Here is a 144,179-nt window from a genome sequence, read left to right on the forward strand (position 1 = left end):
TGTGTGGATATTCACGGATACATTCCTCAAACAAGGAAGCTGCCTAAATTTTATACACATAAATTTGGTAGGTTGCAATTATGGTTTTGCATTTTGTTTTCCTTCATTTGAACCGATTCGTTCTTGTTTCTCTACGTCTTGGTTGGGAAATTCTTCAATGCGCGATAGACGTTGTTTTCACAGATCTTTTCCTTTGTAAGCGTGTATATATTACCGTCAATTTGTAAAATGTGATTCTCTCAGGCAATTTATAAAATGTGTAAATATTTCAGTCATTTTGACTAAAAAATCTGTCCAGATTGATAAAGATGATCAAAAGGGCCTACAAACATCACAACAGATTATTATGTAGGATTAGAAGCCAAACAACATAGAAATGTACTTTTCAACGTAACATTTTCAGTCTCTTGGTGATGACATTAAACTTCAAAATGTTTGGAATTCGTTATCATAATAATACAGATGGAAATGTTTTTCAGTCACTTTGTAAAATAACTGAATATTTAGACGTTTAATAAAGTTGAAAATGTTAACACATTTTGACAGTAAAAAAATATACACACTATAAAAAAAGCAATGCTCAGGTGAAATATTTACTTTGTGTTGCAAGTCAAAATAGTGTAAACGAAAATCGCAAAATTACAAAGCAAGTGACTTGCTATCAAAACTTCATCACCATTACCGATGCTACCCACAAAGATACCTACATTACCTTATTATCTCGAAAACAGTATTTCATTTTGTTGATCAATGTGACCTTACGCCCATTACTACTCAAAAAAGTGACTGATGCGCTTACGAATTGCGCAGCAGAGGTCGCAAACTAGTCTAGATTTCTGCTATACTTCCAAGTACTCACTGGGGAAAAACAATAACAAAGGCAACAACCAGTCCCGGGGAATTGCGTTAGATCAGTGCCCCTTTAAGCTGAACCTGGACCTGATCATGGACTGATCCTGAAGTTGGTCTTCAGTCAAGTAGAACTTTCAAATTGTGGAAGCCATAAAATATATTATTGTTGGATGATATTAATTGGGCAAAAAGATGACAGGCCAAAGTGTCGTATGTATCTTGGAAAACACTCAAACTTGTAACCCTGTTTTCTTCAGAATACTGCTCAATTTCCCCCCTCCCCCACAAAAAAAACCACAGCTGCATAGAGAATGCTGCACATAATATATCATCACTTTAAAGCTCATCAGCACAATCTTTGACAAAATGTCACAAGTTTCTTCTTTCACCCTTTCAAATTATTAATCATACAATAAACACATTAATGACACAACTTAATTTGGGAAACAATTACTGAAATGTTGTGTATGGGGTACTGTAAACAATGAAGCTATTTCATACCATAAAATTGTAACTTCCACAGAAGACAAATGCATTTTCTCCTCAGCAGATAAAAGCCTGATATGACAGGTCCATATGGCATCAGACATGAAAAAAGAAAATAAACCAAAACACTATGCAGCTCACTAGGTTCATACAAACAATTACAGACACATTTGAACAGACTTTATTCATATTTACAAGGAATTACAGCCATTTGAAACTGTTTGCAACTTACTGATTACCAATGTCCAACTATATCCAGGTGTTACCTTGTTCATGCAAAATTGCATACTGACAAGCAAAAACAGGAAAATAAAACAACTAATAATCTGACAAAACCTGTTTAAATTTTACATGTTTTCTCAGAGAACTTGTGATCATAGTGATGGGGCTAAAAGTATATCAAATACAGATTTAGCTTCAAAACAAGAGAAGAATCATTTGAATTAACCTCAAAAAATAAATTTTGTTCCAAGAGTGACTGCAGTCTGTGACAGTCACCCAATTATTCAGGGTCTAAGGAAATGGTACCCCCAAAACCAACACTATCATAAAGACACTGTTTTACCAGAAATGAAAGGTATCAATTAACAATCACAATCTAATTTTCATAGCTTAATACGCTAGTTGAGAAATGTAATTTCAGAAATGAATGAACCCTGTGGGTGATGACTTGAGTGTCACAAGACTAGAATATTCCTTTTGACACAGACAGGGTGCTGCACGGTTGGCACTTGTTGCTTGCTGGAGAGTTCTGGGAGCATAAGGGAGCCACAGCAGAAATGAGTTGGTCAGCATGTACTCCAACAGATGCATGAGGTTCTGAATTGACACTTAAAAGAGCCTCTTCTTCTCTTTCTTTGTACTGTTAAAACAAAAGAACACAATCCTTACCGATACATTATATACTATATTTTAAATATACAATTCCCAGTCTTTTCTGTATGAAATGAGCAGATATAAAGTATATACCGGTACATTAATTAGGAAGCCATGCATATTGAGAATAAAATACAGATCTATCAATGAAAGTTGACAATCAGACAACTTGTTCAGCACAAGTGCTTCTACCTTTTACAAAGATGAAGAAATCGGAATGCGTGGAAAAGAAAAGACAACTGGAATGCTGAGAGAGTTATGGAAATACTATAGGAGATCCAGATAAAATATTCAACAATCACAACAAAGCTAATGATTGTGCTTAGTGGGCGAGTTATGTTGTATATGACTGTCAGCAGTAAAGTGGAGCGGCTTATTGACTAAACTGTGTACTTTAAGTTAAAAGCATGACATTTTGGTACACAGTACCCAGTACAAACATTTATGGCTATAGGGCCATCCAATATTTTCAAATATGGCCACCAAAAGTATCCTTATTTTTGGACATTTGTAAATATTAGGCCTTTAGTAGTTCTTATAATTTTACCATATTTGGTATTATGGTACTTCTCTTTCATATGATTATTTTTAGATACTTGGTTGCCATAATGTTTCCAACATGGCCACAAAATCCAAGATGGCTACCAAATTTATCCTTATTTTTGGACATTTTTAAATGTTAGGCCCTCAGTTGTTCATATAGCTTTCTCATATTTGGTATCATGGTACTTCTCTTTCATTTCATTTGTTCTCAGATGATTGTCCGTTTTTGGTGAGCAGTTCTTTTCTGGACTTATTGACATTGCTGCTGGTGTTGGTTTTGTGATACATCAGACACACAAAGCCCTGCACAATGGGGAAGATTTTCATGACATCTTTAGTAGGTCCACTTGCGAGTGTTTGAAGTGCATCAATGACTTCTGTGTCTGCTATTTATGTGTTCCATACTGTCTTTATGCCCTTGGTTGCAAAGAAAGACACTTAGTCACAACAAGTAAATGCGTGAAATGCACCATGAGCGTTGGCTACATCTTCTCCAATTCCTGAAGGGACAGTATGTATCGGAATATATCTGAAGTTTTCCCTGTTCTGATCACGATCCAAAAACGTGAATACCCAGTGAATGCAATAATGCATTGGCAACAACATCAGTGTCCACAGTTCTAAGCAAAAAACGTTTGTGTTCATGATGAGACAAATTCAAGGCATGCAAGAACCATTTGGTATGTGACTCTTATTGAGAACAAGGAGAAATAGGCCCCTTAGCTTCAGCCACCTTTTGTTTCAGAACCAGATTCCCACTTGTGGCAAAGATTTGTTTTACTGTGTCCTGGGATGTTATCAGTTCTTCTGTCAAAAAGGTGAATAGTTTGTTTTTCTTGGCCGATGATGTCAAGAAAGAGTCCCATTTTCCAGGAATTCTTGAACACGTCTTCTTGGACTGCTTCCTCTGTTTGTGATGTGTTTGCAGTAGTTGGGCTCCAACCAGCCGTCACTCTTCACTCTATTTGTATGTTGTTCATGAGCCTGGTCAATAGCCATGGACGTGAATGCTCAAGTTGTCTTTCTAACAACAAACCTTCCATTTTGTTGATTGCTGGATGAGTTTCCAGACGTGATGTCATGTCTCACCAAGGTACCGTCAACCAACATGCATGGCTGATGTGATTGAGTGCCCCCAAAACAAGGGAAGCAGTTGTTCTAGGGACCTTGTGTAAAGCTTGAAATTCTCAATTGTAACGGATCTCAGGAACATCAGAATTCTGATCTCAAAAGCACATTTTTCGCTGGATAGTTAACAATTCTGTTCGTAGGCTTTTGTCCTTGGGATACAGAGTGCACAATCTGTAACCAGATGCGCATGAAGACAGTGTGATAAACTGATGGCCAAAAGAATCTTTACCATAGTATTAAATCACTCCAGTTTAAAAACCACAAAAGATAGATTCATGAACTAAAAAAGTAGTGAAAAGATCAAATACTCAATGAAAGCAACACTGAAAATGACAGCATTCGATACTGGCATGACAATTGCCTGAATTGAGGTGGGGTAGAAAAAACAAGTTTCCAACATAATGCACAAAGGGCACACACATCTAAAATTGCTCATGTTCAATGACACACCACATTAATAGTGTGTATTACCCCCTGCTACAAGACGCACAGAAAAAGTTAGTCGTCTGATGAAGTCATGCGGAAAAGGCCGCCATTCTTCTTTGAGTGCCTGCATCAGTTCTTGCCGGTTGGCTGGACGATGTGGCCGACAGCGATACATAACATCCATGAGGGGTCCATAAGGGGGACATGTCTGGGGAGAGTACAGTCCAGGCCCATCTCAATCTCTGATGACGATGTTACTGCTGTCAATAACTTTCTTCAATTCCTTGAACACTGAGCCTGGCCACATACTAACCATTTTTCCAAGAAAAATAACCATTTAACTATTTGTTTTGCACTTTTCAACGTTTTTACTCATATCAGAGCAGTGATTGGGTTTCATTGTATTAATTGTGTCAGTTTGCTTGGCCATATAGCCAAAATTTATCACCATGGTTAAAGCTCATACTTTTAACTGGAATCTGGACAAGACAAACCTTTCTTCAAAAGTATGAGCAACAGTGGAGACATATGTTGCTTTTGTTGTTGATTTTTTTTCCCATTTTACCTTTGCACCCTTGCATGTGTATGAAGATTTAACAAACACATAATGGAAGTGCCAGGAACCATGTATCCTCCAAAAATACATCAAACAAGCAGAGTTGCATCCCTTGGGCATGCCAGAACCCTATGATTGTGGGTTTGAATCCCAGTTCGCCCCGATTATGTTTCTAGGTTTGTTAGCACCATACCAGTGCTCGTGGGTGTCACGTCTAAGACCTGCATCGCTTTGCGCTTGCCTCCCACATTAAGCTGACATCCCGTGATATAACTGGAATACTGTTAAAAGCAGCGTTAAACACAACTCACTCACTACATCAAACAGGGTTAGTAGCGTAGAGGGCGGGGATGGAAGTGTTCGCATATGTTGTCAAGATTGCAAGGAGGGTAGCAAGAGCCAGTTGGCAGTAGGTCAAAATCAAAAGCATATATGTATACACTAATACACATTCACTTCTCACTACAAGTGGTGGGATCTTGATTTTTTTGCCTCACAGAAGGTTTCAAATGATCGCCATTTATCGTCATATATCCCCCCAAAATGGGTGTGTGACAAGGCAATGGCTTTAGCTGCCTGCGCCAAAAAGTCCTCAGTGCTCAATGCTTTTTTAAGACGAATCAAGTATGCAGGTGAAATCTGCCTGGGTGTGGTAGTTTGCTGTGGGGGTGGATAAGTAGATTCGACCACTCCTAATTTGCCTTTATGGGGAGAGTCATTTGCAGGGGTAGTGGATTGTTTTCTGTCAGGCTTATGATATCTACAAACCACCCCCTCGCCGGCCACCTCGCATGACCAAAATCGGAGTGAGGCTCTTGTTTGCTTTTATTTTGTGTATCAACCTGGGAAGTAGTACAGGAGGTGGAAAAGTGTACGCTTTTAGCCCTTTTGACCAAACTGCTGATACACCAGCTGAAACGCCTCTGGGTGGAGTCTGGATAATGCATCCGCCAGAATGTTCCGACATTCAGGGATGTGCCAGACTAGAAATTGTAGCCCCCGACGAACCATTAGATGAAAGAACTGAAACTGTCGGTAGAGATTGTGAGTTGAGTGTTCCAGGTACGCTGTGTGTCGAACCACAGCCCTGAGGCTGTTTGGTCCTGTAGTTGGTTGGTTTGTTGTTTAACGCCGCACTCAGCAATATTTCAGCTATAAGACGGCGGTCTATATATAATCAAGTCTGGACCAGACAATCCAGTGATTGATATCATGAGCATCGATCCATGCAATTGGTATCAATAACATGCATCAACCAAGTCAGTGAGCCTGACATTCCGATCCCTTTAGTCGCCTCTTATGACAAACATAGTAGACTTTTATGGCAAGCATGGGTAGCTGATCTTCATGTGCACCCCAGCCCTGTAGGTGTGGAGTTAGGGTGAGCCCAGGTAAAGATGTTCGACTCTATAATTTTGTATTAGTTTCAAAGATACATGTACCCGTAATTTATGTATCAAAAAGTTTTTTATAATCATTTTCCTATCAAAACACTAAAATTAACTTAGGGTTTACCAATTTAACTGGCCTCTTCTTCAGTGACAAGATGTCACTTTTTGGGGGGTACAAAAGCACATGGGCGCAACATTCATCCAGTTGCCGTGGACCTAGTTATATGCTTTCTGAAGATTTGGGAGGGGGGTAAACATTCTAAATTGTCCTTCTTGCAATGACAGACCAATAACAATATTATGTTGTTATTATAATGGGATATCAATCTGTTGTGCATATCTCTCCCCGCTGTCGCTGTTTTCAGAAAATTATTTTAAAATCATCGAGTGTGGAATCCTCTCGGTTTTCAGATTTAGACTTACAAATTTGATGTTATGCACTGGCAGCAATCACGAAGAAATATGAAACAAATAGGAGTGAAGACTGCTACCCAGGTCTGCTAAACAGGTGACGATAATTAGTAAATTATTGTTATTATTATTAGTCATTTCCTTTGAATTTGAATCTATTTCAGAATTTTCTTGATGATAGCTTACCAACTTTTGCATATTTTACTTTCATGTGTGACATGCGGTGCGTGCTTCTGGTTTCAGAAAAGTCAAATAAAATTGCATTACTTTGCTATTGAATGGTTTACCTAGAATGTTCAGATTTTGTGTATCATCCAATATTTTTCATAATTCGCAGTGTTTGTTGATTTTGTTAAAAAATCGCAGGATAGGCTTCGCCCAAACACGTTACTTACATTTGTCAACAGCATGTCAGCGTCCAAAAGTTTATCAAACGATATCATTAGCAAACTCGATAAAAAGGAGTTACTTTTTTTTACAAAGATTTATACATCCGTGTCAATAATTCTAAAAAAAAATTTAGATATATAAAATGGATTGTAATAGTATTACGGGATCATGATGCATGTGAATTTATTTGTTTATTGCCGTTGCCATGATCGTACAACTTTCATCGAATCGATGATGTTACAATTCACATCACACGTTTATATGTTTGTAATTTATTATACCCAAAGTTGCTAATTTTAAGAAATTAGGGAACTTGGGTGTTTTCTTTTCATCAAAAAAACATAATCGAATCTGAAAAATGTCAAAATTATAAAGAAAATATAGGACTCATTGCTGCTAAATGTGAATAAAATATAAATAAACAATGCCTGTTTATTGTTGTTGTGTGCCAAGATGTTTGGCTGATACTGTCTTAACTTTTTTTTTAGGTAAATAAACTACTGAAAGTTTTGACATTTTGCAAGCTTAGCATTAATGCATACCACACGTAACTTAAATGATACGCGAAGCCTACTCATTAAATAGTTATTGCGAGTTTCATTTGGGTGTGTCCTTTGACAATGCGCATGTCAACTGTCTTCGACAGTAGCATTGACAGCATTAATGACTGTCAGAGTCTTATTGATGGTTCAAGAATGGTTGCACATTAATTTCTTTAAAACGTCAAAGTGTATGTGTGGCACTGTTTTCTGAATCAGTGGTAGTGCAAGGGAGCAAAGGTACGACATATGTGAAAGTGATTACTGTATCTGAGTTATAAAATAACGCACTACCAAATGTATTGTAGAATTTAACCAAAAAACAGTGTTATGGAAGTTATGTTAACTATTAAAAAAGTATCCTAAAAAACCTTAATCAGAAATAGGCACTAGGTTTACTTAATGTCATCTGAAAAAATGATTAAATGTGAAATTAATACACACAAAAGGACTGTTTCAGGGAAAAAAAATTATGACACCAATTCTCGAACTCAGACTTAGCTGATAAGCTATTTTTTTTGCAAAGTTGAATTCATGAAACTTCAGAACTTTCCGAGAAAGTGTGTCCCCATATCATGCAATATAAAAAGCATTGAGCTAACTCTGTAAGCAAAGGCCATAAGGCCTCATTTGAGATTGTGTCCAGTAACATCAGTGTGTAAAATTTTATTTCTCTCACTTAAATAGTGTTTGAAAAATATGTCTCCATTGAAAATCGGATGGACTGACAGACAAACCAAATAAAAAGTAATGCCCCACAGTCACTGTAACTCACATCGCTATTTTATCAACAGTTGTCTTCAGAAGGCTAAATCTAAAAAAAGTGGCTGTCAGCATTGATATTAAAATATTTTAATAAACGAAGACAAAAAGAAAAAGATTTGAACATAATATTGTCTCATTCCAAGGAGACACATACATGCCTTGCAAATTCAGGGGAGAAGAGGTCCACAGAGCCGAATATTTCTTTTGAGAGAATTCAAGAGCTTGGTAAAAACAGATTAAATTTAGATATTGCAAAAAAGGGGAATACATGAAGACCACCATTAGTGAGTGAGTGAGTTGGGTTTAATATTGCTTTTAACAGCATTCCAGTTACATTGCGGAGTGTCAGCTTAATGTGGGAGGAAAGCCCTAAGTGATGCAGGTCTCAGAGGTTTACCACTTCCGTGAAACCCACGAGCACGGGTATGGTGCTGACAAACCTAGAAACATAATCGGGTCGAACCGGGATTCGAACCCACAATCATAGGTTTCTGGCATAGCGAATTGCGGCATCTTAGACGACTGAGCCACCCGTGCGCCCTGAAGACCACCATTGCAAACTACACATGTACCAAATTTCATTCCAGTTTGAAAAGAAATAGTTGGGTTATGGCCATAAATAGTATTTTTTCAATATGGCTGCATATTGAAAATCTGATTCAAACCTCTTGAACTTTAGATGTCATCATTGGTGGAAATAAGCATGTTAAGTTCTAGCTTTACTGGTCCATTGGTTTCTGGGAAGGTAAGGTTTATGGTGTAAGGAAATGTTGGACTGGATCATGATTCTAAGTGCAGAGGTCCAACGAAGGTAACCAAAGCTGAAACATGTGTTCAGCCCATAACAGTTTGAACAGAAGTGGTTGAATAATGGCCTTCATATTAGATAACAACATAAACTTAAAAAACTAATGTGAACACACCAGTGTTAGACTGAACATAAAATTAGTGGCGTTAAGTGACTTTAGATGCCAATGAAAACTAGTGAAGTGTTATTGCTGCATCAACCATTACCTGCTGCAATCCGGCCTATACATTTGGCAGACAGATAGGCGTATGTTAGTCCAGATCATAATTGTGCTATCACTAAATCAACAACAGTACGATATTTATACTTTGTTGTCCTTCAGAAAGTGTAAAAAAGAGACATGAGGCTGTCACTCATTCATTTTGTTCTGGAATATTTGCAACATTAGATCACATATGTAATAAGATTTAGGAAACCAACAATACCCAACAGTAACAAAAGTTTCTATACAACAGACATCCTAATTGCATGTACATTAAAGATACTGGACATAAATATCAAAACATTAATAACAAAATTTAAAACAGTGCCACGGCACTGAAGCTCATTTGTTGACTTGGGATTTTTATTCTTATTCTTATTTTTTTATTTTTTCAGGATGATAAGTTGTAAAATGACAGTAGTTAGGGCTGGGACGAGTCCAAATATACTACCCGGGTACCCACACCCCTATTACCCGATCCTACCCGGGTAACCGCTGTTGGTGTCAAGAGATATGTACAAAATGTCCGATTGGGAATAGTTTGACAGTAGGCCTGGCAGAATGTATCTAGAGCTTCATATGACAGGGACATTAACCAGAACATTAGAATTCTATTGATGCCGTACCGCTTACGCTGATTTTTAAGGTTGTTCATGTTTTAATGTAACCAATTTGTTTAAATAATCTTTTTATCATAAAAATTACTATTTCAATAACTTTCTCATGACCAATTTACACACCAAAATAGTCTCATGTGTTTATGTGCCATGATTAGATGTAGTGAGGCAAACAAATCATACCTTACAACGTGTAGTTTGCACAAGCAGTATAATCATTTATTTTTTACTGTGACCAAATGAAACTCATAATTTGTTATTTTTACGAATAGCTATCAATCCAAGTACATTTAATACTGTTCTTTAAAGACTTCATGGAAACAATAGGAATTTGCCTTGTATGTATATACTGATTTTTTCAAGTTTTTCTATTTTAGTGTACCCAACTTGTTTAGATAATATTTTTATCATGAACTTAACCCCTTCAATCACTTTCTTGTGCTCAAAATAGTCTAAAAAATGGTCTCATATGTTTATGTGCCAAGTCTATGCTGACTATCGATTTTTGTTTCAGAAATTCAATATGGCCACCAATGGACACCATGGGCCAATATTTTGCTTTGGGAAGATCAAAATTCATTTACTAGACACTATGGGGATTACAAAAATGTAAGTTAGAAAAATACATCTTTTGGTGCATGGGCACCCCAGCTTCCTACTGGACTAATAGCTGTGATCGTTTACAAAAAAAAATTCCAGCTTCATAGGTCATGTGATGTCGGAAATGTACAAACTAAGAATGAATGAAAGGAATGGCATGATGGACAATTCACTCTGCCATAAGCTCACTTGACTTTCAGTCAGGTGAGCTAAAGAGCTGACTCATCTCTTGACTCACTCTTTAGCATTCTCTAGTGATCTCCTTCTTTCCCCATACTGTTCTTCCCATGTTTGCCTTTCCTTTTCAAACACTTTGTACTTGTCATCCAATTCTTTTTGCTGCTGCTCTAAACTCTTCTTCATCTGCTCTGCTCGCTTCTGAAGCTGTTGACATGAAAACAATACTCATCTTAAACTCTTGTCAGAAGAGCCACAATACAAAATGTTAGACACTTAAACAGTGCAATGGTATTATAGCCTAGATATGTACTTAACAGTTTTTCATAATACAGAAACTTTGTATTTTCTGCATAAACTCACCACTATTAGGTAATGAAACTACAACAGTTTCTCAATCTGCAACAATTAATGTAATATGTAACTATGCATAATAAAAAGCAACAGCTAAATCTCCTTAAACAAAGTTTCAACTCTGAGCCTTCTGAGATTATGGTGGCATTTGTATTTCAGTATCCACATCAAATATAAGAATATTTCTGTCAACTGTATCTGTGAAAAGGTTCAGAAACTAGAAACACATATGTATATATGCTAAAACAGAAGTCTCCCTGTCACACCATTTTCCTAAACTCCCCCAAATACTCACATATTCAACCTCTAAGTTACTCTTCCAGGCATATAAAAAATGGTCTTGGTTCTCAGGCACCACCCACATTATCATAAAGTCTGCTGCATGTTTCATTTTTATTTCCATTTAAAAAAAAATTCCTTAAGTACTCTGCGTCTCGAACACATGACCCCAGCAGCGAAATGCTCTAATGCAATCCAAAATAGGGTGCAGTTACTTTAACCTTAGGAGTCGGGTACAATACCCTTCTCCCTTGGTCACTTGTTCTGATCAACCACTCCTTGGTTCCGGGGATGATGTTAGCTCTCTCAAAGTACAAGTTAGCTTGGTTGCTCAAGTCCATTTATCTATGATGGAAGTTATCATAAATATACATTCAAGGTCCTCAGATAGTGTCTTGTTGCCTGTATTACTTAAATACAACACATACCTAAAGGAAGCATCGAGGAGCCTGATAATATTTCTGATCAACTCTTAACTCTGATACGTTTTCTGATCTGGACTTCCAATATACAGAGAGAACCTCTCTGTTCTGCCGTGAGTTTCCTAATCTCCACACCACTCCCGGACAACTAACGAAATATTATCGGCAGGATAAAAAAAACCTCACTGGTTTACTTATAGAACATCATAGAACATAATATAGGATGACGTCACAAAATAGAAATGTGGAACAAATGACATCGCATAACAATTGCAGCCTGTCGCGAGGGAAACGTGGGCTGCTATCACATTACAGTGGCCCGCAGATTTCTGATAACATGCAGGCATTTTTATGATAACTATCCATTTTAGCTATAATGAGTGTTTAAACGTTCACATTTAGTGCCTAACATGTTCCATTGTTAAGGTTTGTGTTTACATTTAACTGTTGTATCGGAATCATATGTACTGGATCTGTCATTTATACAGGTTGTAAGTGTCAAGTTTTCAATTTTTACATGACATGTGCAATAAAGATACTAGATAATGTAAACTTTACATCTTTCCCAACATTATTCTGCTAACGTAGACACACTTTATACAACAACTAAAGACACCTATAACTAATAGTATACTTACTGACAGCTGAATACTAGGGTAATAATACTGAAAGTAGAGTACTGACAGTTGAATAGTAGGGTTGTCATACTGAAGGTGGAGTACAGACAGCTAAATACGAGGATAATTATTACTGAAGGTAGAGTGCTGACAACTGATTAATAGGGTCATAACACTTAGCATAGAATATTGACTTGGGTCGTCATACTGAAGGCAGAATATTGACAGCTGATTACTATCATCACGATACTAAAGGTGGTATACTGACTGCTATCAAGAAGACTGTGTATAAGACCACCCTTATCTGCACAGATGGTAAACGGCATCTCTTACTACGCTTTATAATATGGTTATTATCATTTCAAATATACATAACAAAGCTGCAACTAAAATAAGACTAGTGATGTCTAGTCATGATTTATCTCAAATTTCAAATTTGTATTGACTAAGTTTGCTATCACCAATCCGTTTACTTGACTTTGCTTAAGGGGAACACTGTAAAAAATATTTGCTCATAATACTCGAATTCCCCCCCCCCCCCCCCCCATTTACAACTGAAAAAGCATTATTTATTGTTTATGAACCTGTTTACCCAAGAGTAGCAATGATGTGGTGCATATTAAAATGACATTTAAGATTAATCCATTAAATTCCATTCAGTACTCTTAGGTGTACTCTTTAGTCTTGCCAGTACTCCTATATTGATATAACAAGGAGTACATACTCAAGATGCTGAAAAAGTATCTGGAGCCCTGCTAGTATCTGTTGCACAACTATTTCTACATAGTTGACAGTCAAGAAGACTTCTGTTGAAAATCTGAAGATTTTATAATTTGATGACTGCCAAAATACAGGAATTATGTCAATGATGTAATAAAGGTTTTGTATTCATAGGAATAATAAATATCTGGATCACTCTTCCATGCGACTTTCACAGTGATAACAAAATCATACTAACAGGATTGCTTAGGAGCCTGTTTCAACGTACCTTTTTAAAAAACAGTCTGATGATCTCTGTGTATACTCACATCTGCCTCACTGTCCTTCAGCTTTTGTTTTTTCTCTTTGACTTTCATCTCAAAAACTTGTTCCATCTCAGCCTCCATTTTCTTCATCTTGAGGTCATGCTCACGTTTCTCTTCTGCCATCTGGGTCAGTGGGTCTCTGTACAAAATCATCATAAGTTGCAAACCATAAATAACAGATTCTGAACACAATGATTATCAGCTGGCTACTATAAACAATGATCCAGTAGATTCTGAACACAATGACTATCAGCTGGCTACCAAAACAATGATCCAGTAGATACTGAACACAATGGGTATCAGCTGGCTACTATAAACATTGATCCAGTAGATACTGAACACAATGACTATCAGCTGGCTACGAAAAACAATGATCCAGTAGATACTGAACACAATGGGTATCAGCCGGCTACGAAAAACAATGATCCAGTAGATACTGAACACAATGGTTTTCAGCTGGCTACTAAATACAATGATCCAGTAGATACTGAACACAATGGGTATCAGCTGGCTACCATAAACAATGATCCAGTAGATTCTGAACACAATGACTATCAGCTGGCTTCCAAAAACAATGATCCAGTAGATACTGAACACAATGGGTATCAGCTGGCTACGATAAACAATGATCCAGTAGATACTGAACACAATGGTTTTCAGCTGGCTACTAAAAACAATGATCCAGTAAATACTGAACACAATGGGTATCAGCTGGCTACGAAAAACAATGATCCAGTAGATACTGGACACAATGGGTATGAGCTGGCTACTAAAAACAATGATCCAGTAGATACTGAGCACAATGGGTATCAGCTGGCTACTAAAAACAATGATCCAGTAGATACTGAACACAATGACTATAGGCTGGCTACCATAAACAATGATCCAGTAGATACTGAACACAATGGGTATCAGCTGGCTACCAAAAACAATGATCAAGTAGATACTGAACACAATGGTTTTCAGCTGGCTACCATAAACAATGATCCAGTAGATTCTGAACACAATGACTATCAGCTGGCTACTAAAAACAATGATCCAGGAGATACTGAACACAATGGGTATCAGATGGCTACTAAAACCAATGATCCAGTAGACACTGAACACAATGACTATCAGCTGGCTACCATAAACAATGATCCAGTAGATACTGAACACAATGGGTATCAGCTGGCTACTAAAAACAATGATCCAGTAGATACTGAACAAATTGGGTATCAGCTGGCTACTAAAAACAATGATCCAGTAGACACTGAACACAATGACTATCAGCTGGCTACTATAAACAATGATCCAGTAGATACTGAACACAATGGGTATCAGCTTGCTACTAAAAACAATGATCCAGTAGATACTGAACACAATGGGTATAAGGTGGCTACTAAAAACAATGATCCAGTAGATACTGAACACAATGACGATCAGCTGGCTACCATAAACAATGATCCAGTAGACACTGAACACAATGACTATCAGCTGGCTACCATAAACAATGATCCAGTAGATACTGAACACAATGGGTATCAGCTGGCTACTAAAAACAATGATCCAGTAGACACTGAACACAATGACTATCAGCTGGCTACTATAAACAATGATCCAGTAGATACTGAACACAATGGGTATCAGCTGGCTACTAAAAACAATGATCCAGTAGATACTGAACACAATGGGTATCAGCTGGCTACCAAAAACAATGATCCAGTAGATACTGAACACAATGGGTATCAGCTGGCTACCAAAAACAATGATCCAGTAGATACTGAACACAATGGTTATAAGCTGGTTACCATGCACAATGATCCAGTAGATACTCAACACGATGTATATCAGCTGGCTGCCATAAAAAATGATCAACTAGATACTGAACACAATGGTTATCAATTGGCTGCCATAAACAATGATCCAGTGATCCAGTAAACGCTGAACACAATGGTTATCAGCTGGCTTCTATAACCAATGATCCAGTGACCCAGTTAACGCTGAACACTATGGTTATCAGCTGGCTTCTATAACCAATGATCCAGTGACCCAGTTAACGCTGAACACTATGGTTATCAGCTGGCTTCTATAACCAATGATTCAGTGATCCAGTAAATGCTCAACACAATTGTTATCAGCTGGCTTTTATAACCAATGATCCAGTGATCCAGTAAATGCTCAACACAATGGTTATCAGCTGACTTCTATAACCAATGATCCAGTGATCCAGTAAACGCTGAACACAATGGTTATCAGCTGGCTACCATAAACAATGATCCAGTAGATACTGAACACAATGGGTATCAGCTGGCTACTAAAAACAATGATCCAGTAGACACTGAACACAATGACTATCAGCTGGCTACTATAAACAATGATCCAGTAGATACTGAACACAATGGGTATCAGCTGGCTACTAAAAACAATGATCCAGTAGATACTGAACACAATGGGTATCAGCTGGCTACTAAAAACAATGATCCAGTAGACACTGAACACAATGACGATCAGCTGGCTACCATAAACAATGATCCAGTAGATACTGAACACAATGACTATCAGCTGGCTACCATAAACAATGATCCAGTAGATACTGAACACAATGGGTATCAGCTGGCTACTAAAAACAATGATCCAGTAGACACTGAACACAATGACTATCAGCTGGCTACGATAAACAATGATCCAGTAGATACTGAACACAATGGGTATCAGCTGGCTACTAAAAACAATGATCCAGTAGATACTGAACACAATGGGTATCAGCTGGCTACTAAAAACAATGATCCAGTAGATACTGAACACAATGGGTATCAGCTGGCTACCAAAAACAATGATCCAGTAGATACTGAACACAATGGTTATAAGCTGGTTACCATGCACAATGATCCAGTAGATACTCAACACGATGTATATCAGCTGGCTGCCATAAAAAATGATCAACTAGATACTGAACACAATGGTTATCAATTGGCTGCCATAAACAATGATCCATCAGAAACTGAACACAATGGTTATCAGCTGGCTTCTATAACCAATGATCCAGTGATCCAGTAAACACTGAACACAAAGGTTATCAGCTGGCTTCTATAACCAATGATCCAGTGACCCAGTTAACGCTGAACACTATGGTTATCAGCTGGCTTCTATAACCAATGATCCAGTGACCTAGTTAACGCTGAACACTATGGTTATCAGCTGGCTTCTATAACCAATGATTCAGTGATCCAGTAAATGCTCAACACAATTGTTATCAGCTGGCTTTTATAACTAATGATCCAGTGATCCAGTAAATGCTCAACACAATGGTAATCAGCTGACTTCTATAACCAATGATCCAGTGATCCAGTAAACGCTGAACACAATGGTTATCAGCTGGCTTCTATAACCAATGATCCAGTGATCCAGTAAATGCTCAACACAATGGTTATCAGCTGACTTCTATAACCAGTGATCCAGTAAATGCTGAACACAATGGTTATCAGCTGGCTATTAAACACAATGATCCATCAGATGCTAAACAAGATATTATCAGCTGGCAACTGTAAACCATGATCCATTCGATTCTGAGCATACTTATTTCCAGCTGCAGATAAATACTGTCTCGTGACTTTAACCATCCATAAATATCTTACTTTGTGAGTGAGCCTGGCTTAACCTTCCCATCTCCCCCAACAGGAGCCAGTTTGCTGTAGCGGTAGTTCTCATAGTGGACATTGTTGGTAACATCCTTCAAGTCCTGCATGTGAGTCCTAAAAAAAGTCCAAATACTCAATCTTTAGACCACTGAATACCTCCAGACAGCTCACCTGGATTGACTATGCACTCCAAACATTATTCTTAAACTAGAAAGACATTAATTTGCATTACATATGAAAAACAAGTAGACCCATCCCCACTTTTTCCAGATCAAATGCAAAAAACTCCAATAGAAAACATAAATCATGAACCAATTCAGCTTCACCACATCAGGTGATATTTGACATCACACTTACCCAATGCAGTACAACTTTGAAACAGAAAGTCCCATGCATCTAGCTACCTTAATAACAAAGTTATAAACACTTCCATTTTAATAATATCACTTACTGTTGGCGAAAAACCCAAGGATTTATCCAGCATTCCAAACTAAGTGCCCTTGTCAGGCAATTGTGGATAACACTTTTATTTTGCTCAAATTGGTCAATTTTGATAACAATGCCATGATCACTTCTGGTTCAATAACATCACTTCTGGTTTATAAAAACACATGTCCAATGAAGTACAACTTTGAAACAGCAAGTCTCCATAGCTCTAGCTACCTTAACAAAGATACAAGCACTTCCAGTTTAAAACTATCACTTATGTGTTTAGAAAACACATGCCCAATGCAGAACAACTTTGGAACAGAAGTCCCTATATATACCTTTGGCTTCCTTAATAACAAAGTAATAAGCAGTTCCAGTTTAATTACCATGACCTTCAACCTCAAACTTCAACTGCCAAGAGAAAATTACTTGTTGCGAACTTAGTTGTTTTACATATATGAAGTCTCCATTCCATGCCAACAATACTTCCTGAATGTAACTATTTACAAGTCATTTCATGAGTGAATGGCCTTCAAAGTGACCTTGACATTTGAAACAACCATTACATGTGACAGATGCATAGTCTATCTCAAATGCGATTTGGTACGAAATAATCCAAAATTTCATGAATTTGAACCATGAGTGACTTACCTTATGAGCATATTTCTCAGTGCTATGAAATCATTGTGTTCCAGGTTTTCAACTGAAAGATAGCATGTACATTATTAGAAATGATTTGAGGTGTTGTATAAACCAAAGCCCAGATGAATAAAAAAACGTTTGTACCAATTACGGTACAGATTTTGGTATAACAGATTTTATGGGGCCAAATTGGTTGGATGGAGGAGAAAAACACACAACCTTATAAATGATAAACATTTCGTGGGGTAACTACTCAGAAACCATCTTTTTTTACTCTAAGAAGCAAACCTTCTCGAAGCTGTAAATCAGGCCCAGCAGGTCATGTGTTCATGACATTCACTAACAAATCACCACTGTCAGTATTTTTCGTTTTAGCAATTTTCTTAATTAGAAAGCTGGACTGTGACCGTGCTAGAGCACTTTTTAGACAATAACAGTCATTTTCAGTCATGCAAAAATATATGCACAAAACAATAAGAAGCAAGAAGTGATTTGAGTGGAAGAGAGTGAGCAGCCCTCCAATAATTTTGTTTACCAGAAATTTGCTTCCCTTCTATTGAGAAATCAATCAATATTTTAGAGTTGAACAACAGCTAATAACCCAGCCTATTCTAACCCTATTCAAAAACATGTTTTCTCTTGCAGCCCCACTGTATAAAACACCATTCATGTTAAGGTTAGGCAAGTCAAAACTACAGTTGGAACACTGGAGCTACAATCAGTGATATGAAATTTCCAAAGAAATATATATACATAAGGTCACTGCACTCTTTGAAGATGGAATCTAAAAAGCACTACAACTCGACCAAAAAGAATTATTAGCAGTCAAGCGCAAGTATGATAAAGTAAAAAAATCCATTTCCTTTGTATCCACCTATAACCAACGTAATTAAAAAATGTTCCACAAAATCCAGGCAAATCTCAGCATTTTATAACAGAACAAATGAATGAAAACACTTTTGAACTCTGAAAACATTATATTGCAGCAAACCTCAAATTTTGAGTCTTAAGAAGATCTTAACCAAAGCCTGTTTTGCTATAAGAACTAAAAAAGAGTGGACTATTGATGACATAATTAATGTAACTGGCGCATGACATCATAATCAGTGTAACTTCATTCTCCCTGATGAGTGAGTGAGTATGGTTTTATGCCGCTTTTAGCAATATTCCAGCAATATCAAGTCGGGGAAATACCAGAAATGGGCTTCACACATTGTACCCATATCAGGAATCGAACCCAGGTCTTCGGCATGACGAGCGAATGCTTTAACCACTAGGCTACCTGACCCCGCCCTCTCCCCGATGATACAAATGAAATGTGTATACTTCCTTGGTGGGTACATAAATAGAAAAAAACAATGTAACTATGATGTCAAAATACTCTTCTTTATATGCGAAGTACTTTCTCTCCTTTTCAAAATCCTAAAATGTGTCAACTTGTACTTAGTCATCTAATCTGTGCACCCAATTAACAAAGCCTGCACTGCTTCTGATACTCGTGCGATAAAGATGTATGCTGAAATAGAATCATATCTGCCTGACCTCAAGCTCTTTACAGCAATATCCTCCTGTGCTCAACATATATTTCTTGGAAAGTTGATTGTACAATAAATAACTTTATCATATAATGGGCAGGTTTCTCGGCAGGATAAAGCCAACGGATAAAAACGATATCCGTTGGGGTCATATGCGGATAGAGATGCAAATATCAAAGGTCAAGTAGGACTACTTTCACTGTTTATAAACAAACATGGCGTCGTCCTCGTCATTCGGCGATCGAGTCAAAATTAACCATCGGGAATCTGGATAAACAACAGGGATAATTGCTATCATTATCAAAAGAACAGTCTAATATACTGAAAATCAGTGTCTAACTGTGACGTAGCTAAGGCATTTTATAAGTTTTGGCTACTTTGGAGGTATAAATTTCAAACAATTTTGCGAGGGCGCGAGGCCTAGCCAAGCGGGATCAGTAGCAATATCAGTGCTTGTAGACCTCTGCGACTTGAAACCTTCTCCACAAATTAAAAAAGTTGGATTTGGCCGAAATATATTTGAATTGTTACCTTGTTTGGTTTTGTCGCTGTGTGTACATCTGACTACACTTCTTAACGTTATGACAGGACAGACCGACTGTCAGCAACGTCTGACCGTGGCCGTGATGTCTCATAGACTAGGGTTAGAGTAGCTTCCCTTTGACAAAGGGCAGTTACTCTAGCGGACAGACCGATGGATTGCCGCGAAAGGCAATTAAAAACAACTGTTGTTTTGCGTGTATGTTGCTTCGCCACTGTATAAGAAACAGATTTCAGTTGGAACTATATTGGCTACTGTCACTGTCCGACTGACACATCACTTACCCTGTGACGTAATAAATATTAATGCGCGCATTCCAGGAAAACTTGCAATGTTTTGGTAATGTTTGTGAGAGAGGGAAAGCGATTTTAAAGCACAGAATTAAAGCATGACATTATATGATAAAGAGGTTATCATGCTTGTGTGTTTGGGGATGGTAAATATCCTGTATTAGGAATAAACACTATGTATTTAGGTCGCCAAGGCTCGCTAAAAACAATGTTTATTCCTAATGCAGGATGTTTACCATCCCCAAACACACTCGCGTGATAACCTCTATATATCTTTATGAACATAGATGACAACAGCTATCTGCAAGCAAATAGTGAACAGCAAGCTAATATACATATTACCTTAACTTCGCTTATTTAGTGCTATTCATGTACACTACTAAAGTATGTGGCTTTGTATAATAATTATGTGAATTCTGGCACATATTTATGTATTAGTAAACTGATCATATCATCAATCAGTGCACCACTTATGAGCACACAGTGCTGTTTTTTGTGATCAATTCAAAATGGTACGGTTCACATCTAAGATGTTTTGGTCCACAAAGTTTGAAGTCAGACATCCCAGAGGTTGTTTTCTTTATTTGTGTCTGAAATGTTCAGTTGGTGTGAAGTAATCATGCATCTTATCAATTCATAAACACTTTCGGAAACAGTGCCTTGTGGCAAAGGGGGACCAAAGTAAGACTAAATATCTTTCCAAATGGCTTACTTTCATCACATTAAATTTTCAACATTAAATCAAAGTGAAAAACTCAAGTCCTTAAGAGTATTACCATATGCATCCACCAAGAGATGAAAATCTATAGATCTGTATCTGTACATTGAAAATGGATATCGCTTGACCATTAATGTCTATTGTAGATTTATGTTAAGGCATTAACATATAAGGAATGTCTGTGTATTTCTTTCGGTTCATTGAGGTATGAATCGGAAAACCGATGTGCAAACTGTATTAATCCGCATAGCGGATTCTTTCAAAAGTTTGCACATCGGTTTTTCGATTCATACCTCAATGAACCGAAAAAAATACACAGTCAATGCTTAAAATTAAATTCGACAACGAAAACATGTTTTATCTACAATAGTTAAACCAATAACAGTTTAATATATCGAAGCAGAAAAAATGACAACATTTATAAACATTCCGGGTGTAGGAATACATACTGTGGCTTGACATGAATCAGGTGACTTTAATTTATGCACATCACATGACACGCCTACAAAGTCAGTAGCCAATCAACGGAGAGAATGATAAAAACAAGTTGGTTGGTTGGTTTGTTGTTTAACGCCTCACTCAGCAATATTCCAGCTATATGACGGCAGTCTGTAAATAATCGAGTCTGGACCAGACAATCCAGTGATTGACATCATGAGCATCGATCCACGCAATTGGGATCGATGACATGTATCAACCAAGTCAGCGAGCCTGACCACCTGATCCCGTTAGTCGCCTTTTACGACAAGCATAGTCACCTTTTACGGCAAGCATGGGTTGCTGAAGACCTATTCTACCCCGGAATCTTCACGGGTCTGATAAAAACAAAGTTCATAGGACCTGTCAATCAAGGCAAGAGGCGAGAAGAACTGCAACAGTCAGAGGGTAACGAACCGGAACAAATAAGTTCGGGAGAAGGCGGCGGTTTCAAATGACATGGTCAGTTACTGCCAGATTCAAACATAAGTTCCCTAAGAACGGGAAGACACAGTTGGAAATGAAACCATGAAGACATAAAAGTTGTGGAACCGAGGCCAGCGGGAAAAAGAACAGGCGAGCGAGCCTGCACGTTTGCTGTTTCATTTCCTTCTTGGCCTTCAGGCTCAAAGAGTTGTTTGGGCAATGAATATGCATGAATTTCGCTTAATGTCCTGTGCATGACGATACACGTGCGCAGAAAGGGAATTCCCTCTACTGTGATAGTGGAATTCCCGACATTCCATAGTAATAAAAGTAGTCCGCCTCCTTGGGCGTGGCTTAATTTTTTACATTCATTGGGAAATGAAAGCAATAACAAGTGACCAGTTCAGCTAATCAGAAGGCAAGAATTTCAATGAACACAACGAAAATTGAATTATAAACCAATATAATGCATAGCAACAAAAAAGTATGTGATGTGCCCGTTTGGCTTAAAGTGTTAATCTATATTTGACATTGCAGACTGTCAAAATATGAATAAGAAAGTGGACAGATTAAGTTCAATACGCTGGATAAAATGGATTATCCAATCTCTGCCAGAACTATTAATGTTTCTTCAAAAACTATTGGGATTCCATATCATGCTTGGCATGCTGAAGTAAACTCTTCCACAAACAATCAGTTCAAATTTAGTTCAAGGTTTGGAGAACCCTACACTGTCCCAACAGGGCCGTAATGCAAAGTTCCACATTGCAAAGTTCCAAACTCAGTATTCAACAAGCTGTATATTTTGTTCTTCTAATTAGTGATGTCTGTCCTCGCTGAGTTATTGGTGTGATGTTGTGAACTCTTCTACAAACCTATGGTGATCTGAGTTAAATACTTGCAATGAAGCTGTCTCATTGCTGTGTCAATCATTGCATATATCTGGCTTGTGCATAAATGTAAGCAAGAAATGATTTTTGTCAGCATCAACTCGACTTAAAACAGCTGTTTACCAACATGCAATATCAAGGACCTGCATCTGAAAGTAATTTGTCCTGCAGCACTTGCTTTAACCCCCCTGGATGCCACAGGGACATATATGTCCCTCCTCTACAACCCTCACTTTGAAGTCAAATAAAATAAAAAACACGTCACCCACACAAATACACTTTACAGTTTTGAATAAGGTGGGAAATTTCCTCTTCTGTGATATCATCCACTGGCATTTTAGGCCAAGCAAAAGTACTGAAAATGACCACTAAAAATTAGGTACATCGTAAATGCACCATTTTTTACACATTACTAAATCACCACTCATGGCGTTATTTACAGCATGTTTTGAAATCTAAATTTCGGATATTTACTCAGAGAAATGAATTTCAAAAATAGCATACTAGTGATCAAGGGTATCTGTCTTTTATGAAATCACCAATGATCATTCCAAAACGTCTCCGATAATTAAATATCGTTTAGAATGTTTTGGAAAATACACAAACACGAACGCCGAAGTGAACTTTCTGCCGATATTGGATAGTGTTTACAAAATCACGTTTCACGTACACCGGTTTTAAGACACCTGTAACATCACGTATATTTCAAACTTAGCTGCGATACATACATCATTAAATTCCTCATACATTTTAGAATCAAATGACTAATGGTCTTTGTCACCAATACAAATTGCCTAGATGAAATCAAACAAAATCAGTTAGGTGTGAAAACCAACGCTGTGCTGGAATAACTGCACTTGTTTGAAATGTAAACAAAGTAAAATACAGATTTTACACAGTGTAGCATTTTCTCCCATTTCGAGCTATCCATTCGTCTATTCGTTCAAGATATTGGCTCAACATTTTCAGAATATGCATGGGAAGAGAATCGTAGGAAGAATTAGGGAATTTAAAATAGATACATTGCAATGATTTAATATTTTCAACAGAAATTGTCAAAGTTACAGTCCTGTGTGACGCCATGACTGACGCAAAATCACGCACAACGACAACGGTATTTATCAGAATTTCTGACTATTTCCGTTTGTTTCAATGAAAACTATAACAACAACTAACAGCACATAGGTTGTCAGAATGTTTCTGATTACTTACATGTCACATTTATGTATATATACGATCCCTGAATCAACAAAAGTCCCCTCGTAAAATCCCACGTACTGTTGACAGTGAACACGCCATTTGGTAATAGTCGGACACAGGTAGTGATGTCATATGTCAACATTGTTGTACATATTTGGTAATTTCTTTGAGGTGAAGGTCCTTGAATGAGAGTGCACACGATCATTGTATCATACTGTTTACAGTTTCACTTATGATGTAGATTTTGCAATTCTTTTATACATTTTTTCACACAAATAATTTCACTTTGGATATTTATCAATGTTTAAAATGATATCATACGGAAATATAGGCCACAACATGTATGAGCGAACCTTTGATAATCTCCTGTTTGTTTGAACATTGTTTACATAACAATTGATAGGTTTATAGTGCCGAATACGATATTTCTTTCCTTTGGACAAGTGTTACAATATGAAGTGTAAATGTAACTGCAGCATGTACGTATTTCTTGGGATGTGTAATAGTCAATATTATAAGTTCATATAACCAATGTCCATGAATAGCCGTTTCATTTTATTTTATAACTAAAACTGAATATATTACTTTGACAAAATGGATAATATTTTTCGTTAAAATATATGCACACATTTCTGAAAGAATTGTCTTGGTCTTGGAATTGTTTTTTCATGTCGTTTGATACACAGAAAAGTGATATCTAACGATTCCTCTCGTTTTGAATTATTTAATCAATGGGTTCATTCTTTTTTCAATATTGTGATCACAGGATATTAAACTGTTTACTTTATTTCTCCAGGAATTGTAAAATGTATGAAAATAAAACCCTTGGCAGGTACCCCTTTGGTTCAACCGTATACGATTATCCTGAGAATTCTATACCCATAGACGTTTCTTCGCATCTTTTATTGTGTAATTCTGAGACGAGATGAAGAGAAATAATAAGATAATAATGAACAAATATATGTCCAATATTGAATACAATTTTGATTGTTTTGAAATATTCTTTGGGGTATTTCACTACGTAAATTGATGCCAAACAGGTGCGTGTCTTGTCCAATTAAGATACATGATAAACTATCTAATTGTTTACATATTCAAGACATTATTTACTTGGTGAAAGCAGTCATTTAATGTTGTGTCGAAGCGTCAAATTCTGTTTTACACATCGAGATTTTCCATACCATTAGGGGAGATATATATTAATCAAAATACCAGTGTCGTCTTTCTCCTACGTTATCAAAGACATAGAACCAGCCATGTCAAAAGGAATGGTGTTATTTTTGGGGTATTTCATTACATTTGATGATAAGGCTTGTGCTCCATTAATAATGGTGAAACATTAGTCAAATTACACCTACACAATCAGTTATAGTTATAAGTTATAGGTTGGATAGGGCCATCCATTTCCCTATTACCTCTTTTTAATGAAGTACGATTTCATAATTTCTTATGTATACGTATGCAGTTTCAATATCGATATTTGTGCTTGAATAGTTTGGTTCTTCAGGAACACAACACCACGAAAATATATTGTCCATACACACAGCTAATTCTCACCATGTGACCTGAGTTACAATAAACTAGTGCTAAGCATAGCGGAGTAGCAGAGTTTAAGCCCCCTTTTCTTTGTATGTGTGTAACCTCTCTGTCGCCTTTTAACGTCATAGAGAAAAATCAGTTTTCGTCATTTACGGCATGCTATTTTTTTGCAATGAATGTATGTCGTTACACATACGCATATAACTCCATTTGATATGACGTTATGTCGTTCAGATATTAGGCAGTATTTTGTTCACTCACAGTTTCTGTAAAGCTTCTAAATTAAAAAAATCATCACACTGTACTTTTATCTGTGTACGATAAAAAGCGCAGAAATATACTGTTTTTCAACGCAGAATAAATTCTCGGACAACACTTAGAAGTGTCTTTTCTTAAAACCGATTTAATATTTGCAGTTAAATTTACACCATCAAATATGAAATTTAATATTCCCCACCTCTGCATAATTTTATAGCCAGAGGTAGATCCAGTTGCCGCGTGAGCGCAATTCTCACACAACATTCACTTTTCTGATCTTAGGAAAATGTGCGTCAGAAAAAACTCAGCATCCAGGGGGTGTCTTCGGACATATTTCCTAATGCTATTTATTTACCTTGTCACTAAAAAGCAGTTACCAATTGTCTGTGTGTGTGTGTGTGTGTGTGTGTGTGTGTGTGTGTGTTATTTATATTCACTGTAGCGACAAATGGCAGGGCAAGAATAATATTTTCTTTAAAAATAACATTCATAGAAGTGTGCTGACAGAATGATTTGGTCTTTTTGTACACTCATTGATAACAGCCTGTTAACAACAGTGTTTTTTTTGCTATCTGTGCTGTCACAGTGGAAGTATTGAAGTAGTTATTGCTCAGGGCATATCCATTGGGTCCACTGTTACTATCTATTTAGATTAAACTCAACCCTGCAGTTGTTCAGTCTGTTGTGAGAAAAGAAGAGTAAAGAAGTATTCTATGCCACTGCTGACCTTCAAAGAACTTTGTTATTCACAATGTCCTCTCTGAAGGTTAGTCCGGTCATTTGGTATCGTAATCTTACAGGTATAGCTGTTTCAGTTCATAGCTCACCTTAGCTGTTTTGCCCTGCTTTGTTGTTGAGGGGTCTAAAGGTTGCTGTTTAATTTGTTGAAATTATCCTACCTTCAACTAAATTTTGAATTTTGAGAAAACTAGGCTTGACCTCAGTTTGCCTACACTCTAATTCACCTACACCTATATTCGCATACACAACAAGTAAACACTACATTATTGACCCCTATTTGAAAATGGGCACTTCCAGTTTTCAATGGAAGCCATTATTCAAACTTTAACTGAGATGCTTAAACAGAAGAAACAATTACAGGATTAATGTGCCTTGTACATGACTGTGATTACATGATTATCCAAACTGCGAGGTTTCTTGTGTTGTTTTAACATTTTCTCAACCTTCTTGGAGTAGTTGATCTGTTATTAATATAAAGTGATTATCGAAACTGCTTGGTTTCTTCTGATGTCTTCAGGATTCCTGTTGTAGTTGTTCCAGTACTCACAAACATCTTTGTTGTATCTACGTCTTTGTTGTTATTGTCAGTTCAGAACTAGTACTAGGAGGGCAGCAGGTTCTACATGAAGGATTTCTGTACATATTGAATGTGAAGCACCAGATCGCTATCCACTGGGAAAGTAAGGTAGAGGGCTGCAATACTTGATGTAGTACTATTGGTGATCACATCACCAGTACTCACGTCCAGAGAGTTGCAACCTTACCTCTTCTGCCAATCAACTAAGTGCAGGCTGCATGGCTTGATGTCATGGACCAGGGTCCAGATGGAAGGAAAATTGATCAATTTAACGACTATGTCACGGCAACCTTGGTTGACAATGACGCATGCAAGTGCAACTGTTTCTTTTTCTTTATGTTATCATTTATTTATGGGTTAGTCCATTTGCTGGAAGGTTGAAGGTAGTGTGACAAAGAAGACAGGTTCTTGCGATGATCCTGGGTGAAAAAAAAGAAATGCTGTTTCCGACTCAAGTCCACTTTTTACAGGACCACTGCCACTGTCATGTGACTATTATATTTATTGGGCACTTTTTTGTAGAAACATTCGTACCAAGTTATAGTATCACTAGCCCAGCAGAGAAGTTGAGCTAAAATGTGGTGTTTAAAACACAAGGGACCAGAGAAATCAGTTTGTTATATATGTTGTTTGTTATGTATCACATTTTCGCTCAAAAACGTCCACCATCTTGGACAAAAACAACAACACAATACACGCAATTGCAGCAGTGACTTGTATAAGCAGTGACCACTTCAAAGCCTTCAATTAATAACATTTCATAACATTCCTTCAATGACATTAAATTCATAACATTTTTAGAACATTGTTTATCAAATATCTGTTTCTATTAGCATTTCACGATTTACATATGGGAAGATGTATAGTCAGTGATTTTGCTCTCGCCTCATTTTGCTGACTGCATTCGTGAAACTGCATCACTGAGATACTAAAATATATAAACTCAGTATAAGCAGACCCAGTCTTGCACCTTCAACCACACTTAACTTATTTACACAATCATCTCACTATTTCTTTGCCAACCCTCGTACCCCCGCACGCACGCACGCACGCGAATACACACACATCTTTCCCCACCCCAAATCTATGCAACCATCTTACAATATCTACATCAGCCCTAATGGATCCATGCACAAATTTACATACATACTCCCTCCTCCCACCACACTGCCATACCCCTGCATCCGTCGCACTAAATCTACATCCGCTCTCATGTACATGTATTTGTACTTGTGCTTATACACATACTTACCACTCTCACCATACCACCACATCCATCTCACTATATCTTCATCAGCCCTCATGTATCCATGATCATGCTTACCCCTCCTCAGCATTCCCCTACATTCATAACACTATATAACTTTATCTGCCCTAATCTTTACATACACGCACACCCCTCACAATACCTCTGCATCCACCCCACAATAACTACGCCAGCCCTTGTGTATCCATGTTCTTGCTCAAATATCAGTTCACTATATACTTTAGTTCCCCTTTGAGCGTTTGTAAAGTATGTAAATTTTATATGTATACAGGAGATAATTGGGGATTTTGTAACAGTTCAATGTATCTGTTTGTTCGCTCCGTGTTTAACTGTCTATTCTAAGGCCATAAACAAATGTTTTGCAAGTCACATGATCTATGCTACAAACCTTTCACGCAATTCTTTCCTTGAGAATAAATAATTTGCTTAATACTTTTTGTTACATTACAAAGAGCTCTGAGAAGAGCCAAGAAACGTCACCTTCTACAAGTCCCCAAGGATATTGCCGACCTCGGACCCTCTTGCCACCAGCCTCAATAACACGGTTACTGCCAACCACAGCGAATGGTACTCGATCCTGGAAAAAAATAATTTCCTAACTGGTATAGCTTTTGTAGTGAAAAACACTTAACTTAATTTACGAATTGCCATAGGTGGGTTTAAACAAACAAATTGATGAAATAACATAGATATTTCAGTCTTGCTTGACAACAGTATAAGGATCTATACCAAAATGATTCTATAATAGTATATTAAAAATGTTAAGCATAAATTGTGTCAACTTTGTCATGTAAACTTATGTTCATATGTGCAACAAATATGTATTTGTCATTACCATGTGACCCACTTAGTTCTCACAGCTTTGTTGATTGATGGCTTGCGCCAGCAGATTGAAACTGCTTCTGTTAGTTCCCTTTTGGATTTGCACATTGTCCCAAATGTTGTGATTAGAGCAGTTGACGATGTGGTCTGAGATGTTCCTGCCATTGGTTTTCAATAGGGAACACTACAAACCAACAAGAACCTAAAGGTGTTGTCTACAAAATTAGTTGTGATGCGGCAACACCTATGTTGGTGAAACTTCCCTCCCCATAAGTGTCAGAATTAAAAAACATAGAACATCTGCCACCAAGTCAGATCGAAAATCAGCCATCTCATACCACATCATCAACTGCCCTAATCATAACATCATGTGGAACAATGTACAAATCCTATCTAACAATCTCCATGACTTCACCGAACGAAAACTGGCAGAAGCAGTTTAAATCCGCCAACACAAGCCATCAATCAACAGAGATCAAGGATACCTAATCCCATCTGCCCACAATGCCTATCGTCTAATCCTATTAATCCTATCAGCACTGTATATTTATGCCCCATTGTGTACAGTTGGCCTCTCTCTCTTATCAATCAACCAATAGCTTCTTTCTGTTTTAACTGTATCATCAACCATTTGTTTTGGTTGTTAATCCCTTTCATGTATACCCCAATACTGCTTTAGTTAATCCTTATAAGATGTCACTCTTGCTTGACAACAGCATAAGGATCTATACCGAAACGTCATATCATAATAGAATAAAGAAGTATTCCATAAGATATCTTATCTTTACTTAACATTACTTATGCCCCAGTCATTCGGAATCAGCAAGAATCAAGCAGAACCATCAGAAAATTTGTGCCACCATCGGGAGGGAATTTCAAATTGACCAGGCTTTGTAAGAATGCCGTTCAAATACTTAGAATACGCTCGAACCCGCCTCAAATGATTCTTGCACATTCTGCATGTATTAGCTCTCGAATGCAGCTCGAATGTAGTTGGAACATAGTAGGAATATTTAGAATGCTGTTAGAATGCAGTCAGAATATTTACAATGCACTTCGAATGCCATACGAGTGCAGTACGATTGGTGCCTGAATACCACCCGAAGTCTGGTTGGAAGGTGTCTCAAATGCTGTACAAATTCACCTCGAATAGTCAGTATGCACCCGGAATGGGCGCCGAAAATGGTCCAAACGTCCAAGAATTCAAATAGAATGCTGCTCGAATACTTAGAATGTACTGCAAATGTACTTAGAATGTAACATAAATCATTCAAAGTGCAATCCAGCTGAATTCTTTTAATACTGAAATATCGGCAGCAATCGAGATGCATTCTGGCTCATTCGAGGCGCATTTGGGACATTTTGGCAGAATTTGAAGTGGCATGGCGTTTCGATTCTCCCTCGAATACAATCAGAATGTTTCAAATTCTGTTGGAATGCCGTAAGAATATTTAGAATGCAGTGAGAGAATACACTTCGAATGCCGTTTGATATTTCTCCACTTCAAATGCACCTCGAAAGTTTTGAGGATGAGCACAAGAATGAATTTGGAATGCACTCAGAAGTTTTAGAATGCACTTCGAATATCAAGGAATAAACAAAGAATTTTCATTCTGATGTCATTCTGGGTCATTCTGTCTCTAGTGTGACAAGGGTTTTACCAACTTCTAAAAGTGCCAATCAAACAGTTCATGTTTTGTGCTTTCTTCCAACATCTTACCCTGAGTTTTTTCTGGAGTTTGTTCTCTTCATCATCATCACACTCTGGGAACTCATATATTTTGATCTTGTGTTGGGCAATTTCATTTAATATCTGCAAATAGGTTAAAAGAGAGTACAATCATAACATGAAACATGCAAACTCAAATTATTTGCTGAAACAAAAGCAACCGCTTGACAGCATTTCCTCAAGGCCCCTGAAATCATTACATACCCCCATTGGTTTAAACATATTTATTTCACAATAATGAGAAACTGGATTGGTAAACAAGCGAAGCGCTTATGTTAATACCGCTCCATTACACATAAGACTTGATACAATAAATACATCAGTGAAGATTAGATGTAACAATTGAATTGTACATGACAAGCTAGATGTGTATATATAATAAATATATTTGCAGTTTATATTAAACAATTCATTTACTTAATTGAAAATCTGTAAGTTTTTAATATGAAGTTTTGAATAGAATCTAATGTTTGGATTTTCTCTTCCTTATTCAAATAAGCACTGTTTGTAAAGAGTAACTGTGTTGGTAAAAACACATTTCATTCTGAAGAACATAGTAATTTGTACACACAAAAAGAAGTGTAAAGCATCTTCAGTATGATATCCCCAGGAACAAGTTTTAGTTCTAAAAAATTAGCTTGTTCATAAGTACAGTTATTCCAAATATGATAAAATTGGTAAAACAAATGATTTGCACATAGTTTCTAAGGTAGTTCGGGATAGACGATATCTTTAACTTTTTAAACAATTAACCAGAGGACAACATTTGCTTGCAATATCATCACCGTGCATTTTCCATGTACAATTACTTTGTAAAGTAATACCTAGGTGCTTATGACTTTGTACATCTTTGATTTCTGTACCATTCATATATAAGTTAGGTTTGCGACTAGGATTTAATTTACGGGCAAATTGAATAGATTCAGTTTTATCGGGACTAAATTTAACTTGCCATCTAGCAGCCAATTCTGAAATTCATTATTGAGATTATGAGCAGCTATATCAGGATCTTCTATGATCACATACAAATGATCATCAGCAAAAAGTCTTAAATTACTATTTATTCCTTCAACAATATGATTGAAATTGATAATAAACAATAATGGTCCCGAGACCAAGCCCTGTGGCACACCTTTTGGATCTGAGCTATAGCCATTTATAACTACCTTTTGATATCGATTTTCTAAGTACCTATCAAACTATCTCAATAAATTTCCACAGATACCATAATGTTTTAGCTTATAAATTATTCCTTTTTACCAAACTTTATCAAAAGCTATACTTATGTCGCAAAATACAGCTCTAACTTCCTTATCTTCATCTAAAGCCTTTGCAATAAAGTCATAAATATGTCAAATGATTTGAGGTGGAGTCACTCTGCGTGAATCCAGATTGTAGGTTAGTGAGCACATTATTATTCCTTAAATACATGTTTAAATATACATTTTTCAAATATCTTTGCGAAACAACTTGTGAGCACAACCGGTCTGTAATTTGTACATTGATTTACGCTATTTTACTTATGACCAGGAATTATTGGAGCTTCTTTCTATAGTGATAGGAACATTGCTCGTTGAAGAGAGAAATTGTATAGTTTAGTAAGGATTGGGGCTAAACTGTAAGCTGTGTTTTTAATAGTCAGGCAGCTTAGCAAGATGATGGGTACATGCCAAATAAAAGCACCAATTTTGTTCCACATGCTCTCCATTACCATAGGTTTCAATTTTTTATGGGAGCCACTTAATGAAGGTGGCAGATGGTGGCCATCTTGGATTTCCAAAATGGCCACCATGTAAAATCTATAAGTGCCAATATCTCGGCTTCCATGACACTTAAAAGGTCAATATTAGGGTCAAAATATATACTGAACAACAAAAGTTCCTGTCACATTGAATAAGATTTAATGCAAAGTTATGTTTTTTACCAAATCTGAAACAATTTCGGTTTGCAACAGATAAAAGACTCCTGTAAGTGTTCAAATGGTTTAATTTGCCATACTGACTTCAGAAAATGCGTGATTTCATAAAAAAACCATGAACATGCCAAAATGTCAATAAACAAATCAATAGCGTGCAAGCAACACATCTTTGTCTCATGGAATGGACCAGGGAACCGTTACCGACAAAGGCTATAGGACTAGTACTAATTTCTAACGCTGAAACAGGCATGCCAGTAATGTGGACTAAAAGGGCTGATTAATGTGTAAAATGGAAATTACTAACAAGACCAGCTAATGGCAGTCATGTTTAGAATATAATCAGAACTCCATGTGCACAGCGTCAATGACACCACTGATGTGATCTTCCCAGTCAGAGACTTCACCCACATGTCTAAATCCCAAGTCTAGTAAAACTCTTTCCGGTTTAGTAAGCTCAGCAAATATAGTCTGAATAATAATGCTAAATTCTACTGAAAATAATGGAAAGAGCCAAGTTTGAGCTCATTGTCTCAAAAGTGTTTATCACAGACTGTTACCCACACAAAGTTTCACCTTTACAGGCCTTACAATTTCAAAAGAAGTGAAAATGTACGACAGAGAGACAGATATTTAGACAGACATATGACTAAGAAAACAATTTTTAAAGAGTTCTTACAATTTAAAATATTTTGTCTATTTAATAAAACAAGAATCTACAATGATATTCAATGCTATGAAAAAAATTATAATGGGTAAACAAATCCTCCAAAAGTTTCAGGTTCATCTCTGGTCAATTTGGAGAAGTAAAACTCTCAAAGGGCACGTAAAGTCAACATAGCAACTTTGCAGATTTAATAGTTTTGTAGAATTTTCCTATTCGGAATATTCTATAAGTAATACGTTACCACTGTCATACCGAGGCTGTTGTCTCCCACAACTGCTGCTATAGCGAAATCTACCACAGAGATCTCAATTACCTCATGCAGCACGTGCGTAGCCACCTAGCTGCCATGTGACACCCTTCACTCTTGTCTCTAGCGAGAGCAAGTGCTCGGGGGACGGACGGACAAGCATCAACCCAGTGGTAACGTATTACTTATAGAATATTCCGAATAGGAAAATTCTACAAATTACATTAAGTAATATGTTACCACTGTTATACCGTGGCTGATTACCACAGTAGGCGGTGGGGAGCACCTACAACCCGAACCTGACTGCTTGTGTTCCCTCCGACCAGCGGAAGTAAACAACAAGGCAGAAGCACTCGATGCGCATGCTCCTAGCTCGGCGTTACACTATAGGAATACCAAAGCAATGTCAAGCGCATACCGTAAGGCTCAATCGTCTTTGCCAAACGATTGGTGACTCTAAACGGCCCCACTGGATAGGTATTTCATCGCCGCAGCGGACATTGGAGAAAACCCAGATTGACCACCGTGCAAGGTCTGAAGCCTGAGGAGTTCGGAATTGCGCTGGGCACACTCCTTAGATGACCATTTGTGCCGCGATCAGTGGCCCAAGACGGTGCAGTGCACACCCTCCACGTCTTCATCAGAAACCTTTCTGAGGTAATGATTGGCAAATACCGAGTCAGAACGCCAGTAACAACCTCTTAATATTCTGTGAACAGAGATATTAGAGTGTAGGGCAAATGTTTGACCCCGCAACCGGTAACCCCAGAGACCAGTACGCCAGATTGATGACAGAACGAAGCTGTAACGCAATCGAGTCCGATTAGGGTTACACGATATGAACAGACGGTCACGCCCTTGTCTGCGTTCATTCAAAGCCTTAAGATAATACTTAAGGGCCCTAACCGGACAGTGATCTGTCCTCAGTATCAGCAGGATGTAAGATTTCCTTGAATGATCTTACAGTGAGTTCTCTCTCCGTTTAGCCAAATTTCTGATTCTTAGTGACGAAGCCCATGAGCAGGCCCAGGCGGACCGTCATTCGTCGCCCCTATCGAATCGTACTTTAGTGACATCGAGTGCATGAATCTCAGACACACGTGCCGCCGAGAAATGCTGTTTTCCAAGTCACATGCCGAAACGAAGCACTACTCAAGGGTTCATACGGAGCTTCTGTAAGTGATTTCAACACTAAGGAAAGATCCCAGGCCGGTGCCCGAAGGCGGCCTTTCTTAAGATCTTCCTGTTTGAAACCCTTGATAATACCCCAAATCTTTTGAGAGACTGGTACCCATAGCAATGTCCTGTACCGTAGCAACGGAAGAGACATAGTTGGCAATGGAACCCCCGGAGAGTTTCCGGGTCTCTCGTAAGTGAGACATGAAACGAGCAATATCCTGCACAGATACCTTATCTGGCGAATGAATGTGATGTTTACAACACCACTTCGTGAAAATAGCCCAACGTGCATTATACACCTTCCGGGTAGAATCATGATGCATACTAACGTATGCCCGAGACGCCCAACGAGAAAAACCTTTACTCCTCAGTCGCTCAGTGACAACATCTGCCCTGCCCTGCGTTTGGATGAAGCTTACAGGTGTGAGGGTGGATCAGGAGATCCAGTCTCACAGGCAGTGGAAGTGGTGACTGCGTGACCTGGGCCAGCAAGTCCGGGTACCACGATCTGTTCGGCCACATGGGCGCGATCAGCAACATTCGACAGCGAACTCCTCGGAGCCGGCTTGGAACGAGTGGTATTAACGCGATCGGCGGGTAAGCATAAGCGTCCATGGCGACGGTCGCAGTTGGAGGAGACCCCGATCAGTGCAGTCCTGGGATGACACAAGTAGCCCTAACAGCTGTTCCCAAAAGTAAAGTCTGTTGCACCGCTAAGACTTTGGCAATCATCACCTGAATCTTGTGCCACCGGTCTGGGGGGACAAAGAGGCGATGGGTCACCGTGTCGAACCGACCTCCGATGAACTTCAAGTTCTGTGAGGAGGTTAACTCGCTCTTTGGGAGATTGACAATCCACCCCAATTGCTCCAAGAGCCGAAGTGCGAAATTCGAGCTGACGAGACAGCACGTCTGTCATCCGATTTGCTACTAGCAAGTCGTCCAGGTACGCAAAGTACCTGACACCCCTCCTGTGGAGGAACACCACTATGGGGGTGGTTAACGGGGTGAACAGCCAAGGAGCGGAGTGCAACCCACTCGTAATGCCTGCCTTGAAAGACAAACCTGAGATACTTGTGAATCGGAGTGAATCGGAACACGCAGATAAGCATCCTTCAGGTCGATCGAAGCGAGCCAGTCGGCGGGCATGATCAGAGCTTTCAGGTCCGCCAAGGTCAACATTCCGAACTTGGGCGGCTTGTGCAGGTAAAACTCGTTGAACGATTTCAGATTGTGAATCATTCTGAGTTTGGCACTGTCCTTCTTGGGAACGAGAAATATCCTGGAAAAACCCTGGTGTTATTTCTGGTAGGGCTAACTCCCGTTCCGCCCTCTTCTCCACCAACCTTCCGAATAGAAACCTGCCAACGGGGCAACGGTGAGTGGCGGATCCGCCTTGAGATCTAGCCGGTAGCCGTACTGGATCGTGTTGACCACCCACGGGTCGTTGAACACTTGTTCCCAATTCTCCCAGTAAGTCTGGCTCCCACCGGGGAAGGAGAGGGGTCCTGACAGGCTGCGGCAGGCGCAACTGTCCAGGGCTGAGTGACTCAGGTTCGCCTACGGGCCAACCGAAGTTGGCGCTGTCGGCATACGAACCCCTCCAGTGAGAGTCACCTGGAGGGGCCCTTGCCATCCTTAGACGGCTTGGGCTTCCCCCAGTTCTCCTTCCTCCCTCGAAAGGGCTGCTGAGAGCCCTTACCGGAGCCCTCAGGGCGGGGCTTCTTCCCGGAGGAAGAAGGGCCCGACCCCTTACACCTGCCGGTCGTAGCATCCTGGGGGGCAGACCGCTTAGGGGCAGCACCCAGGCTGCGAAAGGAGCACTTCCTGGTTGGCAGTGTCCAACCCCAAGGCGGCAAGATACGACTGGCGCCTCATAAACTGGCATGTGCCGGAAATAAAGGCCGATGCCGGCAACGTACTCCAGTAAAGCATTTAAACCGAGCAAGCAGTTATAAATGCGCTGGTCTCGGGCAGTGGGAGAACCTTCGACCAGACTGGCCGCTGCAGCCAAGTAAGTGTCCTCATGAGACATGGCAAGCATGGAGTGCCGAGCGAGGGTGTCCAGCTGCTGTAAGGTAGCCTGCGTTACTGTAGCAGCAGGTGGAGCACGGACACCAAACCGCTCAACATGGGCCTCGGGAAAGGCAAGGTCATGTACCGGGAATGAACCCTTTCTCCATGACGGAGGAGGCAACAGGAGACCCCGACCGGAGGTCGCCGCGAAGGCTTTCTCCAAAGAAGGCTTGATCCCGCGCAGCAAGGTTGATGCGGGGAAAGCCTTGTCGGAAGACTCATCGAATACCTCGGCAGAACCCACAGAGCTGTGGATTCCCCGCGATACAGGGGCTTGGGCATGTCCTCAAAGAGGTCATAAACCATGGCCACGCGGTCCTTAACCGATAGCGGGAGCAACGGTTCGGGGGAAGGGCCGGTGACTATGGGAGCCGCCGCCGTACCAGTGGACCCCGCGTCTGAACCCGCGGCCACCGAAGAGGCCAGGGACGGAACAGACAGCGGCCTATCCTGAGATAAGGCCACCAGCTTGGAGTCCACAAGTTTTGCAAGTAATGCAGCGACGGAATCCCCAAGGGATATGCCGCAGCCATGGAGGTGGTACCCGCAGGGGGACCCCGACCGGACGAGCTGGCCACCACAGGGGTGGAAACGGACTGCACATACAGCCTGTAGCGCTCGAACGCCGCAGGCCCCAGAACCTCCCATTGGGCGCACCGGGTGTCCCCGCAAGGAACCCTGCACCGCAGGCAACGATCGTGGGGATCCTGGAACAACAGAAATTTGCGGCACACCCCGCAACTCCTGGTAGTGGAGGTAGAGGGGGTGGAGCAAGGCGAAACATCCATGTCAGACATTTTGTGTGTACTATGAACAAAGAGCAAAACATGGTTACAACACACGCACACAAATATTCACAAAAAACATTTTCACAAGAAAATAAACAAGCAATGCGAATAAAGAACATACACATATAACATATAGAGGAATAAGTGATGTAAAAAACCCAAAACATACTAGAACAGGGGAACGTAAGACGCAACTTGCAAACGAGACACCCCGCAAGTATATAGAAAAAAAAAGGGCGGGAAAAATATTTCCAAGAGTAGTTACAGCAAACGCCCCGTAAAAGCACAGTTTATTAGAGACAATAAACAATAATAAATATCACCGAATGGTCGGAGAAACAGGAATGCTTCAGCAGTCTTTTTGTACGTCTTGCTAGTGTGATTGAGTGTGTGAGTATGGTTTTACGCCGCTTTTAGCAATATTCCAGCAATATCCCGGCGGGGGACACCAGAAATGGGCTTCACACATTGTACCCATGTCGGGAATCGAACCCGGGTCTTCGGCGTGACGAGTGAACGCTTTAACCACTAGGCTACCCGACCGCCCCACGTCTTGCTAGAGCAAGCGAAGAGACAAGAGTGAAGGGTGTCACATGGCAGCTAGGTGGCTACGCACGTGCTGCATGAGGTAATTGAGATCTCTGTGGTAGATTTCGCTATAGCAGTAGTTGTGGGAGACAACAGCCTTGGTATAACAGTGGTAACGTATTACTTAATGTAATTACAGGATACCTAATCACAAATGGTTGACCAAAATGAATTTGAAATGGGCAATAAAAAAGACAAAATTGTCCCTCAAACAAAAAATTCCACACTGAAGTTAAAACAGGTTACCGGTGTTTGAAGCAAATTACAACGATCGGGCCCAGCACCCAGTCTGTCAGGTGGTTTATTAGGGGTCTTCCCACTTGTCCAGCACCTATTGATATGGGTACACGTTCACCCGAGTGTGTTGATGGGTAAGACAATAGAGGATTAAGGGGTGCATCTCAATCCAGACAATCAAGTGACTGACATCATTAGCATAGATCTTCACAATTGGGAAATGAAGACATGCATCAACCAAGTCAGCTACACTGACCTACCGATCCTGTTAGTCACCTCTTACAACAAGCATGAGTTGCTGAAGAGCTATTCTAACCCAAAGGTCAAGGTAAGAATTGGTCTTCAGTAACCCATGCTTGTCTGAGCTGGCGACTATGATTGTCGTAAAAGGCGACTAACGGAATTTGTTGTTCAGGCTTGCTTACTTGGTTGATGCATGTCTTCATTTCCCAACTGCCAATTGCTACGGTGCCTTACTTTTGACGGCGCTGGTACAAGCAAACTTTTTGAGGATTCGAACATGGTTGAGGTCGGAAATATGTTAAGAAATCGGATGGACACCCCTGCACACAACAAATTTCGTAGTGGTGATGTCTTAAAAGCGGTGCCTTACTTTTGAAGGCATTGGTACAAACAATCAACTTGAGGATTTGAATATGGACGTGATCGGAAAGGGTTTACAACATCTTGGACATCCCAGCACACAAAATTTTGCAGCAGCGATGTTACTTTTGAAGGCATTGGTACAAGCAAACCCTTTGTTCATTTGAATATGGACGAGGTCGAAGATGGGTTTAGAACACCCTGGGACCCTCAGATACATGCCAATTTCATAGTGGCAAGATTTGACTTTACTTTTGATGGCTTTGGTACAAGCAATCCATTTAAGTATTCAAATATGGACGAGGTCAGAAATAGGTTAAGAACACTCTGGGACATTCAGGCACCGCCACTTTCATAGCAGCGATGTCCCACAAGTTGTGCCTAACGTTTGACAGCTTTGGTGCAAGTTAAGGATTCAAACATGGTGGAGGTCTGAAATGGGTTTAGAACACCCTGAGACATTCTGCAACCACCAGTGATATGCCACTAGCGGTGCCTTACTTTTAATGGCGTTAGTTCAAGCACACCATTTGATCGAATATGGACGAATATTTTTGCATATTTTTATGCGTGCATGCCACTTGTAGCAAGCCATTGCTACTTGAAGCGATATTTGTTATTTTAATTATTTACAATGTCAAGGTCTCACACATTGAGCAAAATATCCAATGTTATTTTTGTAGGATTAACAGAAATAGCAGCAAATTTTGATGAAATCCTTCCTGACGTATCCATATAGATGCCGACCCGTGAAGACTCCGGTGTAGTATAGGTCTTCAGCAACCCATGCTTTCCGTCAAAGGTGACTATGCTTGTCGTAAAAGGCGACTAACAGGATCGGGTGGTCAGGCTCGCTGACTTAGTTTGATGCAGGTCATCGGTCCTAATTGCGTGGATCGATGCTCATGATATCAATCACTGGATTGTCTGGTCCAGACTCAATTATTTACAGACTGCCGTCATATAGCCGGAATATTGCTGAGAGCGGCGTTAAACAACAAACCAACTAACCAACCATATAGCTGCCAAGCCAGGCAACATATCAACCAATGAAAACATTTGTCACGCATAGTTGCGCCAGTAGCTTTAGGCCATGCCCCGAAATAATATTGTTTTGGAATCCAATTAATGAGCGTGTGATTTCAGCACTTTCACTTGGCCATTTCAATACTTTCTATGAATATTATGATATTTTTTCTCTTGGGAATTGGCAAAACATATCTGAGACAACTGATATTCAAAACAGAATCGCAATAATTTCACATGACTGCTGTAACTGCTGAAAATCCGATACACATATTATCATTTTAAGCATTATACAACAAAAGAGTACTTTGATCCAAAAGTTTTTTTCACTCACATTAAAGTTTTTACAGGTTGTAACACAGACACTATACATCTGTTACAACCGATTTATTTATTGTACCTCATCTCACCATATTAAAGACATCAGAGCAATAGTTACAAGAAAATGCATAATATACTGAACCGCAAAAGAAACGTCACCCCAAGTAACATTGCAGGAAAAGTTGCCATCTAAATATCTGGGTAATTTTTGTCAAAGTTTCCAAAATTTAATATTACCTTGTGCGGAAAAATGAAATTTGATGATAAAAAACCCAAAGCAGATGACAATAGAGCCGATCGCCCAAATGCATCACGGCAACGGCCATGGTAACCCGATGCACGTAAGGTCCGTGCAAATTGAAATGCACATGCATTTCTTGCCCTATAAAAAAATCCACCCAGATTGGATAATTGGATAACATTCATTCGTTATTGATTTGCTATCACATGCCAAGTTTGACAAGAAATCAGCGACACCAAGCCCTTGGACAATTGCAAGCTGGACACACTACCTGGTAAGTAGCCAATGCATTTCAAGTCGACATAAGGACCACATACAGGCTCCAGCAACGGTACGAGACCACCAACACTACAGATGACCAACGACGTAGTGGAAGACCAAGGGTCACCACCCGACGTCAGAATCATCAGATTGTGCGACAGCATCTTCAAGATTGCTTTGTTACTGCTGCGGAAACTGCTCAACAGACCATGGTGCCACCAGCAGTGGAGAAGAGTCTCTTCTCAAGACGAGGGACGTTACTGCATCTCAACAGCAGATGGCAGAGAGAGAGTCTGGAGATGCCGTGGGGAACGTTATTCGGAAGCTTGTGTTGTTGAGAGAGAGTCGTGGGGTGGTCCAGGGGGAGGCAATGGTGTCACAGCAGCTCAGTACATTGATCAAGTCTTGAGACCACATGCCATACAGTGATCGCTCGCTATTGCGCTCTTCGATAAAGCGCTACTTCGGTTATTACGCGCGGTAACGCATGGCTCCCAAAATTTATGTACACTTTTAATACTGAGAGTTTTACACAGACATGATTGTATTGTTGTTCGTTGTTTATTTGCACATAACGCTTCTCATTGCATAATCAACGGTTTATCGCTGAATGGAGTTCTAATAATCTGTTTGAAAACATCCGCGGCAGGTCCCGGAAATACGATTGTTCTACTAGTTAACTTTTCACACTATACATCCTTTGATCTTAGAAGCGCATGCATGCAATAAAAGAGAACCACAAGTGAAGTTTATATTCTTAATTAGTGGGCAATCCAATTTAAGGCTAAACTGTCACACACATGTAGTTGCTGTCACAACACGGTGGTCATTCATTTCGTAATCGCGCTTTCGTAACATCGGCTGTTTTTTCCCCGTAGTTATAACAAGCGATTTCATTGGATTAAAATTTGTTTCTAATGACGCTTTCTTGCCGAAATCTGCTACAAGTTTCGTGATTGGTCAATTTTGAGCACGTGACCTCAGGCAGCCAATCAAGCTGTGATACAAAGCTCGTGTTTGATAAATTTCAGAAGTTAGCGAAAGATTGTTTGTTAAATCGTGTTATTCTGAACGTTTTAAGCAGGAAATCACGATATATATTAAAAATATGGAACTTCGCGAATGTATCGTGCTAGGTTACGAGCTGTGACAAAGATTTTTCATGCATATATTTTTGCATTAAACGTTGTGTCCGAGCCGAGAATTCAAGGCGACGAAAGCCGAGATGTCATTTGACTTACATTACACGCGATCGCACGAAACGATGGAAATAATAACTTAGATGTAAGTTTGACTACTTTTAGATATATTTTTGTTGATTTTATTTATCACTTTGTATAATATATTTAAAGATTTGCTTAAAATAGTCTTTATTTTGCTCTTTGACATGTTCGATGCGGACCCGTTGTCGAAATGTGTGTCCGAGAATTTTATTTTCAATAACATCGCGGGAAATAGTGAATAATTTTTTAATTTATTGATAAAAAATGATAAATTAGAATGGAATACGTATTTCAGACATTGTGAAATATGACAGATTTAATAAATGAATGATATTACAGGTAGATCTAGGTCCATAAAAATATATACTATTTTGACGTGACGTGAGATAAACACATAGGCCTATTGATGATTTGAGATTTGCCGAGCGCGCTCCCCCGCCTCGGCCTCGGGTAAACGGCTCATCGTCTATAACGCCCACCAATTATTTGGACCCCATTGGTAGCGCAATAGCGAGCGATCACTGTATCTCATTTGGCACGTTGCCGCAGCCACGAGTTTCAGCATGATAATGCCCGTGCCCCCACTGCGAGAGCAACAAGAGACTTCCTCCAGCAGAATAGCATCAGAACCATGCAGTGGCCTGCCCTTAGTCCCAATTTAAATCCCATTGACCACCTGTGGGACGAGATTCAAAGACGGCTGAATGACATCCGACCAAGGCCGACAACTGCAGCTGAACTGCGTCAGGCGTTCCTCAGAGTGTGGGTTCAAGTGCCTATGACCTTATTCAACGACCTCATCCATTCCATGTATCAACGTTGTGCGGCAGTCATCAATGCACATGGCGGACACACAAGATACTGACTTGTGATGCCATTTTCTCAGAGACTAGTGTTGTGTTTCACTTTAAGAACATTTGACACTTTCATTTCAACCTTGATGGTCAGTTTTGCCAATGTTAATCTTTTAAATATGTCTTAAAGTATGTTTACAGTGTTTGGACAAATAAGTTTTCTCATATGTCTGTCCATGTGATGTTAATTTTTTAGGTTCAGTATATAAGCTATTACCCAAGTTTAAGTGAGCAAACATAACCATGTTAGAAAAATTAATAGAAACAGACAAACTGTTTGCCTTAACATTATTATGTCTATACTTACGGTTTTCTTAAATTCTCTACATTCATCTGGTGTCAGTGTGTCTGCCTTTGCTATGAGGGGGATGATGTTTACTTTATCATGGAGCCGCTTCATGAACTCCACATCAAGAGGCTTCAACCTGACAACACAATATCAACCTTCAGTTTAATTTACACAACTCCACAAACAGTTAATTGGTTGATTAGGATGCAACTTATTCAAAATGTTTGCTGAGCAATAAATATGTCATATTACAATTATTTCTGACAGCTAAATGTTACTTATTTCAATGATAAAAATATTTTCAATGAAATCATTTCCTTATGAATACAACAGTAACTTCCTGAAAGATATTTACAGTGGATCCATGTGATAGAGACATGTTGGCACACATATTTTAAAAAAAGAACATGAAATATATCATCATCTACATAAATGCATTACCGAAAATATACAGCATCTATTTCAGTTATGACAGAAGAATCATAAACTTGTGGCCAGATCTGAACCTCTTGATTTAGGTGTCATCATTGGTGGCAACAAGAACGTGAAGTTTCCGTTTCATTGGATCAGAGAAAATGTTTCCAACACGACATAATCCAGACACCAGACAAACATGCCATGACATATGCTCGTTTGACTTTCAGTCAGAAGAGCTAAAAGTTATTACTCCTTTGCATGTCTGACAATATGGTTTTGATGAAAATACAAGTAAATTCTAGATATGTTTTTATATTTGTATACTTATCCTGCATTATTCCTTACTTCTGACAGAAAATGAAGCTGTGATGGGTCCAGCTGATGAGAAAAACTTGTTCTACTTGTAGAAGCAGGGCTCCAATCACCAGCTGCCACATCATACAGGAACATATACGGAACTTCATATTACTGTTTTGGTTACACATAATGTTACTGAAGATATCGCAGGGAGACAGGTCTGCGACAGGTGGACCCTTAGATGTTAGTAATGCAGGACAAGTTTACAAATATAAAAAAATCTAGATTTTACTAGATTTTTTAACTTATCCTGCATCACTCCTTAATGCACTCTTCTGTACAGGTCGGTAACTGATCAGCCAGTCCTGTCTGCGGAAAGGTTACAAGAGTATGAGTAACAGTAAGAACAGTAAGAGACAATAGCATGCAGAGACTTGGATTACAAAGCTATAACTGCGGAACAGCGAGAAAACCCTGCTATCAAGCGAGTGTATTGCTACACAGGTCTGGTAAGGCTGGCTCTGGACATGATTATTTGTATTTATGGCTTTGCAGATTAGTCACCTACTGGGATACAACCAGAGGACCCAAACTGCGAATGCTCTCAACGTCTTCTAAGGCCACAACCCTCAGGTTGTGGCTGTCGAAGACCAAGTACTCAAAAAACACCCTTCCATGATGGCTCTAATAGACCAATTACTGTGAAGAGCAACCGCCCGAATCTCATGGGGGTTATTAGCTCTCATTGGTTCAAGATTAGATTGCTATCAAAGCATACCCGACTGATGTTGGGAGCTTGCCAACACTCGCCGCTGTGGCTAGTGCAAAGAGAAATATTGTCTTCTTGGTGAGGTTAAAGAATGATGTTGTGTGAAGAGGCTCAAACGGAGGAGCATGCAAACATCAAAGTAACACATTCAAATCCAAAATTTGGCTTTCTGATCCTCAAGCTGAAAGGAGTGTAATAAAGTTTGCAGTTCTGGTATCTAGGTCATATTGAGGTCTTCCGTAACTGCAAACACTAAATTTAAGTAGTGGGGCTACCCATCAAGTGTTGTTTGGTACCAATGTGTAGGGAATACTTTGCCAGGAAATGAGGCGAGGCTGCTGTGGGGTCCTGAGCCCTATCCTCACAAGAGGTTCCCACTTATGATCATAAAGGACTCAAGTTGAGGGTCTATGTGCCATAGCAATGGCCTTAGCTGCTCATGCTGAATAACCTTTATTGCCAAGGGCTCTTCGTAGATAAACTAGGCGTGCAGATGAAACCTGCCTGGTGTGGAGTGTGGTCGCCTGCTGTGTGGGTGCACAAGTAAGTTGGGCCATCCTGGCTGAGGTAGTGGATCGTTGTCTGGTCCCAGGAGCACTTGCCATTGGTGAAGTGTTATGGGCTGCTGAAGGGCATTAAACAGATGGCATAGGACCTTGACCCATCTGTCCCTTGGCACTGTTAGAGGTCCAGATCTGTTTGGAAAAGGCCTCCTATGAACTGGAGCTGGTAGGATGGAATTAGGTGCCTGGTGACGGGTTAGGATATCGCATCTGGATGATTCAGTATGCAGTTGTTTTTTTTATGACACCGGATGTTTTTCAGGTGCAGAGAGGTGGCCATTCTCTTGGTAAGGCAAGTAAAAAGCCACGGGGTCACTGAAATGCCAAACGGTAGGACCGCCCACTGAAGTGGAACCTGAGGAACTGCAGGTCGCTGGGGTGAATAGGATCATACAGATAAGCATCCTGCAAGTGGAGGCTGATCAGGGCGTTATAAATAAGCATTGATGCTGCCCCTGGATCTGCCAACAGGTTGAGGCAGTACCCGGTCAATCTGCTTCTCTTGAAAATCCACGACCGTCTGGAAGTGATCAATCCTCTTGGTATTGGTCTCAGTAAGATCTTGATCCATGGCTCAATATGATGAGGCTAACGCCGACAAAGGTTTAACACAGGCACAGTCGAAGTGCCTGGGGGTGCAAGCAGCGTAGACTTGCCCTGAGGTGCAAACATCGACGATGTACCCGGTGACAGCGGCAGGTAGAGATGCCTGTAGAGGCGCCCTAAGGTTCATAAATAGGTGCTGCTGAAGACATAACTGCAACGTGGACTCTTGGGAGTCTGACATACTCTTGGAGCACTGCAGAGATTGCTGAGCCAGGCACTTGGACGATACCTGCTGATACCTGTTAAAGCTTGCAGAGGAAAGCAGTGAACACAGTTACACTTGAGTCCCAAAGTACAGAGTTGAGTACCATTTAAACACTGTGGGAGAGGCTCTTTGGTAGATTTTTTACCCCAGCAATTAGGACAACGAGCAAGCATAAATTGCAAACCAATCAAAGTTGAAGTTGTAAATAGACTGATCACCCAATTTTAGAGAACAAACAAAGTTTAATTCAAAATAATGGATTGACGTTATAATATAGACAAGGTATCACACTATAGTGACTGAACAAACGGCTCAGAGTGCAAGCAACTAATATAAATTGAAACAATTTGTGCAGAAGTTGCTTAGAGTAAGATACCCAATTATAGAGAACAGACATGGTTCAAATGGACGATAATGGATACATAACGTATCATAAGATGTGTATTACACTATAAACACCAAAAGACGGCTAAGGGTACTTACACACTAAGTTAATACTTAGCTGACACTGAAATACAGAACATGTGTCATGAAACCGTGACATGTTAGCAAATACAAGATGACGGAAAGGAACAACAACAAAATCTGGGACAAACTGTCACCTTCACATGCCAATATAAATATTATTTCATGTAAACAACGTCAAACCAAGAGACCACCCGTCACAGGTAGGAATAAACTTGGTTAAATGCAAACATAAAGACCACAGGCACAGAGAAAAACAGCAATAAACTGGGGACCAACTTAGAAGTACAACTTGTCTGTCCGGTGACAGTGATAGTGTTCCATGACGTCACCACTTCTGGTATGACGTGGCAGCTGGTGATTGGGGCCCTGCCTCTGTAAGTGGAACAACTTTTTCTCATCAGGTGGAACCATCACAGCTTTGTTTTCTGTCAAAAGTAAGCAGTAAATACATTTAGGAGTAAAGCAGGATAAGTTTAAAAAAAATCATATTTTGCATCATATTGCACTAGTTCTTAAAGGAAGTGCACCAAAAGATTTGATTGCAGAGGAACAGTTTGTCTGTCAGGACAGGGAGTTGCAATCACGTTGTGCCCTGATTGAACCTGAGTGTTGAGGGAGTTGATCACACAGAAGATATCAATTGAATTCAACAGGAGTGTCATTAACCTTGTGGAAGCCAGCTTGTTTATGTACAAGTGGACTGAGATTGACCGACTGGATCATGAGGCATGAAGAAGGAAGGAGCTCTGATCAATGGGATACTGCTAGGATGACCTTCTTGAACTCGTGGTTGTTGATGTGAAGGTACTTCTCTCAACACCTTGCTACCTAAAGATCGTGGAAGTGCACTCTCCAGCCCATGTACAACGCTTCGACAAGGAGGTTCATTCAATGTTACCAGCCATAACTAAAGATGCAGACGCAGAGGAAGCAGAAGGGAGATCAGGGTTTGGCAGTTGTTAGTCTTCCAAGTGTTACAACTGTAGACGCAGGAGATCGACTGACAGCTTAAGATGGGTAAGCTGGGACTCTATGGTGTGTATTCCATTGAGTTGAGTTGACCTTGGAAGATGGTACAAATGAGCCTCAAAACCAAAACACGTATCAAGGACTCTTCTGTAGACTTGGCATGGAATAAGGAAATTGTATTTGTGTTCACCGCCATGAAAATAGTGGACATCAGGTGGAGAAAACATGGTCAGAATAATACCATCAAAATTCGGTATCACCAAGCGTTTACACATTCCATGAGTGCTGGAGACTTCGACTAGAAGTCTGTAGTCTATCGCAAGGTTCTAAATGTCCCCGAAGTCTAATCAAGGTTAGTGGCAATCTCAAACAAAATCGGCCTAGGAGGGAGCAAAATAATTGGGGGAAACAGTTGAGGGAACAGTGAAGGCTGACAGACGATCCTCAGCAGATTTAGTGCGCTTTAGCTGAAGTTTATCATCGATCCAATGTAGTTGTCTGTTGTTTTGTTGTTTAACGCCACATTCGGCAATATTCCAGCCATATATCTGTAAATAATCATGTCTGGACCACACAAAACAGTGATTGATATCATGAGCATCGATTCATGCAATTGGGATCGATGACATGCATGAACCAAGTCAGCGAGTCTGACCACCCGATCCTGTTAGTCGCCTCTTACTACAAGCATAGTTGCCTTGATCCAATGTAGAAACATAACAGGATAGGTGATTTCAAAACTCCCAGACGACGAGGTGTAGGTGTGATGATCCACTTTGAACCTCCATCATGTAATCACACTCAGAACACAACTTGGAAAGACTGCATCGTCCCTGGCAGTCACAGCAAGTCTCATGGGGTCAGAGGCAGAAAGATTCATACTGCACTCCTGACAAACTGGGCGAGGAGTAAGATCTTTGCTCATCTTATCCTCAAATTGTAGTGTATTCAGGGCAATTTCAAGGAAAACCTAGTGACATTACTTTCAGACTTAGAAAAGAAACTTGCCCAATGAAGTACAACTTGACTGAAACAGGCTGTCCTATACCTCAAACTACCTTAACAAAGAAACAACCAGATCCAGTTAAATGACATCATGTCCCAGTTTGGAAACAAACTCAATGTGGTTTAACGTTCAAAGAGTTAACTGCCCTAAAACTGAAGATAAAAGCAATTCTGATCTAACGACCATGCCCTTCAATCTCGGTCATTAAATGCCAAAATATAAAAATTTGAAAGCATACCTGGTGCTACAAATTTATCATAACTGTAGCATTCTGTAAATACATTTATTGACAATGTTTGGGTGACCTTGACAATTGGAGGTCAAGAATCTTCTCAAAGTACCATCCCAGATAATCATATGCCGTCTATAAGCCTTCAAAATCGATGCTAATTTATATACCCTGTCTATAAAGCAAATTGGAATGAACCACACAAGCCCTACATTTGCAATAAAAACGTGTTCATCTTCCGCAGAAAAAAATAACATCTTAGCAGGGAAATTCAGGGAAACAAACAGATCAAAACAATAAAACTAGGTCAACACAAATTTGATATTTGAGATTAAACATCACTAGACACGATGATTTACAGATTAAATTCAGCGTTAGAAATTAGCACTAGTCCTGTAGTCCTTGCCAAACTGCCCAATAGTTAAGGTACATGTATCATAAAGACTAGTAGAAATTTACCATTTTTAAGGGTTTTGCTATATGTTATCATTATAAGGACTAGTGAACTAAATATGGTAGTTTCTACCCCTGAAATTGTATTTCCTGTTCTTCTAAGCATTGTTTTATGTAGAGATTAAGATTACCGTGTGTATGGTCTCGTAAACTAAGCCGGAAGTAACCATCAGCTGGTTGAAAATTACCCAATAAAATAACTACAAAAATTTGATAGTATTATCAGAAGATTTGTATCTAAAACTATTATTTTATCAGGAATAATTTATTCAAAGATCATGCTATTTTAGTTGCAGATTCTATATATATTTGAAATATATTAATAACCATGAGCGTAGCACTTAGGTACAGCTGATCGCTATTATTGGATATTTTTTCGTATGGAACAATTTGACCAATCACTGTCGATGCTCCCCTGCTCATGATAGTGAAAACTTTCTATTGACATTTAACAGTCAAACTACAACAAATATTAATCAATGTCATGTAATCATGAAAGAAAAATCCCCATGGGTATTTAAGAATTATGCCAGATAGGAAGTCATAATCACGCGGTTAAGAAAAACAATTGGGCAAATATGTCTTATCTCCCTGATTGTATCTATGTGCCACATGCTATGACACGGCATGCATGCTTACCCATGACCTGTAGGTGCAATGTAGTAGAGACAACAATGGACTCGAGTGTCAGAACTTAACGTCCGGTTCACACGTGATTCAGCGTTGAGGTACTCTTCATACTTGGTATCTATGTAGTCAATGACTGGCTGCCAGCTATGAAAACAACATACACACAAACATTTGAGCATCAGATTAGCAATTTGCAGAGGGTAGCATATGATATCATATTGAAATTGTCTGACAGAACAAGCATGAAAGCAATAGAAGTACACCTCAACTGAATCATTTAACACAACATTAATATAATATTTATAAAATTCAAGGCTCTGTAGCACAAAGAATGTTTTGTAATATAGGAACAACATTGGACATTTTGTAATAAATTGTATATTTATATACTTATTCAGATTTTACACAGTGTAGCATTTTCTCCTATTTCAAACTATCCATTCATTTTCAGAATATGCATGGGAAGAGAATCGTAGGAAGAATTAGGTAAATTAAAATAGATACATTGCAATGATTTCATATTTTCAACAGAAATTGTCAAAGTTACTGTCCTATGTGACGCCATGACTGACGCAAAATAACGCACAACGACAAAGATATTTATCCTTTTCTGATTACGTACATGTCACATTTATATATATACGATCCCTGAATCAACAAAAGTCCCCTCGTAAAATCCTGCTTACTGTTGACAGTGAACACGCCATTTTGTAAAAGTCGGGTCACCGGTAGTGATGTCATACGTAAACATTGTTGTACATATTTGGTAATTTCTTTGAGGTGAAGGTCCTTGAATGAGAGTGCACACGATCATTGTATCATGGTGTTTACAGTTTCACTTATGATGTAGATTTTGCATATCTTTTATATCTTTTTTCACACAGTTAATTTCACTTTGGATATTTGTCAATGTTCAAAATGATATCATACGGAAATATAGGCCACAACATGTATAAGCCAACCTTTGATAATCTCCTGTTTGTTTGAACATTGTTTACATAACAATTGATAGGTTTATAGTGTCAAATACGATAGATCTATGTCTTTCCTTTGGACAAGTGTTACAAGATGAAGTGTAAATGTAACTGCAGCATCTTGGGATGTGTAATAGTCAATATTATAAGTTCATAGTCAATATTATAAGTTCATATAATCAATGTCCATGAATAGCCGTTTCATTTTATTTTATAACTAAAACTGAATATATTACTTGAACAAAATGGATAATTTTTTTCATTAAAATATATGCACACATTTCTGAAAGAATTGTCTTGGTCTTGGAATTGTTTTTTATGTCGTTTGATACACAGAACAGTGATAGCTAACGATTCGCCAGGTGCGTGTTAGTCACAAACAATTTACGAATTATTCCTCTCATTTTGCATTATATAATCAATGGGTTCATTCTTTTTTCAATATTGTGATCACAGTATATTAAACCGTTTACTTTATTTCTCCAGGAATTGTAAAAATTATAATAATAATACCGGGCCATGCCATGTACGCTGTTGGTTCAATCTTATACGATTATCCTGATAATTCTATATCAATAGAGCTTTCTTCGCGACTTTTACTGTGTAATTCTGAGACGAGATGAAGGGAAATAATAACATAATAATGAACAAATATATGTCCAATATTGAATATAATTTTGGTTGTTTTGAAATATTCTTTTGGGTATTTCATTACATAAATTGATGCCAAACAGGTGCGTGTCTTGTCCAATTGAAACACGATAAACTATCTAATTGTTTACATATTCAAGACATTATTGATGATAAGACTAGTGCTCCATTAATAATGGTGCAACATTAGTCAAATTACACTTAGACATACAGGAGAAAGTTTGAATCTAAGGACTAAGTTATAGGTTAGATAGGGCCATCCATTTCTCTAGTACCTCTTTTTTTATGAAGTACGATTTCATCATTTCTCCTGGGGTTTTTTATAACAAAAAGTATACAGTTTCAATATCAATATTTATGTTGGAATAGTTTGGTTCTTCGTGAACAAAACACCACAAAAATATATTGTCCTTACACACAGCTAATTCTCACCAAGTGATCTGAGTTATAATAAACTAGTGCTAAGCATAGCGGAGTTATGCCCCCTTTTCTTTGTACGTGTGTAACCTCTCTGTCGCCTTTTAACGTCATAGAGAAAAATCAATTTTTGGCATTTACAGCATGCTATTTTTGGCATTGAATGTATGTCGTTATACATACGCATATAACTCCATTTGATATATAGTTATGTCGTTCAGATATTAGGCAGTATTTTGTTCGCTCACAGATTCTGTAAAGCTTCTAAATAAAAAAACATCGTTGCACAGTACTTTTATCGGTGTACGATAAAAAGCGGAGAAATATAATGTTTTCTCGGAAGTGTCTTTTTTTTAAACCGGTTTAATATTTGCAGTTAAAGTTACACCATCAAATAGGAAATTTAATATTCTCCACCTCTGCGTAATTTTATAGCCAGAGGTATATCCTGTGCCGCGTGAGCGCAATTCTTGCACAACCTTCACTTTTCCGATCTTAGGAAAATGTGCGGCAGAAAAAAAACTCGGCATCCAGAGGGTTAAGGCTTTCTTTCTCACTCTTTCTTTCGCTAGTTTTGTGGTCTAGTAGTATAGGTAATAGGGGTTCTGCCGCAACCCCACTGGAGACAGATTTATATACCTTTACTGCTACTACAGGTGGCATTTTTTATGCGTAAATGATGATATGATTCAACGATAGTCATGAGTCATATTAAAAGAAACATCAATATTAATTAATAATGAATAAAATTTACTATAGTCCACGAGGATATTGGAAAGGTGTAGGAGCAATAAAAAAATTAGCCACCGCGGCAAATGTATCTAAAGATGTGGCCAAGGATTGGTTAAAGAAACAAGCGATGTGGCAAATATATTTACCGGCACCGCGTTATATGCCGAGGAAGAAGTTTGATATTTTTACAACGAATGAAGTTCATCAGGCTGACCTCTTGTTTCTTCCCCACGATAAGGTAAGACGCAAAACGTATAAATACGCTTTAACAGTAGTGGATGTGGCTAGTAGATACAAAGAGGCTGAGCCATTAACCTCGAAAGATTCAACAGAAGTAGCTAATGCACTGAGCCGCATATATAAACGCATATATAAGTTTATGGGATCAATAACTAAACTGTTGACAAAGCACGATGTCGAAATCAGGCGTGGTGAAAGAGAGGCCCACCGCAGTCAAGCTATCGTTGAAAGATTTAACCGGACATTAGCAGAATGTTTGTTTGGCTATCAGTATGGGATCGAAATGAAATCCGAGCGATTGAGATCAACCGAATGGGTGACACGATTATCAGCTGTTGTATCAGCGCTGAATAAAGAAGTAACGAGATTAATAGGGAAGAAACCATCCGATGTGATTAAAATGAAATCCGTGACTTCCGAATCTTCAGCACCGAGGAGAGGCAAAGAACAAAAACTTCCGGATAGAGTAAGCGTAAGATATTTATACCAGGCAGGTGAACTTGAAGAAGGCCTACGTCGCGCAACCGATCCCATATGGTCTCTTAAGACATATAACATTAGTCGATTGGTTATGAAAGAAGGAGAGCCTATTCTTTATTATCTTCAAGATGGACCAGGTAGGGCATTTGTACGAGAAGAGTTGTTCATAGTTCCCAACGGTACGGTATTACCGCCCTAAATAACCATAAGCATAGGTAGTTACACCATCATTATCAATCCATCTCTTTGTATCTAAGGGGGATAATGATGTCTTGTTCATTCGTAATCCATATATCCTATGATTGTAACTTCTTAAAGAGTTCATCTCGTGTTTGAACGTTCTACCATTGAATAATGCTTCTTTATACTGTTCGTGTTTGATATGCTTTTTTACCACATACTTCTTAACACCCTTAGCTTTTCTTATCTCTCCATTATCGGACTTCTTTATAGAATACATCTTAGGTCTTAATCCTACATACTCCGCTATAGGGGTCCCAGCACATTCATCCTTCATCTTACCTAACACCTTTTTATTTACTACGCTGTGCAGTTATCTTTTGGGTAATCGCTGGTGTCGTACATATCTATTTTTTCTGCCATATCTTTATACACATCCTCGGTTTGTATTTCCATCAACAGAGAATCTGTGGCGGTATATAACACCTCGCATCTATCGCCGTATTGTTTCTTAGTTCGTTGTTATAAAAGTCATACATTAAGTGTTTTGACAAGTCGAGAATACTCATACCGACATACACCGGTCTGTTGAATTTTATATTACTCTTCTGCATATGCAACACGGCTAAGTCGTTATCGAATATCTTGCTTCTGTTAAAAGCCGGACTGGCTATAAGTTTCCTGAGTCTTTCTTCCTCATTAGATCTGACTAATTTAACATCAACACGCTTCCTTAGATTCTCCATAGTTTTACCAAATACTGAGTTATTCATGAGCTTATATAGATTCTTTTCAAAATTGCTGGTAGCTATCTTTCTTAAATCTGTGTTCAACCATATATAGGGCTCCATCCAAGGGCTTTGATCAAACTTTAGAACTCTGTGTATTTTCTTAAGTTTCATACCTCACGATAGATATAACTGGAGATTTCTGTAGTGAACTATATATTTTGTCTTATCCATCAAATTTGGTACGAGTTTTTCTACGTTAGCTAACCTACTATTGCCCATCAAGGAGTGTTGATATTCCGACTTCCAATCTTTATTAACCATTAATCTTTCAGGAGCTAGCGGATAACTGTTATGGGCTTTATGTAAGGAATTTGGATATTCCAGGTCAACTTCTAGTATGTACCCTTTATTCGCATCAATATCATCCACATTGATATCATCGACCCACTCAAAACCACCCGTGGGTAAAGGTTGACTCATAGCCCATCCGTACAAATTGTTAGCGTCGAGATATAATATATGCGTGTCAGGTTTACTCGGATCATATCCTTCCACTAATTTATTATTAGCCTTAGAATACCTTTTTCGCTACCATCGATATACCCCCCTCTTAATCCTTTCTCAATAAACAAGTGCATATCGTAATCTGTGTGTAGTTTTAGTTGTACGCCGGTCTTCTTCAACAATGCATCCCACGATAGTCCGGGACTGGAATAGTACCATGCCGGGTCCAAGCCATATTGTTTTAAACATGTCTTTCTAAATATCTCGTATATATTGGCGAGTAACAGTACATCGGTTTTTAAGTACTGATCGTGATAATCACCTAAATTCTTACAACCTAGTTTATCCCACACCGTCAGAGCGTGTTCATAATCGGCATTGTTTATTTCAGATTCTGTTAAGTTACTATAGAATGATTCAAGGGGTGTTAATTTAGTTTCATCGAATCTAGACCAATCATCCATATATTCGTAAGGATATACACCTTTTCTCAACAACAAATGACGAGTTATCTTATCGGTATATTGATTTGTTATCGCAAAGTCATCGGCATTGTTCGCATTAGCTAAATTGTCCAGGGAAGATAACAGAAACTGTACGGAGTCTATGAATCTAAGCCCATTACTTTGCTTTATTCTGGCTTTCCCATCCTTGTCCCTATAATTTATAGTTTTAGTCAACGAGAACGATATGTATTTTTCCATATTATTAGGAATGCACGTTAAACCGCCGTCGGTCTTTGAGATAGCTTGCATAATGAGATGTGAATCGTATCCCCTAAGGTTATGAAACACAATGGGGATGGGTATTGTTTGAGATTTCATTTTTAGTTTCAAGTTACACTCGTTATGTGCAGCCCCCCAATAATTACCCATGACGTGGCAATGATCTCTTACGGAATCCCCATTCAGGGGTTTATTACAAACATGACAACTCATTGACTTCTTATAGGCCCTCCAATCATCCCTCGTCATACACATGGGTTTCTTACGCGATAAATTTTCCCTTATTCTTCTCTCTTCGTTTTGTAGATATTCTAGGAACTTTCCCGCTGCATCGGGACCTCTGTAAATCATGGGCTGGTTTGTTTTCCCATCATACCTTACAACTATATATCCAAACCCACAACGGCACAAGGAATATGTTCTTGAGTTTTGTACGTATTATTGCGTTCGGTATTTTCTATGGGTTTGATAAGCGCTTCGAAGTCGGCGTAAATCATGTAAGGTACTGGCATTTGATTACAATAATGTTCAAATTTTAATATATTTTTTCCCTCTTTAGGCATATCGATCCTGATAGCGGTCTGTCCAACACCTCTACAGTCTTCTTTATGCGCTTCTAAATTCTAATAGATCTTGTCTGCTGTACCCATGTAGGCATCTTTCGCAGAAATATTTCTTTTCCTTATGTTTTGTTTGATCGTATAATAGCCTGTTTAAACTCTTCATCCATGTATAATGATATTTTCCATCTTTTTCGATCAGAAATGAATTGATTCTGGGAATATGTTCCGGAGCGGAACTTATCCTGTGTACAACAATTCCTTTAGAATGTCCGAAAACATTTATAGCTAAATTATTTTGCTTTTCCACCTTATCAATTTGTAATATTGGTGTAGGTTCGTCTATACCATCGAAGTTGAGTCCATCGTTTTGAGGAAAGCTAGGTCTATTTGCAATTTTAGAATCTACGGGGAACAATGCAGATCTTATCATCATTCTTAAACAGTCATCGGATTTATTTTTTATGTTAATTATGGCTTTTTTCTTCTTATAATACAGGGGTAAATCTATATAAGATCCACCTTTGAAGGGCATATAATTTGCTATATCTAAATATAAACTATCGATTTTATCCACACCCCAACCAGAACCTCTATTAGTCCAGCATTCTAAAGTTTCCTCTATCCTCTGAATTGATGTATCTAATGTTTATAGTATCGGATTCGGTTATAACTTCTTGATTGCTTCGGAAATATGTTTCGGTATATTCTGTGCTATCGTCTGCGCTACTTTTACTCAATGACATTTTAATTGTCAGCTGGTATTTTATACTATGTAAATCATCTAACTCCTCGTTAATTTTACTCGATATTATGGGCTTAACATCATTAACATCCATGTTGGAATTAATATCCATCTTCCAACCTCTTAGATATTTACCAACGACGGCGGATGTGGGTACAAATATTAATTCTTGTTGTTGTTGTTTTTCAACATCATCATGTTGAACATCATTATTATCTAGTAAAGCGATCAATTCAGCTCTTCTCATTCGAGAATAACCTCTCAGCCCACTGTTTTTTGCTTGAGCTTTGAGTTCTCTAACAGTCTGGGGTTTGTTGTATTCCAAACCGAGTAAATCGATCAATTCAGCTTTTCTCATTCGAGAATATCCACGTAGACCATAGCCTTCAACTCTCTGACAAAAACCATTGTGGTTAAATGGTATATGCAAAATGATTCATTTGTCTAATTGGTTGTTTTTCATATATCTAAATACATATTCTCCCCAACCTATTCCTCTCATTGATGTAATCTCTCTTCCTAGCATAAATAATTTGGTTCCTGACCCTATTAGCACCGTGTTTCTTACATAAACAATAACGACCTTTGACCCCTATCCCACATACAGAACAGGTATAGTTTATATTTCCGCGCCTGATGTAATAAGAGTGTATTCCACAGTAAATATCAACACAGCGTCGGTTACATTGAATTTTTTTACCCATGAGTGTAAATCTGCACAGATTCATGGTTTATACATCTATCATATCATTTGTCTAAATGCAAATCAAATCACGTCTCCACTTGGCTATTTATAGTTGGTTATTTATTGATTAGCTGTCACTCTGGTTTATGCATAGTTATTGTGTAGCTGAAAATTGTAACAGCTGATAACCCAATTATCACGAATATGACCTCACGGTTCTTTTGAGCCTCTGACGGTGTATAAAACTGACTCATTGCTGGTCTCGGTATTGGGTCAATTTTTTTCCCATAAACGAGGAAGTATTCGTGCATGGCAGATTCGACATCCTTAAACGTTTGAATTGAATGTCCTTCCTTACGCAGTTCTTCATAAATAAAGTCTAATCTCTTCATTCTCCGTCTGGTCCATTGTGACTGAGCTTTATCGAGTTGTTCTAATGCTTTATTATGTCGTTTACGCTCCTCTTCAACTTCTTTAACGTTTGATTTCCTCAAAGTAGAAAATAAATAATTACTCCCTGAAAAAGCTAGAGCATTAACAATAGCTCCACCGATCATCATCGCAATTGCTGCCATCTTCAATAATACAAAAATATTCAAATGTTTAATTACTTCATTATGTCTTCCGGGATAAGCCCTGGTTTGATGAGCATATCTTTCGTTGCCATTGCTAATCCAATATCTAGAATCATCATACCGATATCATAACCATTAAAATCTAGCTTGGGAGGTGTGGCTTTAGTAATCATTTTAGCTATACTGGCATAGCAAATGGCCAAGCCGGTGACCACCGCTGAATGATACGTTGCGTTTACCAACATTTTACCGTCTGTAACTGGAGTAGTCATGCTTCTTATAGCATTATATGGGGGCGAACCTCTAATTAGGGCTCCAAGCCTGAAAGGCTGTAATTATTATTCCGCCGTTTTTTTAACCAGACCTACAAAAACAACCAGTAGCCAGAATGGCTTCAAAATCGACAGCAACATCGGCATCAACGTGACACAGATACCAGCAAAAACCCAAGGCCATAGGCCCAATGGCTAAGGGCAGATAACTCATCAAAGTTTCAACTTCAGCAGCAATAATCTTCGAAACTAATTGTCCAATGACTTCCAGATTTGCCATGCGGCAGCGCAATCAGATGCCCATCATTTTGTACTGCAGGACCATGGTAGCTACAATGCACCGTTTGGCAGCCATATTGGATTTAAAGGTTTTGGCACTTTCTTTTCACCATTTTTCTCAGTACTTGTCTCTCAAAATCTGCTCAGCTCAAACTACCACCTCAAAAGCTTCCAAACTTTCCATACTTTGTGTCCAAATACATCCTTTGGTCAAAAGTCATGCGTTTTCCTGATACCTCATGTCCTGGCGATTCCAGAACACCAAACCGTTTGACTGTAGCTAAACGGACAACGAAACTACAGCGTTTTAAACATGGTACTCTTTGCCACACGTCCATAAACTTGCCATGTAGCAGAACTCTAAACACTAATATTTCGGCCAATACTGGGCCGATTTCGCCCAAATTTCGTGTGTATGTAAACTGGGCCTGTTCATAGTCATGCCTAATTGTAGCCACGTCGCATTGAAGCATAGGGAGAGAAAAATGTGAACAGAATTCATCTATAACAACAAATTTTAACCTATTGTACCTCACCATATCATCCAAAAAATGTCAGACTAGGCACTTTTTAGTATTTACTCATCCGAATTATACATATACCAAACTGTGATCTGAGAGACAAAGCGATTTTATGACGTTTCCAACTGGTTCATTGAAGACACTGAGAGAAGCAGCAGTATAAATTTACAAACAAACCCTGGTTGTTGTTTGAAAATGCTATCATCTCCAAAAGGCATATTTATTTCTTTGAATAATACGGGACAACGTGACGTCTGTTCTGTGATTCTGTGTCCTATTCCCTGGTTAACTGCAACTGTGTTATTCCTATGGTTTACCGATTTCACTAGCGGCAGAGAGACATACTTACTTATCTATAGAAAGCATGTGCATACATGTCAACATGCTGATTTGGCTATATCCGAAGGTGGTATTCTCGGCAGTGAATCAGGGTCGTGCATCGATGGTATAGCCCCATGGACAAATGAACTTCAAACATATTGTGTATAAGCACCTAAACCCTTCTTAAGCCGGCACTGACAAGGTGTATTTCATGGTAAGGGTCAGCCAGCCACTGTAACATTATAGCCAGACAGCAGTAGCGCTATATCGCGGTGATTGACCTACTTGTACCAGTCAATGCACTCAGTAAACTGCATTGTTCATCAGGTCTTTTGGTTGCGTTTGGCCCCATCACTTTTCTCGGTTAATACAAACTGTAAACACATGATCCATAATCACCTAAATACTAATTGCTTCAATGGGCACTCAGGATAGATGATATGTATAAGACTGAACAGTAGTGCATATATGCTTCCCGATACCGGAAGTGACTTATGAGTCAACTGGGATAATTGTCTTAAAAGTAATCACATTGAGACATTAAAAACTCATTTTCATTGGTTTAGTTCTCTGTATAACCAAAGTGAGATATTGTGAAATGCACTACCATGAATGTACACAAGCATCAGCACTTCTATTTGATATCGCTTGGAGCCGGCATCGTTGCTTGCAACTATATTTGAACTTCTTGTTGTGACATCGGGGTGACGTTTTCTCTTCTCCGGTCTTATTAAACAACCATACAGCCGCTATAGCAACAACTCCTACTAGTGCCCATGTTTTAATCGGATCAATATTGGAATTATTGTTTAGTTTCGCTTTGCGAGCGAGTCCTCCCATCCTGCCTGCAGAGATGTTTTTTGTTTTTTTTCTCGTAACTCTGGGTTTCTCATTCACAATCTGTGTTTGTGGTGGTTCCTCATTCACTCGTTGTGCAGTTGGGGTTATTATTTCCTCGTTCACAATCTGTGGTGTCTGTTGAGTCTCCATTATTATTAAGTGGGCACGTATGTTTAAATTGACAATACCTAGCCGTTATTAAAGCTGTGGTGAGTGGAGCTAAGAACATTCCTTATCTATGATAAAACTCACAGCTCACTGCACTTAGAGCGTGTTCGATGAATGGGTCTTTCTCGAGAGATTCGCATAAATACATGCGATGTTCTGCTGGGATAGCGAGAAATGTACTAGCTACGACTGTGTATAGTTGTAATATAGTCGAACCTATCGTTTTAGTCATGGTAGCTCCCAGTCTAGACTCGTAACGCGCGTACAGTTTTTTAATTTCTTCGTCGGTCATGTTATCAATTTTTTCGATGGTATAATTTTCCCCCAAATATTGGGAACATTTTCCACCGGCTACCAAAGCGGTGAGTCTTTCTCTATGTTTATCTAAAGATTTATCTGTAACTTGTTGATCAGGCTCATCTTTGAGCATTTGTTTGATGAGTTCGTCGCATTCCATAATGTAATACCTAAGGAGATATTTAAGTCTAATATAATATAATATGGCATATCCAATACATCCCGTAATAATGAACTGTTGCGAAAGAATGAGGATTTCAAACCACATTATGTCACATTAACCGCTAATGTTCAATTTACCGTATTTTTACTATAATTTTGCGATAATTTTGCTATATTTGCCACATTTTGCTATCTTTTTGCTATATTTGCTATAATTTTGCCACATTTTGCTACAATTTTGCCACATTTTGCTAAGCAATTGCATAAGCAGCTGGTGGATCGGTTTTTAATACGAGTTTCCAGTGCTTCGTTGTCGCTAACAGTTTTCTGACTTTATCTCGTTCGAGCTTGGTATAAATAACGTCATTTTCGCGTAAACATTCCTCGAATGAATCTCGACCTTTGCAATGAAACAGTGCTACCCATTTGGTTTGCTCTCTGAGATCATTCAGGACAGAGTTGTATTTTTGAGTAAGTACCCAAACGCTATGTTGAGTATGCCGTCCGGAGAATGCTAAATACGAAAGCATATCTTTCTTTTACTCGCGCTACAGTCGTCTATTACGAAAAGGGTTGATTCTCCTTTGTATTTTTCATGACATACTCGTAAACAGTCTTGTAAACGATCGCCCAGATCAACTCTGTGTACCCCGTCGTCATTCATTCATGTTTTATTAACGCTTATAGTCGGGCACAGAATAATAATATGATCGAAAACGTCCCGATAATGACTTTGTAAAATATCTAGAATAAATCTGTTTTTCCACAACCCGTTTGCCCGCATATGATAGCGCAGTGCGGATCTTTAGGTAAAAGATTATTAATAGATTGCTTTTGCACGAATCGTCCATTCTGTATATTAAGGTGCGCATCCATAATCACGTACAAATATATGTTTAATTTACCAGCCATTTCCTGGAGCTTCTTTATCTGTATAGTGACACCCTCGCTAGCATTTTCTATTCTCCTCCCACTACCGTGTAGTTGGTCATCGTCCGCTGTTCGCATGTCGAGCCATAGCGCGTACTTCGTGGTGAGGTATTCACCCATCGATATACTCCCGAGAGACAGATCTTTCGAGTTCGCGATAACTTCTGGGCTTCGTTTTATAGAAGGAAGTTTTTTAATCTCATCCCACTGGTGATACACTAGCATTCCTTGGCTATATAGTTGATTAGGAACGCCCTCGATAGTCAATTCTACTTTTGTAATCTTGGGATTGTAGAACTTCTCGGTATTTCTTTTAAATACATTGCCGGGGTCCTCGAACAACATCAAAATACCCTTCAACGATCACGTGGGAACGTTTAGATTGATATTCCACATCGTATCTTTTTTGTCCCTCGTGATCTTTCGGTGTCGAAGCATGCGATCGTACAAAATGGCTAAACTTCCGGTATACTGGTTACGAATTTGTCTGGCTAATTCAGGATCTGTTATCATATCGTACTCCAGCGAGATATTGTCAATGGAATAGCTAGCCGTTTCTTCACCACCGGTTTTGATTACTCTACCGTAGTCATTAAAAGTGAGTTCGTATTCTAACCTATCGCCTAGGGATGCTTGATAAAAGGGCATGTGTGAATCTAGTAATTCAAAGTCTAGGGGAATATAGAATCTGTTACCTAATGCGTCGGCAACGTCCTGATCTTTTACGACGGTACCATCACCATTTTCAGCACCCACACGCAGTCTCAATGTGTTACAATTACAAATATGTAACAATAGTATACATCGCTATCGTCGATACTCAAAACCTCATTACCGCTAATTTTAATGGCGATTTTCTTAACGATAGCACGACCTATGTTCTGAACGGGCTCCCTGTTAACATCAGTAGAAGTCAAAATAATCGTAAATGCTAGTCAGACAGTTCCCAGAACTAACACATCGTGTGCACCGAGATTAGGAAAGCGAACCAGAAGCGTTTGATTCTGATCGATGGTACTAGGGTTATTAGTTATAGTTACAGACTGACGAATTGCTTTGACCCCTAATGGATCTCGAAGTCTACGTTGTGGGTTTAACTTGTGTCCGTATTGCGAAGACATTGTTATATTGAAAATATGTACCCTATGTTAAATATAAAAAGGGATGATATTGATCTAGATGATTTTGATAACCCGAGTACAATCGAAGAGGGTACTGATGAAACCAGCTTTGGTGGCATGGAACTTAACAATGAACTTTTACAATCAACCGTCAATGATTATTACGATACCTTTAAAGATGATAGTCCTATTGTTCGTGACTATTCAAAGTTTGAGATAGATAGAAAAGGAATATTGCGACTGCGTGGCTCTCCGGATATTGATCTTATGAATTCTCGTACTCGTAAGCCCCTAGCCTTGTCTATGATAGTCGGTAAACACGGTATCAGCACTGTTCGTGATAAATTAGGTTTTGTAGACTACTCACGACTTTCCGCGAAGACTACTAAGGTTCTTCGGACTGTGCGTGATGAACTCGGTAACATGGATAATTTGGAAGCTTCCTCGAAGGTGGCCTCGGACGGACTCGGAGAAATCTTGGATACCTATTACGATAATTCCACGTTACAGGTACCATCCTTGGAGTTTAGTATTAGGGAATTACGAGGTCTTGACAAGGCAATGCGAACAATGCAGAGAGAACTCATCAATAATATAGCCAAGCTATCCGAAATGGACAAGCATATAGCTTATGAGAAGACAAAACTTGAACAGGCGGCGATGAGTTCAGTAGACACCGCGTTGCAGAAAGATTGCGCTACTTAGAAGACGAAAGATCGGCCCGCCTCAAGCTGCTTCCAGTAATAGAAAGGCACTTCATTCACAAATCAGTCGAATTCGAGAAACTATCGATCAAGTCCTCAACGATGACACTACACTGGCCGATAAAATTAAAACATTGTTCAGAGAACAGGGAATAACAATTGTCAGTAAGAATTTATTATATCGACTTTGACTCTCGCGTTAACAGTACAGGTGGCGGTACAGGTGGTACAGGTGGTAGTACACCGCCTATGTCGGATGGTATAACAGAGTGGATAAAAAAGCATTTAAAAGCATTAGGTTCAGCACTGGGAAAGCTCGCTGAAAAAGCCGCGGCTGCACTTCCCAGTATAATAGGGAGTGTTGTTTCCTGGCTCTTGAATTTATTAGCTAAGACCACCACTTGGCTTAGTCAAAACTTGTGGGCACTGGTCGTAGCAATTGCAGGGCTGTTGTACGTATCCGCTAAGAACTATTTAACCAAATCATCAGTAAACCAGCCGCGACTCCACCTAATACAAGCGCTGGTTTTTCATCGATATGTTGTTGATTTTTAGCTACAATATGCGGTGGTACTTGTAGTTGTGCATCAGTAGATGTTTTAGCGATAGTAGATAACTGTGGTTTGACTATTCCCGTTTCGCCTGTGTTTGTTTGCGTTATTAATTCGGCATTTATATCTGAATTTATACCTAGTTTTTGTTGATCGGTAGCAATAACAACTTTATTATTATAACCTATCACTTGACCGATCTTAATTTCCATATTACTCAGAGACATGTATAGTCCCGGCGCATAAACGTAGTCCACTTTGGATTGAGCGTACTGTAATACATCTTGATAACGTTTTATAGAAGATGGTATTTCAACTGGTGAATTAGTGGCGTCCTCCACGCTTTGGAGAAACTGTTTTTGCGCATCGAACGCCGTCCCAGAACCGATGATTCCCGTTCGTGTTTGCGATTGTGCACCGAGAATTGCCCATACATAAGTTTTTATTGATTCATTAACTCTTTCAAATCCTGAGTTAGTAAATTTATTTTCCGTTTTATCATTAAGAAATTCATTCCAAGCATCTCCAGGTGGTTGCTCAACCTTTTGGACGGTGAAAGCAACACCACCCTTAAAGTTCATACGATCATCTCTCCACTCATTACTCGAGAGAGCAAAGCTCGGAAGAAGCCGACATCTTTTCAGTAAATCATCGCTGACTTCTTTTACAGGTTGTCAACCAGAGTACGGAATACCTAGACCATGGTTAACTATATGCAGATGCCAATCTCTATTCGTAAAAACATTAAATTCCTGACAAATACGTTCGAATGCCCACCTATTGTACGGATTATTTGATGCATTCCATGCACAATCCTGCGGTAATGGAGCATTAATTTCTTTAAGTATACGTCTAATCTGATAGTACACGTGAAATGATAAAACAGACTTATTCAGTTCAAATCCTGGAGCATAAAGAGATACACCACATCCCGTTGTGGCACACCATATGGCAAAGTTTAACTGATTCTGCCAAAATTGCATCGGATTGTGAAACCAAACGTTCACCATTTTATAGTTAGTTGACGTGAACCTGTACTTTTCAAAGATATCAGGGAATTTAACGAAAATATCAAAACCAGAGGCAGTTACTAAAATCGATTGATTAGTAATGTAAGATGATTTCATATTTAAATTATGATATAGTATCATTGTATATTAAATATGTATGTCACACTCCCGGGAATAACAAATAACTCGGCTGGACAACTCGAAGTCGCTCTATGTGATGTAACGTATTACCCGCTGTGGACCAATATAAGTGCTGCAAGATATAATAATGAGACAGTAATAAATAGTAAAAAACAAATTATACCTGATGGGTATTACAGCGTATGCTCACTCAATGATGAATGTTTTAAGCCTAATGGAATTAGTCTCACACAAAATGAGTCGAATGGGATGCTGATTTTAAACGCTGGAGAAAAGGATGTAAGGCTTTACAGGAACTTAGCAATTACACTTGGATGGAGTGGAGATATAACAGTACTCAAGTCAACATTTGATGGAGATACATAACCCGATTTAGTTCCCTATAAATACTTGTGCATCCATCTTGATCAAATAAGCATGACGGATAATATTCAACTAGAAAGTCCTTCAACTCTGCTCAGATCTATTCCAGTGAAAGATGAAAAATATAATAGCGGTAGAACGGAATCTTTCTCATCATTACAATATAAAAAATTGAAGCGTGGTATTATTTCAGACCTCTAAATTTCTGTATTAGATGTAAAACACCAACCTGTACATATAGGATACTTAGGTGTAACACTCCATATTATAAATAATGGTTGATTCATCAGGCCCTGGAACACTCAGACAATGTAATACAATTGCGCTTTCCGATCTCGGACACACAGAAGGATTCGGTAAACCCGGTACCGATGGTAAGTTATACGCTTTACACTTACAAGATAATGTATACAAGCAGAAAGAAGTTACATTCACGGGTAATCTAGAAGATTTAAGCGATGTCGACGTTAGTAGACTCCTTAAAAACACTTCGTACAATCTTACTCGCAACAATGATAATAAATGGACTATGGTCGAAGCAAACATCTAGTGGCTACTGAATATCGTCATTACCCCACCGTATGTGATGATGGGTAAGACACATAATTTAACTAAGATAATACATAGTGGCATCGTACTCGTGGCTTATACCCCATCAAAATGAAAAAGTGTGTTAGTCTCTCCCCTGACAGAAGACCCAGGTCATATGTTATTTAGTCGTCCGGCCGTAAAAAATGTTAGTTTAAATTTGGTTACTGAATTCAATGATATTAAAGTTAACTTGAGCGCAATACCTAATATTTCTACGCTTATTATTGAAGTCTTGTTCGGAGATGCACCGGTAGATGCCTTCGAAATATTACCAGGTCTATCGATTAAATGGCTCAAGAAACACGAGCGTCAACGTTGCAGTATTATTTATATTGGAGCATCACCCGTTGCAACCCTCGAGGGGGTTCAAATTATTAAAAGTGACAGCATTTCTCTTTCTAAGATATTCTTGCCGTATAATATTCATTTGATAAGGTTGATGTATACTCTCAAAACAATTAAGCAAGATCAATTAAAGACTATTATATGACCGTAATATACACTATGGGTTTATATCCGGCGCTGGATGAAGCATTTGAAAAGATGGATACTGTTGATGGATTTCGATTACATCAAATAAGAAACATAAAACATCGAATAGAGAAGGAGAGGGAGTTGAGACTTGGATTGTATAAAAAGTATCGCAGAGCCTTGAATGCTCTGGACGGAGTTGACACCCCGCTTGTAGCAGCTAGCATGGGACTCGGTGTAGCAGGTGTTAGTTTATTATCAACTACAATCGCCGCGCCTATCGTGCTCGGCATGGAAATAGCCGCTGGAGTCTCGGTAAGAGGTGGAAGTCAGATGGTGCAAGGTCAGGAGAGTAAGGAGGATGCGGAAGGATTTCATAGCAACAGGACCGCGCATCTGTCTGGGCAACATGAGAGTTGTGTACTGGAGCATTGTCTTGCAGGAGACGGACACCCTTGGTCAGCATGCCACGCCTCTTAAGCTTGATAGCGTCCCGCAATTTCCGCAGCAGTGAAGCATAATAAGCTCCTGTAATTGTGGTACGCTTTGCCAAGAAATCCATTATCACTACTCCCTGCTGGTCCCAAAACACCGTGAGCATGACCTTGCCTGCAGAGGGTTGGACACGTGCCTTCTTTAGGGGTGGTGACTCCACATGCTTCCATTGCATCGACTGAACTTTAGTCTCAGGATCATAGTGATGGACCCATGTCTCATCCTGTGTGATAAGTCTGTCAAAAAAGTTTTTGCCTGTTTTTTTTGGCACATGTCCAAAAGATCCTTTGAGCAATTGACTCGTTCCTGCTTTTGGAAAGGTGTGAGCAACCTGGGAATCCATCGTGCAGACACCTTATGCATGTTCAAATTGTCATGGATGATTTTTTCCACAGACCCTACACTGATCTTCACATCTTGTGCTAACTGGCGAACAGTTATACGTCGGTCTGCCAAAATGGCGGTCTCCACTTGATGGATAGTGTCCTCATCAATGGCTGAATGGGGGCAACCAGGAATGGCAGCTGTTTCCACAGATGTCCGACCACACTTGAACTGGCGATGCCAGTGTTTAACAACGTCATATGATGGGGCATCTTCCCCATAAGTTGCTTTCATTTCATTGAAAGTTTCTTTTGGTGTGCGACCTTTCAAATATAAAAACCTAATCACTGCTCGGTATTCTACTGGCTCCATTGTCACACCCTACTCGATCATAACACCTGTAAAAGTGGTAAGATTAATAGTTCAGTGCTGCAAATTCAGACATAACCGATAGTACAACAGATAGATTTCATTTGGCGAAGGTATGAGGTGTGCGAACATCTTCTAGTAGAAAGGATCTCATTAGTCTGTTTAGAATGGGATGATTTCTGATTCATGAGTCAGTCATGTTGTAGTACAGAGTGAAGAACCGATCTGTAACCTTCTATCGTCCTATATCAGAAGTTATTTTCCTGACGTAGATGTAGTAGAAAAAAATTGCTATCATAGGGATGGATATTGTATTAGTTATATTCCCTTGTCATCTTCTCTACTGGATGAACTTATCCCATCTGTTGTCATATATAAGGGAGGATGGAAGTCTCCATGATCTTGCCACAGCTTCCGAAGCAAGCTCAGAGTACCCTGATGTCTGCATTTAACTTCCAGGTGTTAAGATGTAGGCTGGGTAATATGTCGTGGTAAAAGTTGGACTTGGGCTGTCATAACAGAGCTCAACAGAAAGGTAACTGGCGAGGTTCTTCCATTCGTAGACTTGGTCTAGATTGGTGCTATCAGGATTATCATGCAATACGTCTCCTCCACCTTGTGGATAACCTTGTTTAGGAGAGACCATGGTGGGAATGCGTGTGCAAATAGATCCGTCCAATCCATTGATAGCGCATCAATATGTTGAGCGTCTGTGGCGGGAACTTGGCTGACATAAACCGGAGTTGATGGTTTTTGTAGGTGACAAATAGATTTAGGTGCGATGTGTCCCATAACCTGGTTATCCAAGCAAAAATCGGGGGATTTAAGATTCATTCTGTTGCCACTATTTTCCCTTCTGTGTGGTAATCCTACGGTGTCTTAGGTGGGGGGCATGGCTTTGCGGTACCATGCTAAATATCTTCTCGATTCAGCGGACCGGTCGACTGAATGGTTGGTTTGACAATCCCATGGGATCCGTGCGGCTGGCTTCGGAACCGCCAGTTGATGGAGATCATACGGTAAGCCTTATGGCTGGACAGTTGGCATAGAGTCTGTGGTGTAGCAGCATGGTGTCCTAACAGACCGGTTGGTCGGTGGGCTGGGTTGCCAAAGCCAAAATACAGGATTTATGGCAGAGATGTAATAGAGGTAGGGATTTCATAAGAATTATCCAACAATAGTTATCATTGTGTATAATTCTTGTGAATACTTCCTCTATTACATCATAGCCATTAATTCCTGTTTATGCTGAGAACCACACCACAAGTTTTTAATGAATTTTAAACAGACGTCCTCTTCACTGCTAACATATCTAATAGTTGGGAGGGAAACCCTATCCCTTGCAAAAGACGCAACTGCACATGCGCAAGGCGGGAAACACCTAATTTCTTTCAACCCATAATCATCAGCAGCTAGATGCAGATATTTGGGGAGGCGGGAGAGATTAATTCCTGTTGTAATAGAGGTAGTATTCTTATACACAATGATAACTATTGTTAGCTTACTCTTGTGAAATCCCTACCTCTATTACATCTTGGCTAGTAACTTGCGTATGGCCACATTTGCTGCTATTAACTTCCGTACTGACAGGTGGAATCGGGGTCCAGTTGGATGGGCGTTTTAAGAAATGAAGTTTCTAGCCTTTTCTTACTACTTTGAGCAGCCATGAGTCGTCTGTGACCGCTTCCCAATTGTCTGCGTACTGCACAAGATGACCCCTGACTGGACCCCGAGTTGGGGGAGTGCTGAACTTGGGCTGTCTTGGATCGATGTCCATAAGGCAGGCTAAGTCACTTCCAGCGGTATCCACCTCGAAAACCTCTTCCTTTTTGTGAAGTGGGATAGTCTTCTTTGGAGTTCTTGTTCTTGGGGTGGAATGATCTGTCCTTCCATGTAGAGGCTCGAAAAGAAATCCAAACCAGAGTTCACATTACGAGATTTAGGATTTTGCTGATGATGCTGGAAATCTGCATGCTGTTTCTGGATCTTGGATGCCAATGAGATTGTGGATTCTTAAACTTCTGATTAGTCGATGATGCAATAGCTTCTTTCACTGACTTCAGTCTGCCATTGAATATCTGTGGAGCTGTGATAGGTTGTGATAGCATTGATCTTCATAGCAGGGCTGGAATCATATGATATACTTTCTGCAGCAGATGATTTTTTTGCATGAGCAGGAACTGTGCTGACATCCAAACTTGTGCTGACTGAAGATCTTCCTGCATCTTCCTGCATCTTCCTGTTTCAACAAGCTGTGAAAAAAACCCGGCCTGCTGTTGTGTCATCTAACAAGGGTTTGGTAGCCTGTTTATCTTTGCTATCTGGTTTTAAAGCTGGCATCTGATTATAAAGTTCTGCAATGATATCCTTAATGGATAATTATTTGGTTTGTAATTATCACCCTAGTAGAGTCCCAGTTGCATGAAGAATTAGTGTTAGCGATAGAACCACACCCCTTGCTCAAGCTGCACTGGGGATCGGAAATATGGCTGGGGGTAGAGTAATCCCGGTCATCTGATCTATGGCTCGAGGAACGGAAATCACGTGTTTTGTAACTGTGCGATTGTGACGTAACATCCACTTCACTATTGACGCCAGTGTAACTGGACATGTAACGGTATGGGATGGGGCACGCTTGAGAGATCTATCATGATGTGCACGAGATTTGTTGTCAACTCGTCTATCATAATGACTAGATGGGGACTGGTATATATTTCTGTGCTCACTGCAATACGATGTCCATGATTCACGATCTAGCTTATGATGTGCATGGTAGGGAAGGGATGTATGAGATTCTCAAAGTCTTTTTATCACTCTCCTACTGTCCTCATAATATGCTGATTCAGCTTGACTGCATGAGTTTCTACTGTGTGAGGATGCTATGTCATATTCAGCCCTAGATATCTTTTGAATCTCGTGTTGTGCGACAGATTCTTTTAGATGTGAGATTTCATGACACATTGATGCATACGTTTGTCATTACATACATGGAAGTGGTTATCTTTTCCGTGAACTCATTCAAGTTAAAGGGGAAACATGGGATTGGGGGGAGATCGGTTGCTTCTTCAAAGCCTAGATTATCTGCCTTACCAGGCGTTTCCGGATGTGCGTGACTGGTTACATTAAAACCTAAAGTTCCTCAACTATTTTGGGAGAGTGGGTTGAGCGAAGAGATCTCTCCTCAGGAGAGACGGCGTCCCCACGCAACACTCACCCGAGTGATTCTCTTTGATAGATGTAACAACGGAATGAATCACTTTCCCTTTTTTACAGGAAGCAGATGGCGATTTGGCTGACGCTCTAGTGTTCTTTTTATAGTCAGGATCATTGAGCCATGCCTCAGAAAATTTTTCAAACCTTTCCTTGGACGACAAAGGTTCGCAATAACTGCATCTTGATTTTTGTGTGCAAGTGCTTTTCTTGCACAATTGGCACCTAGGATGAGAGTCACCAGTGATTTGATGTTGCCCACAACACGTTCTCTAAACTAATTACTTACTAGACACTGCTGCCTTCTTATACCCATTCTCTGCTGTAGACCTGCTCACTGTCTTTAGTGAAGCTTGTGATGATCTAGTGTGGAACAGCAAACACGTGTACAGATGTATCAAACAAAAACATTTCCTTGTTGTCATTTGGACACACAGGAAAGAAGTGAGGTGTCTCCCACCTTGCGCCTGCGCAGTTGCATCTCTTGCGAGGGATAGGGTTTCCCTCCGAACTATTAGATATGTTGGCAGTGAAGAGGACATCTGTTGAAAATTTATTAAAAAGTTGTGGTGTGGTTCTCAGCATAAACAGGTATTTATGGCTATGATGTAATAGAGGTAGGGTTTTCACAAGAATTATAGAAGTGTGGGACGACCTCTCAGGATTTCAGGTGTGATTGTGCCCATCTAATTCTGGTGAAGCAGCACAGGACAAGATGCAATGTCTCCCACACTCTGACAAACTAAACTTCAACAATTTTGCGCACTCCACCATTGTCAGCTGATGGCAGAGAAGTCGGAATATATTATGCACAGTGAGAGATCGCATGCAGTGTTACGAGCTGGGGTCCGGAAACAGTCATATGCGCCGGACATGTCCGATCGGGAATCTCAAATGTCCCATTTAAAATACTTCTTACCGGACATTAAAAATTTTCTGTCCAGACATTTTAAAAAACAAACAATGCTACCTTCAGGGTCCAAATAATTGATGAGCGTTATCGTATCCCTTCAACAACTTCAGGTGAATAAACAGGCATAACAATCTTGGTCAATAAAAGTATGAAATTTGATATAAAACATCACTAGACATGATGATTTTACCATTTAAGATGTATTTCCTGCCCTCAAAGGCATTGTTTTATATGCAGAGATTAAGATTACTGTGTGTATTTTCTCGTAAACTAAGCCGGAAATAGCAATCAGCTGTGCACGCGTTTCCTCCCAATCTACCGGTGATTCAGTTTAAATGTACCTAGTGATACCACTTTAAAGAATTTTGATGCAATGGTGGGAAGAAATTGTATCTGAAATTATTATTTTATCAGGAAGAATATATTCCAATATTGTGTTATTTTAGTTGCAGCTTCCACCATATACACATAAAATTATAAGAACCACAAGTGTAGCACTTTGGTACAGATGGTATGCAGGATATTTTTTGACGTATTGAACGATTTTGACCAGTCACCGTGGGGACTTGTCGCGCTACATGTATTTCGATTGCGAAAACGTTATGTTGACATTTAATAGTCAAACTGCCTAAAATATTACTTTTAGCGAGTCATGGTACTGCATTTATGATATGTGTATCCATTCTCTTGCAACTAAAGTTCATTTCAAGGCGTCAATAGCGATAATCTGACCGTGGTTGCTGTAAATAACGGTGAGTTGTGTGATCTACCGATCACCTTGCATACGATTTCGCCGAAAATATTGTAAACTTTATTTTAATTATTGAATGAAATATTGAATAATATTAATCAAATATATTGTTAACTCTAGTCCAGATAAACAGTGAAATTTCTTTTTTTATTACCAGATATTATATTATGATAGGACTAAATTGCGTTCTTCAGTTCGGATTTGTTGACTTGTATTTCCGGTGTTACGTGATCGCGGTGATCAGCTGATAATGTTTTCTGAGATGGGGGAAAACATCGTGTCATTGGAAAACTTGAGTTTACTAAAAATGTCAGTAAATTTTGGGAGCCATGCTTTAACCGCACTATAACCAAGCGCTCAATAACGAGGGAACACTGTACGTAACAACTTGAAATGTGTGTGAAAAGTCGTACAAAAATACGCTATTTGAAGGGGGCGTGGCCTAAATGTAAATGTCCAGTTGGGATTTAAAATTTTCCGGACCCCTTGTTACGAGAATGCAACTTGCTGTTTTGATTGATTGCTTTTGACGAATGAATATTGATTCTTTAGGTCAGTATATAATTTTATTCAAGCAAGACAACATTTTTTTATTTTTGTACCAAAATGAGAGAGTCAAAGCAGTTGAAACTTTGGAATGTGGAACAGATAGGTTACAAGATTTTCAATCATGCTAAATGAATGTTGATGTGATATCTATGACAACTACCGTATATCGCTGTGTGTAAGGCAAGTTTTTCATACCTAGAATTGCCTCATATACAGGGTTGAAGAAAAGAGTTCATTATATATCTGGACTTAGTTTCTAATCTATTTCGTTAATTTTATTCAAAATTTCATTCAACATTATTTATATTCATTTCGGCAAAATCATATGTGAAGTGATTGGAAGATCACACAACTATTTACAGCAACCACAATCATATTACCTCTAATGACGCATTGAAACAAACTTTACTGGATAGAGAATGGATATATATATATATCATAAATGCCATACATTTACTCGCTAAAAGTCATATTTGTTGTAGTTTGACTATTATATGTCAACATTAAGTTTTCGCTATCGTGAGCGCGGAAGCATCAACGGTGATTCGTCAAATTGTTCCATACGAAAAAAATATCTGGCAATAGCAATCAGCTATCAGCTATCAGCAATCAGCTGTACCAAAGTGCTACACTTATGGTTATAAGCATCGACTTTGAAGGCTTGTACAGGGGAGGGGGTCACCTTATACGTGGGAGGGGGGGTAGCTTTTTTTACGGTGATATACGGTATGTCAGAATATCGCAGCCTAAGTCAATCCCTGCCGGTAGTGTTGCCAATGAAAATGTCTGATTGCATTCCAAATGTTAAAAACAGGTTTCCACACAACTGTATTCATACGTAATAAAAACAAGTGAAATGATGGGTCGGTCGGGTTAACAGAAACACAACTATTTTTACAAATACATTTTCTCCCAGATGTATCAGTGATTCAGTTAAGAAATACTCAATAATAAAACTTCAAGAATTTTGATGTAATGATCAGAAGATATTGAATCTGAACTATTATTTTACCAGGAATAATATATTCCAATATCTCAGTTGCACCTTTCACTACATACAAGGGGATATCAAAAAGTTTTGAGCCTCACACAGAAAAAGTAAAAGAATTGGATTGTTACTACTTTATTTTTCAACATAGTCCCCTCCCAACTCCACACACTTGTTCCACCTGGTTTGACAGTCAGTGATGCCCGATCAGTAGAAGTCAACATTCTGGTCCCTTAACCAACCCTCCACAGCAGCAGTTAGCTGATCGTCATCTTCAAATCTCCGGCACCGGAGGTGTTTTTTCAGCCTGAGAAAGAGGTGGAAGTCACTGGGGGCTAGGTCTGGAGAATATGGTGGGTGAGTGAGGAGTTCGTAGCCACATTCTTGCACAGCTGTCACTGCAACACGGCTCGTGTGGACTGGTGCGTTGTCCTGGTGAAGCAGAATCCCACAACGGATTGATGGATTTGTGCACCTGCTTCAATAACTTGGCGTAATACTCCCCATTCATTGTGATGCCATGGGGCAAGTAGTCGATGTGAATCACTCCTTTGCTGTCCCAGAAGATGGTCATCATAACCTTCTTGGTGAATCTGGTGGCTTTGAACTTCTTTGTCTTTGGAGAAGTGGCGTGTTTCCATTCCATTGACTCCGGTTTGCTCTCCGGATCATAATGATAAACCCAGGTTTCATCACTGGTTACAATCCTAAAATGAAAATCATCTGGGTTGGCGTTGTGCCGAGTTAGCAAGGCTCCACTGATGGTGACCCTTGATAGCTTCATGTCATCTGTAAGAATTCTCGGGACCCATCTGGCACACACTTTGGACATGTGGAGTTTGCCATGAATTATATTATGTATGGACCAATATGATAGGCCTGTTGTTTCTTCTAGCTCATGGAGTGTAATACGGCGGTTTTCCATCACTAGTTTGTGTACAGTGTCAATGTTTTCAGGGCTGGTACTGGTTGATGGCCGTCCGGACCAGGCATCATCTTCTAAGCTCTCTCTGCCACGCTGAAATTCCTTCACCCACCGTTTGATAGTTGCAGACAATGGGGAAGACTCTCCATAAACTGCAGTCAATGTTTGGCAGATTGACCCTCTAGGACAAGGAACTTTATCACCGCTCTGTACTCAGATTTGTCCATTTTGCCAATTCACTAGGGCTAGGTCTCTTCCACGAATAGTTGTGACAAAATAATTGCAGCCAGCAATATGTTTCTACATAGCATCTGTAGCTAAGACATTCATGTACATCAGGTGTAGCGCATTGTACCATTCGACCAGGAATACTGTGTGAGGCTCAAAACTTTTTGATATCCCCTCGTACATTAAAAATATCAATAACCATAAGCTTAGCACTTTGGTACAGCTGATTACTATTGCCGGATATATTTTACGCATGGAACAGTTTGACCAAACACTATTGAGACTTCCAGCAATCTTGCTATTTCAATCATAAAAAAACATTAGGTAGACATTTTATAGTCCAACTATAACAATGAGTCAAAGTATGGCATTTATGATATGTGTATCCAGTCTCTGCCAAATAAGGTTTGTTTCAAAGCATCAACAGCAGTAATATGATTATGATTGCTGTGAATATATAAGGTTAGTTGGTGTGACCTGTTTACACAAGACTTTGCAGAAATTAATCTAATCAATATCGAATGAAATTTTGAAGAAAATTAATTAAATAGATAAGAAACACAAGTCCAGATATACAAAGAACACTTTGCATAACTAGATAGTGTAATAACAGGATTCAATTGCATACTTCAGCATGGATTTGTTGACATGGTATTTCCAGTGTTACATGTTTACAGTGATGTCTTTGCCTTAGGAAGAGAACATCAGAACTCACTGTAGGTGTGTATAATGCGCACCCCCTTCAACACACCTGTATTTTCTGGAAAAAAAGTGGGCAGTATACTCAAGAAAATATGGTAGCTGACCAAACCTGTATATTTATGCCCATCATTTGCACTCATGAGGCACTTAAATGTTGCCATTTTCCTGCCTAAACAACAGAGATAAAGACTTTGCTGTTGATTATTTTAGTGTTTCACAATAAATCCTTTTTTCAAGACAAACTAATTTGAGCAATGTTTCATGTTAACTTAGTCTTTTCATTTCAACTTATTTATTTATTTTTTAAATCATTAGAGTTAGTGATATGAAAAATTATTTTATCAGAAAAGTCAGTTTTATTTTAATCGGATTTTGCTCTTTTTCATGTCGGCGGATCTGTAAACCAAAAAAGAAATTAATTGCTCTGCATACGGTGTTGGACCCGTGAAGATCAGGGCTAGAATAGGTCTTCAGCAACACATGCTTGCTGTAAAAGGCGACTATGCTTGTCGTAAGAGAGAGGATCGGGTGGTCAGGCTCTCTGATTTGGTTGGTGCATGTCATCGATCCTAAATGCGTCGATCGATGTTCATGATATTAATCACTGGATTGTCTGGACCAGACTTGATTATTTACAGACTGACGTCATATAGCTGAGTGAGGCATTAAACAACAAACCAACCAACCAACTTATGATTTAGGAAAAACGAAGAGCAGTTTCAAACATTAAGTGTTCTGCCTCTTGCAACCTTAATAAGGAAGTCATATGAACTTCCGGTTTAATGACCCAAAGCACATGTTATATTATTTCAAGTTGAAAATGTGGGAACTAAGCCGCATAAAGATGTCATACCAACACATGGGGATGGTTCATAACAAAAAGAAGCAGAACACCAAAAAGAACCTTTCCAGTGGCCTTGAAATTGAATGCAGGTAACTCAAAACCTTTCCACTATGATGGCTCACACAAAGGGTGATATTTATAAAACTTCAGCCAATACAGAAAATACTTTACAGTAAATTTAAAAAAGTGCAGTGGAGGCTTAGAAATTAAGAGAAAAACCTTAAGTGTTGGGATGCTTAATTATCTTATTTTCATGACAACATAACATTACTTCCAGCTGTTGAGATGAACAAATGAAAAACTATCAGCATTTGAAAGTAAATCTCACCAATTGCTGTTGTCCACAGCATCCCCGAACCCTGGTGTATCAACTGTGGTCAGTTTCAGCTGAACCCCATTTTCCTTGAGAAGCACGGTTGTTGTGTCAACCTGCAATATGTAAAATAACATATAAATAACTCGAAGTTACAAGCAAAACACAAAATTATTTGTTAGCCTTTCAAAAACAGAAGCAGCCCTCTCACCACCATTTCTAGAAGACCTCAGATATCATTACATACCACAATGTGTTTTCAGTGTGATAACATTACCTTTTTACTAGTTCTGGCTAATGCTAGTATGCTCCAAGCTCTGTATCTTGTATTAAAATGCTAGCCCACTGAGATACCATGCCGCAGTTTAACATGAATACCCCACAAAGAAAGTATACTAACTCTGAGCCGACAAGTCCTTGTTTATAGGCAGGGTAACAAACAAGTACCATCCTTTAACAGCTTTTGCTCTCAGGGCGGACGCTCTACCACTAGACCATGGAGGCGGTCTGTAGATAATGAAGAGGCCAATTGATGTTTGTTGGTTTTGATGTTATTTTGTATGCATACTGATGTATTGTGTTGAGTTTACAATTGCTTTCTTGAAAATGACTGCTGAAACAATGAAAGAACTGAAGAAAGTGTAATACTTATTGTCTGACTGGAAGAATGAACTGTCTTTGAAAAGTGAATAAACATGTGAAAAGAGAAAAGTGAAAATGTCACAGTATGTGACTATATTAAGTGACACAGAGAAGTAAAATTTCTGATGGACAGCAAAAAAACTTTTTTGTCTTTATTTCAAAACTATTTGTGCGTCCCCTGGTTTCATTGAATGTCCCAAATTCTCAGAAAGGAAGAAATCATTAGGACCCACTTTTCCAGTTTCTGAAATGAATACTGCTTGAGACAGGCGATTATCCAGTTCATAAAAGTCACATCTCCGCTTAAGGTGAGGGTTCAACGAACACTCCCACCGATCTTTCCTGTCTGATTGGTGTCGGTTTAATGTTGACTGAAAGATACCCCCGTGAGGACAATAGTTCTCTCTTTGAAATATCATGTAGACTAAGTGTGATGTACTAAAGCAAGGCATGTACACTAAGAGCAGTAGATATGATCTATACCAAAGCTTGAATATCAGACTGAGAGAACGTCGCTGATAAAAGCCGGGATGATGTAAACAGTTAAGTAATGAACAAGGGTGATGATGACAACTCATGCTGATGTTGATCCGCTGGAAAGCGTATCAATGCTGATGTTAATGTCGAACCCAAGGAGTGGCGCATTAATGTTGATCCCCTACTTGATGTCTTGATATCGACCTTTGGGATCATCAGTTTGATATCAATCTGCTTGTCAAAGTTGATCCTCCTGTCGATATCAATTTGAATCTTCAGATCAATAACACTCCTCATCACGATGCCTATCTGGCTGTTGATGTCGATCTGGAGAGGAAGTGCGCTTGCATTCCCGACTCCCGTCATCCTTCTGGAGAAAGTGACATCTACTAACTTCTTAATCGCTGGTGAGAGTCCTGGAGAGAAACTCAATCCTGTGAGGGTCAGTATTTAGATTTTTACATTGTTCATCCCTATTGGATACGGGGAATAGAAGTCACCTCCCTGCTCAAGGTAATGGTGGCCTCTCTTCGGTAAGTGCTGTAAGTCGATCCGTGGCTGGCGGGGAGGTATTAACTTGGGTGTTGTCAGTATTCATGGACCGGACCTTGAGATCCCGGTAGAGAATAGATCTTGAGTAACCCAAACTTGGCATGAGAGGTGACTGGGTGCGATTTAAATTTTGGCAGGGGAAAATGAAAATAGTCCATCGTACTGCCGTTGAATTAACTTGTTAGGTTTCTTTGTAGCTGATGGTCCAAGCTCTGTATCTTTAGATAATGACTTTGATCACAGGTGTGTGTCGTGCTCCTGACATACCGTATTTGACGTATTAAAATCTCTCAAATTTAGAAATAGGGGGCTCTTATTAGAATATAATTTTGGTGAAAGAGCTGAAAGATCGTAAATTTCGTGGTTTATGCTGACAGCCTGAAATGATACAAAAGAAAAGTCTGTGCGCATTATACACGACAGATATATTTTTCCAGAATTTAATAGCCCGTAATTACGAGTGCATAGAACACATGAGTGCATATTATACACAAATAAATAAGTCTTGTGTACATTGATCAATCAGAAGGGTGCTAATTGGGATGGTTCACTAGCCAATATATTTGCAATTATAGCCGTGGGCGCTTATTACGTCGAATACGGTATGTGAATATAGTTGTGAAATTCTTCCTCTTAGAGATGCATACTATAATATATCGATCCCAATGTTGATTAGGTACTACACTTTCATGTTGATCCGAAAGTAGATCATAAGATGTCGATCCTGATGTTGATCCGTAGGCAACAGGTATGGTTGTCGATACTCAGGAAACAGGTATCGATGTCTATCTTGATGTCGATACATAGGAAATTGGTATCAATGTCGATCCCTCGGAGGTGTACAGCGATAGTGATCCATCAGCGGCTGTCAATCCGGAAGAGGAGGAAATCAATTTAGACCCACATGTTGATCTAAGTAACGTCCAGTAGAAGCATATGGGTAGAAGTCAAAATGTCAATATCGATCCGTAGGCGAGGGGTAATGATGTCGATCCAAGCAGGGATGGCAATCCTGGTGTCAATGTAGATCCTCTAGCTGATGTCGATCCATATGTCGCAGTAGATCTGAATCTGGAGCCGAAGATCCGAATCTGTCGATCAAGACCTGGCTTCATGTCGATGATGATCTGAGGTTCGATTGATCAGGATCCTCAGGTCGATGTCGATCCGGCTGTCAATGTCGATCTGAATAGGGAGGGCGCTGGGGATGAAAAACTCCTCTCGGCTGAGGGTCAGGACATACTGGGTGGCTTGTCTATGATGTCATAGGATATTTATCTTTTGGAATATTGTGATGATCCATGGTAGCTGGTGAAGAAATCACTTAGGCGTTGTTAGCGTACAGGAACCAGGTGTGGTCGTAGATTTGGAAGGAATGTCATCTTTCAGAAAACTGACACGGTATCGTCCTCCAACCATAGCGGCGTGACGGTAGATGCCTTGAGCTGATTGACGACAGAAATCTTAGAACGGACTGCTGTAATGGGGGAGTCTTTTGGTTTCTTCATATTTGAAGGCCCATGTTCTGTATCTTTAGAGACAGAATTTGATCGTTGGTTAACGGTTCTGACACTTGCGGACATAATTAAAATTTTACTTCGATAATTGAGAGCACAGTGAACATCGATGTAATGATTTGCATTGGCCGGTACAGTCACAATATAAAGTATGTGGATCACTAGTTGAGAAAGTGCGCTTCCACTTGTTGCCATCCTGGTGTTTCTCCCTCGTAATCTGCACTATAAGATGTTGTGTTCATCGGAGGAATAATAATAATTAAAAAAAATAAAATAATTCTCTACAAACTCAAACACATCCCCACACTGTGGCGATGAGAAACAGCATGATGTAGCAGGTTGTGAGGGTGTGGTAAGGGTACAAAGCACAAGGAGCAGCCATGGGAGGACACGACCGAGGTCCCAAATGCCGTAAGTTAATGCACATTGTTATTACAATGTAGCGTTGAATGTGGTATCTAAGTATAAGGTGGAAATTGAATTGCCAGCTAGGGTACACTTCACCTTTGACAACAAGAACCATAGCATGTCCACATGCATCCTAGTTGTAAATACTGCTGTCAAGTATTTTCAAAATCTCAAGTCATATTAAAAGGCACTAGTTCACCGCTAGACTGATCTAGATCTAACTAGAATGTGTTTTTACTCAAAAACATATATCTGTGCATTCCATTTTGTTGATACAATAGTTCCAAGTTGTTACTGTAAAAGTATTTGCAAATCTGAAAAACAATAATAGCAAATTATAGCCTGGAAAGATAATGGTTTCATGCAGAAACATTCATTATAACTGTCGAATTTTGGCATGAAACAAATGCTACTTGCTTGAGACTTAGTCAAAATTGTTTCCATGGAAACACAACAATTACCAAAAATTAAAAATTGAAAAATATGAAAAGGCTATAGTAGAGCATATGGTTATTGCACATGTATTGTTTCATGCAAAAAATATTCATTAGTTTGAGAGTTATAGCCTAGAGTTTTTTTAGTCTAAGTTGAAACATAAAACAAGGGGCATCAGTAGATGTCAAATCCTCCAGTCCCTACAAATTGGAAAGAACAAATCATCTGACTGTTACTTTAAGTCCAACTTGATGAGAGAATTTCTATCCAATCTGTTTGTCCGTATACAGGAGTAGTTATTGAGCGATCAAAACTATACTTCTATGTCAGGTACACAACAGTATGAACAGAGTCAAAATCAAACTTGCTGCCATGGAAAAGGAATTTTATTTTTCTTCTAAAAATGCCTTAATGGCAAAAGGCACCAATTGACAACCTGGTCTTTGTGTGTGCAAAGTGCCATGAAAGAATACCTGTTAGTTTTAGAGATATGGTCCGATCAAAACTATACTTCCATGTCAGGTACACAACAGTATGAACAGAGTCAAAGTCAAATTTGTTGCCATGGAAACAGGAATATTTTTTAGTTTTTAGAAATTCCTAAATAGCAAAAGGCACCACTTTTACCCCTAATTAATACATGTATCAAGTTTGGATGAAAAATGATGAACAGTTGTTTAGTTCTGCTTCGGAAAAGACAACTGCCTCTGTTTCAGCTAAGCTAACTTGTGTCCATGAAAACAGGGAAACATCAAATTTTGAAAAATTCCTAAATAGCAAAAGGCACTACTTCAGCCCTTGGTTAATACATGAACCAGGTTTGGATGAAAAGTCTTTCATGGTTTTCAAGTTGTGCTCCGGAAATGAAATACACCATCCCCTTTCGAGACAAAGTTCAAAAATAAAAATAAAAATAAACATTTCAAAACTCTGTAAATAGCAAAGGGCACCACTTCAATATCTATTGGATATTTGAGCCAATTTTTGCTATGACATAGACATGGGATAGAAAGTAAAATAAACATTTTATATGTTATTCCAGATAACACATACATGCTGCCAGAAGAAATGATGCAACCATTTTTCCTTGTTGCCTCTATGACACTTGCCTTTAAAGGTAATATCACCAGTTTATCTCCAGACAAAAACACAGAAATAGAGGTGCAATAAGGGTTAAACCCAAGAGATCATGCCTGTTAAATTATGTAAACAAATCTCTGTAAAACTCTGTACTTACACTGACGGTCTTCTTGATGCGATGTGAAGGACCAGGGTAGTCCCCACTGTACAAGTCAGTGAGGAAGAGAGAATTGATAAGTGTTGATTTTCCCAAACCAGATTCACCTGCAACATACAACAGATGCTAATAAAAGTAAATTGCATCATGGTTATTTGATTAAATATACAAAGGAAAGTCATTTTACATTCATTATTCACTATACGAGTGAACCAAATCTTCCACCTTCATCGTTAAGAGATTTGGACACTTGGACAGAAACCTCTCTAGGATGAATTACAAATACATCTGGTGACACATCTGTGGCAGCCTGCTAGAAAGGTGCGAGCCTGCCTGCCTGCATTCAGTCATCAATTCAATGACCCACTTAGAATTTAATATTAGGTTTCTTCATCTCCATGCTGACATAAAGTCCCAGAAATATAATTCTCTTATTCAAAAATATTTCTACAAAGACAAAATAAAACAAGCATGAAATACTCATATCCCCCATCAACATGATCAATATGACATGTCTGGTTGTGTGCAAGCCATTAGCCCCTGGTGTTTCTTGCCATCTGCATGTTTACGATAGAATATGTAACTGTATTTGTGATGAGTTATGTTATTACCTACAATGATCAGGGAAGGAAGGGAGTTCTTACTTTACTTAGAAATCATTGAGAGCAGGGGTTATCAAGAGGTGTACTGAGAAGTACAGCACCAGTCATTTGATGATCTGAGTAGTAGACTGGCATCCTGGAAAGCCACAGCACTGGCATGATCAGTAAAAATCAAGTCCAATGTAGCTCCAAGACAGTGAGTTGGAGAGTTAATGAGTTGAGTCATTTTTTGCACATTAAAGAAATCTTCAAATTTCAGTTTTTCACTCCGATCACGAAATTCCCAGTAACTAGGACATGTTCACATTCATACTGCTTGGAGAGATCCTGAAGTTTCTGCATGAACAGCAAGTGAATGTGACAACTGTATCCATGGCACCTTTAGAGGAACACACACATAAGCAATGCAGAACTTGCCCACAAGAAAGGAAATGTATTCAATACTGTGAGATGACATTATATCACATAGCTGGACAGTGTTCTTGAAACACAAACACAGCAAATACAATGTGTAGTGCCTCCTGTATAGACTTGATATCCTTGGAGGTTTTAACTGTAATCATTGTTGTGAGTTTCTGTAAAAAACACAAAACATGAACCCCACCGACAAACTTATCATTCTTCACATCTTCAAAATAAGCACTGAGTGATCAAACATCTAAGTGATCAAACATTCAAGCGAGAGCGACATTGAGTCCATCACCATGACTGTTCTCTACAAGGTGTGTCCAGGTGACCATCCTTTCATTCCACATTCTAGTAATATCATCCAGTGCTTTTTTGTTTACTACAATTAAGTGTTCATCAAAACCTACAAGTTTTGGGCCTTTCCTTGATCTGACCCCACTGAGCATTGTATACACTAGACCAGACTGGGCTTTAAATTTCAAGTCAAGTGGTATTCATCTTAATTAGGTATTTATTAGGGCTGCACAATGAGGCTAATACGATCTGTATCACGAATACGAATATTAATTCACGAATACAATAACAAGTCAGCAGTTGAGGTATTTTTGTAATATTCAGTGAAACATAAACAACATAAATTATTTGACATGGTTTGTTAATTATTAATATATTCTACATTTATATACTGCACTAATCAAGGTACTAGTATCTGCTCAAATTAAATATTATAAGAGTGTTGTCTCTGAAGAAATCTATGCATATAATGTTCTTATGGATATTTTTAGGTACAGGGTATGTAAATGCACATGCTTGCATATTCATAAATATTCGATTCAAGTGGCCACAAATAAAGAATTTAATTCACGAATGGATATGGTTCCATTCACAGAATATGTGAGTGAATCGTAACAGTCCTAGTAATTATGGTAAAGGTTCTCAGACAACTCTGCATGGATCTTTTTATAGAATGTGTAAATGATTTCTGAGATGCCATAGAGACCTATCTATGTGCCAAGTTTAATTTAAATATATCTCATGTTTTTTTAGTTCTGCTCCGGAAACGAAACGTGACGGACTGACAGAAAGATGGACGGACAGCACCCATTCCAATGTCCCCCTTCCACTTCATGACTGTCTGATTAACAGGTCTATATAGCACTGATTTAATCGGTTCCCATCATTAGTATCGGATAAAGCCAATGGATTAACGCGTGTCGGATTAACGAGACTTGAACTTAGTTGAAGTACTTTGTAAACATCACTTTTTGACCAGAAATCCCTTAAACATCAAAATAAGAATTTATTATTATCACTATTATGTCATGTTTTAGTTTCACATTTGTCAGGGAGGATACAAAATTGTCAGACACAAGTTTGAATTTGCACACTTTTGAATTTATCGGACAGATTGCTAGTCGCCTTGCAAACTTTTTCGTGAAGACCAAGTTGAATCAAACTTGCCCTAGAATATACGTCATATGAGTATTATCATGAAGGCAAAAAAGAGCAACTCACCAACTACCATCAGTGTGAATTCAAAGCCTCTCTTCACAGACTTTCTGTACACCTGATTTGGGAGATTTGCAAAACCTACATATCCTTCCAGTTCTTTGTGTGTGTCACCATACTTTTTCTCCCGTTCCTTCTCCTTATCAAGCTCGGTATCTCTCATATATTCCTTTTCCTTCACTCTTTCTCTGTCATATCCAAGACGAGCAGAAGGGTCAAACTTTGTGGTGGGTCCATCCCCGCTACCTCCACGAAAAAAGGCTTCTCTCTTTGCTGCATTCATCTGAAACAATCAGGCAACTGTATACCACCAACCCTTGTGTATAAGAAGAGAAGATATGATGCTTATATACAAAATTCCTGAATAAAATGTAAAGTAACATGATGCATGCCAAATTCAGCTGCAGGTTACAACGTAAGATCAAGTTCTGGAACCTTCAGAGGCATTAAAGAATTATTTATTTATTACCTGAAACTAAAAATGTTCATATTAAGGTGCCACTTGCATGTATCTGATCCGTGTTGCTGTCTAGCTACCCGTTATAAGTTAGTCATCAAAACATAAAGTTCCATGCCTCCAGCTACCTTTATAACAAAACTTAAACGTTTTGGGTCAAATGACAATCAACCTATCTTGGCTATGAGCTGCCAGAATTTTTTTAATTAAAAGCATATAGGGTGTTAAGTAAGGATAAGATTTATGGATGAACAACTTCTTTATTACAACTGGGAGCAACATTTCAGTGTAGGTTCTCATACCGTTGTCAAGCAAGTGATGGTTGACAAGTATATATATATATACAGGTAGGAGGCAGTGTTTATACAGTAGAGAAGATATCAGACGTAATTACACCGGAGTGGAGAAGCCTGCTATGTACACAAAAAGAGTAGTAAACAAACTGACCGACCAAGTCAGTAATATAAAACAAAAGGGTGAAGCGAGTAAAATAAACAAAAAGAGTATTCATGACTGATTGGGGTCTTTGATGAGTTATGGTATGCCTGGGGTCTTTTGATGTTGATGGCTTCCTCTAGTTTTCTGATTTTGAAGTCTTTGAGGTTGGTGGTGAGGGCTTTGACTTTATCCTACTGGATGCTGTGGCTTGGATTGTCACGGATATGGTCTGATAGTGCTGATTTAGAGTCATCTTTGGAGACTGAACTTTGATGTTCTTTAATTCAGGTTTTGAGGGGCCTAGATGTTTCTCCAATAATATATACTGCTCTTGATGGTTAAAGTTTGTGGCTGGATGGTGGTTTTCCTGCAGCTTTAATTGTGTTATGAATGGTGTTACTTCTCCTGAAAACTACATCAATGTTGGCCTGATTTTTTAAGAGTCTCTGGATTATTTTCCTAACTGTTCCAAAGTAGCAGAGGGTGATCACAAAGGTCGCAGTTTTTTTACGGGGAAATTTCTGAGATTTCTTCATGATGTTCTGTATTGTCTGTTGTACTAGCTGCTACATTGATGTAGTTTTCAAGAGAAGACACAACATTCAGAACACAATTAAAGCCACAAGAAAACCACCAACCTCAAAAACTTGTGCCTTATTTGACTAATCAACGTTGAAGGTATAATTCTTCTACTATGTTAATACCTCTTGCCTTACAGACAGCATAAACAAGCCAATTATACACAGTAGATGCTATCTTTAACATTTATGCCATGCATCCTCAGATCTATCCAGACATATCACAGAAAGTACTCATTAATATCAGAAATAACAAGAGTCATCAGTAGACAACATATTCTCCTGGTCCAGCCTCATGTTCATTTAAGTCCAAATCTTCATCATGAAAACATAAATATATACTGAACCGCAAAAGAAACGTCCCCATGAATAGATATATGAGAAACCTTATTTGTCAAAACACTGTAAACATACTTTGAGACATATTAAAAATATGAAACGTGGCAAAACTGATCATCAAGGTTGAAATTAAAGTGTCAAATGTTCTTAAAGTGAAACACAACACTAGTCTCTGGGAAAATGGCATTACAAGTCAGTATCTCTTGAGTCCGCTATGTGCATTGATGACTGCTGTGCAACGTCGATACATGGAATGGATGAGGCGGTTGATGAAGGCCATAGGCACTTGAACCCACACTCTGAGGAACACATGACGCAGTTCAGCTGCAGTTGTCCGCCTTGGTCGGACGTCATTCAGCCATCTTTGAATCTCGTCCCACAGGTGCTAAATGGGATTAAAATCGGGACTGAGGGCAGGCAACTGCATGGTTCTGATGCCACTCTGCTGGAGGAAGCCTCTTGTTGCTCTTGCTGTGTGTGCACAGGCGTTACCATGCTGAAACTCGTGGTTGTGGCGATGTGCCAAATGAGATATGGCGTGTGGACTCAAGACTTGATCAATGTACCGAGCTGCTGTGACACCATTGCCTCTCCCAGGACCGATGTTCTGGAAGACCACAGGGCCGACCCTCTGTGCAAGACCAATTCCACCCCACACCATGATGATTGGACCAACCCACGAGTCTCCCTCAACAACACAAGCATCTGAATAACGTTTCCAACGGCGTCGCCAGACTCTCTCTCTGCCATCTGCTGTTGAGATACAGCAACGGCTCTCGTCTGAGAAGAGGACTCTTCTCCACTGCTGGTGGCACCAATGCTGGTGCTGTGTTGCCCACCGGCGATGATGTGGTTTCAGAATGGGTCCTTGGTATGGCCTGTGACAGTGGAGGTGTCTGCTCGTCAATCGTTGACGCACAGTGTCCGCACTAATGTGTCGCTGGTTTGTCCCCATGGTCTGTCGAGCAGTTTCCACAGCAATAAAAAAGCGATTTTGAAGATGCTGCCGCACAATCTCACGATCCTGACGTGGATTAGTATTAAAGAAGTTGTTATCGATAAAATTGTGTCTACCTTGTCATCCGTCAACTTCTAAGTAATGCCTATCAAACAGGGGTAGAAACTAACATTTTTGTTCCACTAGTCCTTATAATGATAACATATAGCGGCACCCTTATAAATGGCAAACTGCTACTAGTCCTTATGATACCTTAACTATTGGCCAGTTTGGCAAGGACTACAGGACTAGTGCCAATTTCTCAAAGATGGTAATACACTATTAACCACTAAATCTGAAATTGCCACCAAGCTTGGTGAAACTTTGGCAAATCGTTCCTCAACATCCAATTATAACCCTCCGTTTCAGAGGTTTCAAAAAAAGCAGGAAAAGAAAAAAGTAAATTTTAACTGATAATGGTGAGGACTAAAAGGAAACATTTTCACTCAATGAATTACATACTGCCCTAGGGCAAGCCTATGACACTGCAGCAGGAGCCGACAACATCCACTATCAGCTCCTGAAACACTTCCCTGATTCATGTCTAGAAACTTTACATAGTAATATATAGAGGTGTAACGATACGGGAGGGTCGCGATACAGGGGTTGCGATACGATACGTATCATGATACAGTGTTTACTGGTACAAGCTAAGCCAAGTTGATGTCTTTCTGCTATCTAAAAGATGTGACAAGTACAGTTGAAGAAGATATAAGGTGTTTATTTACTGTTATAGCAAATTGTCAGCAATACATTATGTTTTACTGAAACAACAAACTGGCTTTGAAACTGTTAACGTATTTCATGGGCGCACCCCCCATCCCCCTTTTTATTTCCAAAAAAAAATCTTTATTTCTGTATAAATTACCACCAAAGACAATAAATAGATCTTAATTGTGCACCCCCCCCCCCCCCCCCCCCCCTTTCAAAAAAGCTGTATCCGCCCATGTATTTCATGTATTTTCTTGAGTATAGTGCGCACGCCCCTCTAGCAGGTTCAATATTTTTGAAAAAAAGAAATTTGAATATTATGCGCAGAAAAAAATTACACTGTACCCCTTCAGCGAAGTCCGGCAAACGAACAGGTGATGAGAAACTTCGTCAGTACAAATTCTAAATTTGAGATAAAAAAAATCACCAGACATGTTGATTTACCGTTTAAATTGTATTTTTTGTTCAGCTAGGCATAGTTTTATATCCAGGGATTAAGGTTACCATGTGTATTTTCTCGTAAACTAAGCTGGACACAGCAATCAGCTGTACATGTACACACGTTTTCTTGGAATCTACCGGTGATTCGGTCAAGACACACCCAATGATATAACTTTACAGTATTTTAATGCAAGGATCGACAAAAGATGTATCTGAAACTATTTTTTTATCAGGAATGATATATTCCAATATATTGTTAATTTAGATGCAGCTTTTACTAAACATATTTAAAATAATAATAACCCTAAGCGGAGCAGCTGATCGCTATTGCCGGGTATTATTTTTTACATGGAACCAGTCTGACCAGTCACCGTCAAGGCTCCCGTGCACGTGATCGCGTGATCGTGAGAATTACGTGTTGACATAGAATCTTCCAACAAAAACAAACCTGACTTTTAACAAATCAAAGTATGGCATTTATGATATGTGTATCCATTCTCTGTCAACTGAAATTCCTTTCAAGGCGTCAATAGCGGTAATCTGATCGTGGTTGCTGTTAATAACGGTGAGTTGTGCGATCTTCCGATCGCTTCACACACGATTTCGCCGAAATTAATTAAAACAATATTAAAAGGAATTTTGAATAAAATTAATGAAATAAGTTACAAACATAAGTCCAGATATACAAAGAACACTTTTTTATAGCCAGACAGTGTAATTACATGAATAATTTGCGAACTTCAGTATGGATTTGTTGACATGGTATTTCCGGTGTTACGTGCTCACGGTAATGTCTTTCCATGGGGGAAAAACATCAAAACTCATTAATTCGTGTATAATGCGGAACCCTTTCTACACAGCTGTGTATTTTGGAAAAAAAGTGCGCACTATACTCAAGAAAATACGGTAGGTAAAACTGTGTTATGAAAATATCGTATGTATTGCGATACATGCTTTCCAAATCGATGCATCGTATCGTGGGCTGTGCATCGGGAGACAATATTGTATCGCCGTATCGTTACACCACTAGTAACATACTGGATGAAATATGGACAACCGGAAATTTCCCTCCATTCCTATACAAATATACAGATCCTTCCAATTACCGTCCAATATCAGTAACTAGCTGTGTTTGTAAAACCATGGAGCGCATGGTCAACAATCGATTAATCTGTTTCTTGGAGTCCAATAACCTCCTGAGTGACATCCGGTACCATTCACCGTTTGGTGCGTTTAGAATCATTTATTAAAAAATCCATTGTCAACAAACAACATACTGTATCGTCTGTATAATAATTTTTAAATATGTATGTGAATAATGAAATGCTTGTTTTTAAATTTGGTGTGATGATTTTACAAACTGACATTACTATTAAAAAATCCATTGTCAACAAACAACATACTGTATCGTCTGTATAATAATTTTTAAATATGTATGTGAATAATGAAATGCTTGTTTTTAAATTTGGTGTGATGATTTTACAAACTGACATTACTGAAGGCTCTGTCCAGGAGGTTAAAGTCCCCCTGTTTTTCACTAGACCTATTTATGTGCCAAGTTTGGTGAAGAAATAATGTAAGGTTTTCAAGAGCTGCTCCAGAAATGAGTACTACCACCATTTTCAGTTTAAGTCAAAGTCGTTGCCTGGGAAACTCGAAAAATAATTTCTTAAAAAAATCCCAAACTATCAAACGGCACCAGTCATTTGCCAAGTTTGGTGAAGAAATTAGTACGGTTTTCAAGATCTGCTCCGGAAACGTGCACTACCGCCATTTTCAGTCTATGGCAAAGTTGTTGCCAGGTTAACTCAATTTTTTAATTTTTTTTTAAATCCCAAAGTATCAAAAGGCACCAGTTCACTACTACACCTGTCTATGTGCCAAGTTTGATGAAGCAATATTGTACGGTTTTCAAGATCTGCTCCGGAAACGAGGACTACCACCATTTTCGGTCTAAGTCAAAGTCGTTGCCATGGAAACTCGAAAAATATTTCTATTAAACATCCCAAACTATCAAAAGGCACCAGTTCACCACTAGACATACCTATGTGCCAAGTTTGGTTAAGATATCTCTCATGGTTTTTGTGTTCTGCTCCGGAAATGGAACGTGACGGACGGACTGACGGCGGAAGGACGGATGGCACCCATTCCTGTATCCCCCTTCCACTTTGTGGCGGGGGATAAAAATGTAACAATCATCAACCAGTGTTTTAAGCCAACTCATTGCTGAGAATCTTTTAATATTGGCTAGTATTGTGCACAACCACCAGTAGCTAAAGTGATGACATAAATCCTGCTGGGGTATCATGCATATCATTTTGTCACGTATATTTGACAAAATGTGTTTTATAATATAAATTTGCATTGATGTCTCACTTGTGAAAATATCAACTTGTTCTCATCGCCATATGGCTGAAATAATGCCAATGCAACATTAAGTTTTAACGAACAAACTAACTAACTAATTTTATAGCATGAATTGGAAAACATTAAGATTCAATGAAGTTGAGAACTGTGATTTACGAAAGTACGAAAGTACAAAAGTTTGGAAGCTTAGAAGATCTAGCATGGTGACCAACAAGCTGTTTCAAATTAGACCATGAGAAATGTATCATTATTTTGCTCATCAAGGAATACATTGATAGGGAGGCCCATTCCCAGCTTGATTGTTCAAAAAGGTTAATTTGGTTACACCCGCCTGCACTACTTTTTCAAAAGTCATTACCTAAGAAACATTTTTTAATATATTTTTTTAGCCTTGTGACTGTTTTTTTTAAAATGAACACAAACTACTGCCACAGCAATTACGATGACAGTACACAATAGAGTGGTATTGCAATATTCAATGACAGTGTATAATATAATGGCAGTGGTCAGTATCAAATACAAAAATACAATGGTGATATCAAAACTCAGTGATAATATCATATTCATCCAGCTGCAACAGTGGTCAAGCTACTGAGATGGGGAACGCAGGGAATCAGGGATGATGAGTGATCCTAAAATGAAAGCTGGTCCTGAAGCGATGAAATGCGTGATATATATCTAAACACGCAATTGTCCCACTATCAATATAGTCTACCTAGCTACTGGACATTTCTACTCAGCACCCTCACAACAAAGAACATTCCATGTGTTTCTATAAAACACTATCACCGTCCACGGTAAACCGCACCGAAAGTTTTCACAGCACACTAGCATCTAAATAACAAGAGGCCCATGGGGCCTGTATTGCTAACCTGGATATTTACGCAATCAACTCTTTTTAGCCCCGCCCTTTAGTCCCTGGGGGTGGGAGTAGGGTTCAGCCCCTCCATTTCTCAAATTTGAATCCCCACCATTGGAGAATGCTTTCAACCAAATATGGTTGATATCTATCTCTTAGTTCCAGAGAGGAAGTCGTTTAAAGCAATATAGCCAAATTACCCCTATCTCGCCCTGCCCCGCCCTGCCCCGCCCTGCCCCGCCCTGCCCCGCCCCGCCCCTTGGGGGGATCAGCCCCACCATTAGTACAGTTTTGAATCCCCAACATCTAGGGATGCTACCAACCAAATATGGTTGATATGTAACTCTTAGTTCCAGGGAGGAAGTCGTTTAAAGCAATATAGCCAAATTACCCCTATCTCGCCACGCCCCTTGGGGGGTCAGTCCCACCATTTGTACAATTTTGAATCCCCACCACCTAGGGATGCTTCCAGTCAAATTTCATTAATTTCCAATTAGTGGTTCAGAAGAAGAAGTCGTTTGAATAAACTATTGATGTACGGACGCATACAGGCGACTGAAGGACGGATGACGGACACCACGGTATGGCATAACCTTACCTTGGTCCTTCGGACCCGTTGAGCTAATAAAATAATATTGTAACTTCCTGACCACAACTTCAATTAAAAAGTACTACATTCCTGATGACTGATCACTGTCCAAAAGGAAAGCAATGAGCGTCCCAGAAACTCAAAAGAAACAATGTAACACAGTTACAATCATTGTTCAACACTGCCATATAACTATATATAAGTACATATTATATATATTCAAGAAATAGAGATTGGTCTATGTCTATGCATAGTGTAATAAAGTTTAGTTTTGCCCTGAACTATTATAGTTATTGCTCTGACATTATAATAGCTTTGGTCAAAACTATACTTTACTACACTATACATGAGCATGATGAGGGTAGAGCAAACTTTATTATTTTTCAAAGATGCCAAACTTTAGACTAACTTTGTTTTATTAGAGATGAGTTTAAAAAGAAACCTGTAATGAGTGGAGCCCTAAAATAAGATTTCCCAAACAGGGCTAACTGACGGGTTGTTCCATCTAATTGGCCGTACCCTTACGTTATGAGACATATCAATGTTTAAAACACAATACAACACCACTAAAATGGGTTGTTTATTATTAAAAAATAGGTCACATTTAATTGTCCATTCAGTTTGCGGTTATCCATAAATTGAAGCAGTATTAAGAAGATTTTAAAAAAACAACTTTTATATTAATTTGCTTCAATTTTATCACATGACTCGGAACATTCCACAAGCACATTGTGGTGCCGAGCTAACATGCAAACATAGCCGAAGTTCGTTATTGTCAGTTGAGGTGTTTTCTGTTGTACAAGTTGCAACTTTATTTCTAGCCACTAATGTTATAGCAGACTACAGCAAAAGTGTACTTTCCGGGGCGGGAAGCACAAACTGATCCTGTAAATCAATGTGAATTGACGGCCTGGGGTTGCTATGGTGTTGCCGTGGGATGGTCATGGCAGAGGAAGAGCAACAGTAGTCGTTTTGTTTGACTGCTGTATATTCTTAAATGCTGAACACTGAGCAACAGATGTACACGTGGTTATGAAACTTTTCAAGGATCGCTCATTCCTTTGTCCTGAGAGACATACATGATTCTTAGGGCACAAACGCCCGACACAGTGACACGAGAGATGGTGGACATAATCTTGACATATTTCTCCTCAGGTAATAATATTCAAGTATTCGACAAGTTTAAAGAAACTCTTTCACAGAAAAGTGAAGTGGATGCGCCATCTTACAGTAATGAAAGAACATTGTTACCAAGGCTATGTTAGATCACAGGGGAGGTAATTCAAACAGTACCATGACGTCAGTCCATCATAATGTAACTCAAAAAGTGTATTTTATCGCAGACAAAGTACAGTCAGTCGGCGCATTTGATTTCTTAGAGAAGCATCATAGAAAGGTATATAACTATTTGTGTCTTTCTTAAAGTTAGTTTACACTACTCTCATAAAATGTGCCAAAATAGGTCTAAAATCTCTATTTCAATGGAATCTAAATGTGGAAATTGTCCCCTCAAACCGACACATAAACAATGGGTCAACTTGGCTGATTAGGAGTTTTCCAGAGTAGAGAATATTAAGTGTGTGTATTGTGTGCATGCGTGCATGCAGATGTCGAAATTAACAAACTTGGTGTTGTGTTGTGTTGTGATGTGGCTGGTGATATGATGGGGGTCGGTGAAGCTTAGGCACCAACACTATTCATGCCCTATCTTTAATATTTGAATAAAATAGGAGAAACTGTTATTTGTGCTAAAGGCTAACCACAGTCTAGCTTTCAAACATCTGTAGCTAGCTGGTGTTAAAAGTTTTATCATGAGGCAGGAGGCGTCTTGTTTATGAGTGTCAATTAGCCCAGTTAACTCTAGGAATGTCGCTCTTTAATTGTGTAAACTGCTGGTCCTGTTCTTGTATTTTTTTTGCCCTTAAGAAGAAAGTGTAATGACTATGTGAATGAATTACTTCAAAAACAAAAAAATATAAATTCTTAATGGCATATGTAAAACCAGAAATTATATATATGTGCAGGACTAAAATTAAGATAATCAACATCTAAAGACATCTTACATCTTATAAGTTATATGTTCCTAAATAGTCATTACTAAAAACATTTGTCTAAATTGATACATGTATAATTAATATTCATGTACGTCATGATAGAAGTACATATTTGGTCTTATAACCTACATTGTTGTATTAATGTAGGACTCAGATCTATGTTAGGACTCTAATCCGTGACGGATTCTCATTGTTATATCACGTCATATTTGCAATGATGTCATATCCATGAACAATCAGTTCTATTGTTATATGACATCACGTATGAGATGATGTCACAACTCCTTGCCTGGGATGATGTCATGTAAGTTTAACGTCTAATACTGATAGACACAGCGATCAGTTGAGACAAGTCAAGATGGAGCCAGACACCATAGAAATTGAAGGTTTTATTATGGTGGATTCATGCTGGCAGAGGAAGAAACCAATTTCGAAAGACCCTGTGACAGTTCAGGGAATAATCGGGAGGTTTGCCGACTGGTAGCGTAAATTAGTGACTAAATATAGGTTAAAATATGCAACGATAAACTGACGCTCTCTCTCCACTGCAGACTGCAGTACAGGATTGATTAAATAATAACCAAACACCATGAATAAGCTACAGTTTTACTGTAGACGTTACATAATTTATAACTGTTGAAAGTTCTTGAAATATTAACACTTGAATAAATACAATGAATAAACATATTCCCAACCATATTCATGATATTTGCATGGTAGATTTTGGCCTGTACATTACAGACCTAATGTCAAATCATAATGGAATGATTTTCAAAAAAAAAAGACATCACCCGGCTCTGAATCCAAAGTGGGGAAGCATAAAAGGAACAAGATATTATCAACTCCGGCAAATGAGAAGATGGTTAGTATTAGTGTATAAAAATTATTTCTATGATGAAACTTTGGGTAGCATTTTTAAGAAAAGTGCAAGAAATATGCAACGCCTGCAACAACGATCCTTTTCCAAAGCGGAAATGATAACACTAATCCAGAGAAATCACAACATTGCTCATCTAAGTCTGACGCTATTTATGAATCTATCCAACTTTCTGTGTTTCAGGTTGTTAGAGAGATATCGCGGTTTTATTTAGCGTTCATGTTTTGTGCAAACAATGCGACAGTTCAGTGAAACCCCAAACTACGAGAACAAGAAAAACCTATCCCAGCCACACATCACAACTCACGTTGGTGGATAGACTTAAAGATGATGCTACCAAACAAAGGATACACCTATGTATGCAACATCATGGACTGCTAGTCAAGATTCACTTTTGGGAAAGCTACCAAGACTAAAACAGCAAAGGAAATAGCTGTGGTTGTACTTCATCTTTATTTTTGGTGCTCCATGTATTTTACAGTCCTATAATGGACCAATCTCATTAAAATCAGATCTTAGTTTTTGCTATCGCTAAACAAAGATCTGAGGACATCCCATTACAGGTCACGTCAGAACGACCTTTCATCCAACCAATCAGAGCATCGCTAACCAGATCATGAAAGTGACAGTCGGAATGTGTTTTCTAATCATGCAACCGCAGGCCTCAAAGTCTAGTTTTGTATTTTGCGACTGGTATTTTCATGTCAGTCGCCAACTGGCTCCTTGTCTTTAATTAAGTTTGGCAACTCAATATCTCTTGTCATAAGATATTAAAAAAGATTGTTTTTAATATAAGTGCGGTAACTTCAGTGAAAAAATCGACATCAAAACATAATAACATCGACTAGATCACTGCTAGGCCATGTGTACTGTTTTCGCTTTCGATATGAAGCTCCATACCTGGAATGAAGGAAACGCTTTTCGTTATTAAGTAATGCACTAATGATGTTAAGAGTTTAGTACCCACACATGCGCTGTACGACATCCGCCCAGGTGACAGCTAAGGCGGTCGTTTCGCCGTTTAAAAACACGAAGTATTTTTCCTTATTTGCGCAAGTCAAAACAACATCAAAACGTTGTCAATCGGCAAATGATGATGACTGTGCTCCTCCAAAGCTGAATGCTTTGAATGGCGAAGCTGACACAGAAGTTTCATCGTCTAGCAATTCGTGTGTTAATTCGTCTGTCAACTCGTTGGATAAACCAAAACCTGCCACTGGCACTGGTAAACGAACATTCAAACAGGACTGGCTGAAATATTCGTGGCCGAAATATGGCAAGATGAGGGCACCATCTAAATTTTTTTAATTTTTTTTGAATTGACAGGAAGATAAATTAATAAATTTTAAATGCACTTTGAAATTAAAACTAAATAAATTTCATGAAAACATGCATTAAAATCATTTGATAATCTGATGTAAATACATTTGGAGAATGAAACATGATGTTATAGATTAGCTTTTATTTTGAACATTAAAAAAATGCTGAATTTGTAAGATACACTACATCAGTTGAAATATAACATAATTATCAGTATTGTAATGTTCTAAAGCTTGTCTGATGATGTTACTGACACAATGGTCTAAAGCTTGTTTGTCTGAAAAACTCAAAAGCTTCAACAACAGTTCTTGTTCATGATATAAAACTGATTATTCAAACTAATGAATTTTTGTGTGTTTTGTTATGCAGAAGCTCAGTAAAATTACAAGTCATTACTTTTAGCTCCTTACATTTTGCCTTGGCTCCTTGAAATTCTATTTGGCTCCTTGAAAAAATAACTTAGGAGCCAAGTGGCTCCTTTGAAAATTTTTTAACTTTGAGGCCTGCAACCGCGATATATTTAACACGGGGTATTCCAAACGACAGTTACAGGTTTTGATTATATCCATACAATCTAGGCCATCTATAAGCCATTCCAGAATGTCCTTATAAGTTTTAAAATTTTTAATCGAGAATAAGTCAAAATATGTTTCGAAGCGTAGTTGCCAGTTTGAAACTAGTGTCGTAAAGCTCAAAGCTGCCTTCTGATTAGCTAATGTTGATTTCTTGTCAGTCATTTCATTGGTCGGTCAAAATTTGCGAAAGTCGTTCTGACGTGACCCGTAATGGGATGTCCTCGGATATTTGTTTAGCGGTAGCGAAAACTAAGATCTGATTTTAATGAGATTGATAATGGACGAGAGTTTCGCACTGAAATTGATAATGGACGAGAGTTTCGCACTGAAATTGATAATTGACGAGAGTTTCCCAATGAGGTCATATTCAAGTTAGGCTTTTGCATTATAAAAAAACAAGGGCAAAAGTGAGCGTGGCTCACTAATATCCCCGACCTGCCTAGTGTGTCAGTAGTTTCAAATTAAATAATGGATAGGGTTAAGGTTTGAAAAATTCATTAAAAAATGGAGAAAAAAAATTCTTTTGACTGCACCCCTCCATATGACACAGATTATATGTAGTAAGTTTGAGATGAACTCACTGAATAGTTTAAGAGAAATCGCGCAGACAAAATTTTCGGACAGACAGAAAGACGGACGGACCCTTGGTATAACTATATACCCCGACCTAAAATGCTATGATGTAGCTATAATGACTATTTAAGAGCATATATAAGATGTAAGATGTCTTCAGTTGTTGATTATCTTAATCTCTATCCGACCCCATTCAACTCCTCTACCAAAATGTGGTGCTAGATAGGTCCAGCAATGCAGGAGACAGTGAGACAACAAGCTGAAGAGATAGTAATGATAACAGTCAACATGGTCAATAGACTGTTTCTTGGTAGAAATTGAAAACTTCCACATACTTGTTATTGTAATATCTATTATGACCTCCACACAGCATACTTTAGGACAGGATGTCATGTTCATCTTCAAGCATATTACATACAGTGCAACAATATATTAAAGACCATGGTTGAAATCGTAATGGAAGGTACACGTCTTGCCTCTGGGGATAGAAAAATCAACCTTCTGCTCTCCTTACCATGCTTACAGAAGCTCTTTCCACTACACCATGGAGGCGGTCTTATAATTTATGAATTGAAGACAGCGAAACTGTGTTATAGGATTAACAGGATCCAGACTAACAATGTTTCAATGTCTTCGTATGAGATCTGATCTTTGATGAATAAACTCTAATGACAGTGAAAATTGCAAAGAAATTCAATCAATGGTTCTCGGATCAATTCTGAAGGAATCTATGTATGTTTCACTTCTGTTGAAACAACTTAGTTGGGACTTAATTTTCAATAATTCATACTTTCATAACGGTGAGTTTCAATCTAACCATATCATGCGTATTTGGTGAAAGATTTATTCATATCATTTCAGAAAGCCCTGTGCCTCTAACTACCTAAATAAGAAAGTTATACACACATGTAGTTGAATATCACAGTATATACTGCTACTAGATGTTGATGTGTAACATAATGTTTGTCTTGGTAATATGTATATTTATTTTCAAGAATACTAAAGGGAAAAAAAGGGTAAAAACTTTACCCTTTAGTATTATAATATGGCTGTTTGCCTTCCATATCAATCCCTTATTTGCATCAAAAACTGGCCCACAAAATGGAAAGCTCAATCTACATCCAAAGCTGATGTAACTTTTGCTTCATCTTGCCAAATATTACTATTCACAAGACACTTCAATTGGTTATAAACACACCTCTTAGTTTTAAGAATCTTAAGAGATTTCATACACTTAATGAAAATATACACTGTCGATAGTTCACTACAGCATAGAATATTAAACATTATCTGTATCTTATTATTGGCAACATAACAGAAAGTAAAATAATTAACTACAGGTTTCTCAGACTCCTCTAAGTCAACCCCCTCCTTGTCTCTTTCAGACATGGCCTAGTCCTTCACCAACACAGGGTAATACCTAATTTAATTTAATCAAAACTATTACCAAAATAGCTGTATGAAATCAGCTTAAGAAATAAAAAAGGTGAATAGAAGAGAGAAATGTATTGGGTTCAAAAAGATTTCATAGATAATATGCTAGGACCAGCCAAGTGTGTTTACACTTCCTATTCTCCCATCTTCCAGAACTGGCTGCCCTACTAACGAGACCATTCAACCTTGACCTTCATGATGAATCACTGAGGTGCATAAGCTTCATTCAGAGACGGCAACAAAGCCAGCCCCCAGTCAAACCAATTCAGCAAATTGACTGCTGTATCTGCCTTCATATGCCTCAATTGCTATGGTGAACAAAGGAAATTATAGATGCACATTCTTCAACAAAATGGTTGAGAACCTGGTTACAATACATTATTAAGGATTTGGGGAAAAGAACAATCCCACCATCTGCTCTACATAAACATGCAAGTGGGTTGGTTGAAAGGTAAAAGGTGATACATACAGGCGATAGATTCATCCCATTTGTCTTCGAACTGCTTTCCTTGTTGCTATCCTGTTGCAATATCCCTACAGGTTTTTCCCCTTGAGTATTGTATCGTGGTACTCCTCCGGTGAGGGAAATATTAATACCTGAATTGTGACTGGGTGAGGGAGAGCGATCTCCACTTGTGCCAGAGCCAGAGCCAGAGTTTTTGTCAGACAGTGGACTTGCTGTTTTGTTGTCCTGAATACGAGGCTTTTCCACCTCCTCCTTCCGAAAACTATTTCTCAAAAGTCTGGCTCTCTCAGCTACAGATGGTGGTTTTTCGGGAAGAGGTGGGGCAGGCCCTCGAGCAGGGGAAGATGACATTGTGTCAGACATGAGGCACAATCAGACTCACAAAGGCACAGTAGTCCAAAGCTTGCAAACGAGGCAGCCTCACTGGCTGACAGGAAAAGAAATGTGTAGGCACTAGCACCCGTTGGTCTGTGGGCCAAGGCAGCTGCAGCACTCTCCTTGATGTGAAATTCAATCCTCTCCGCCAGCACATGTGGCTTTTATTAAAAGAGAGCGAGCTAGGCTGGGAGGCGGAGTCTATGACATGCTGTTTACAGGAGGTGATAGCACCAGCCAAATCTACAGATCTCATTTCTATTTATACCAACATGCATATATCAACATAAGGGGAACATGCAATGTCAGATTCAATATGGAGCTTTCATCAACAGCAACACAAATGTATATTATCTGGATCAGGTCATGGTGACAACTGAAAGTTCTTTGTTCCCCCGAGCAAGAGATTTATCATGAACATTCTTGATCTACACAGAATGCTGGCTATTTGTTTATAAAATAATTCATTCATCTCACATACCTAACAATGCTTGTTACTCTTAAATTGTGGAAGTAGAGACCACAGGCATAAGCTGAGCATGCTTAACAAGAAAACAAAACTAAAATTGAAACATCTTATCTCCTTCTAACATCCTAAAATGCAGTTTTGATATGTTTATCATTTTTATCAAGAAAAATGGGCATACATTTACAACATGAAGAACAGGCTAAATAAAAAAGTGGCATTGGCTGTATAATGATAATTCCTCTGACCAATCAAATGAAGGGTGTAGGGTCAAGTTTTCAATTCAATATTGATTGCAAGTTTCCATTATCTGTTGGTGGGATCATGTTATTCAGTATGAAAATAATAACGTTAATTCTTAAAGTTCAATCATTCATTCAATCAGGCATGGTCCTAAAATATTGATAATAACAATAAGGTGTCTTTATGGATCTAAATCATCATTTTCATCACTTGAAAATATAAAAAAATCAGCAGTCAAGAGATAATCAATCATTAATACATTAACTTATCACAATCAATAATGCCAATTTATAACCAAATATCAAGCTTATACACACACAGGATTGTCTATTTCTATTTTAAGTGTACACAAGACATACGATTGAATAACTGCACATCTTCAATAAACGCACTTATCGCTGTCATTGTAGTTCACATAGCCGCAAAGAGATGATTTACTTTCATATGTCAAGTTGATCTATAGTCAAGTCCCGTTAATCCGACATGGTTGGCTGCATATGATTATGTTGGATTAATGAGTATATCGGACAAATGAAATCAAGTAAGTCAAGTCACGTTAATCCGACATGGTTGGTTGCATATGAATATGTTGGATTAATGAGTATGTAGGACAAATGAAATCAAGTACAGTTAAGCCCCGTTAATCCGACATGGTTTGTTGCATATGATTATATCAGAGTAACGAGTATGTCAGATAAACAAAATTAAGTAGTATCAACGTTCGTGATAAAAAATCAGACAATTACACGATAGATAATGATATTAGCACGTTATAAAAAAATGAAAAATGAAATATTCATATTGTTATGTCACATTGTCAGTGGAATTAAATTTTCCAATTAAGCTTATTCTCTTAAGCTTAACACAAAACAACTGTTACGGACTGTATGACTTATTCAATACATTAAAAAGATAAGTCTGGAATGGAAGAAGACAGTTTGAAACTGGTACCGCAAAGCTTAAGAAAGCTGCTTCCTTAGTGGCTAACATTGACTTCCTGTTAGTCATTTCATTGATCGGTCATAGTTTGCGAAAGGTTGTTCTGACATGACCTGTAATGGGATTTCCTCGGCGATAGCGAGAACGTGTATCTGATTTAATGAGATTGAGGTAATCTAAGCATGTGATTAATCTTGTTTTCTTTACTTAAAGTATTAATTGTATATTGTTTATCTCTGCAGCCGTTGTTATGCAGCTACCAACTGACTCTTCTTGCATCAAAACACGGGCTGTGTACTCACGGGCAGATGACCATGGAGTATGCTGATCACTGTGTCGGATTAAGAAGACTGATAAGACTAATAAGTGATTTTGGTAACTAGTTGCAAGTTAGGTGTGTCGGAGTGAGGGAATGTTGCATTAATCGGTCTAAATAGCACTGATTTAATTGGTTCACATCATTAGTGTCAGATAAAGCCGACTGTCGGATTAACAAGACTTGACTGTATATTGAATCTGGGATATTAAGATAATTGTTTAATATTCATGCTTTTAGATTTATTCTTGTTGCTCATGTGCTATTCAGTTGTAATTCAATTAAGGATTGACTGTGGATTTTTTTCGGCTCATTGAGGTATGAATAAAAAAAACCGATGTGCCAACTGTATTGATCCACATAGCAGATTCAGTTTTTAGATTGATAATCATATCTCAAAAAGTACAATCTGACTTTCGGCAGTTGTAATTGTGAAAGTTTGCTTCCTTCTTTTTCATTGAAACTGATAAATAGATTAATATCCTGATTCATTTCTGAATACCAAATTTTATTTTGTTAATCATACACTGCATGAAGTGTGTCTTCATATTAATTATTTTCTATGTGTTTGTCATGTTTATTTGCAGTTTCATATGATGAACAAGGTATTGCTAAAAATATGATTTCTAACTTCACTTCTGACATGGGGAAATTTTTTAACGATGCCATTACAATGGCTGCAAAGCAGCCATGGTGGGCTCCAAGTTACACTGTGCACAAATGTCCATGTTCGAATCCTCAAAGGGTGTCCTTGTACCAAATCTGTCACTTGTAGGGCACAACTTGCAGGGTGTCGCCGCTGCCAAGTTGGCGTGTGCAAAGTTTCTTCTGAACCCATTTCCGACCTTGAACATGTTCGAATCATCAAAGGGTTTGTTTGTACCAACTCTGTCAAAAGATAGTCACCGTTTGCAATGTGTCCGAAATATAAATCAAGTATCACCACCAAGTGATCTTACTTTAAGCAGGCAACCAAGAACTAAAAAGTAGATGCATATGGCACACTTACTTCTTGTGAACTGCAATAGTTTCTGTCAACAACATTACAAGATATGATCTTTAGATTAAAATTCCGGTGAATTTTTTTAATCAAAATACAGACGCAACTAAAAAAGATATCCAAATTCAGCTATTAACGTTAGCCGAAATTATCAGACAGTTTGGAAACATTTCATGCAGTGGATTCGAAGTTGTTTGCATTTGAAGACAGGTACCCAAAAGACACTGTGAAAACCTTGAATCCAATATGGCTGCCAAACCACGTGACCAATGACCAAAGTCAAAGAACAATAAATGTCAAGTAACTAAAGCAGCAGATACATGCAAGTTTTCAAAGTAATCGGACAAGCGGTTGCGGAGCAATAGGGCAAAATATATCTTTAAAAAATACTTGTTTTTCAGTTATCTGCCCTTGGCCTTTGAGCCTACAGCTTTGGGATTTTGACGGAATCTAGAACTCAGCGGTCTACACACACATACAAAATTTGAACAAAATCAAGTTTAAAAATAAAGTTTACATTAAATTGTATATTTATATATTCACCCTATGTCACATAATACATTTCTTCTTTCAATCCTTACGCGGAAAACAGGTTGAACAAAGTTTCCAGCTTCTAAAAACTATCCATTCGAACACATCACAGCATCACCATGGTCACCACCCTAACTAATGGGTTGCGCACTGTAATCCTGTGTGTTGTGAGCTTACACATCCGGATCACCAGACTACCCCTGCAAAATCATTCTCTTTGTTACAGCAGACAGGCTAGAGAAGCTGTGATGTGGGGATGGCTTGGTGGGCTTATAGCATGTGAGACAGGATAAGTATATAATAAATATACAATTTAATGCAAAAATTACAATTTTTTTAAACTTATCCAATTCGACACTATGCATTTATCCCACGGTTAGAAGGCAAGGCGCAGATAGCCTAGCCCATAGAGGCTACAACCATGAGACATACATGAGGAAGCTGGTGCAAAACAGTGATACACATAAATGAAGCCATATCACTGCCTAGTGTCATAAAGACGAGAACTCGTGAGTAAATAAAAAAACACCATAACAGGTGATGCAACCCCTTTAGTCGGATGTAACAATATGAAATCGGGTATAACATGTGTTACATGTTTTCATGTTGGACATCATTACATGAATGATCGAGTAGCTTTGAAAGCATATATTCAGCATATGACTTACAACCAATCCGGAAAGGGTTTCCAGGCAATCAGTACTACAAGACTGACCACACCACTCTTACAGACAATAGGGTGAGCAAGCTTGTCGTCTCTTTAACACTTTGTAAAAGCTATCAATCATGCCCGAGTGATTGAAGCATGCTAAGACGAAAAGAGGAACGACCGACAAGGATCATCAAACCAAAACCGAGACATCATGTGCATAGAGCAGAGGTGATCAGGTAAGGGTTCTGGACACCGCCAAAACGACTGATGTTGAAAACCAGAGTATATAGTGGGAAGCAAAGACAGTGTGGGGCCATTATAAGCTTTGTGCATCCGCTAGCAGGAGAAGATACCAGTCTAGGCAAGGATCCAGTATTCAATGCTCCGTCGCAGATTGGTTATGCAACGACTGCGTGTTCAGTTCCAAATTCAATTTAGCGTGTTAAATCTACAGGTAACCTAGCTCTATCTTAAAAACTCAATATGTTTATCTCCTAATTAGAGGTACTGATCGTGTTCAAAGTCACTAATTTGAAATATTTTAACATAATGCATTTTCCAATAATTGGTTGCACTTGTGCTTGTTTTATATACATAGCTAAATCGAGCATTGTAACAACGTTCTAGTAGTGAGTGAGTGAGGTTTAACGCCGCTTTTTGCAATATTCCAGCAATATCATGGCAGGGAACACCAGGAAGGGGCTTCACACATTGTGCCCATGTCGGGAATCGAACCTGGGTCTTAGGTGTGACGAGCGAACGCTTAAACCACTAGGCTACCCGACCGCCCCCAATTTCTTTGTATTATCCACGGTAGTAATATGATGTAGAACAATGTTGACACAAAGAGATACCACACTTATCATCTGATTAAACCCGTTTGGCCCCTTACCTGTCAGACATTTTGAATTATTGAACAAGATTCTGCACCAAAAAGATTTCATGGGTATGTGCCCTTGTCACTCATGGCCATGTTAATCAACCATAGGATAAAACAGTTAGATGATTGATACTCAACAGAGTATACAAAATATTCATGACACATTTAATCATGTTACTTGAAACAAGTGGGGCCGAGTTAACCCAAACATAACCAAAGTTCTGTGTCGCTGGTTACTGTGAACTGAACAAGATTCTGCGCCAAAAGATTTCATGGAGATGTGCCCTTGTCACTCATGGCCATGTTCATCAACCATTGGATAAAACTGTCGTAAAAATTGCAACTTCATTTCCACCACTTGTGTCAGCAGACAGCAGCAACTGCAAGCCATGTAATAGTAATAATAGTATCCTTACAAAGTTTGTTGCACTACATGATACCGCCACTGACACGAGTCTACAGCCCGCATGGAGCGTGATACGGCGTTGTCGTGGGACGAACATGGCAGAGGAAAAGCAATAGCGGTTGTTTTGTCTGCAGTATGTTGCTAAATGCCTTACACTGAGAAACAGATGTACATGTGGTTGTGAAACTCTTCAAGGAATGATCATGTTTGTGTCCAGAGATTAGGGCTGGGACAATACACCAACTGTGCGATCCAATATGCATCACGATACTTTATGCACGATCCGATATGTATCACGATACTTGCATGTGCTCTTATCTGTGGTGCATAAGCCATCTTTTTCATAGAGAGGATGGCCAAATACTTGGCACACAGATGATTTACAGTAGGCAGTATGAAGTGTGGCACTTCAAATATGTGTGAAAATATGTATGTTTTCACTATTAACTTGCAATACTGATAAGTGTTTAGAGGAACAGTTATTAAAGCAAACATTTAAAGTCAGAATCAATATTTTTTACTTAGTGTAAGGCTGTGATCGATACTTAAAGTTAAAAACTGCAATCCACCGATGCATTGACGTATTGCCCCGCCACTACCAGAGATAGTCATAAATCTGTTGGCATCAACACATGCTTCGGACAACTTTGTGACTGCTTTCGCACGGACACAGTGGTTTGAATATGTTTGAAAAAACACAATGGAAAGAGAGATTTGACAGCATTTCGCTACCTTTCTTCCCAGGTAATACAGTTGTTCAATAAGTTGAAAGAAACAACTTCACCGATCGATAATTGATGTGGACGTGCCATCTTGCTTTGACAGCATTGACAGAACAATGTTACCAAGGATATGTTAGATCACAATGGGGGTAATGACATCATGACATCAGCCCATTATGACGTAACTCAAAATGCATACTTTATCACAAAGTGCAGTCGACACCTTTTGTCTTTCAGCACAGTATCTTAAAAAGCTTTTTCAAAACAGCTGCCATGGTGACCACATCGAAAATTTGATTCAGTCCTCTTAAACAAATTCAGATGTCATCTATGACGGAAACACAGTATGTGAAGTTTCAGTTTCATTGCTTCATAGGTTGTCTGTAGTGCAAAGAAATGCATTTTAAGAGAATGTTATACTTTAAAGGAGCATGGTTAAAAACATCTTCCCGAGGCAAGAGAGTTCAGTTTCTAAAAGTTCAGTTTCTACCCTTGCCGAACTAGGCTAGTATTATGGAGTAACATTTTGGCTGGACTAACGAGTCTATGCATAGTCCAATTATAATTGCGCAACAAAATCGAAATCCGGTTCGTAAACTGTCTTGCAGATTTCGGTCAATTGCAGAATTTGTAAAGCATGTGCACCGCCAACTCGTTGTCAACAGATATTTTCCAAATCTTTTCATGTTTTTAATCAAGGTGCTCACATGATTTGATGCATTTCGAGATGTAAGACCCGTTTTATCACAACATAGACCTTGATTATCCATCAGATCATCTTGACTGTTTTGTTTGAAGCAAATGCAAGTGATACGAGAGGTGGAATCTGATTGTTCCATAGAAGAGGCTTAGAAGGGACATCACTCGTAATAGCCACTGATGGCACTACGATGAAGCACAGGAATTCCAGCCTGGTTTGGCAAGGGTGGAAACTGGACTTTTAAACAGCAAAGGTCAAATAATGGTCCAAACTTAACACATAGAGAAAAATGTGTTGAGAAATGCTACTAACCTTGCTAACTAGACATATATCAAACTTCATTACATTTTGAATTAAAAGTCATAGACATAAGAAGTTTTGGCTTTCTATATGGTCTAAATGCTAAGATAAAAGTTAAAAAGACCACAAATAATATAAGTTGAGCCCCAGTTCTGACTACATACCTTCCACATTTCATTACATTTTAATGACATCGTAATGACCCAAAACATGATAAATGGGTGTTTCTGTGGTGGCCATATTGAAAATCTGATTTGAACCTCTTGAACAAGTACCTGTTTTGTTATTGACTGGAACAAATGTGAAGTTTCAGCTTCATTGGAAGAGTGAATTCTGGAGAGATGTATACAGACGACATCGATGCCAACAGTGAACAACAAAGCCATGACATAAGCTCATCGGACTTTAAGTTAAATGAGCTTAAAATTCATCAAAACAGATCGGACTCATTTGAAATTTTTTCAGATTTCATTACAACAGCATTGTCAATTCATAAAATGTGCCTTATGTTGATGAAAGTATCCCTGTCGGTTACGCATCACCTGTCACTGAGACAAACATATCTCTTAACCCTTGCCCGTTATGGTAGAAATGAAATAACTGGCATTATTGAAAGGGAATTTCTAATAAAAAGGAACCATTAATCACATAAAATAGAACATATTTTTACCAAAAAATGAAAAGAACTAAATAACGGACATCTATTTACATTTGACAACTGTCACTGGTGACATATGTATTGACTGATCAATTGGTTGCTTAAATGTCTGTAAGAATTACAAAATTGGAATTACATTTTTCCAGATTATAAATTGCTATAAAATATAATAACTAATTCCTTTCCTGCAACAAAGACTGACTAGGCTAGTCATTACCACAATCATGATAATGTATGCAACAGGCTGTTAACTCTGTTGTCAAAGGACAAACTCTTCTCCAAATCAACTTCAAGGAGGAATCATAACACTTACCGAAGCTATTGTCACAGTTGATTTATCCACAAGTACATCCATCAGGAATCATATGAAATGAGAAAGAACAATGGCAAATGTTAATGACTACAGAGCTACAGATAGGCTGCTTATCTGCGTAAATTACGCATCAGAAATGCAGAAATATGCAGTAAAATAAAATCCAAGCGTATCAAATACGCAACGAACATTACAGATACGCTACAAAAATAACACTTGTGCGTATCATCAAAATATGGTGAAGTAACCCTGCGTATTCGATTAGCGAATCAGCAACTTATTTTGAAATTATAAACGGGCATTCCATCAACCTAGCCAAACTCCACGATGACAGTTACATCATGATCATTTGCCATCACACTTTCTTGTGGAAGTATCGTGGTATTGTTGAGTCCTATAAAGCTCTCTAACCCACACGACACCAGTTTGCAGGGACTAGATGAATAGTTAAATATTTAACTTAAATACCCACATGTGTAAAAACTAGTGGGTAACAGAAATTTGAATACCCAGATAGAATTACTGATACCCAATGATTTTAAAATGCATGCGTAAAATACCCACAACACCAAAAGCTTATCTGGAGCTCTGGACTAGAAGCCAATTATTACCAAAACGTTCTTTGATTTCTACATGCAGGCAGAGATGGTCTCTGATTCAGGGATTTACCTTGACTTACAAAAGTAGTGTTCCAGGGGACCCCCCTGATAGATTTTAAGGGTCCTTGCAGGCAATATGAAAGTTCTGTAAAGTAATGAAATGGTGTAGCTTACAGTAAGCATGGTAAGTTTTGATAATTACTATAGAGCCTGAAATGAATCAATGATCATGTGGACAGTGGCCATGATTGATGTTTGAAATGACGCCCATAACTGATCTTGATGCACTGTAGGTGCAATGAATTTTATTGTGCGTCCCTCAGGGTGCAGTACATACTTTTTTCTGCATCCATTCACAACATTTGTGCATGGTGTAAAACCCTGTATGTATTTCTCACAAACATCAACATAATCGAACTAAAATCTCTCCATCATGCATTTATCATTCTTAGTAACACTGATAGCATTCACACTTGGTAACTCTAGAATGGCAAGCAAAAGAGGTAATCCATTGGCCACGTGTCAGGCAAGCCTGTAGTGATGGAAGCAAGGCCTATCAACTGGAACATCTGTTGGAGCTGCAGCTATACCAGGGCAGATTCTTTGTTCAGCTTCCCAGATTATGCCAGCAATAGCAGGCTGGAAATTACCTCATTTATAATACCATATTTAACGCAGTGTGCGAATAGTTAAAGCAGTGTTGCACCAAGATTTTCTGCTACCACATTCAACCATCAAAACTGCCACGCCTTAGAAACAATAATATCCATGTCCTTAACTTGCATAAGTGTTGAAATTTGTGATAAACCATGTTCACCATGTTAACAGTGACAATTGTGATAAGGACATTTTCATGATCTTAGCACATGTTCGTAAGGACATTCTTGTACACCAACAGAAAAAAAAAATGTTAATACCTTTTAGACATTTTGGCTGACTATCATGTATCAGACAATGACTTAGCACCCCAGAAAAAGAACCAATGTTAAACCTTGAGTTAAAAATGTAGCTGAGTTAACTGTATAAATTTCAAAGGTTGGTAGGATTGGTAAAATAACAATGAGGGCAATTTCATTCACAAGGTACATTCAAGTTAAATGTTTTTGTTTGTTTGTTGTTTAACGCCGCACTCAGCAATATTCAAGCTATATGACGGCAGTCTGTAAATAATCAAGTCTGGACCAGACAATCCAGTGATTGGCATCATGCACATCTATCCACGCAATTGGGTTCGATGACATGCATCAACCAAGTCAGCGAGTCTGACCCTCCTATTCTGTTAGTCGCCTCTCACAACAAGCATAGTTGGCTTTTACGGCAAGCATGGGTTGCTGAAGACCTATTCCACCCTGGATCTTCATAGGTTTCAAGCTAAATGTCAAACATGAAATCTTTAGTCCTCAAGATGGGAAAGAGTTGCTATATACTGTCATGTAATTATGACTGAATGATGGATAACAGGAAAATGGCCAAAGTTGAGTGCATACATAGGATGGCGCACCAACAAAATTAATCAATATCATGACATCTACACAAAGTTTAAGCTCCAACACCAGTGATCTGCTTGAAAATTAGATATTCTTTTTAACTTCAAGATAAAAGCTTAATGTTATTCCCAATGGAATTATCTGCATCAATTGTAGTGATAATGGCATAAAAAATATCCAAAATTTAATATTATATTTTCATTACTAAGCCATAAACAAATTCAAACTGAATTATGGTCTTACAACACATCTTCATGAAGTTCCAGCTAAAATTCAGATTCATATAAAAGTTTCAGATTTCAAGATCGTGTGGTTTCTTTTTTAGTTAGTTCTAAAATAAAATATATCCAATTATTTTAATTTTAAAATTCAGATTCATCTGCAGTGCCAGTTTTGAGAAGACGTGAGAATGTTTACGGATAGAGAGATGATAGGCTTGCTTGCACCTTATTTCACTTGGACCTAGCTTCGCTCTCAGTGAACTATCCCAGCTTCTGGACTCTTGAGGGTCATTTTTGACTCTCAAATCCATGATCATGTCTCTTAGCAATGAAAGGACATGGGGTGGCCCACAGGTATATGTCCCCCGGGAGTCAAATCTTATTCTTAAATCGTGCCAGGATCAAACATGTCCAATGACAAACCGTTTATCCTTGGTCCATCTCTAATCCGACAAACTTGTTATTATATAAAAATAGTGAAAACACCACTCCATTACTGGAAACCATAAGCCCACAAACTTGGCACAGTGTAAAGTTTGGAATGGGGTATGGATTGATGAACTGGAATAGAATTTTGAATGAGACACAGTGGAATATACTCATCTCACACTGAAACCAAACTGTGTTATATTGACCCTTTACTGATATAATAACTGAATCGAACTGACGGTTTGTAAACAGCTACACCCATTGCTGTAGTGACATGTGCAAGTCTACTCTGTAACAATTGCAATACTGGATAGATAGCCTTTTTTATGATAATAAACACGATAAATATCAAAACAGAACAGATATATATTTGGTTCTTCACATATTATGTTGTGCCTCATTAGGTTACTGTACTGTATAAACTATTTCCTTGTCTAGGTATGTCTCCTTTCCCTAAACCACTGGTGTGGGTAATGGCTGAGGAGAGAAGCTGATGCCCATGTCCCATAGCTTATCTGCCATACATATATATATCGGTGACAGCTGTTTATAAACTGTCTTAGTCTATTATACTGGAGACTTGTTTATAAATAGGGTATGTTCAAATTGTCCCATTCAAAATTCCATTCCTAACTCTATGTAATAATTTACACTATGCCCACAAACACTAAAATGAATTTCAAACTCAGCAATTGACAGGTGTTTAGTTCATGTCACATTTCATTGGGCTGGAGAGAGAGCAAAAAGGCATTAACCAAAACTGAAATTTCATCATCATTAAGAACTTGGCATCCAATTCATTCAAACATCAATTCTGAGGACAAAGATATCTTTCATCTTGGGAACAAGATGGTTTTACCTTGCCTTCTAGGCAATACTCCTAACGAAAGGTTACAACATGTAACAAAGGGACTTACTTTCTACTGCTGACATATTTATCCAACAGTTTTAAGCCAATTCCCGAGCTGTGTTTATAATCCAGGTATGCCTCCCAAAAGTCTTTATAAATCGTATATATAGGCCTTGTTATCCACACCGAGTAGATCTAGCCTTTGTAGCAATCGTTTGGTCGGGCTTGGTCGGCCCCGTCACCGATGGCTGAGTGCACAAACCGCTGAAAACACGATGATGCCTTGTTCCTTGAAAACTATGAGCTGTTTCCGTAGCTTCCTTGACTGGACTATGCCTACACACGATACAGCTGTTGGAAAATTATCGCTCGGTGACTAAAGTCTCCGTCGCTCGCATGAATCATTATCCGGAAACGACAACCGAAACGGGGTTTCACATTTCTAAGTTATCCATAGCATAGGGCACTTTTACTCGTTCATTGATATTCCAGCATTATTACCTCACCTAAAAATATGCAGCCAAAGACATATTGTTTTTCACATGAACGTATGATTGTTTTGCAAATATTACGAAACAATTAATGAAAATGCTCTTACCCATTAAAATCATATATTCATGTGGCAAATATTCGCCGCCAGTCTCTTTAATAACAGAGCTTTGCGCATGTGCAACATTAATCAAGTCACGATTGTCTCCCTTTAACCCTCAGGGTGCAAAGGCTCCTTCGCTTATTACCGTCTGTTGCCACTTGGAAGCGACCAGGAAATGTGATACGACCAGCACTGGGATAAACATTATAGAGAATTATACTTTGCAACACTGTAGTTAATCAACTGACAGTTAATGAGAGCAAAATCACCTGCACTTCTTATATTATGTATTTTACTGGATCTACGTTTTTCAAAGTTCGCCAATGGCGTCGTCAGTCGATGCCCGCGTAGACTGACATTTAGATCTAGATTTTGTCCCATAAATAACGTGATCGCATTTGAAAGTATGTATCTACCAAATAAAAATAATACAATCCAAATGGATCCCAGAACAATTCTTAATTTAGAAATGAGGGAATCGTGATTGCCAAATCATGCTAGACTTGAGCTGGACTCCTTTTTTAATTTAGGCCTAAATCACATTCGAAGGGGCGGATCATTTGATTTCTATCGGGGGATGGGCTGTCTTGGGGTCGTGACCGTAATATCGCCATCCCAATCAATACAGAGTATTTCGTGCGCAAAGCCATTATCTTTGAAAGAGAGAAATCACCATGAGAGACAATATGTCAGTATCCCTTATATGGTTATTAATAATCATTTCAAATCTTCCATTTCAAGAAGCCATATCATTCAAGTCACTGTGCTGTATCCTTGGACAAGGTTATGGTCAGCTTGTCTCACTTTGATATGACTGAAAGATACTTAAATGAAATTGCATTGTCAAAAGACGAGAATTAACAACATTACAAGTTATGCCATGAGATGGTCAGTATATATATATATATATATATATGCAAGGATGGGGCTGCTGTAAAGGGCTTTCTTTAGCTGTTTGATTGCCTGTTGGCAATTGTTGGACCATTCGAAAGACACATCTTTTTTCAGAAGGTTGTATATATAGTTGGGCTGCAACGAATACACTATGAGATGTGATTCATAAGTTTCGGGGTCGGGTGCAGACAAAATGTGCAACATTTGGTGTGTTTGGTTTTTTGTCATATGAAGCAAAAGATGGGGTTTACTATGAATACTTATGAATGTCAAAATTTAAATAATACAAATGTATCATTTTCTCTCATGTCAATGGGTCCCCACATAATTTTAAAAATGAGTCTCCACAATTTCTGACACAACTTTTCTGTCATTTAGGAATATAAACATACCATGTTTTCAATGTAGAGCTAGGTTACCTGTAGATTTAATGAAAGTATTTGTTATTGCTGGATTGGTTTAAGTACACATTCTAGGTTATGAAAATGACTGATGACACTCTGTCATCTTTGGGCATTTTAAAATATTCAAGATGGCCACCAAAATGGCCACTAAAACATGAAAATATCTCTTCCGTGCTAATTGTATTTAATATGGGACTACTTTTGATGCATATCACTATTGTTTTGCCTTCAACATATCAGAATATGTTATTCTTAATGAAATAGTTTCATTTGGAAATGTAATTAATCAAGATAATAGGCAACATGGTCTATATCGTTATATATAGTATAATACATTTGTTATTATATTATTCAGTGTCAAATGGGATGCTTGTGGATTTTCTAACGATTATTAATGTACTATAGATACAAAATAAGATAAATTCCCACTTCATGTTGAAATCAAATTATAAAAAACAATAAAAATAAATAAAAATAATAGTAACCTCAAAAGAGGTGCAAATAAAGCAAAACCTATTATGTCTGTTATACACATGTTTGTGCTTTAATGTGTTAAATACTTTTAAGAAATTCCCACCAAAACAAACTTGGCCAAAAAAGACTGGACCAACTTTTTTTAAAAAAAGAATTGAACAATTAATGACCGGTCCCTTTCAATGGCTGCCTCAAAGCTCGAACTTGATATCTCAGCAGTGGGACCAATTCTTTGCCCGAGGTCTGCTGCTGGACCTCGGAGAATATAGACTATTATCAGCTACAGCAAACACTACGCTGATGGAAAGCATTTAGAGCTACAAAGGAACTTGGACAATGATGCCAGTGTCCAAGTACAGTGTCATAGAGGTTGTGTGTCAACATATACATCAAAAATCCATTTGAAGAGAGTTACCAAACGGTCTGTTGGTAGTGAATTGAATGAACAAAATGTAAAGCGTGCTCGTCGATCTTACAGTTCTGAGTTTGACCTTCTGCAACATTGTGTATTTTGTGGAGAAGACTGTACTTTGATATAGGATAAAAAGCATCCAAATCAATGGAGGCCAGCATATTTGTTTCGCCAGTTGGAATACAAATTAGAAAAAAAGTCTCTCAAGGAGGTTATCAGTGATACATGTGACAAAAGACACAATGAGTTGGTTTCTCAAGTAAGGATACAGATTGAAGGAGCTGTGAGTGATCTACATGCTGCGGATGCAATGTATCACGTTGACTGTGGTAGATTTATGGGAGAAAGGGCAGTGGCTAGAGCAAAATATTCTTCTCAGTTTTCTGGAGATGACCTTGATGAACCATACAAGAAACTTGTTAATGCTGTTGTGTCAGATGAAACAGTGGAGCTCGGTGGAGTTGCATAAACTATACGCAGACAATGGAGGTAGCAAAATGTGTCGAAAAACTTTGATTCAGAAACAAGCCCAGCAATTCAGTCGAGAACTCCTAGTATTGTCCTCTCCTGGATATGCCAATGTTATTGCATTTCAAACAGCAGCTTCCTCTGTTCTACAATTGGAACCAGATGAAAATGATGATCTTCAAAATTCTATTACCAAGTTGTCAAAGCAGATTAAGCAGGAGACCAAACAGATTGCAACAGACAGAGAGCATTATAAAACACGACTCACATTATCAGATGCGGAGCAGGCTACTAGCAAAACCTAATGGAACTCTTTGCCTCCTTATCATCAAACCTTGATCACACCCCTTCATCTCTATTGATGGGTAATATGGTAACTGGAATCTTGAAGCACACCCCTACTGACTTACAGATTGGACTTGGCATGAAGTTGCGCCATTCCAAAGATATGATCCAGTTAATGCACAATTTTCAAGTAGTTTGTTCCCATGATGAAGTTCTCAGGTTCAAGAAGTCAGCTGTCCACGCTGCTGCACATGACTGAATTATCAGGCATCAGCAATGGTGATGCATGTTTCACTCAAGTTGTTGTTGCTAACTTTGATGCAGATATTTCATCACAAAATGGAAAGCAGTTAACACACTCCCTAGCAATGGTCATAGCACAGACAGGAACAACTGACAATGGATCTGTTAACTCATCTGACAACAAAGCTCTTATCACGCGAATTAGAAAGGAAGATATGCCAGGGCCCATTGACTCTGAGCCTGTCATTACTCGCTATCATCGTCCTGAGAAGCTGGCAATGCCTGAAACTGCAAGACAGGTATTGTGCCAACGTGTTGTGTCATCAAATGAAGCTAAGGAGAAGGATTTTCTCTTCCTAAAGGATGCAGTTACAACAGATGTGTGCCCAGAATTCAATGGATACAACACCCGATTCTCTTGGGAAAATGGTGGAGCCTTGAAACCAAGCACCTCTTGTACATACCAACCACTCATAGACATGACTCCATCACACCCTGATACCATGATGACTTACTTAGTTGAGGCTCAGCGTCTGACTCTAATGACAGGTCAAGAGATTACCGTATTCACCTGTGATCAACAACTTTACAGAGTTGCCCTTCTTGTGATGTGGGTGTATGGGATAGATTCTCCAATATTGTTCTACGACTAGGAGGTATGCACCTACTGATGAGCTTTGTAGGATCACTCATGGCAAATAGTGGTCTGAAAGAGGTAATGGGAAATGTGTTTGCTGGTGTGCCAAAGATGCTGTATGGCAAGAAATTTCCACAGAACGTCAGAGCTCTTCGTATGGTGGTAGAAGAGATTTTGAGAAGTGTGCCTGCACCTGGCAGTATCAGCAGTGGCAATCAACTTCATCTTAAACTGCAAACTCTCTCCTCAGAAAGCAAGACCACAAAGCTGTGGGTTGACCTTCTCATCAAGACTGTTTTCATTATGATGATGTATGTGAGGGCAGAGAGGGAAGGTGACTGGTCGTTGCACCTTGAAGCAGTTAAACAAATGATGCAGTACTTCTTTACTACTGGCCATACACATTATGCCAGATATGGTCTGTTCTATCTTAGGTCCGCTGAAGCTATGCCCATCAAAATCCAAGAACACTTTCTTGCGGGTGATCATGTAATGAGACACATACCTGGCTACTGGAACGGTATCTGGAGTGACATGTGGATCGAAACAACATTTATGAGATATGGTAATGGGCAAGGGGGAATAATTGGAGTTACCCTGAGGCCTGAAACGCTAAAGACATTGGCATTAAGTCTCCACATTTGCACACAATTTGAGGAAGATGTGTTAAAGATCAGTCAACTCATCCTGAAGATCTTGTGAACATCATTTCCAGCAGGGTTTCTCCTTCTGCAGTTAACGTTCACGATGCAGTATCTATTGGAACAAAGCGGATGGAAAGCTTTGAGAGTGGATGGCCAGACAGCTTTCATGAAACAATTCCAAAAAAGATTATTACAATGGATACGGCAAAGAAGCATATCAATATTGGATCTATTAAAGTTTTCAACACAAGTTTGATCTACTCTCGTGTTATTGGTCTGCAGGCCAGCTCTTGTGATGTTGACATCAAGCATGTATTTTCTCATGAATTGGCACCAGTTCCTACTTCCATGTTCAGCGACGCTGGAGAAATGAGAGTTTGCAAGGCAAAGTCCACGATGAAACATATTTTACAAGTACCAGTATCTTCTCATCAAACAGATAATCAGACAACAGACTTGATTATTGATGCATCAGCATTGCTGTGGGTCATTCGCTGGCCAGAATGGGGAACAGTCCAAGATTATTTGTAAGGTTTCAAAGCTAACAATATATCAAAATTGAAAGATGGAGATGTGTTCTTGGTATTTGACAGCTACGAGGAGTACAGCACGAAGGAGGTCACAAGGCAGGGAAGAACAACAAATGCCAGCAGTAGAGTTCATCACATGAAGGTATCAACAATCTTACCTCCCCAGAAGGTTATCTTCACAGTCAAAGAAAACAAACCTGCATTGATAAACTTGATTTCCCATGACCTCCTTAATGACCATGATCTGCTTCATGTTCACACCAAAGAAAACAAACTTGTCATTACAGGAGAGAATAATGTCCCACATGAAGTGTTCAATGGCATCATATCCATCAGACATGACATTGCCACAACGCATGAGAAACTGTCAACATAATTGTCCAACAAGCAATTAAAGTAGCATCAGATGGAATCCATGCAGTGACCGTTCTGTCAGATGATACCTACGTATTCCTCCTGCTGTTACATTTCTACTACTTGCAGAATATCAAGGTACAGGTATTCATGGAGTCTCCTGTTCAGGAGCGCACTGTCATTGACATTGGAGCTTCTGGTTCCTAAAACGAACCTATCGTTCTAGACTTACTTGCAGCACATGCATTGAGTGGTTGTGATACAACAGCATCATGTTTTGGGATTGGTAAAGGAAATGTGGTCAAGGCATTTAAGGTCGGTCCATGCTTGCCGTAAAAGGTGACTATGCTTGTCGTAAAAGGTGACTAATGGGATCGTGTGGTCAGGCTCGCTGACTTTGTTGATGCATGTCATCGATCCCAATTGCGTGGATCGATGCTCATGATGTTAATCACTGGATTGTCTGGTCCAGACTTGATTATTTACAGACCGCCGTTATATAGCTGGAATATTGCTGAGTGTGGTGTTAACCAACCAACCAACCAACCAACCAACCAACCAAAGTGCTTTCTTCCAGTTACTAAAATTGAAAGTGTTATACTTGCACCACAATATATTTTGAAACTTGTGAAACTTGTGAAGTGCACTTGTGGCAGTGATACACCATGTAGGTTGCAGTCACGCCCAGTTACCTTGCACAGTTTTCTGCTCCTGTAGCTCCAGTGTATGCTTCAAGTTCAACCCACCCACTAAGCATGTTATTGATGATGAGGAAGAAACCTAAACTGATTGTATGTATGTGAAGAAAACCTTTAGCCAATATTCACTTTTAAAAGTTCAGAATAATCAATTATCCTTAAAAGAATCCTGTACTTGTTGAATTTTATAATATTTCGACAGGCAATTTGCCAGTTATCTTGCTTATTTTAGAATCAAATTATGTTTTAAATGATACCAGTTCATTTAGTATACCATATTCTAATTAGTTGAAGGCAAAATATTAGTGATATGCTCCAAAGGAGTATCATATTCCATACTGTTAGCAAGGAAGCAATATTTTCATGTTTTTTGTGGCCATCTTGTCGGCCATCTTGAATATTTCAAAATGCCCAAAGATGACAGAATGTATCAGTCAGTTTCATTATCTAGAGTACATCATTAAACAAATCCAGCAATAAAAAAACTTTATCCCCTAATCCTGGGTTGGGGGATAATATTCATTTCTCTGGACTATATACAGGATATTTACCATCCCAAACACAACTGCATTTAGGCAAAACAACCATGCCTACACAAAGTGTTTGTTCTTGCCTTTCGCGGCAATCCGACAGTCTGTCAGCTGGAGTAACTGCCTTTGTCTAAGGGAAGCTACTCTGACCCAAGTCTATGCGACGTCACGTTTGTTTACTGTCTGCCTGACCTGTCATAATGTTACGAGATGCAATCAGATGGACACCCAGCAACAAAACGAAACAAGGTACCATTTCACACATATTTCGACCCAATCCAACTGTTTAAATTTGGGGAAAAGGTTACAAGCTGCAGAGGTCTACAAACACAGATATGGAAACTGATCCCGCTAGGCTAATGTCCTCGCTAAATTGTTTCGCAATTCATAACTCCAAATATCGTTTTTATCCATTGGCATTATCTGAGTGAGTGAGTGAGTTAAGATTTATCGTCACATCGGCAATATTTCAGCCATATAGTGACGAGATCAATTTATATATAAAAATAAAGACATTTTGACAATATAAAAACCTGTCAACGAAGGACAGTAAAACAAACTAGGATATCACAGATGTGAATATAAAACTTGCAAAAACTAATAAAAAGATGTAACAGTACACAATACATGATAAAAACGGGCTATTGATCGCCAACCACTGAAGGTAGATCACCACACTAGGGACCATGGGGACTTACAGTACTTTTGCTACCTTTTTTTGCCACCATCCCTTCAGCAGCTGGCGATTGTATGTAAGTTGAGCCATCAATTAAAACTAACACATATATATATATATATATATATATATATATATATATATATATATATATATATATACTACGATTAAAATCGTGGTAAGACTAAATTTACTTTGAATGATGTGGAACTTACGTATCCTCTCAGGGGGACAATAGTTTTACTGTACCTTAACCCCCCTTCAAGCATACTGCCACTAACAATCTCAGTTCCTAATTTAATCTACCAATGTTAAAACCTTCATATCTTATAACACGTATCAATCAAAACTCAAACAACTCTATTTCTTTTAAAAAATCAATGATTAAACGAGAATTGATTCTATTAAAAAGATCCTTAATTGATGACGCTTTGAAATATTTATCCCTTGTGATGGAAAAATCAATACAGTCAAGCAGGACATGCTTGACTGTGATTCTATCATCACAAGGGATACAAAATGGAGGATCCTCACCTTTCAATAAGTATTCATTTGTATACCTGCTATGGCCAATACGACATCGTCGTATTACGACCTCTTCAAATCTGGACTGACAACCCAAGTAGGTGTAGCCAATAGTTGATTTAATTTCATGTAATTTATTGATACCTACTTGGGTTTCCCACTTCTTTTGCATCAGATCTCGGATGTAACAACTGATCACTGGTTTATAATCGCTGTATGGAATATGAAGTGGTGTCACAGATTTGTCGAGAGCTGCTTTAGCTGCAGCATCGGCCATTGTGTTACCAATGATACCAACATGGCTGGGTAAACCAACAATAAACGATGTCGCATTGGCCAGTAGCAAGAACAGTTAATAATTCAATAAATTCAAGTTAAAGTGGATGTTTACAAGATTGATTTTTAATTGCCTGAAGACACGAAAGTGAGTCTGAAAATATAATATATTGCTTATGTTTGGATTGGTTATTTATGTATTCTAATGCTGTTAACATGGCCTTGGTTTCGGCCGTAAAAATGGAACAGTTATCTGGAAGTCTTAAAGATATTGTCCTGGATCCAATTATGCTGGCGCTGGCAACAGCGCCATCATCCTTAGATTCATCTGTAAATATAGATTTATAAGTATCATATTTGCTTCTTAATTCATTGTATTCTTGTTGATAAATAAGCTGATTTGTTTCCAATTTCTTGAATTTAGTTAAGGATAGATCCACCTCTGGCATTACCAATTGCCATGGCGGAGAAGACAAAAGTTTTGTGGGAGCTATATTGTCAAGATGTATTTTAGAAGCTGAAATATGATGTTTTATTCTTATTCCAAGGGGTACGCCGTGATATAACTGGAATAATGTTAAAAGCCTTGTTAAACCCAACTCACTCACTCACTCACTAGTCCAAGGGGTGGAGTAAGACATGATTTTTTATTGTAGAGTTCTTCATAGAGGGGATTAAAAACACAACCGAAGGCTGGATTGGAGTTATTAGAATGCAATTTAGAAATGTACTGTAAAGATAACTTTATGCAACGTTGTTTAAGTGATGGTTCATCAGCTTCCAGATACAGGCTATGAACCGGAGACGTTCTAAACGTTCCAAGGCAAAGCCTCAGGCCCTGATGATGAATAGAATCAAGTTTTTTCAAATTGCTTTTGAAATATAGATAATGGAGCCATAATCAAGTTTAGAGAGGATAAGCGTTCTGTACAGTTGGAGGAGGGTTTTCTGATCCCCTCCCCATTTTGAATTTGAAACTACTTTTAATAAATCCAATGCTTTCAGGCATTTAGTCTTTAAATAATTTATATGTGGCAGAAAGGTCATGTGCTGGTCGAAAATAATACCAAGAAACTTGGCCTCTTTTACAACTTTGAAAGGAACACCATCTAAAACTATATCAGGGTCCTTATGCGGTTTATATTTTCTACAAAAATGAATGCAGTTTGTTTTGGCTTTTGAAAACTTAAAACCATTTTCCAGAGACCATTTATGAATTTTATTTAAACATAAATGAAGTTGCCTTTCAATAGTTTGCATATTTTTGCCACGACAGGAAATGTTAAAAACATCCACAAAAAGTGGTCCGTCGATCGAATCCGTTAAAACTTTTGATAAACTATTTATCTTAATGCTGAATAATGTGACAGACAAAATACTGCCTTGAGGGACACCCTGATCCTGATTATAATGATCAGACAGGGTGGAACCCACGCGGACTTGAAATTGTCTGTCTGTTAAAAAAAGTTGGATATAAACTGAGGCAAACGACCTCGCAATCCAAAATTATGTAAATCTTTTAAAATACCATGTTTCCATGTAGTGTTATGTGCTTTTTCGAGATCGAAAAAGATAGACACTGCATGTTGTTTGTTTATTATGGCATTTTTAACGAATGATTCTAAACGTACTAAATGATCGATAGTACTTCTGTTTTTACGGAAACCACATTGTATATTGGTAATGAGATTATTGGTTTCTAAGTACCAAACAAGACGATTATTTATCATGCGTTTCATGGTTTTGCAAACACAGCTTGTCAATGAAATTGGACGATAATTTGATGGATCGGTGAGATCACGTCTTGGTTTAGGTATTGGCACAACAATGGCCGCACGCCATGAAGGTGGAAAACTTGTCGTCCAGATTTCACCAAAAATATTTAACAGAGATAGTAAACATGATTCTGGTAAGTGCTTCAGGAGTTGATAATGTTTGTTATCAGCTCCAGTAGCAGTATCGGGAGCTTTTCTGAGGGCAGCAGTAGTTCATGAATAGAAACTATTTCATTGTAATCTTCTCCATTATCTAAATTAAAATTAATAGGTTTCTTTTCCTGCTGTTTTTGGTATTTTTGGAATTGAGGTACATAATTTGATGCGGAAGAATGTTTAGCCAAAGTTTCACCCAGTTTATTAGCAATATCTGATTTATCAGTTAATAATTCATTCCCATTTTGAAGATGGTGGATACCAGATTTAGATCCCTAACCTTTGATTTTTTTAATCATGTTCCATACCTTCGACATGGGCGTACGTGAATTTATTTTTGAAACATAAGCTTGCCAAGACATGCGTTAATTTTGCTTAAACGTACGCCGTGCTTTAGCATTTACAATTTTGAATTTATTTAAATTATGTACCATAGGATGGTGACGGAAATACTTTTCAGCTCTCTTCCGTGCCTTCCTAGCTTGTTTGCAAGTATCATTAAACCATGGTTTACGGATGTGAGGATTAGCAGAGGACTTAGGAATACATTCATCAGCTATGTGATTTAGTTCATCAGAAAACATTTGTATTGAAACAGGAACATCATTAAAACGACCAGGATGTAACTTGTTTTCACAGAGTAATTCGAACAACGACCAATCAGCTTTACTGAAGTTCCATCTTGATGATGGAGAAACATCAGATGGAGTTATGTTTTGAAGAATAGTCGGGAAATGGTCACTTCCACACAGGTTGTCGTGGACTGACCATTCAAATTCATTTAATCGTTCAGAGTTTGTGAGTGATAAATCAAGAGATGAATATGTGCCTGTACCGGGATGTAAATAAGTTTTAGAGTTATCATTAAAAATACATGTCATTGTTCGAAATAAAGTCTTCTTATATTTTCCCTTTATGGTTTGTAGCAGTACCACCCCAAAGAGGATTATGCCCATTGAGATCTCCCATAATGATGCAGAGCTTGGGGAGCTGGTCATATAGGGCTTGAAGATCAATTAATTGAAGAGTCGAAGATGGAGGTACATAAAGAGAACATAACGTGAAAACAAAGTTTAAAGTTAACCGAACAGCAACAGCTTGAAGTGGCGTATTAAGAGGAACAAGGCTGTGTATAATACCCTGACTCACCACGGCAGAAGAGCCTCCAGTGGCTTTAGCAGCTGAAGGTGAATAGAAATTATACGAATCATACTGTCTGATGTCAATTAAATCAGTATTTTTTTAGTACGTCTCTTGTAAGCATAGTGCTGATGGTTTATAATCATGAATTAATAATTGTAAATCATTTAAGTTGTTCCTTAGTCCTCTGCAATTCCATTGGATAATGTGAGAAGAGCTACTCATGGTGGCTCAACTGGAGATCGTGAGTGGGAGGGAGGTCCATTCCCATAGACTGGGACTGAGGGACTAACCTCCATCTCCTGAGGCTCAAAAAGGATTATGAACCTCTATAGGTGTTGTTATAGGAGAAGGCACATCCAAGTGCTGGAGTGCCCTGCCTTTCTTCTTCAATTGTTTTTTAGTCTGTTTTGACAAGTGGGCCTCACCAGAAACTGTTTGCATTTTAGTGGTTGTTTCTGGTTCTATCAGTTCAGTATTTTTAGGTGTCGCTAGCAAGGTCTCTGTTTGGGAAGCAGATGTTACTTTTGACGGAACTATGTGAGATGTCTTGGTTTCATCAATGGTAATCTGTTCATCCTGAACCTTAGATATCGGTTTGTGTAGAGATTGTCGATACTTTCACTACTTTAGTTGGAGAGGACACAGCAGCTGAATACGTTTTGGTTGACAGGGTTTGCAATGGATTAACTTTTTGGCTTCAGTGTAAGAAATGTTGTTTGTAACTTTAATTTTTAATATTTTTGCTTCCTGGTCAAATACAGGACAGGATTTAGATGAAGACAAGTGCTTTCCGTCGCAGTTTGCACATTTGATGTCATTTGTGCACTCTGAACTCTCATGAGTTCCACTACAATGGAAGCATCTTGTCTTAGCAGTGCAAAATTTAGCTCCGTGGCCGAACTTTTGGTGACCGAACAGCAGATTAACGGATTGTTGTCTCCGTGCACATTCAACAAGGATTGAGCCAGAACGAAGATGTGTGACATTCTTGACTTCCCCACAGGTACTTTGAATCCCGTCATCCAAGGGAATCCAGTTTTAGCAGAGTATCATCAGCAGATGAAATGACTATGAACCTAGGCCAAGAATCGGCAACTTGTGGAGAGACATCTTCATCAGATGAGACAGAATCTGTAAGCCTACGCTTGTTTGTTTTTGAAGAACCAGAGTGCAGATTTAGAGACATGTTGTAAGTATAAGTTTCAGCATCCCTGCTCCCCACCCACCATCGAGTGTCAACAAGGACGGTGTGCAGTGGAAGCCAGGCTACAACACCAAGGTTACAGGGATGTTATACTCCAGAAATAAAGACTTGAAAAGCTATGAAAACCAAAAGCAGTAATATCAGGCTGGTTCGGCCCATGACATAGTTCCCAAGAACCACAGATTTCAGAGGTCCGTATCACCAGATTGGCCCATGAGCCACCGCCTTCTGGCATAGGACTCTAGGCAATAATATATATCTGCATTAATAACGATATCATATTTCAGAATGAACCAGTTTTTAATATGATATTTTTGAGATATGTTTACCATGCACAGGGCATGGCGTGACCACCCGATTAATAGAATCGGTCCAATTCTACCACCCGTCTAGGTGAAGTAAGGGTCGAAGTGGTGTGTTGGGCAAAAGGAACACTGTTCCTGGCTCCAGTGCCCTCAACCACCAGAATCCCGTCTTCCACCAACACGGGCGCAACCCACATCAAACGGGTTGCCCAAATTAGCCACCTTTTACGACCAGCAATGGGGTGCTGTGGACAAATTCTACCACGAGTCCACACGGGGGAAGAGCGATTAGCGTTACCCAGCACTCACAGGAGGAGGTTGCTCTTCATGAGTGCCTGGCATTATCTGCCGAGAAACCTACCAACTATATGATAAATAGAATGTATCCTATTTTTGTTCCCACTGTTGTTTCTCATCCAAATTTCAAAACCTAATGTGTACGGGGATTAGTTCCACAATACAGGTATACCCTGGTAGGTCAAGTTGTAATGGGTGTTTTTCTATACTTGCAAATTAAAGATAAAAACAACATTGCTGGCTGTGAAATCGTGTCTTCAGGGCCAAACATAAGATTCTTCCCCAATGATAAAACCTTATATAAACATAAAAGCCAATACATTTATAAACAGTTACAAACAAGCATTTTCAGTAATAAGTGAATCTTTATATAATTTGTGTACATAATATAGTGTTATGCAAGAAGGGCTTCAAGAGTTGTGCCCCTTTGTAAACAGTTTGTTCCATCTCGGTGTAGAATCATGTGCCCTTAGTTATGGTATTTTCTTCCTGATTGTGATGTCATGTACATACAGGTTATAACACGAGTGTGTTTGGGAATGGTAAATTTCCTGTTTTACGAATAAACATTGTATTTAGCGAGCTAAATACATAGTGTTTTTTTCCTAATACAGGATACCTACCTCCCAAAACACACAAGCGTGATAACCTCTTTATCGTATCGGCTGAACTTGGAGTGGACAGACCCCTCAAATCACCATTGGGAGACTCATAGTAGGAATGTGAACTTTGAAATTTCCCATCTTACCCCCATCGTTCTTCAAGATTGTTGGCGGACATAACGTCGACTGTCATACTCCACTACCGGTTGTAATATGTTCCCCAATTCCTTCATTTTTATCATCTCTTACAGTTTTAAAAGGTTATTTTTTCCCCAAGCATTCCCAACAACACTTTTTGTGTAGTTTTACAGCCACGCATACTTGGATTTCTGATGATTTCTGATCACATGTAAGAAAATACCGGGAGAATACGGATAAAGTATAATCAAACAATTCAACATGCATAGTTTAATTATGCGTTAGGGATAATGTCTCATAAAACTATTTATAGCTAGTACCCATTCCTTTACTTGTTAGAATTACTATTATGCTGGCTATTATTCTGACACTGAGATTCTCATAATAACTTTATTCATCATTACTTGTGCACATAATCATGTATATAACTATATGTACTTTTGCATTTAAACATGCCCACAGCTTTGCCTTTACTTCATGACATTGGTGCATGTTAGAAAACCATAAAATGTCAATATTGCTCTACTAGCATCCATGTTTGTCACCATGATTGTCCTGCCATCCCATGCTTCAGTAAGAAGAGCGGAAAGGAAGCATACATGAAATATGCTGCTTAACATTGATTGAATAGATTACACTGCTCAAGATACCCATGTTGCAGAAATGGACTAATCAGCATGAGGAATTAAAAGACACAGAAACGTGCATAGTAAAAGAATGCTCCATCATAAGGGACCCATAACAGACAGCCAAACCGCTGTCTTAGACTCAAGAATGTAGACTAAACGTGACGACTGATACTATAATTACTTTCATATCTGCAATCGAACAAAGGAGTATTTCTCAGAGGACAATAATAAAGTGAACATGAAAGTTATTCACACATTTACAGTTATCATACAAAACAAACAAACTACGTGCTAAAACATATTCCCTGTATAACACCATTATCAGAGTCGCATGCGCTGTTATACAAAAACACATTAAAGAAGAATTAGTTATGCAGTTAACACTACTTCAATGACGTGTACGATCGGCAGAATAATACCTTTGGGGCATATAGACACCAGGCACACCTGGGTAAAATGTTTATTAATTCATGTACATTCTATATAATGTAGTGTTATAAGGTTAAAATGCGTATAAAAAACATTAGAAAATGGTAACAAATTAAACCGTTATGGCTGCAATGATGAGTTGCATTAGATATACAAAGTTTGTGACAGAACTTTTAGATCGAACGGAATTAATAGATCATTAATTATCACAAGAGTATTCTGGACATTTCATATTTATCATTGGACTGGTTCCATGTTATCGTCGATTAGTTAAGGAAACAAGCAGAGAGGTACTCATTTATAGCATCCGGAGTGAGTCACAAAATCAATAGAGAGATGATCAATCTGGCACGTAGTCTTCTGTATTTTCCCGATTACAACACACATGAGTTCATGGTCAGATCTAACTTTTAACGAATGAAAATGAGGTATTGTGACAAGTGACAGACAGGCCAGGCCCGAACACTATAAAACGATACTTTCAACATTAGGAGAGGAGAGCGCGGTTTGCAATCGATCGAGTCGAATCCCGATCGTTCTAAGTTTTCCCCATTTAGTGACGAGTCTAGCCGGTCTGATCCTGTCCTGTATTGATAGACGGACTGAAAGTAAGTAAAACTATGTGAGTATAAAGCTGGTGTTGCGTTTCTTTATTATGCGAGAATGAATGTTGATGGAGACATGTCTTAACTGACCATGATGACCAGGAGCGGCAATACTTTCAGTAACTGTTGTGGGGTCGCACTGGACACCGAAAGCAGTTACAACAGTAGTGATATATCAATCAAGTATAATACCTGTGGCGGATGTACAGGAACATATGAATGATAACAGTTTTTGCTGTTTTTATTTATTTAGTATGATGTTTATTTTCGCAAGAATTTAGGCCATCGACCCAAATTCATAGTATACAATTGGCCCAACTGTTCACAGTAAAATACGGAACATAGTTTGGTTATATTCTAGTATTATTGACATGATAAATGTACATAGCAAGGTTTTTAATTTAAATCTTTACATTAGATGTAGACATTAACGAATTATATTTATACAGTGTTGGGTGAATAATGATCGTGATCACGTCAGATGTCGAGAGCGAACCAGAAGTCAGTGTGGAAGGAGACACGTGTGATCATGCTGTGACAATTCAGTAACGTAATCTAAGCCCTTTAGCTCAAAGTGTGTAAATTACCGCTTGAGATGGAATACCTACTCTCAGCGTGTACAATTACCGTTTGAGTGGTCTTCAACATCCGAAAAACTGCTTCACCAACAAGAACAGAATAGGTCAACAACAACACCTCCATCGGGGTACCAGCCATAATGAACGACGTTATCCTGCAATCATCTGAACACTCTCCCAGAAACAGTGATGTACAAGGCAAAAAAACAGAAGTATCTGAAAGTGACGAAAGATTCCAAAGTCACATCCAAGCCTTAAAAAAAGCTGCCCGGCATCTAAGGTTCAACCAAAATCTAGTTCCTAACAAGACAAAGAGGTTAGCAGCTCGGCAGATAACAGCCCGACCTCCAAAGGCAAGTCTCCGACTAAATATTGGAATACGAGTCAAAACTGTCCTTTAGCCTGATTCATGCAATAGCTTATATCCAGTATGACACCATATATTTCCAAACTTGGGGACTCTATTGCTTCGTCTGTTGAGGCCGTTTGTATATTAGTGTCCAGATAGACACGGAAATGAAAAGATCAAGTATCGAGCAGTCACGTTTTTGACTTTAGAGAAAAGTTCTCCTCGCTTCCTCGATCTCCAGGGCGGTCGGGTAGCCTAGTGGTTAAAGCGTCCGCTCATCACGCCGAAGACCCGGGTTCAATTCCTGACATGGGTACAATGTGTGAAGCCCATTTCTGGTGTCCCCCGCCGTGATATTGCTGGAATATTGCTAAAAGCGGCGTAAAACCATACTCATTCATTCATTCCTCGATCTCCAAACTCACCAGACCTGAAACCAAGTGATTTCAATCAGTTTCCTAAAAGACCAACTTCGTGAAAAGCACTATGATAACAATGATGACCTCAAAGCTGCCTGAATGGAATTTAAAAGCTTCACTATCGATATGAGAAGTGAATTGAAAATCAGGGAGATTATGTTGGAAAAATATTAAAAACACTTTCACAATTGTTAGGCTTAGAACGTTTTGACCAGCCCTCGCACAAGGAGCAAGCCCACCCGTGTTCCTAATACAGGATACCTACCTCCCAAAACACACAAGCGTGATAACCTCTTTATCGTATCGGCTGAACTTGGAGTGGACAGACCCCTCAAATCACCATTGGGAGACTCATAGTAGGAATGTGAACTTTGAAATTTCCCATCTTACCCCCATCGTTCTTCAAGATTGTTGGCGGACATAACGTCGACTGTCATACTCCACTACCGGTTGTAATATGTTCCCCAATTCCTTCATTTTTATCATCTCTTACAGTTTTAAAAGGTTATTTTTTCCCCAAGCATTCCCAACAACACTTTTTGTGTAGTTTTACAGCCACGCATACTTGGATTTCTGATGATTTCTGATCACATGTAAGAAAATACCGGGAGAATACGGATAAAGTATAATCAAACAATTCAACATGCATAGTTTAATTATGCGTTAGGGATAATGTCTCATAAAACTATTTATAGCTAGTACCCATTCCTTTACTTGTTAGAATTACTATTATGCTGGCTATTATTCTGACACTGAGATTCTCATAATAACTTTATTCATCATTACTTGTGCACATAATCATGTATATAACTATATGTACTTTTGCATTTAAACATGCCCACAGCTTTGCCTTTACTTCATGACATTGGTGCATGTTAGAAAACCATAAAATGTCAATATTGCTCTACTAGCATCCATGTTTGTCACCATGATTGTCCTGCCATCCCATGCTTCAGTAAGAAGAGCGGAAAGGAAGCATACATGAAATATGCTGCTTAACATTGATTGAATAGATTACACTGCTCAAGATACCCATGTTGCAGAAATGGACTAATCAGCACGAGGAATTAAAAGACACAGAAACGTGCATAGTAAAAGAATGCTCCATCATAAGGGACCCATAACAGACAGCCAAACCGCTGTCTTAGACTCAAGAATGTAGACTAAACGTGACGACTGATACTATAATTACTTTCATATCTGCAATCGAACAAAGGAGTATTTCTCAGAGGACAATAATAAAGTGAACATGAAAGTTATTCACACATTTACAGTTATCATACAAAACAAACAAACTACGTGCTAAAACATATTCCCTGTATAACACCATTATCAGAGTCGCATGCGCTGTTATACAAAAACACATTAAAGAAGAATTAGTTATGCAGTTAACACTACTTCAATGACGTGTACGATCGGCAGAATAATACCTTTGGGGCATATAGACACCAGGCACACCTGGGTAAAATGTTTATTAATTCATGTACATTCTATATAATGTAGTGTTATAAGGTTAAAATGCGTATAAAAAACATTAGAAAATGGTAACAAATTAAACCGTTATGGCTGCAATGATGAGTTGCATTAGATATACAAAGTTTGTGACAGAACTTTTAGATCGAACGGAATTAATAGATCATTAATTATCACAAGAGTATTCTGGACATTTCATATTTATCATTGGACTGGTTCCATGTTATCGTCGATTAGTTAAGGAAACAAGCAGAGAGGTACTCATTTATAGCATCCGGAGTGAGTCACAAAATCAATAGAGAGATGATCAATCTGGCACGTAGTCTTCTGTATTTTCCCGATTACAACACACATGAGTTCATGGTCAGATCTAACTTTTAACGAATGAAAATGAGGTATTGTGACAAGTGACAGACAGGCCAGGCCCGAACACTATAAAACGATACTTTCAACATTAGGAGAGGAGAGCGCGGTTTGCAATCGATCGAGTCGAATCCCGATCGTTCTAAGTTTTCCCCATTTAGTGACGAGTCTAGCCGGTCTGATCCTGTCCTGTATTGATAGACGGACTGAAAGTAAGTAAAACTATGTGAGTATAAAGCTGGTGTTGCGTTTCTTTATTATGCGAGAATGAATGTTGATGGAGACATGTCTTAACTGACCATGATGACCAGGAGCGGCAATACTTTCAGTAACTGTTGTGGGGTCGCACTGGACACCGAAAGCAGTTACAACAGTAGTGATATATCAATCAAGTATAATACCTGTGGCGGATGTACAGGAACATATGAATGATAACAGTTTTTGCTGTTTTTATTTATTTAGTATGATGTTTATTTTCGCAAGAATTTAGGCCATCGACCCAAATTCATAGTATACAATTGGCCCAACTGTTCACAGTAAAATACGGAACATAGTTTGGTTATATTCTAGTATTATTGACATGATAAATGTACATAGCAAGGTTTTTAATTTAAATCTTTACATTAGATGTAGACATTAACGAATTATATTTATACAGTGTTGGGTGAATAATGATCGTGATCACGTCAGATGTCGAGAGCGAACCAGAAGTCAGTGTGGAAGGAGACACGTGTGATCATGCTGTGACAATTCAGTAACGTAATCTAAGCCCTTTAGCTCAAAGTGTGTAAATTACCGCTTGAGATGGAATACCTACTCTCAGCGTGTACAATTACCGTTTGAGTGGTCTTCAACATCCGAAAAACTGCTTCACCAACAAGAACAGAATAGGTCAACAACAACACCTCCATCGGGGTACCAGCCATAATGAACGACGTTATCCTGCAATCATCTGAACACTCTCCCAGAAACAGTGATGTACAAGGCAAAAAAACAGAAGTATCTGAAAGTGACGAAAGATTCCAAAGTCACATCCAAGCCTTAAAAAAAGCTGCCCGGCATCTAAGGTTCAACCAAAATCTAGTTCCTAACAAGACAAAGAGGTTAGCAGCTCGGCAGATAACAGCCCGACCTCCAAAGGCAAGTCTCCGACTAAATATTGGAATACGAGTCAAAACTGTCCTTTAGCCTGATTCATGCAATAGCTTATATCCAGTATGACACCATATATTTCCAAACTTGGGGACTCTATTGCTTCGTCTGTTGAGGCCGTTTGTATATTAGTGTCCAGATAGACACGGAAATGAAAAGATCAAGTATCGAGCAGTCACGTTTTTGACTTTAGAGAAAAGTTCTCCTCGCTTCCTCGATCTCCAGGGCGGTCGGGTAGCCTAGTGGTTAAAGCGTCCGCTCATCACGCCGAAGACCCGGGTTCAATTCCTGACATGGGTACAATGTGTGAAGCCCATTTCTGGTGTCCCCCGCCGTGATATTGCTGGAATATTGCTAAAAGCGGCGTAAAACCATACTCATTCATTCATTCCTCGATCTCCAAACTCACCAGACCTGAAACCAAGTGATTTCAATCAGTTTCCTAAAAGACCAACTTCGTGAAAAGCACTATGATAACAATGATGACCTCAAAGCTGCCTGAATGGAATTTAAAAGCTTCACTATCGATATGAGAAGTGAATTGAAAATCAGGGAGATTATGTTGGAAAAATATTAAAAACACTTTCACAATTGTTAGGCTTAGAACGTTTTGACCAGCCCTCGCACAAGGAGCAAGCCCACCCGTGTCGCACCTCCACAAATTACCCTGACCTCTGACGCGTCAGACACAATGTTGGTTGGGTGGGGCCCACGGGAAACAGTCCAGGGGCGGTCACCTGATGAAACCGTTAAACGTATGAACTACCTTGAGGTACTTTGAGGTACTTTTTGATTCTGTGGACATTCTGTTCCCTGGAACCCAACTGCTATTTGAAACAGCCGTAAGTTATGTCAACCACATAGGGGGTAAGAAACCACAACTTGACAGCCTCGCAAGAGACATTTGTCTGTGGGGTCTGCAGCGAGATAGTAGCCCCAGTAACGCCCACACAACCATGGTTCTCCTCAGACTCTTCACCCATCTACCAGTCATACTACTACAGAGGCTCTCAGGTCCTTCGTCTTTCACTGGACAAGGAGGCGAGACACTCTCTTGACAGAATGAAACTTGCAGTGTTTCCCTTATCAGGCATTCTCTTACATGTAGAGCAGTTTCAGACAAATCTGCCAGTCTCATCCTCCAACCCTGGCGCAAATCCACTTGGGGCAAGTACTAAACATACATCAAAAGATGGGTTTTGTAATCAAAGGGAAATTCAAATATACTTCAATGGAATTGCAGAGGGCTTAGGCACAATTTTAATGAACTACAGTTATTAACAACAGATTTTATTCCATCAGCAATTTGTTTACAAAGAGACGTACTTAAAAAATTCAGATAAATTTGATTTAAGGCAGTATAGTTCCTATCATTCCTTCCCACCTCCGGGAGATAAAGCTACTGGAGGTGCTTTATTTTGGTGCGGCGGGGCGTTGTTCACAGTCCTGTTCCGCTTGATTCGAATCTGCAAGCAGTTGCAGTTAAACTTACACTGCATATTGCCTTCACACTTTGCTCTTCATACCTTCCTCCTTCTTCAAGTCTTCAGCAAAATTATCTACAAAAACTATACGACCAACTCCCAAAAACCCTGTATCATCATGGGTGATCTAAATGGGCATAATCCTTTATGGGAAAGTTCTATCATTAATCAAAAGGGACAAGTGATCGAGGATTTTGTTTCCAATAATGATCTATGCATCTTTAATGATGACTCGAACACTTACTTTACACCCTGCTACAGGTACATATTCATCATTAGATCTGTCTCTGACGGATTCAGTTTTGGTAAATGAATTCTCCTGGTCAGTCCATCATGACCTATGTGGAAGTGACCATTAACAGACTGTGCTTAAACCCATTAATCCCACTGATGATCCACCTTCACTTCGATGGTATTTTATGAAGGCTGATTGGATTTTATTTAAATCTTTATGCAAAGATAGATTACAACCTACGTCTTTTCAGAATGTTATTGAGCCAATTCAGTTGTTCTCAGATCAACTGAATAAAATTGCTAATGAATGAATTTCTAAGTCCTCTGTCAACCCACGTGTTCATAAACCATGGTTTGATGATAATTGCAAACAAGCTAGGAAATGTCGTAAGAAAGCGCAGAAATACTTCCGTAAACATCCTACGGTCTATAACTTAAACACTGTCTAAATTTCAAATGCCAAGGCAAGACGTCTATTTAAACAAAATAAACGTCAGTCATGGAAGAGCTTTGTCTCAAAAATAAACTCTCGTACTCCTATGTCCAAGGTATGGAACATGATTAAAAACATCCAAGGCAAGGGATCACATTCTACAGTTAACCATCTGAAGGATGGCGATACTTTACTAACTGATCAATCTACTATTGCCAATAGACTTGGGAAAACTTTATCTCAACATTCGTCTTCATCAAAATACGTTCCTGAATTTCAAAAATATCAGCTCCAACAGGAAAGAATTAATTTTTTTTACATCTGATAATGGTGAAGATTACAATGAAGTATTTTCACTACATGAGCTATATACTGCCTTAGGGCAAGCTCAAGATACAGCAGCATGCGCTGATAACATTCATTATCAGCTACTTAAACACTTGCCCGAATCATGTCTTGAAACTATCTTGAATATATTCGATGACATTAGGAGATCAGAGAACTTTCCACCTTCATGGCATAATGCCATTGTTGTCCCCATACCCAAACCTTGGCGGGATCAATCTGATCCATCAAATGCATATTCAATCCTCTCTACGAAGATCTTTACAATAAGAAATCAACACTCACTCCACCAATCGGAATTAGAATAAAATCTGCCATATCTGCTTCTAATATTAAACTCAAAGATATAGCTCCTACTCAACTTTTTTCATCTCCTTCTTGGCAAATATTCAACCCAGAGGTAGACCTCACATTAACAAGACTAAAGAAATCAGAGCGAACCAATTAATTTACCAACAAGAATATAATCAATTAAGAAACAATTATTACACTTATAAATCTATATTTACAGATGGATCCAAGGATGGTGGTGCTGTTGCTAGTGCCTCTGTTATTGGATCCAGAACAATAACTTCACGAGTACCTGATAACAGTTCCATATTCACAGCAGAAGCAAACGCCATTTTTGCAGCACTAAAATAAACAGCATAAACAATTCATATTTTTTTCTGATTCTCTTTCGTGCCATCACCCAAACATCCACTTTTAATCCAAATTCTCGAATTAATTAATGATCTTGCTACTGGCCAATATGACATAGTCTTTTATTGGTTACCAAGCCATGTTGGTATCATTGGCTGATGTTGCTGCCAAAGCAGTACTCAACAAATCTGTGACATCACTTCTAATCCCCTACACTGATTATAAACCTGTAATTAGATCTTACATCCGTGATCTGATGCAAAAGAAGTGGGACACGAAAGTAGGTATCAATAAATTACATGAAATTAAACCAAATATTTCTCCTGATTTGTTGAGGTCATTTTACGACGATGTCGTTTTGGCCATTCGAGATATACGCATGAGTATTTATTAGTGAGTGAGTGAGTTAATATTTAACGTCACATCGGCAGTATTTCAGCCATATCGTGACGAGAACTGACATAAAATACAAATATTTGAATGGAATAAATATCTGTCATCGAAGGACAGTAAAAATATCACAGTTTTGATTTTAAAACTAGTTGAGAACATAAAAAAACAAACATTTTCAATCAACAATACAATATAAAAATGGGCTATAGAACACAGCAACCAAAGTTAGGCCACCTTACTGGGGACCGTGGGGACTTGCAATACTTTGCTACCTGCACGACTCCCCAGCAGGATTTACACCATCCCTTCAGCCGCTGGTGATTATATGCAATTTAGCCAACACTTAAAATAAACAAATATTCTACGTCTAAAACTGTGGCAAGAATAAATGTACTTTGAATGATGTGATCTTACATATCCTCTCAGGGGGACAATAATTTTATGTTACTTCAACCCCCTTCAAGGATACAGCCAATAACAATCTCAGTCATCAAATTTATTTTACCAATTATAAAAAACTATATTATATACAAAACATATCAATCAAAATTTATGTAACAATTCAATTTCTTTTAAAAGTCAATAATTAAACGAGCATTGATACTAAAAAGATCCTTTAAGGATGCAACTTTGAAATATTTATCCCTTGTGATGGAAAAATCAACACAATCAAGCAGGACATGCTTGACGGTGATTCTCTAATCACAAGGGATGCAAAATGGAGGATCTTCACCATTTAAAATATATTCGTGGGTATACCTACTATGGCCAATACGACATCGTCGCATAATGACCTCTTCAAATCTGAACTGACAACCCAAGTAGGTGTAACCGATGTTTGGTGTAATTTCATGTAATTTATTGATACCTACTTGGGTGTCCCACTTCTTTTGCATTAGATCTCGGATGTACGATCTAATCAAGGGTTTAAGATCACTGTAGGGGATTAGAAGTGGTGTCACAGATTTGTTGAGTGCTGCTTTTGCAGCAGCATCAGCCATTGTGTTACCAACGATTCCAACATGGCTTGGTAACCAACAGAAAGTGATGTCGTATTGGCCAGTAGCGAGAACATTATACAATTCGACAATTTCGAGTAAAAGTGGATGTGTACTGGACATGTTGTGAATAGCCTGAAGACACGAAAGAGAGTCTGAAAATATTATGAACTGCTTATGCTTAGGTTGATTTTGAATGTTAAAATGGCGTGTGATTCTGCCTTGAAAATTGAACTGTCATGTGGCAACCTGAACGATATTGTTCTGGATCCAATGATAGTAGCGCTAGCAACTGCGTCACCATCCTTGGATCCATCTGTAAAAATAGATTTGTATGTATCATATTTAGTTCTCAGTTGATGGTATTCTTGTTGATAAATTAGTGGATTAGTTTGAGATTTCTTTAGTTGTGTGAGTGTCAGGTCTACCTCTGGCTTTATTAGTTGCCAAGGAGGTGAAGACAGAAGGCGGTAAGGAGAAATATTTTCAAGGTGTAAATTTGCATCAGAAATTGCAGTTTTCAGCCTTATTCCAAGAGGGGGAATAAGAGAAGATTTCTTTTTGTAGAGGTCCTCATATAGGGGGTGAAAAACGCAATCATATGCAGGGTTTGACTGATTTGAAGATAATTTGGTAATATACTGTAAAGATAATTTTAGACGTCTGAGTTTTAGTGAGGGTTCATCAGCCTCTACATATAAACTGTTAATGGGAGAAGTTCTGAAGGATCCAAGGCAGTGCCGTAGTCTTTAGTGATGTATAGAATCCAGAATTTTTAGATTGCTTTTGCATGCGCCCCCATAAACGATGGAGCCATAATCCAGTTTTGAGTGAGTGAGTGAGTTAAAGCTTTACGTCACATTCGGCAATATTTCAGCCATATCGTGACGAGAAATTTCATTTATTAAGACATATGTTTTAACTAAATTAAAACCTGTCATCGATGGACAGTAAAATTACTAGAATATCACAGATTAATATTTAAAACTAGCATACAACTATAAAAGATATCAATATATATAACGGTACAATATAAAAAAGGGCTATGGATCGCCAGCAGCGGAAGGTAGATCACCATGCTAGGGTCCATGGGGACTTACAGTACTTTTGGTACCTGCATGGACCCCAGCCGGATTTACATCATCCCTTCCGCTGTTTGCGATTAATGACAAATCTAGCCAGAATAAATGAACATATATACTACGTCTAAAAACGAGCAGAAATAAACATGCTTTGAAAGACGTGGTCTTACATACCCTCTCAGGGGGACAATAATTTTACACTACTTTAACCCCCATCAAGGATATAGCCACTAACAATCTAAGTTATTGAATAATTCTACCAATTATAAAAGTTATTTATTTATTTACAAAATATATCAATCAAAATTTATGTAGTATTTCGATTTCCTTTAAAAAAACAATAATTAAATGACTACTTACCTGATAAAAAAGATCCTTGATACATGATACTTTGAAATATTGATCCCTTGTGATGGAAAAATCAATACAGTCAAGCAGGACATGCTTGACCGTGATTCTTTCATCACAAGGGATACAGAATGGAGGATCCTCACCTTTAAGTAAATATTCATGAGTATAACGGGAGTGACCAATACGACATCGTCTTAATACAACCTCTTCAAATCTGGACTGACAGCCCAAGTAGGTGTAACCAGTATTTGGTTCTATTTCATGTAATTTATTGATACCTACTTGGTGTGTCCCACTTCTTTTGCATCAGATCTCGGATGTAAGATCTAATTATAGGTTTATAATCACTGTATGGTAAAAGAAGTGGTGTCACAGATTTGTTGAGTGCTGCTTTTGCAGCAGCATCAGCCAGTGTGTTACCAACAATCCCAACATGGCTTGGTAACCAACAAAAGACGATGTCATATATTGGCCAGTCGCAAGATCATTAAATAACTCAAGAATTTCAATTAAAAATGGATGTTTACATGACATATTTTTAATAGCCTGAAGGCACGAAAGTGAGTCTGAAAAAATAATGAAATCTTTATAATTTGTTCTTGATATTTTTTAGTGCCGTTAAAATGGCGTGTGCTTCTGCTGTGAATATGGAACTATTATCGGGTAATCTTGAAGATACTGTTCTGGATCCAATGACAGTGGCACTAGCAACTGCGCCACCATCCTTGGATCCATCTGTAAATATAGATTTATAAGTGTCATAATTGTTTCGTAATTGATTGTATTCTTTTTGATAAGGCACTCGTGAAGAGCAACCTCCTCGTGGTGAGTGCTGGGTAGCGCTAATAGCTCTTCCCCCGTGTGGAACCGGGGTAGAATATTTCCACAGCACCCCATTGCTGGTCGTAAGAGGCGACCAAAGTGGGCAGCCCGTTTGCCGTGGGTTGCGTCCCTGTGTCGGCGGAGGACGGGAGTCTGGTAGTTGAGGGCACTGGTTCCTGGAACTGTGTTCCTTTGCTCAACACACTACTTCGACCCTTACTTCGCCTAGACGGGTGGTAAGATGGGCCCGGTCTTATCAATCGGCTGGTCATGCCAGGCCCTGTGCGTAATATTGTATATGCACTCCTGTGTTGTATTATAATGTATATTTTGGACTTGGCCAAGCATACTTTGTATGAATTACCAATTTTTGATGGAATAAATTGCCTAGAGTCTTACGCCAGAAGGCGGTGGCTCATGGGCCAATCTGGTACTTTCGACCTCTGAGTTCTGTATGTCTTCAATTTCTTGCCATGGGCCGAACCAGCCTGACATTTTATTTGTTAGACAAATACAGCTATTCATGTTGTTCTTACTGGAGTATACCACCTCTGTATCCCTGATGTTTGCATGTTGGAGATCCGGTGCAGGAAAACATCGCTCTTTGTAGCACTCCATGGTGGGTGGGGAGCAGGGGTGCTGAATCATTTACTTTCACCATGGCAACCAATCACTCTGGTTCAAACCGCAGCGAAAAGAAAAGACGTTTTGAAGCTGAGACTTTCTCATCTGACGCTGCTTCTGTTCAACAAAATTCAAATTGGTCACGATTTCTTGTAGTTGAATCTGGAACTGAACATCCTTTAAAAATGAATCCCTTTGCAATTTGCAAAGCCATTGAAGGTATTTGCGGAGAGGTAAAAAATGTTTCACGGCTCCGGGGCGGCTCGCTTTTGGTGGAGTGTGCACGGAGACAGCAAGCTATCAATCTTTTGAATTGTACAATGTTTGCAAACACTGCAGTAGCTGTCTCTGAGCACAGAACGCTAAATTCAAGTCGAGGTATCATCCGCGACAGAGCCCGTTGTCTGGCTGAGATGTCAGAGGACGAAATACTTCTTGAATTAAAGGAACAACATGTCACGTCAGTGAAACGTTTCTCAAGAAAAGATGGTGAGACCTTCGTTCCTACGAACACATATTTGTTTACCTTCTCCCTTTCAACCATACCCCAATCAATAAAGGCAGGCTATTTCAACATCGGAGTGGAGGTGTATGTCCCCAATCCACTCCGATGTTATAAATGTCAGAAGTTTGGACATGGGTCCAAGACATGCAATCGATCGTCTGTTTGTTGCCGCTGTGGTAGCAATCACGACGGTTCTGATTGTACAGCTGAACTCAAATGTGTTAATTGTAATGGCCGACATGTTGCATCTTCCAAATCCTGTCCACTGTGGAAACTTGAAAAGGATATTTTGACTGTCAAATGTCAAAATAATTTACCTTATCTAGATGCTAAAAAACTTGTTGCAAGCCGGTCTCCTCCATCAACACAAACCTATGCTGCAGCTGTCTCTCGACCTTCCACAACTAGATCCATAGAATGTCAAACAGATTTGACATGGACAAATTCTGAACATCCAATGCCTATTACGACAACATCTGAAAGCCAGACACCTCAGTTAGCTAATACAGCATGTGCCCCTTCTCCACCATCTAAGATTATGAGTGAAACTTTGACTCAATCTTTAGCAGCTCCAGAAATGTCAGCTACTGTACAAACATCAGCTGACCCGTCAAGAAAACAAAAGAAAACACAAAACAGGAAAATTACAACAAAGATCCCGACTCCAACTGAAACATCTGTAGTTGTTCACAACTTCTTTGATCCTTTAGAGATGGATGTTACTCCATCCTCACATCACAACAACAGTTGTGACTCCTCTTCACATTCACGTGAGCGATCTCCTGTGGAACCACCATGAATCATTTAAATGTACTTCAATGGAATTGCAGAGGGCTTCGGCACAATTTTAACGAACTACAGTTATTAACAACAGATTTTATTCCATCAGCAATTTGTTTACAAGAGACGTACTTAAAAAATACTGATAAATTTGATTTAAGGAAGTATAGTTCCTATCATTCTTTTTCTCCTCCGGGAGATAAAGCTACTGGAGGTACTTCTATGTTGGTGCGGCAGGGCGTTGTTCACAGTCCTGTTCCGCTTGACACGAATTTGCAAGCAGTTGCAGTTAGACTTACACTGCATATTGCCTTCACACTTTGCTCCTTATACATTCCTCCATCTTCAAATCTTCAGCGTAATGATCTACAAAAACTATACGACCAGCTCCCCAAGCCCTGTGTCATCATGGGTGATCTAAATGGGCATAATCCTTTATGGGGAAGTTCAACCATTAATCAAAAGGGAAAAGTGATCGAGGATTTTGTTTCCGATAATGATCTTTGCATCTTTAACGATGACTCGGACACCTACTTACACCCTGCAACTGGTACGTATTCATCATTAGATCTGTCTTTGACGGATTCAGTTTTGTTGAATGAATTCTCATGGTCCGTCCATGATGACCTATGTGGGAGTGACCATTTCCCCACCGTGCTTAAACCCATTCATCCCGTTGATGATCCACCTTCACCTCGATGGAATTTTGTGAAGGCTGATTGGCTTTTATTTCAATCTTTATGCAAAGATAAATTACAACCTACGTCTTTTCAGAATGTTATTGACCCCATTCAGTTGTTCTCAGATCAACTGAATGAAATTGCTGATGAATCAATACCTAAGTCCTCTATCAACCCACGTGTTCGTAAACCGTGGTTTGATGACACTTGCAAACAGGCTAGGAAATGTCGTAAGAAGGCGGAGAAGTACTTCCGTAAACATCCCACTGTCCATAATTTAAATATTGTAAAAATTTCAAATGCCAAGGCAAGACGTCTATTTAAGCAAAATAAACGTCAATCCTGGCGGACTTATGTCTCCAAAATTAACTCTCGTACCCCTATGTCCAAGGTATGGAATATGATTAAAAAGATCAAAGGCAAGGGATCAAATTCTACAGTTAACCATCTGAAGGATGGCGATACTTTGTTAACGGATAAATCTGTCATTGCCAATAGCATTGGTGAAACTTTATCTCATCATTCTTCTTCATCTAATTACGCTCCTGAATTTCAAAAATATCAGCTTCAACAGGAAAAGAAAAAAGTAAATTTTACATCTGATAATGGTGAAGATTACAATGAGGTATTTTCACTACATGAGCTATATACTGCCTTAGGGCAAGCTCATGATACAGCAGCAGGCGCTGATAATATTCATTATCAGCTGCTGAAACACTTGCCCGAATCATGCCTTGAAACTATGTTAAATATATTCGATGATATTTGGACATCTGGGATGTTTCCACCTTCATGGCATAAAGCCATTGTTATCCCCATTCCCAAACCTGGGCGGGATCATTCTGATCCATCAAATTACCGACCTATCTCTTTAACTAGCTGTGTTTGTAAAACGATGGAACGCATGGTAAATAATCGATTAGTGTGGTACTTGGAAACAAATAATCTACTTACCAATATACAATGTGGTTTCCGGAAGAACAGAAGTACTATCGATCATTTAGTGCGTTTGGAATCGTTCATTAAAAATTCCATTGTAAATAGACAACATGCTGTATCGATCTTTTTCGATTTAGAAAAAGCTTACGATACAACATGGAAACATGGTATTTTAAAAGATCTTCATGATTTTGGATTAAGAGGCCGTCTGCCTCATTTTATATCCCAGTTTTTAACAGACAGGCAATTTCAAGTCCGAGTGGGTACAACCCTGTCTGATCATTATAATCAGGATCAGGGTGTCCCACAAGGCAGTATTTTGTCTGTCACTTTATTCAGTATAAAAATTAACAGTTTGTCCAAAGTTTTAAATGATTCAGTTGATGGATCACTTTTTGTGGATGATTTTAATCTATCTTGTCGTGGTAAAAATATGCACACAATTGAAAGGCAATTACAATTATGTCTTAATAAAATTAACAAGTGGTGTCTAGAAAACGGGTTTAAATTTTCCAAATCAAAAACTAATTGCATACATTTCTGCCGAAAATATAAACCGCATAAGGACCCTGAACTATTTCTGAATGGCACTCCTATCAAAGTTGTTAAGGAAGCCAAGTTCTTGGGACTTATTTTTGATCATCACTTAACTTTTCTCCCGCATATTAAATACCTCAAAGCTAAATGCCTGAAGGCACTCGATCTATTAAAAGTTGTTTCTAATTCAAAGTGGGGAGGGGATCAAACAACCCTCTTACACTTGTACAGGTCACTAATTCGTTCCAAACTTGATTATGGCTCCATCATCTATG

General features: G+C 38.7%; 1 protein-coding gene across 3 annotated transcripts; it reads right to left on the reverse strand.

Moving 5' to 3' along the window:
* Window positions 1–1,020: 1,020 nt before the first annotated feature.
* On the reverse strand, window positions 1,021–113,470 carry LOC124123237 (septin-7-like). 3 transcript variants are annotated; one of them, XM_046486539.2, is made up of 14 exons: window positions 113,395–113,470; window positions 109,211–109,215; window positions 85,641–85,917; window positions 83,116–83,222; window positions 77,863–77,963; window positions 50,305–50,439; window positions 43,702–43,819; window positions 31,160–31,252; window positions 29,098–29,194; window positions 18,168–18,219; window positions 17,085–17,201; window positions 13,471–13,606; window positions 10,832–10,977; window positions 1,021–2,200 (listed from the first exon to the last, which is right to left on the reverse strand). In XM_046486539.2, exons 1-14 carry the CDS (start codon window positions 113,405–113,407, stop codon window positions 2,170–2,172), a joined length of 1,428 nt encoding a protein of 475 aa, XP_046342495.1. In that variant the 5' UTR covers window positions 113,408–113,470; the 3' UTR covers window positions 1,021–2,169. The 3 variants fall into 3 exon arrangements, with proteins under 3 accessions (XP_046342495.1, XP_046342494.1, XP_046342493.1); XM_046486538.2 differs by having other exon boundaries at window positions 112,864–113,448; XM_046486537.2 differs by lacking the exons at window positions 109,211–109,215; window positions 113,395–113,470 and adding an exon at window positions 100,713–101,199.
* Between the last annotated feature and the right edge of the window lie 30,709 nt (window positions 113,471–144,179).

The sequence above is a fragment of the Haliotis rufescens genome, unplaced genomic scaffold (genome assembly GCF_023055435.1).
Source record: "Haliotis rufescens isolate VD_foot unplaced genomic scaffold, xgHalRufe1.0.p SCAF_19, whole genome shotgun sequence".
Lineage (NCBI taxonomy): Eukaryota > Metazoa > Mollusca > Gastropoda > Lepetellida > Haliotidae > Haliotis > Haliotis rufescens.

Coding starts and splice junctions, on each gene's coding strand:
- LOC124123237 (XM_046486537.2), bottom strand. CDS start 101,072: ATGTCTGACACAATGTCATCTTCCCCTGCTCGAGGGCCTGCCCCACCT. Junction 77,964..83,115: donor GCATCAAGAAGACCGTCAGT/GTAAGTACAGAG, acceptor TACATATTGCAG/GTTGACACAACAACCGTGCT. Junction 29,195..31,159: donor AACTCCAGAAAAAACTCAGG/GTAAGATGTTGG, acceptor ATTTTTTTCCAG/GATCGAGTACCATTCGCTGT.